The sequence below is a fragment of the Aplidium turbinatum genome, chromosome 5 (assembly GCF_918807975.1).
Source record: "Aplidium turbinatum chromosome 5, kaAplTurb1.1, whole genome shotgun sequence".
Classification (NCBI taxonomy): Eukaryota; Metazoa; Chordata; class Ascidiacea; order Aplousobranchia; family Polyclinidae; genus Aplidium; species Aplidium turbinatum.
The window spans coordinates 4,126,546-4,249,327 of record NC_137476.1 but is presented as its reverse complement, the minus strand read 5'-3'; the positions used below and the strand labels follow the sequence as shown (position 1 = coordinate 4,249,327).

General features: G+C 37.7%; 9 protein-coding genes across 11 annotated transcripts in view; 4 read left to right on the top strand and 5 right to left on the bottom strand.

The window, feature by feature from the left end:
- The window catches only part of LOC145770263 (SCO-spondin-like), a 17,394-nt gene extending 10,531 nt beyond the window's left edge, over positions 1–6,863 (top strand). Inside the window, exons 10-13 of the mRNA XM_082581861.1 lie at positions 2,256–2,555; positions 4,309–4,773; positions 5,756–5,859; positions 6,661–6,863. Coding sequence (XP_082437987.1) covers positions 2,256–2,555; positions 4,309–4,773; positions 5,756–5,859; positions 6,661–6,735 — 944 coding nt within the window. The 3' untranslated portion in view covers positions 6,736–6,863. The remainder of the gene's footprint in view (positions 1–2,255; positions 2,556–4,308; positions 4,774–5,755; positions 5,860–6,660) is intronic.
- A 2,614-nt stretch (positions 6,864–9,477) lies between these two features.
- On the bottom strand, positions 9,478–23,496 carry LOC145770331 (nicotinate phosphoribosyltransferase-like). 2 transcript variants are annotated; one of them, XM_082581933.1, is made up of 15 exons: positions 23,359–23,496; positions 22,751–22,921; positions 22,000–22,079; positions 20,039–20,166; positions 19,491–19,621; positions 18,939–19,054; positions 18,455–18,660; positions 17,881–18,021; positions 16,890–16,974; positions 15,799–15,819; positions 14,041–14,121; positions 12,152–12,304; positions 11,683–11,825; positions 11,018–11,090; positions 9,478–10,800 (listed from the first exon to the last, which is right to left on the bottom strand). In XM_082581933.1, the coding sequence occupies exons 1-15, from the start codon at positions 23,429–23,431 to the stop codon at positions 10,723–10,725; spliced, it is 1,680 nt and encodes a 559-aa protein (XP_082438059.1). In that variant the 5' UTR covers positions 23,432–23,496; the 3' UTR covers positions 9,478–10,722. The 2 variants fall into 2 exon arrangements, with proteins under 2 accessions (XP_082438059.1, XP_082438060.1); XM_082581934.1 differs by lacking the exon at positions 15,799–15,819.
- Positions 23,497–37,145: 13,649 nt separating this feature from the next.
- On the bottom strand, positions 37,146–46,508 carry LOC145770512 (uncharacterized). The gene is made up of 12 exons (XM_082582181.1): positions 46,394–46,508; positions 45,917–46,038; positions 45,332–45,466; positions 44,884–45,050; positions 44,126–44,237; positions 42,653–42,784; positions 42,092–42,231; positions 41,535–41,869; positions 41,111–41,223; positions 39,979–40,041; positions 39,054–39,172; positions 37,146–38,112 (listed from the first exon to the last, which is right to left on the bottom strand). Exons 1-12 carry the CDS (start codon positions 46,467–46,469, stop codon positions 38,001–38,003), a joined length of 1,626 nt encoding a protein of 541 aa, XP_082438307.1. The 5' UTR covers positions 46,470–46,508; the 3' UTR covers positions 37,146–38,000.
- An 8,392-nt stretch (positions 46,509–54,900) lies between these two features.
- On the top strand, positions 54,901–61,583 carry LOC145769970 (pyruvate kinase PKM-like). Its single transcript, XM_082581538.1, has 11 exons — positions 54,901–55,105; positions 55,364–55,555; positions 55,811–55,983; positions 56,321–56,478; positions 57,077–57,197; positions 57,338–57,454; positions 59,483–59,669; positions 59,930–60,006; positions 60,559–60,655; positions 60,851–60,999; positions 61,413–61,583. Exons 1-11 carry the CDS (start codon positions 54,955–54,957, stop codon positions 61,581–61,583), a joined length of 1,593 nt encoding a protein of 530 aa, XP_082437664.1. The 5' UTR covers positions 54,901–54,954.
- A 625-nt stretch (positions 61,584–62,208) lies between these two features.
- On the bottom strand, positions 62,209–67,427 carry LOC145769971 (uncharacterized). 2 transcript variants are annotated; one of them, XM_082581539.1, is made up of 2 exons: positions 67,136–67,427; positions 62,209–62,470 (listed from the first exon to the last, which is right to left on the bottom strand). In XM_082581539.1, the coding sequence occupies exons 1-2, from the start codon at positions 67,387–67,389 to the stop codon at positions 62,209–62,211; spliced, it is 516 nt and encodes a 171-aa protein (XP_082437665.1). In that variant the 5' UTR covers positions 67,390–67,427. The 2 variants fall into 2 exon arrangements, with proteins under 2 accessions (XP_082437665.1, XP_082437666.1); XM_082581540.1 differs by having other exon boundaries at positions 62,217–62,470; positions 67,158–67,427.
- A 5,351-nt stretch (positions 67,428–72,778) lies between these two features.
- On the top strand, positions 72,779–73,860 carry LOC145771332 (uncharacterized). Its single transcript, XM_082583081.1, has 2 exons — positions 72,779–72,877; positions 73,187–73,860. The coding sequence occupies exons 1-2, from the start codon at positions 72,782–72,784 to the stop codon at positions 73,484–73,486; spliced, it is 396 nt and encodes a 131-aa protein (XP_082439207.1). The 5' UTR covers positions 72,779–72,781; the 3' UTR covers positions 73,487–73,860.
- A 4,191-nt stretch (positions 73,861–78,051) lies between these two features.
- On the bottom strand, positions 78,052–90,072 carry LOC145770395 (UDP-N-acetylglucosamine transporter-like). The gene is made up of 7 exons (XM_082582029.1): positions 88,370–90,072; positions 87,876–88,030; positions 86,847–86,969; positions 85,707–85,878; positions 85,214–85,332; positions 83,924–84,057; positions 78,052–80,224 (listed from the first exon to the last, which is right to left on the bottom strand). Exons 1-7 carry the CDS (start codon positions 88,551–88,553, stop codon positions 80,116–80,118), a joined length of 996 nt encoding a protein of 331 aa, XP_082438155.1. The 5' UTR covers positions 88,554–90,072; the 3' UTR covers positions 78,052–80,115.
- Positions 90,073–90,086: 14 nt separating this feature from the next.
- LOC145770394 (transient receptor potential cation channel subfamily V member 5-like) lies at positions 90,087–92,656 on the bottom strand. Its single transcript, XM_082582028.1, has one exon. It carries the CDS (start codon positions 92,602–92,604, stop codon positions 90,106–90,108), a length of 2,499 nt encoding a protein of 832 aa, XP_082438154.1. The 5' UTR covers positions 92,605–92,656; the 3' UTR covers positions 90,087–90,105.
- Positions 92,657–106,716: 14,060 nt separating this feature from the next.
- LOC145770728 (UDP-N-acetylglucosamine transporter-like) lies at positions 106,717–110,565 on the top strand. Its single transcript, XM_082582427.1, has 7 exons — positions 106,717–106,900; positions 107,305–107,459; positions 108,445–108,567; positions 108,788–108,959; positions 109,423–109,541; positions 109,753–109,886; positions 110,478–110,565. Exons 1-7 carry the CDS (start codon positions 106,717–106,719, stop codon positions 110,563–110,565), a joined length of 975 nt encoding a protein of 324 aa, XP_082438553.1.
- The last annotated feature ends 12,217 nt before the right edge of the window (positions 110,566–122,782 follow it).

The following is a 122,782-nucleotide window of genomic DNA, read 5'->3' as shown; positions in this document are numbered from 1 at the left end:
ATCTTAAATCTCGCAACCCATTCATGGCCGGTGTCCTTTTAAAAGGACATCGTTTTGAATGCATCAGTATTGCATCATCTTATTTTGATTGAATCATTTTGGACTTGCTAGTAGTTGTTTAGGGTCTGTTTTGGAAGGTGTTGATAAACATTTGCGAACAACGTACTTTTTCTGAATTTTGTGAAAGTTTGAAAATTGTTGAAAAAAGAGAAGAGCCGGATGAAGTAAAGTGAGGAGGAACATGCATGTTTTATTGCCTACTGATAATAGATATGAATTATGTCTCTTCATCGTTTTACACTTTATAATATTGTGCTTCCTACTACACTCTAATTTGTGTAAGGTTTTGCTTCTTTTATTTGTTTATTTTGCTTTATATTTATTGTTGCCTTTTAAAAGGACACCGGCCACATGGCCACATTTTTTTGGTTGTTTGTAACACTGTCAAAGAATATTGAACATCGTGTAAAAGCAGCACATTGTGCCTATGAAAGACTTAACCATCGTGTTTTCAACAACAATGCTATATTTATCCGCACAAAAATTATGGTCCTCCGGGCAGTCGTTCTATCCACTCTTCTCTATGCTTGTGAAACCTGGACATTATACCGCCGTTACATCAAACGTCTTGAAAATTTTCAGCAGAGGAAACTGGGTCAAATGCTAGGCACTCGTTGGGAAGATTGTCTCACCAAAGATGCAATCCTTGATCGCGCTAGGTTGCAGTTCAGAAGCCACCATATTGCAACACTGCCTTCGCTGGACAGGACATGTTATGAGAAGAAACAACGAGGAGGGACAACTAGAGACAGGAAACCCCCCCCTCCAGAAGACCAAGAATGAGATACAAAGATCAGCTGAAAGTCTCCCTCAACCATGCAAACATTGATCTGGATTCATGGGAAAACCTTGCTAGTGACAGATTACTCTGGAGAAAAAGATCTAAGGAAGGCACGGAAATTTTCGAAAAAAAAAATGATACAAAAAGCCCAAAAAAAACGAACACTAGAAATGTTAAAACTACCACGTCCCTCCCTCTATACAATCCTTACCCCCCATACAATGTGACTTTTGCCCACGTCTTTTCCATCATATACTGGCCTCCAAAGCCATATATGACATCACCATCCAAAGCCAAATTTGATTTGATGACAAAACCAATTCTCGGTCACGAGCTGGAGCCGACGACTGTCAGTGGCGTATCGCTATGGTTTATGCCGCCCGCGGCGGACCATGATTTTGCACCCCTGAACGCGTGAAGTAGGAACCAGCAAATAGAATACGAGCCAAATCCATTTCAAAAAAGATTTTGACTATGCTTTTTTGTTTACGTTTAAAAATATTCTACTGCCACAAGCTTCCGACCGAGGGGGAGACTGCCAACTGGGGGGGGACACCCCCCCACTAGCTATGCCGATGGTTACCGTGAATATAATATGTTCATATAATAACTTTGAACGTCTTTCAAGAAAGATCTGACAAATTTCTATCGAAACAAACACCTTCTTATGGGTATCGCGAGATTTACATTTGACTATGTGGGCGGTGTCCTTTTAAAAGGCAAACAAAAAAATGCATCAAAAAAGCAAAAATGATCAAATTTTATTAAACTAATTCAAAAGTTATGACAATACAACTTTGTGGCTGAAATATTTCCTAAAAAGAGCAACGGGAACTTGTGGCGGCTTTTAATGGGTTAATACAAACGCACAAAAGAGCTTTGAAATACCTTCCTCTTGAAAAAAACTTTTTTAGGATTCTTTCTGGTTTGATAAACACGCCATTCCGATAACATTATTATAAAAATGTATTACAAGTTTTAATACAAAATTAATTTTCAATTATATGCTACTTTGCAAGCAGCAACTTAGTTACAGAGAAATGGAAAAGCACAAGAAGAATGCCAACTAATATATGCACAAATATCATAATGCACACAAAATCTCAAACAGCTTTGTCTCTATTTGCTACCATCATCAGTGCCGGCAGCGTAGCCCCTATGTGGGCCTTGTATCTGTCAACTGTGTACTGTGTAGTGATCTCTATTGCGCCAACAATATTATGAGAGTGTTGGCTGAAACGCTTGACTAATGTGGCCAAAATGGAGTAGCCTACAATCCAAAATAGGCTACACCTCAGCTTATAAATTACCAAGGTTTCAAAAACTACATTGTTATATTTAAAGTGTTTCGCTTAATACTTTATTACTGAGAAAACGGTTTCGTTTGTGAAATGTGTGGTTATTATTTTTGCAGTTCAATCCTGGACACGATGGAGCGAATGGAGTGCTTGCATTCCACCTTGCGGTGAAGGAAAGCAAACAAGATCTAGAAGATGCCTTTACTCGAATAACACTCAAGGAGACGATTGTGAGGGGAGTAAGCTAGACACAAGGCCTTGTCGTGGAAAAGGACAATATTCAGAATGGACAAAATGGGATACTTGCACCAGCCAGTGCACACAAGAACGTGTCCGTATCTGCGAATTAAACGGAGTACAATTCAACGTCATACCACAAGAGCGTCTATGCAGAGATGGGAGATGCTCTAGAATAGGTGAAAGAGTCTTTTAATAATATGTAAAAAAAAAACTATTGAAATTGTTCTTGAAACATTTTACAATCTTAGGTGTTTGATGTTTAGTCATATAGTGTGTAGCATAAGTATAGCCGTAGAAAATAGGGATTCAGGGGGAACAGTAGCACTCCACTACAAAAAAAACGTCGTGAATTTCAGGAAAAAATGTTCAGTTATTTGGGCAAACCATAAAATGTTGCGTTTTTATAAATATATTTGCAAAGACAAAATTTGGGGAATTTTAATTTGCACCCCTTAAATATTTTATTCTCTTACGGCTATAAGCAAAACATATATCTTTTGGGTGAAGCTTTGCGGTTAACATGGACTAATCTAAAATCGTCATAATGTATCTAAACTTCAAGTGGAGTAGTTGTGCGTTTAAATTCAACTATAGTCAAATCTTTATACCATAAATGCTATTAAAGTGCTCAATGCTAAGCAGAAAAGCCAAGCAGAGCAAATCACATCAAATTCTGTTATCCTACTATTTTCTACTATCCTCTAGGTCAGTGGTTCTTAACCTTATTGGGGCCGTGAACCCCCAATTTCTACGATGGCAGGCTTGTGGACCCCAAATATATACAAAATGTATTGATACATTTTTTATGCAAGAGATAAATAAAACGAACCTGGATTTTTAAAAGGTCGGTTACTTTCACAAGCACATAAACATCTTCAAACGAAAAGCTGTTTCTGCCGTAAAGTTCATTTTGTGTTTCATCTCAATTGTGGAGTCTAGGTCAATGCCTTTCAACCCGTGGGATGGTACGCACTTGTGCAGATGAAAAAATTGTAATGCGGATGACAATAGCAATAATTTTCGTTTGTAGTTGTCAATGGCGTAAAACAAATATTCTTCACGTTTCAAATGCCAATGAGGTCTTGCCACCTTGCTTAGAGCAGTAGCGAGGAAATCCAATCGAGTTGCATTTTAAGCCGGTGATTCTCAAAGTTTATTCAACGCCAAACTCTCAAACATTTATGTGGTTTCGCAACGCAACAACAATGGATTTGCCCATAGCCTACATTACCAACCTTTTTGTTGCGATATGTTATCAAGAGAAAGTGAGCAGTGTGTCAATAATTGTACAGTATTAAATCGGTAGCCTACTTTTGGTAAGAAACGCCATTGAATGTACCTGTTTTATCTTTTCTTTCATCTCGGATCAAAAACATGCACTGAGCTAAATTCACAAAATGTTTGAGGTTAATATATTGCTCTGGTTTGTTACTTCATGAAATTATGAGGGACGCTCTACAAATTTTGCACGACGCATCAGGGCAGTGGTTATTAATCTTTTTTTTCAGCGCCCCCTTTCAGAGATTTCCATATTCTGGTGCCAATCATAATGTAAGGGCTGTGTTAAAGCTTATAAGTGATGCAATGATGTTGTATCGAATTCTGCATTGTTGCGTTTTATGATTAGGAAACGACCACGTTTTAAAATCGAATGAGTTAAGCTTCAGACCAGACAAAGCGCATTATCACAACTATATAAACATCACATTAGATAAAGCTCACATTACGAACATTCCATAAAAGAAGGTTTCATATAGAGTAGACTTAAAGGCCAGTAGCCTAAGCCTAGGCCTATAGGCTACAGCTACGGCATCTACCAATACAATTTAGAATTGAGGGTTTTAACCATACGCTGCATTTTAAGTACGTCTGCTTACTTGGTAATGGAATGTTTTTCAGTGAATAGTTTTTTCTAAAAAATGTTTTCAGATTTGATATGGAGTGCTTGGGGCAGCTGGGGTTCCTGTTCGGCTTTGTGCGGCCGAGGGACCCAAACCAGGTCAAGAACATGCATGTCACGCCCAATCGACAGTGGTCAAAGACCCAATTGTCGTGGACCACGTACGGATCGCCGCCCGTGTACAGGGCAACGTATTTCAGCCTGGAGTAAATGGAGCTCTTGTTCGGTGCGCTGCAGACGCACGAGGTCCAGGTCTTGTCTTAGTACAAACATTATAGACAGACAAACGGAATTTTGTCGTGGAGGGTTGTGCCCTAAGGGATACAGCTGGGGTAAGTGGTTGCCTTATGGGCCTTGTTCCAAGTCATGTGGAGGAGGAAGGCAAGTTAGAAGTCGTCATTGCATTTTGAAGGAATTGAACAATTCCAGGGGAAACGCAAGATTTTGCAAAGGTGGACGAAATACCTCAAATCGTGCTTGCAATACTAGATCTTGTAAGTAAAAAAACACAAATTAAACTTCAACATGATGTAACTTATAACCTACAGAGTGTGTTGTTGGGTAAAATGGTTGCTTGCGTTTATTTTTTTACCCTAAACAAGTTTATTGTGCCATTTTACTGAATTTAAAATTAAGTCTTCAAAAGCAGAGAATTGCGAAAAAAGCATTCTCAATTCTCGACGGCTTTGCCTATAACTTATATGGATATATGTCGGCAGTCAACGCTCTTTTAGATTAGCTCTTGTTAATGCTGATGTTTTGTAAGGAACTGCAACTTTAATTTTACTATTTTCATCACCACAACAGCCAAATGAAAAGCTAGGGGTTAAGCACGGTAGCTACCTCTTTTCCTATTTAAAGAGTGTGTGACATCATCACAATGGTGTAATATTACTGCCCTGGTCAAGCTAATCAAAAAAATAAAGAACCCAAAATGTAGATGCTAAACTTATGTTCAGGAAAAGTTTCAAAACCTAAACTATCTTCATTGTTATTAAATAAAAATAATCTCTTGTGCCCCTAAGTTTTAAATTTAGAATAAAAAACTGGTTTTAGCCCAATTTTAGTTTTGTTGATTCGATTTCAGATTCGATTCGTTTTGTTGATTCTATTAAAATTTACAACCTCATCTTTGGATACGGTACTGATTGGTTGGTTTTGAATCTTCATCCTCAGAGTGACAAAGTCTTGATAAGTTATTCCTGGTAGTTTTACATACTTGTAGAGGCTCTTGAAGCAGGGCCGGTCACCGAGATTGACAAAGTGAAGTTTTCCACTTGTTGAAGTGTTGTTGCATGGGAATTATTCCACTCACTTGGTGCCGCTGAATAGAGAGCAGTCCTGAAAATGCGTTGCTCAAGCACACACCCCGGGAGTCGAACCAGCACCACGTGATCTTGAGCCCGACGCGTAACCACTGAGCTATCGGGGCGGACTACTCTCAACAAAGACAGTGAAAGGATCTTTTTCTTGCAGGCACTTCTTGGAGCCCTTGGTCTTCCTTTGGAAGATGTCAACTACCTCGTGGTAAATTCTGCGGCTTGGGAAGACAACGAAGGACTAGAATCTGTAAAAATCCCGTAAGTATCTCTTCAAGCAATGTGAGCAAAGAAGATTTATCGTTAAAGACCTAAAAAATAAGTGATATGCTCTATCGCGAGTAGACTAAACCTTTTTCAAATGAAAAAATGGTTGGTTTGAATCAGGGGGAGCCTATCTACAACTAGTTAAAGATATCCCTGCTTTGAATGTTTATCCTCTGACTGACAAAGCCTCTGACAGGTTATTCTTGGAAGTTTGGCAGACTTGTAGTGGCTTTGAACCACTGACGCATATCGGGTCAACGAGGCTGACAGAGTAAAGTTTTCAATTGTGTTCTTCTTATTTGTTTGGACCTTCTTCGCCACTCCAGGGGTTGAGGGGCTCTGTCTTTTACCACTCTTGGGCGGTGGAGGCAACGCGGTCTAAATGTTCTTGGAGGGAGAACAATCACCTTCACGCAGTTTCCCTGTAAGTAACATCATAAAATTGCGAAATGAAGACTGCCAAAACAGAACCTCGACCCGGAACGCGCAGCTACACCGAAGTGTTGTGTTCTGTGAATTAATCCATCAGATGACCCTGAATGAAAAACAGTCCTGAAATGCGTTGCTCAAGCACGCACCCCAATTGCAAAAAAGTTGACAAATAAAGGATATTTTTGATTTACATAGCAATAACAATTCTACTGAAGTGATGGCTTTTGACTGTATTCTTGTACTATCTATTGACTGCGTATCCTTGTACTATCTATCGACTGTATTCTTGTACTGTCTAGCCTATTGACTATCTATCTACTATCTATTGACTGTATCCTTGCACTATCTCGTTGTTTCACACAGACTCGCACTACCCGATGCAGAGGACGAGGAGACAACACACGATCTTGCAGGATACGATGCCCTGTTGTTTCGTGACCTCCATGAAAGATTCATTAAGCGTGAAGTTGACCAGCGAATCACGTGACCACTGTTAAAGTTTCAAACAAGCGAAAGAATGACTGGTCTGTGACGTGCTGACTATACTGTGGTTTAATTGAATAAATTGCAATACGTACAACACCAATAGACTTGGTAGGCAAACCCGCAGCGCAAAAAATAGTGATAACAGAAGTAGATACTCCACTGACCTTAACAAAAGCTAGAAATTTTAAATCACGGAGAGCGTGCTTTTGACTTATCCGCCAAGTTCTATGGTCATGTGAGTTGAACACCTAAGTGCCTGAATACGACAGAGACCACCTGCACCATCAGACACCCAATAACTAGCCTACGATGCAGGAGAGGCTACATTAAACTTTAACGACAACCTCAAGTTTCCTCCGCTTGTGCAACTGGCCGTGACAATAGGCTACTAGAAAAATTAGCATTTTTTTACATAATTCTACGTCTGCAAATGTGAATTCAGTATAAAAATGTTACTAGCTGGAGGAAACACAGCCTTTGATATCATTAGACTACCCACACAGCCTTCATCTGGTTCAAATCTGGACCAGATAAAGGCTGTCTGGGCACCTTCTCAGTGAATTGTAAATCGTCACTGCCAAATCAAGCTTATTGTCAGTGTAGACTACTGATGGTGCCGTTTGTTTGTTCATCGATTTGGGATTCTTCCCAAAACTAGCCCTGAGAACGTCTTCAGTCGCAATTAACTGCTGGGATTTTAGAACAAATCCTCCTCGTAATCCGAACGCAATTCGTGCAACGTGGCACGAAATCGCCATCTTTCCTTGGTTTGCTTGTTTTTAAAAAACAAATTCAAAAAGAAAAATCGGGTGGTGCGTCCACTTGAATGCAGTCACGTGAGTAGCCAGGGAATCGGGATTCTGCGATGGGTAGCCTAATGAGTTAGTGGCCACATCAGTGTCACCGCCTGCATTCATTTCTAAAAATTAAAACTATACTGGTAGGTTTACTAGCTCTACGCTTTATGAAACAAAATTGCTTCGTCTTGGCTTGTTCCGAAAAAGTAGTTTTATTTCGTTGACATATACTCGAAGTGAAAGCCCACAATCAAGAGTGTCATGGAATTTAAAGTGGCTTTGTTTCATATTTTCAAATGTTTACCATGTTTAAAATAAAACTATTTCGAAATTAAATAAAATTTTAATTTTAATTTGCTTGATTTTGATGGAAATGTTCGTTGACTTGAACTCTGGATTTCACAATTTTTGTTTCCCATTAGAAAAGTTTTATTTTGACCAAACAAAAGTCGCTTTCAACAATCCTGGCGAGTTCAAGACAATTACTATTTCGGTTGAAGACAAACTCTCTGTCAATGTTATCTAAAATATCACTTCACAGACAGAACCCAATGAAATGAAGAATGGCGCGTAATCAGAAAATATAACAATTGTGCTGAATCATCAAAAAAAAAAAAAACATGACTGGGACAACGTCCAGAAAAAAAACGCCTTATCTGAGACTAGATTATCTTCGACACCAAACAGATGACATTACCCAAGCCGTAGTCAAACAGTACGTGTCAAAATTAAGGACGGTTAACAATTCAATGCCGTGCTGGCAATGCTCATTGCTTAGAGTGGAAGATGCAACTAGATAGCATTCATTGCAACTGCAGTCCATACATTTGTTTTATAAACGCTGTTTAACTTTTGGTAAAGTTAGGTTATAGAAACAGAATAAAAACGTAGTAGAGCCACTGTGCTGACACCATTGAATATACCGGCAATTTCACTCCGCATTGAACGGTTGAAAACGATTTTCCAGCACATTTCTCGACGAATAACCTTACCATGTCACCAGGTTGGTTTGTGTATCCTCCAATTCATAGAAAGTACACCAAAATGTTTTAGATTTTCCGAAGCCACATATCAATAATGTGCTTGGCTGTGTTCAAACTGGGCTAGAGCACAAATGCTTTTTACAGACTCGTGAGAGATTTCAAAGCTTTCATGAAGACAGTATTTCAACAGCGCCAATATTGTTTTGTAGCACCGTGTGAGATCAGTGAGCTGGAACAACAAGTCGTTCTCAAAAGCGATCACTTTAAGTTAAAAACTAGTAAAACAAAATGCTTAAATAAATGGTGGTAAAGACAGGTCCAATACAAAGATGAGTTTAGAAGTTTAGAATAAAATACTAAGAACACATTACGAATAAAGAAGTTACGAACAAACTTGGTAAGGAAGTTAGATGGACAAGTGATTTGACGAATCTTCTGAGAAGATCTACGAGCGTATCACGTGACTGTTGAAGCCATGATGGAAGGAAGAAGACGTGAGGGAAGGAAGAAGACGTGAGGGAAGGAAGAAGACATGATGGAAGGAAGAAGACGTGAAGGAAACCGCAGAAGAGTTTAGGGAGATGATGACAAGCAATAGGTTGACTGGCCAAATATTGAAAAAGCCAAATAGCAAAGCAGAAGATTGGGATTTGTTGAAACAATTGGCAACTAACTTCAATACGGAGATGCCACATGATAACATTGATCCAATATTAAGCCGAGGAATAAGTTGAAGGTGCCCATTGCAGCAGAAGGAAAAAAATGAGTTCTTGCTACACTCGACTGCCGAGAAACGCATGTTTTTAGAAAAAGTGTTGATAGCTAGTGTGGAGGCTACACTGGTATGGTTAGCGAAACGCAATGCTCGCTGTTCTATAGTGAGTATAGTGAGTAGTAGTGCTGACGCCAGGAAGATCGCTTCTTCTCAATGTTTCATCATAATAAATGTTGCTGAAATTCTCAGCAGAAGGAAACAAGTCGTTTTAATCGATCGCTTGTCCACTAACCTCGCCTACCAGTTCATTGCATCACGGTGAAAATGAACAGAGTTTCCAATAAAATCTTTAGTCAAGAGTACACTATTGTGCAGAGAAAATAGTGACAAAAAAAAATGGGGAGGCAATTTCTCCGTTTGAGAGGTTGTGTTAAAAAACATTTCTTTCGCATATTGCTTTATTTGTTCGTTTTAAGTATTTTTCAAATTTTCTTTTTTGCACGTGATAGCTGAAGCTGCTATTACAATAGCGAAATCAATTCTTAATAAATTACACGAAGAGGTTAGATTGTTGTGCAAATACCAGCATTTGACGAATGCAAAATAGCAGTAACATCTTTCGAATATCTACAGTAGATTGGAAAACTCTATGAAATTAAGAAAACCCAACATGAAAAATCCCCTTGCTGCTACAGTTGCCCAGTGTGCAAAACAAGTGCTCCCCGAACGCAGAAATAAAGAGTGTAGTGTATCACAGTCGCACGTGAGTTTCTAGTGTATGCTATCAATGGGGCAATTAGGGAAAAGGGAGCTATTCAACAGGGTACTGGTAGATTTACGTATTGAGGGGGCGGTTTAAAAGACTCCGGGTTAAATGCAAACCTTATGCACAAATCAAAATACTAGCCTCGACCATAATCAACGTTAGAAGGTTAGAAAGGTTAGAATATTCAGGCAATACATGGCCAGCCTGTCGCGATCATCGCTGAACAAGGGAACATGCATTGAAAAGCTTTATGATAATATCAGGAAATCGATCGAAACAAAACCCGATGATGTGACAACTTGTTATAGGTAGAAGCCACGAAAGAGCAAGATAAAGTTAAACAAAAGGATGATGGCAAACTGGATGCCCACTTCGTGGTTCAATACATGGGGCGGAAGCCGGTGACTCGGTTATAAAACCTGTCTGACACAGAACCACATCTATCCAACGAACAATGTTAGATAGCTGAGATGAAACCAGACAGAACAGTGCATGCTGGTTTCATCCCCTCGGTGTGCAATCTCATGGAAACGATTAAGAACACACGATCAATGCTATTTGAGTTAAGATAACAGCATTATTTTTCATAACGAACACACAGCATCATGATTATTCGAAGACAGTTGAAGTTGTTGGGGAAGAGAATCACGATTGTGCGGTCATAACGGAGTCACGTGATTAGGACAGCTCGCCAATGGGAACATTCTCAAGCCACAAATTGTGAAGGAAATGATACATCGCATCCGTGACTGACACCTAGCGGACGCAAAAACAATAAATATAAATACATCGGAAACAACACTCTAGCCATCAAATCAGTCGTTTTTCACATTGATTGCAGACGTTGAATCAATGTAAAAAAACGACTGGTTTGCCGTCTGTGACTGCATAAAAAAGCACTGTTTGAATAAATAATAAATTTCTAGGAGCTACAGCAAATTATTTTCAGTTGTCAAGTGTTGGGATAGCTCACCTTGTATGGGGTAGGATTCAATTCGCGTTTCACATCAGGTCGTAGGGTACTTAGGGACCAGGCAGCTCTTTTCCTGGCAACACAAAGAGCAAACGTTATGAGGTTGGCTACATGAACACCGGTTCTATAGCGGATGAAGGCATGATATTGATAAGTTTAAAATTTTCTTTTACTCAGTTTTATATCGTAACTTAGAAGCAGGAAAAAAGCACAGATCTGATTATTCAAGCGACAATGACTGAAAAAAAAAACACATTAGTAACTTCCTCGTATACGGTCAAGGTGGAGATCACACACTAAAATTCCAAGAATAAATGTGGGTGCGGTACATGAATTCCATTATGTTTTGAAATACATCTAAATTCTAAAATGTTCCTAATTTAATCATAACACAGTAACCAGTAACCACTGCTTCCCAACCGGCGGGCTGCAAAGCATTTGAAAATGTTACAGTTTACGATCAGATCAAGAAATCGTTGCATTATTATTACGTGCCAACTACGTTACTATGATTATGCGTTGTCGCTTTTGACAAGAATTTCAGTACCCGCGCACATATGCGTGTTGCAAAGTGTAGGTAGGCCACTGGACAGACAATAAAGTGAGTCGCGATCTGAAAAAGGTTGCGAAGCACTGAGATAGACAAGCGCATAAAATGTACGCACTTCAATTCTTGTAGGGGAGGAAAGTCACACGAGGGCCCATCAGCCCCCCAATATTGCCTGTGGAGCAGCTCAACTCGGTGGGGGCACACATAAGCTCGCTTCGACTCGGTGAGGGGGTGACGGACAAGAATCTTTGTCCCAACCTAAAAATTAAGAAATTATAAAAGAAGCACGAAGCTATACACTAGAAACTGCATACCCATCCAAATTGACGTTGCTAAGCAACATTTTGTCTTTTAACATTCTCTTGATTGTTACACCACCGTCCCAGATCGTACTTAGTTTAGGTTTTTTAAAGTCCTTTATTCTGGCGTTTGCTTTTATTGTGGTTTTCGTTTTCGTTACGCAGAGAGAGACCTTGACAGCAGACCAGTCTTCCTTATGCTGTAAATCACATTCGCACACAGAACACCACTGATGCGACTAAACGATCCTTAACATCACAAGCAGCTATTGTTGCATATATCACCTTAGGAGGCTCCTCTGAGGCGAGTTGAATGAGGTCAAGGACGGCCACACCATCGGAGGAATAGAGCCGGTAAACATCTTTTCTTCCAGGGATGTTGATCTTGGAAGCTTCTTCACTGAGCTTCATTCGTGGTTCCTCGTTCAAGGCAACCAACTGATGAAGAAAGTTAAAATTAAAGTTATAATGAAAAAATTGATCAGCAAACTTTCCTAAGAGAAAGCGATAGTGGTTAAGCCACCTTGACAAAGACCATATGCAGATCCAACATCAGGTACGAATAACAAACAGGTAAAGTCTGTTACTTGATAATGCTCCTTCGAGTTGGATTCGAATCCGGAGCAGGACGAACGAAAAAGTTCAACAGTTTAACAGATTTATGTTGCACAAGAGGATTTACTACTTTAAAAAGATCTATGAATTTATTAATGAACATTGCGTAAAACCAGTATAAGAGCTTACTTAAGGCTTTTGTGGTTTCTTCAGGAAGTAGGAAGGTCGTGGGTTCGACACCCCAAATGCGTTAAAACATCTTTAAACAATAACTATGTGGGATACAAACATAGCCGTACGAGACCAAACCATTTGGGGGGGGGGGGGGGCAGAACGTAAATTTGCCCAAATCTGCATGCTTTTATAGAAATTGCCCAAATATAATGTATGCGGTGCATGATAACAGTGAAAAACTAACATAACAAGATCACCAGCTAGCTAGAATTTCTTACCCAAGTAATCAAGATAGAACAACTGAATTCATCTTTGAATATACCTTGCTTGTGCATTGCTCGATGCTTCTGCACTTTGGCATGGTAGGTAGGAGTAACATTTAGGAGTATTATATACTTCAGCAGTAGCATTTTAAATGTTGGTGAAATTAACATGACACAGTTGCATATACAAACTAAATATTTATTTTTTATTTTGGGGCGCAACTGCATCATTTTAATTTGGGTAGTTTTATAAAAGTAACCAAACAAAGCTAAGCAACACCACAACATTAACATTACATTTAACAGGTACACTGGTACAGTATAACATTTTTTCGTTAAATGTCGTGGTGTTGCTTGGCTATGTCCGTTTATGGTTGAAAAAGTACTGTTACCTCTCCACCCGAATTGTTTTATAAAAGTATTCACCAGATTTATATAAATTCATATTTTTTAGTTGCCGAAATCAAGATGATGCATTTATGGATATTAGGCCTATGAAAAAAATTAAAGACTTTGTAAATCTTGATGCCGAGGCAACTGCATCATGCCAATTTGGGCAGTTTTATAAATAGACTATGATCAGATGATTTCATATTTTTTTGTTGCCCAAATCTAAATGATACAGTTATGTAAATGGGAAAAATTAATAAATTTGTTCATTTTAGGGAAACTGCCTCACGCTAATTTGGGCAGTTGCATAAACAGACTAATCAGATAATGTCATGTTTTCAGCTGCCCACATCAACACGATGCATTTGTGAAAATTAATAAAATTAGCTATATATCAAATTTTGCGTTTTGATTTGGGCAGTTTCACAAAAGTATTAGAGACATATTTTGGTGGCTGCCCAAATTGGCATGATGCAGTTGGTTAAATGCATTTCGTACTTCAGTTTGATCACCATACAATACATCAATACGGGTGCGCCAAATGAAAATTTTGCGGCATATTTCTTGTGCAAATAAGAGGCTGTACCGTACTTAGTTTGATAGGTAAAAGATATTAATTTGTAGTTTTTCTTAATTCATGCAATTTTGAAGCTTTTCATATAGCAATTTTTGCCCTAATAATTGCAAGATTTTGCCTGAATTCGCGACGTTTTGAAACAACAAGGGGGCAGCTGCCCCCTCCTGCCCCCTGGCTCGTACGGCTATGGATACAAATGACAATGGTGTTGATACCTTGAACACACAGCCCAGTGCTGGTTGCTTCTGGCAGGTGACCAGATGTGTTCCAATCCCGAAGCTGTCGATCTGGTGTCTCTGTCGGTCATAAGAAAACAATCCTTGATGAAGATGAAACTAATTAGAACGGAAATAAAATTATAATGAAAAATTACGTCTAAAAATATGCTGAAAATGCAAATGTTAAAGAATTAATCACATAAGTTTGTAACTTTTACGCTTAGCCATGGACTTCTAAATAGTAGCATCTGGACTGGACACTCAGTGGGCAGCAGTAGGCCGAACAGTTGGTACAACAGTTGGCCAACAGTGGGCCAACAGCCAAGTAACTAACCATGTTGGCCCACTGTTGGCCAACTGTTGTACCAACTGTTTGGCCTACTGTTACCCACTGAGTTTCCAGTCCAGATGCTACTATTTAGAAGTCCATGGCTTAGCCATTCCATCACTCCAGCACATAACACACAACCCCTGCTAGCAGTTATCAACCAATGCTGCATCAAGCTTGCAGTTTTCTCAGTTGATACAAGTCAAAATAAAAACCTACATAGTAAAATATTAAACGAGTATAATCTGCTATGCCAAATCAGTAAGATCTTCGGAATCTCTTCAGATCGACGAACAGCAAACGCCATCTCCGATTGCTCAAAAAGCATTCAAAGCGTTCAATTATTATGCAACAGCAACCCATAATTACAACAGCAACCCATATTCGGTTTAATATGATTTCATACCAAGGGATCAATTGGTTGCAATTATTTCAAATAAATTTATGTTTTCTGTTGTTCTTTTCTGCATTGAAGAAATGATAGTTCAGAAAAGGTTTCAGATTCCGAAATAAACTAAAGAGCAAAAAACTGAACAGACAACAGTCATGATGCATTGTGATAAAGCTCTTCCACTGCGCGTGCAAAGGAAGTGGTGATTAGGTCATTGCATTGCACCAGCTGAGCGAACACAAGAATCCAGGCAGGAACACCCGTCATTTTTACATTGATTTAACGTCTGCAGACGTTGAAATAATGTAAAAATGACGGATTTTGTTGCTTGGGAAACTGACAGACACGCATGTCCACTGATTAACAAAAGCAACAATCAATCAAACCTCAGACACATTCATAATAATCACAAAAGGTACTTCATTAAAAATAGAGGCTCCACGACTGAAACACCACTAAAATTTCTTTAAAAAACAGTCGAAAGATGTAGGTTAGCAATTGAAATACCAAAGTCATATTATACAGTTAGTAATTTTTATCCTACCTAAAAACATAACCAAAACCACTGTCCAATTGTTTCGAATAAATGAGGAGCATTTCATGATTAATTCGCTTTTATCTTTCAATCAACGTTGGTGGTCGTTAAATTAAACCAATATAGCTAATTGTGCTGACAGAGTTTCAGCCCCATGGTTTGATGTATCAGCATAATAATGAATCATGAATTATTGATAAACACTAAGTCTCCCAACGCTATCAACCGCATCCACGTCAGCAATGTACCTCGTTAAAGCATGTTTGCTGGGAGGTTGGAGAAAATAATAAGAATGAAAAAATAGTGAGAGATGTAAGAAATCCAGGAAAGCTTTTCTGGCCAAAACATGAAGTTATTTAATAAATCACCCAATTCATGCCAAATTATTAATCAATGCACCAGCATGCCATGCAATCAGATTTAAAATAATTAGGTTGTGTCATTGTGACGTCACAGTGACGCAAAGATTTCTAATAGATGTAAAACATGCATTTGAAGCACCTCAAGTTTGCTTGAATAAGTCTGAAAGAAAATAGAAAAACACTTTGTCAAATAACCGGAAATTAAAAGTAAGCAGAAAAAATAAAAGCAATGAAATATCCATTGCACAAAACTCTAGCAATTCCTCTTCAGCTGCTTATTATTAGAATAAGGAAATTTGTTTCAATAAAACGGTATCGGTTGACGACTAAATCGAGTGATGAACATCCCGTTCCCAAAACTTCAAGTTCAAAATGTTGTATCGATGACTTGGGATGAAAGTTCATTCTAGCATTAAACGTTGACAGACAGCATGACAATCGGGCAGAACATTATTCGCAGAATCATGATACCGGCAGAATAGAAGTGAGGAATTTTTGCTACAGCACTGAGCCTTTGTCGGCAAAACAATCAACTACCCTGAAGACATCGACGCTAATAAGAAACGGTTGTCAGCCTTGCAGATGCGGTATTGTTCACAAGAGTGATAGACCTAATGTGTTTCTTCCAAAGTTTTTACTCAGTAACATTGTGCACCAAAAAGCAGTGTTCTTAGAAATAGCATAAATTTAAATAACAGCCTTCTGAATATCTTATCAAGGGTGAAGCAGATTGTTAAGACTTCTTAAATTGGCGTTACTGCATTCGCTTGAATGCGAAAATATTTGTGTTGTATCTACCGAAAATAAACGCGGTGTTAGTTGCAAGTGTAATGTATCATTAGGTTGAACCCTGACAACAAATCAGTTGTTTTTTACATTGACTCAACGATTGCAGACGTTGACTCAATGTAAAAAACGGCTAATTTGGCGTCTGGAAATTAACGCTACTACAACTCATGAAAAGGGGGCAGCGGACCATTTCTAATATCCATTTAAGTTTAAGTTTAAATGAAGAATTTTCACATCATATTCACAACATAACAACAACGTACCACCGGTGAGCAAGCACAATGCTGCATTGCATGATTCATGAAAACTCTGTGTGGCAATGTTCTAAATTATTTGTTACAAAACAAGCCAAAAACATGAGACAAGACAATGATACCAGGGTTAACATGAACCAATCAGACGACAAGAAAAAATCACGTGACAACAAAAGATCAGTCAAACCTGCTCTTTGAGTGACCGTAGCGTCTCCTCGTTGATGTCATTTGACGCAACAATCGTCATGTTCTTCACCCAAGGAAGGGAGAATCTACAACGTATAAGTACAAGACAAAGCCCCGTTATGACCTCACATCGCATGATGATGGAATTTCAAGATAGTTTCAATGTGATATTTTATATCAAATTACCCAACGTTATGTATTGTATATCCATCTCAAGCAAGTATATCAAGTGAGAAAGTAAGACGTAGCTGCCTGCCATATGGTGCATTCAAAGATTTTTTCCAGCGTGGCTACTTAAATGTTTCGTAATGTTCATCGCATGGTTTATCAGTACCCCAGCATGTTGTGTCCAAAACTTTTGGGTATTATAATTAGTTCTCTGCAGTTCAGTTGAGACTCCGACATCGCGAGATCACACCAACGTGCAGAACTGTAGATCGTACAGATCACAACCTAAACTAGCACTGTTTGTCCGAAGCGTTTGAACAAAGTTTAACAACTTCTTTGTAGTTAACAACATTCCACATTCTATGTCTATGCGCAATGCGCATCTTTATAACATATACATTATATCATACACTATACAGCACGAAGTTTAAATTTGACTGAAGACAAGAAAAAGTCAAGAAAAAGCATCATAAGTACATTTTGGACGATAGGTAACACTAATCACGTGTCAAAACTTGTGGTTTTTGTAAAAGCGTCTTAAAGAAAAAATGCATTGGGATAATGATAAAATCACGATAGAAGAAAAGATAGAACTAAACATATACTGTGGCCTAATTGGGAGCAGTAAAATCAACTTGCTCGCAAGCAATATAATGAACACAATTTGGCTTCCGATATAAGCACGTGGTTACTATAATAACGTCACAAAGACGTTAGATATCGGCATAATACCTCACAGCAAATCCGTCATTTTTACATTGATTCAACGTATGCAGACGTTGAATCAATGTAAAACGACGGATTTATAGTGTTGGATGATTTACCTGTCAGCAGCTAACGTGAATGCCTCTCTACACTTCATCGACAAGTAAGCCAAGTCTCCACTGTCCAGCCGAACACCGATCGCTTTGTAGCCGAACTCGTTAAGCGCCAACACAACGGCCAGATAGTTGGGCAGGCCGCTCCTGCGAAAAGAAAGGATGTGAGATAGACGGATGTAGCACATGCAGAAACAAGACAAAGTACACACAAAAATATATAACAATCAGGCAAAGACAATGCCCCTTGAATGTGCATATTATTTACATTTGATAAATCGCTAAAATATTTGGTGCTACTGTAACGTGAAGTCTTCCGCAATATGTAGCTTGTCCAATGCCCAGGTGAAGCTTACGTGACTTGTTCAATGTGTATCGCTAAAACAAATGTATGGTAACACACGATATGTTTAGTTTAGTTGCACTACATAAAGAGATAACGGAATGGTTGGCCTCACGCTATATTAATAACATGCAAACGCACTGAAGAACGCAGGTTAAGCAACAATGAAAAATGTGGCTCAGACCTCAAAGATGAACACACAATCGCATCATGTACTTCTCTGCAAACAAGACTCACTGAATGACGGAGTATGTGTCTAAAAGGCACAGACACGTAGTTGGGAATGCCACCGCGTAAGCTATGAAGGATGCCAGCTCCCCTTTGTTGGTCTGTTCTTCACTGATGTCAAGTATGGAGCAGACTTTTGGGAGCCAAGACAAGGTGGAGGATTTGAAATCAATCTTTGGATGTTGCGACTCCCTACTGGGATGTACTTTCAGAGTCTAGAGGAAAAAAAACAATTAAAAACATTCTTAAAAAACTTAATAAAAAACTGTGAAGTAAGCAACGATTATGCTGCTGCTAAAAGCGAAACTCAATCAATTGAATAAATATTATTTGTCACAAATTCCACATTTCTTCACTGGAAAGAAACCTTACACACGAAGCACTCGTACAATCAAAACGTATGTTCATTGTTCAGTATACCAACCGGAAATAATTGAAAAATACTGATCACTATAAAATGCATCTTGTGCGACACGCCACTAAATACCCTCACCACGTTTTCGAGTTCATCCAGCGACTTGAAGCTATTGACAAAGGCGTGCGCGTGCGTTCCTCGAACAGGAATGCCGAACTTCTTCCCAGCGAGTACATTGCTGGTCCCGTTGAAACCTGAAATGCCAAACTCCGTTCCGTTCTCGAGAAATAAAAGCAAACTTCACGCATGAGTGGTCAAGCGTGACACATAACGATATTATTCAAATGCTAGTAAAGCTGTTGCTGCGTGGTATAACCAAACGCTGAATTAACCCTATACATTCACAATTATGTTGAAACAAGCAGAGTTGACAATTTGTAAAAAATTTCAATTTACCTACAATTTCAACGACATAAGACGCTCTTCCAGTATAAACTAAGCTAAACTATCACAAGGTGCTCAAAGTGATAATCTGCGTTTATTTCAACGTTTCAGACACGACTGAGTTTTTCAGGGGTCTAGGTCAGGTAATGACTACCTGTGTGTCTAGCATGGCAAAACACAGGATCATGTTGCTATGAAACAAGTGAACATGCAGCAGACAAATAGCAGCCACAATGCAGTCCTCACCCCCAATGTAGCAATACTTGGAAGCTGACAACCCCCCATCAGGACCTTGTGCCCGGCGGAGTCCGAATTCAAGCAACTGCACTCTGTCGCCAGCGGTGATGCGGAACCGAGCTGCGTTGGTTGCCACTAAGCTGCAAAGATGCAACATAATAGACAACAAAAAGTCACAAAGTCATTTGCTTTTCCATGCCACAAAGTGTCTAGCCGAGACACAGCCGAGTGCTTTTGAGCGGTGTCAAACCGACATCCTATCAAATGTTGCGCAGATGTCCTCACCACTCGGCCATGCCTCAGACAAACTCTGCTTGACGGAGCAACATTATAAAAAGGATAGAATTGGATTATTATTTGAATAAGCCGAAGATCCTATTACAATGAGGAAATCCACTGGAATGTAATAAATACTGACTTGGAAGTATTGAGATAAATGCAACCTAGAAGTGGGCTACTTAACTAACACAATCTATTGATCAAGTAACACTTTTCATGATGGTCAAAACCATCCCAGATCAAGAAAAATTAAGAGTTAACGTCTAAAATCAACAAACCTTGCGTAGTTTACAAGATTTAGGAGAGTGGTTTCTAAAAGTTGGACCACTGGCAGCGGTCCTTCAACACGAATGAGGGGTACCTTGGGAAACACGATATAACCTTCCGGGATGGCGTATAACTTTACCTGCAAAATAACTTGTTAAAGGAACGAGGAAGATAAAATGTACCGGTAATTGTTGCAATTTTTCTAACACATTGTTGCAATTTTTCTAACACATTGTTGCAATTTTTCTAAATTGTTTCCATACTTTTGCAACTTCTTGTGCTCTTGTAAATAATCTTAAATTACTTAATATCGTCGCAATATTACTTGATTTAAAAACACCAAGTGCACCAAGTGATTTGAAAATACCACGTGCACTAATTCTAAAATTAAGAAGTGACGACTGATGTATGCTCTTTACCAAGTATAAAGTCCAATAGGCCTAACGGTTCTGCATAGATGTCATGAGAATAATGTAGTACTATAGTAGTAGTCCAGTTTTAATCCGGTGATGTCCCCGTTACCGAGGGTGGCCGGATTCACCTCCAAATGCCGCAATCGCCTTCACACCCTGCCTCCACATCGATCTGTCTAACGCGTCCTCTCTTGTTAAGCCCACCTTGCTGCTTTCTTCCTCAACTTGCCTTTTCCACGTTTTCTTGGGTCTTCCTTGTTTTCTACGACCCTCCACTCGCAACTCCAGCGCTCTTCTCAAAACATCTTCTTCATCCCTTCTCAAAACATGCCCATACCACCTCACTCCATTCGCTTTCGCCAACTTATCAACATTTTCATTCAACCCAAGCAAGTTCATAAGTTCTTCAGTATTCCTTTTGTCCATCAGCTTCACACCACACATTGCTCTCACCATCGCTCTCTCAGTTCTTTCTAAAATCGCCAATTCGTTTTCCCGTAAGCACCATGTCTCACTTCCGTACAGCATTGCAGATCTCACACAACTAGTATAAATTCTTCCCCTCATTTTCAACGGAAATCTACCACACAACAACTCTCGACACTCTCTGAATTTCACCCCACCAAACCTTCCCTTTGTAGTCACTGCCGCTTCACAACCACCACTTGCATTCAATCTATCTCCTAAATAGCAAAAGGCATTCACTGATTCGACTTCATCACTCAGGTTTTCGACAGGACCAATCATTCCTTCATCAATCTTCCTGCATCTTTCACATTCAAAACCATCTCCGGATCTGCATGTCACTCTCTTCATCTTTGCACATCTCCCATGCACCCACTTCCTGCATTTTGTACATTTAACAGAATTTGCCATCACTCTTTTTCCACATACACCACAACCACATGAGTCAATTTTGCTCATTGTGATTTCCCCTTCCGTTCCACTTATTACGACCTTTGTCTTTTTGATGTTCACACGCATACCTTTAGATTGAAGCGACTCCTTCCACATCTCAAATTTCTCTCTCAGGTCTTCCATTGTGTCACTCAACAAAACCAAATCATCCGCGTATAGTATCTCCATCAATGAATCTTCTCTTACACATTCGGTAATCACATCAATCACAATGGCAAAAATTAGAGGAGAGAGGACAGAACCCTGGTGTACAGTCACCCACCTTCACCGAAAACTCGTCTGAGAGGGCAGATCTAACTCGAACTCTTGTCCTTGCACCGTCATACAGACTCATTGTTGCTTGCACAAGTGCCTCTGGTACTTCTTTCTTTCTCATTAGTATAATGACGAAATATATAACTCTAACATTGATTTAAGGATCCGATACAAAGATTGTACAATGCAAACATGAGCCCTCAAGTTATGACAGGGTTAAGATGAGGCAACAAAAGGAAAACACCATAATTTTGAATATCAGAATCAATTCTGTGATTTAGAATCCATTGGAAACACAATAACTGTCAAATTAATGTCACGAATAGACAGCATATGTGCCATTGTTCCTAACGTATTGCAGGATTGGATTCACTTTGCTACCCTACCTCAGATGCATTGATCTTTGAAAGGTAAGTCCAAAAGTCTTCATCCACAAGAGAGAGCACTGTACGCAGATAAGCTATGTCTAAAAAAATTCATAGGACAAGTCAAGTCAAGGAAATGAAATTCATAGGACAAGTCACTGTCTGTAACTGAAGATATTCATCAATTTGGTTGGCTACAGTGTGACATCATTAATGTCATGTGTATCAAAGCACCGAATCCGCAATGCCACATCACTTTTGCCTGAAGGGCAAGACTAAAACATTTTTCAGTCCATTTCCTTATCAAAATTGTACCGAAACAAGGTCAGACTGCCAGCTAATTTTTGTTACGGATGTAATCCAACACATTAGTTTGGAGATGGTTGTTCACAATAAGTTATGAGTAAAAAACATATTATATTATATATAGTCATAAGGATCTATTCTATTTGAATATTATTGTATATAATATTATATTTATATATATTTGATCTATTCTATTCTATATACATGAATAAGACCTTCTGATGATCCGTTAGGTGAAACAATTTGTAAAGGCTTCAGATAGTAATAACTATATTTGATTTAATTCGCTCTGCTTTGCCTTTTTGCTTAGCATTGAGTACGTTTTGTAGTATTAATAGTTTTCATTGTTTTTATTATAATAATATCTATATATTTCTGTGCATGGCTATGCACTCGTATTGAGCAGAAATATCATATTCAGTCAATTTGAATGCTATGAATTCAAACATTTCTTAACTTCACTTACCAGAGGCAGAAAATTTGAAACCATCTAAAAATTTAATGCATTCTTCAAGTCCTGCAAACACAGTAAACTCTCCACGAAATGGATTCTTTCGAAAGAACAGATCAAACACTGCATGGTCACGTACCTTCCCATTCTTCCAGTAAGCATAAGCCATTGTGATTTGATATAAATCTAAAGAAAGATTTTGCAAAAGTGTGAAATGATACATTTTTTCCATTATATAAGCTATGTTTTTTTATTAAGAAAATATATATATAGATGTTTTTTATATGTCAAGATTGGGCTATCGGCGTATGAGATTGGTTGGGCTAAAACATACTTACAGTCACACTTCTCCACATTTTTTAATAATTGCTTTTGCTGTAGATGCGCTATTCATTCATTGCTAAGTTATATAGGTACTTACAAAAGTTAATGTAAAAAAAATACACACAACTACGAAGACTGTATCACTATCAGTATAGCCTATCAATATTGAATAGCACAGCAGTTAAAAAATCATCACAACACACAATTATTTGTTTGTACAGTTAAATAACAATTGATAACAATCTACTTGAAGTTGACTACAAAAGTTTACTTGATGATCCATTTAATAAAAAAACAACCTGTAAGAAGAGGCTGAACAACATTGTTATCTGGTAACAATCGCCCATTTCCATGGTGAGAATTCTTCTCCATTTTTAAAATCTAATAACTTAATAAACAACTTGAAAATGCAATGTCTACAACAATATTTGTAAAATTGTCAAAGTGATATGCCTGAATAAAAGGTAGAGAAATTACTATAATGTATCATAATATATATATCTAGTAACAACCAGCGGCATATGGTGACAATCTTTTCAAGTTTTGGGTGTTTACTTTTGTCAGCAAGCTTCATTCATTATTTATTTATTTGCATCAGGCACTAAAGAGACAGGTCCATATTCATAAACACAACACAAGTCACAGAACACACAAGGTTATATATAAGCAAAACCTATGCGTACATAGTCACGTTATAGTGAGACGCATAGTCAGAAGAAGCATAACACTCTGAGGTAAAAACTGCAACTAACCACTTGTTAGATGAGACCTGACAGCGGTTGACAAAATTAAATATATTATACGATTTCGGAATAGGGCATGAAACGGGTAATTTATGCAATGTTCGAAATGCATTATTGTAAGCCACACGCAATTTATTTATACTTGAGGATAAGTATCTGGCCCACAGTTGACTGGAGTACATAGGTTAACAAAACGTGCGAAATAGTACATTCATTACAGCGGAAGAGCAGTTAGAAAAGCGTGAACGTAGCATGTTTGCTGTATGTACAATATAAAGCTCTAACTTGGCACTTAATGTCATCGTCATCAGACAAAAACTTGTTTATAACAATGCCTAGATACTTGACAGTGTCAACAAATTTGATGTAAGTTCAGTTCAGTTCAGTTCATTTATTTATTTGTCACAAACACAAACATGAAAAGAATACAAAGTATACAATAATAATCGGTTGTGTGTCATATGACCAGGAGACTGCGAAAAGACCAAACGGTCATCTAGTCAGCAGCCACCTCAAGCTTGGTGATGTAGGCCTAAATAACATATATACAGTAAATACACAAACACACATACAAAAAAAGAAAATCAAGCATTTGGTGATACAGATACACATGTTTTCATTATGCAAAAGAGAAAAAAAAAAAAAAAAAAAAGCAAACAAACTAAGCAGGTTTACCGTGCTACTGAATGAATTAATTGTGAGTGGAGTTTAAGAGATATCAATCGACAATTTTAATCAGTAAAAAAGATAAAAAGCAACGTATACCAAAGAGATGAGCAAATAGAATAATGTAATTATATAGACAAAACAGTTATTATTCAACAGTGGCGTTTAAATCAAGAAGGTAGTGTTTAAAGTTTCTTTTAAAAGAAGTTGGAGAAAGACCTTTGAGATCACCTGGGACCTCATGCCACACTTTAGGACCCCTTATTAACATCTGCCTTTTACCTAATTCAGTACGCACCCTTGAAACAAAATAGTTACTGCTGGATGATTGGCGCGTATTGTGTGAGTGGCATTCAGATAGTCTGTGGAAGATATTACATTCCGTTTCTGGTAATAGATTTAAATGGACTCTGTGCATGTATTTTGCTATCTCTAGTTTATAAATTTCTTGTATATTTAACAGCTTTAGTTTTTGAAAGAGTTGCAATGTGTGAGCTGTATAGTTGCTGAATGTCATGGCTCTAACAACTCTTTTAAGCAGCTTAAATAAATGATCCAGCGCATTGTCACAAGCTCCACCCCAGCTGGATATGCAGTATTGAAGATGAGAATATATAAGACTGTAATACACAGTCTTCAGTGTGTTAGTATCCACATAATTTCTAAGTTGAAGAATGGCCCAGGAGCCTCTAGCAAGTTTTTTACAAACATTTTGAATGTGACATTTCCAGTTGAGAGAGTCATCAATTAATACACCAAGATATTTAATACACTTTTTTATTTGCAATGTAATTCCGTTTATCGTAACGTGCATCCTTACATCGAGCTTTTGTTTAGTTAATATCATGTACTCAGTTTTGTTGTAGTTAATGGAGAGCTTGTTCATTTTCATCCAGTTGTCAATTTTGATTAATTCTGTATTGACGTTTTGTTCTAGAGAAGAAAGATTTTTGTTGGACATAGTTAAATTGGTGTCATCAGCAAAAAGGCTCACCTGGAAAGAAGAAATGGAAGGAAGATCGTTTATGTAAATAATGAATAACAACGGTCCAAGAGTGGAACCCTGTGGAACACCACATGTTACACTGCGCAGACCTGATGCCATACCATTAATTATTGTGTATTGCTTTCTGTGTGTGAGATAACTTTCTAATAGTTTCAAAGGTAGTCCACGTATTCCATATCTTTGTAATTTCTTGATTAGGATATCATGATTTACTGTATCAAATGCTTTTGCAAGGTCAAGAAATATTGAACAAGTTATGTTTTTTTTATCTATATTTGAAATAAATTCATCGTATATGTGAGAGACAGCGAGTGAGGTAGAATGACCACTCCTGAAACCATGTTGACATGAAGTCAGAAGATCTGATTTGTCAAAATAACTGTAAATCCGTTCATAGAGGCATTTTTCAAATATTTTAGAAATTGGGGAGAGAAGTGATATAGGTCTATAACTTTTACAGGTTTCAAATGAACCAGACTTGTGAACTGGTACAATTTGAGCTACTTTAAGCTGGTCTGGATACGTGGTTTGTACAATACATTCATTAAATAAGGTAGTTAAGATTGGAGAAATGATTGGAGAGGACATTTTTAAAAACTTAATTGGTATTCCATGCATCCCAGTGCTTTTATTTGCATTCAAGTTTTTTAAATGTTTTGATACTTCTTCTGTGGTAATAGGTTTAAGAAAAAATGTTTTAGGGTGGTTAGGAATAACTGAGACAGGGTCATGATAACAATCTTGAGATGGAGCAGAAATTTTTGATGCCATTTTATTGCCTATGTTAGCAAAGTATTCATTAAACGAGATTGCAATAGCAGTAGAATCAGAGATGATTTCATCATCTTCCTTCTTGATACTTGTAGGTGTATGTAGTTTACAACTTTTTTTAAATTTTGTTATGTCATAGCTTAGATGTGTTATGATGAGTGCTATGAATTAATTTGCTATAATGCATTTTTTTAGCTTGTTTTTTAATATGTGTTAGTTTGTTTCTGTACACTTTGTATTCATTTAATGCTTCGATAGTGTTTACTTTTAACCTTGACTGAAATAGTTTGTTTTTGTGCTTAATAGACACCAAGATTGCTTTAGTAATCCAAGGTTTTCCTGTTAATTTTTTTTCTTTACGGGTACGTTTCCTTAGTGGTGCATGCTTTTGTAAGACTGTTTCAAATATACTAATGAATTTGCTCATAGAGGTATTTACAGAAGTGCAATTAATATCAGTCATTCAGCCCTCGAAATTAGCTTCCATCTACGACGGCAATAACATTGCCGTCGCCAAATCAACAAACCTTGGGTTGCGGCGGCAATTGCCGTATGCTTTAATCAAAAGCACTTTTATGCGCTTCTTCTTCATCGTGTGTCACACGGCGGTAGCCCAGAGCATCACACACGCTATTTTATACGCTGACAATGCTCTTGTGAACTGTAAAAAGTTTGCAACCTTATAAATACTGGCTTAATTGTTACGCAAAAGTTATTCTTTCATCGAATGCTTATTTTTGACCGTTGTCGTTGCGAATATAAAAAGTGGTACAAAATTGGATAAATGGTTCTTTGGCAGTAAAGAAAAGTAATGCTTCCGATTACATGGCATCGCGCGTTCATGAACGGGCAGTTTTGCGTCTTCAAGTATTCCAGTGACGACGCGACAACCTCATCATCCGATGATTCCGATTCTAACTAGTTCTTTATCTAACAGACTTTGTGTTGCTCGCAGTATCCTAATTGTGCCGAAATTATGTTAGTGTACTGTATACGTAAATCGAGGCAATCTTCTCGCAGGGAGCTATTGATTTGTTATCGGTACCTGATTGAGCAATTAACGTTATTTCATGATAATTTAACGTCGCTAGAAGTCGAATTAATGTAAAACAAACGTAAATATCTTATTGGGCAATGGGCATTGTTGTTACGCGATATAACTCGCCGGGAAAATTAAATCGATTTGTGCTGACTTGAACGTTGAATCAACCCAACATTAACTTACTTTCCCCCCAATGAGTTACAACGTGAATCACCGTAACAGCGTGCGTATCGCGTTGATCGCTTTATTGCTACTTTTGGTATTATTACATCACAACAAATCAAACAGTGCGGTCGTGATAGACTATTTGATTATTTTTTTCTCTTCTCGTTTTGCATGTTTTGGTACAATTTTTTCGTAATAAACGTTCACAGCAATTGCCGAGGCAATTTCAACTTTTGCCGTTTGACCTCGTCAATGTTTTTGCGAAGTAAAAATATGCTAATTTTGAAGACTGTGGGAGTGTTCACAGCAAGTAAAATAGTCCGAGGTGAGGTCTTGGTGCGATGTTTCTGCTGATTAAACTCACGCTGCGAGTAAATCAAACAGGAAGAAATTTTGAACAATTTTTGTCCGAATTAAATGCTCATTTTGCGACGGCATTTTTATTGCCGTAGCAGAATGGCCATTATGACGTTTGCGGCGGCATTTACCACGGCAATTGCCGTGTGCCGCCGCTAATTTCGAGGACTGGTCATTTTTTTCAGATTTTCATCAAGGTCACACAGAAACTGGTCAGGATTAAATTTTTTTATATCACGAATGAGACTAGTGTGTGCATTACATTTTGGTTTAGTCAAGTTTATTATTGTATTATTGTAAGAGTCTTCCCAATTTGACTTTGGGCCGAAGGTTTAGCTTTAATAGGTAAGTAGTATCAAACATCATGCCAACAGTTTTATCAGAATTAAATAAAATATCATGTGAACCTGCATATGAATAACACTCATTAACCAATGTTTGCAACCCATTCAAACCAGGTGCAAAGCAGCACAGGTCATCAGCAAACTTAACTTAAATGATTTAGACATGAACTGCCAACATAGCAACCTATTTCGAATTTGTTTAGATTACTGCTCAGTTTATCCATATACTCAATGAAGAGGTATGGACTGAGTACACCTCCTTGTCTCACTCCGTTAGATATCATACAGTAAATGAGTCAGAAAAAGCACAACCTCACCTCACAATCATTGATTGCTGGCTATACATAACTTCAAACATAGGCTTCAAGTTCAAAGAGGCTTCAAACATACTTGGATTGGACAATGGCTAATGATTAATTAAAGCCCATATGATTATGTTAAAGTCTGGTTAAATATCATGAACATGTCTTTTACATACTTAGCCAAAGATAATTGGCAATAGTGTTAACAAAATAATATCTACGAGTGAAATGATGATTTAAAAACAAAAAGCTTCGATATCATATAAAGTTTGTCTTGTTGTGCCATAGACACACATAGCCAAGTAATGTAACCTGATTTAACAAATTTGTGTTTATTTTAACATTCACAGAAAAAAAATACATTCAAACAAATTTCATATCAAACTTTTTCGACATCACATGATGTCCTCTTTCGGGATAATATACAGCAATTTGATCTCCATTAAAACAAAATACAATGGTTAAATATTAGATTTATCATTATCTTTACATGTATCTTGTTATAACAGGAAATCACCAGAAATAAAACACTTCGGAAAGACTGATTAGTGACTACTAAACGTTGATGTTAATTCGTGAATCTTGATTGATTTCAGAAATCTGACGAAACAGCAAAATACTAAAAAACGTCCTTCTTGTTCGCAGCAAAGCTGCCAAAAGTTTCAAACTTTTTTGAGTCTTTGGGGATTAAAAACTTGCCGAAAAGGGGCTTAGTCCTTGCATTTTAAAAATAGCTGAAATTTATTTAAAACATTTAAAAAGTTGAACAAAATCAAGTGAATAGATTGTTTACAGGCTAATCAAAATAATGACGTTTTTCACATTAAATTTCTTCTTCTCTAAGCTAATTTTAAAATATCAAACTTACAAATCAAAAATAGTTGAGGATTGTACAATTTAAATGATAGAACATCATAGCCAGCTTATTAAACCACAACACAAAACTTTCACTTTTTTAAAGGCTTTAATCCATTATTATTATAATCCTAACTGAATTTAGCCCAATTCATCAAAAAGTAACAAAAGTGGCAACTCTGATTTGATACAACTTTTAGCAAAGGATAGAACTTTTATTTCAGGGTACTCCCCGTTAACGTGACCTCACTTTTGATCTTAAAATGGTTGTTATTGCCTTCATTTGAATAATTTTAGAACGTATGATCAAACGGTACGGTAGCCAACAGTGGCGTGCACAGGAAGGGCTATTGAACTTGTAGTTCCTGCTTGACACTGCACACGTCTTTTCTTAAATGATTGGTTCTGGAATCCGGGTGGCTTTTACAGGCTCACTGTTTTCCCTGCCTTGTCTACAAATCCTTAGACTGGAATTCCACAGACTGCGTACTTGCTCTCATTTTGAATTTAATTCTGACCTTACCGAAAACCCGACAGTGATCCAATTTACATCCATGCCCAGGCCAACCACCCACCTAACATTAAGAGACAGATCCCGACTAAGCTTGTAAAACGATTGTCCGCCACATCATTTAGCCAGAATGAATTTGATAAGGCGGCTTAAGGCCCCATCTGTTTATAATGATGACCTTTTGAAAAGTGGTTTTACAGAGAAAGTTCATCGGCGATAATTATCGGCGATAAATTTTTATCGCTTATCGTTATCGCTCAATTATTTTTTCAGTTATCGTTTATCGTTATCGCCAAAGGCAATATTTGATTATCGCCGATAATTAATCGCCGATAAATTTTATTTCGGATCAACGCACAAGTGGAAAGACCATGAAAAGTAATATTTTTACTAGCCACCTAGTTAGTGAAAATAAAATTAAAACCAGTTCTTCTTCAGTGCCTGAAGTGTGTATGCACAGGTTGTTGTCAGGAGAGAGGGCACGCCCCCCTGCAGCGACGGCCCTGACAACACAATAATTTTTAGAGTTCCAATGCAATGAAATGCATGCAACAACTCTCTTGTTGTTTTGCTGCAATCGGCAATCGCGAGTGAATTTTACAATTAAAATGTAAGCGCACAGGCGATTCCTTTGAAGTAAAGCGACAGAAATTGGCAAGTGGTTTGTGAAAGTGTCGCAATACGAGGTCGCTTTTACATCGGAAACATGGTCTTTCGCGCCACCTCACGATCAACTATTTTATTCTTGTGTTTTCTTTTTTCGTTGGAAGTATTAGTTTTTAGTAATTGTCGTAAAAAAATAAAATCTCTCTCATCAAAACATGAAACTTACTGCTTTAAGTGCATTAAATCTTTAGATGAGTAGATTAACTAAAATTGCAAGAACTTGCCTTGAGACGTGCGGTTACGTCACAAACTCAGTTTAAAAGACAAAATTCACACACAATAACAACACAAGATCGGTTATAGACTGTAAGATCGATTTTTTTCTAGCTTGGCGATATAACTTTAATCCAAAAACAATAACCAAATGCGTAAGTGCCATTTAACTTAAAAAGGTAACCCATTTGTGCCGAAAGTGAAAGTACTTAAAAAAAATTTCGGAAAATTTAAATATTGCATAATTATGACCTAAAAAACACATCAATATTATTTTTTTCCTAATTGTGTTTGTACTTTTTGAGAAAAAAGCCGTCCTATAGGCTATATAAGACGCTAGGCAAATCCGTTATCAAATTTCACAAGCTTGATGGATTTTACAGTGTATGCACATTTTTACTACCAATAACGCTTAAGATTACTGATAAATTTTCAAGCATTTGGCGTTTTTTGGAATTTTTTTAATTATTGCTGACTTTGCTGTAAACAGCCCTGCAGAAAGCAAAATACAAAGTTTGGACTTATTTATGGTATTTTCATTTGATTTAATTATTTTGCCTACTGCACGTAAGCGGCAGTGTAACTCAATTGATAAAAGCATCCAACTATGGTATCTGAAGGTATAATTATAAGCACTGCGGTTACCTCAGTGGTTTGATTCTGGATCAAGAGGTTGAAGATTCGATACCTACTGCCGCTGTTGCGATTCTATTCATGCATAACTTACAAAAAGTTTTGTCCCTTTACAGTATATTATGTTCGATTTTTCGTCATGTTGATGAAAACAGTTCGTATTGCATGGGATGGGGCAGCGCTAATCAAGAAAAAAAAAATTATTGTTATCGGACATTATCGGCGATAATTTATCGTTTATCGTTATCGCTTTAGGCATTTTTCGTTTATCGATTATCCACTGGTCAACAAAAAAAAATAAATTTCTTCTTGCAAGTGATTTTTTGATCGATTCTGAATGAGTTTTAGCCACTGATTCCAAATCTGCAAACAGATTTTTTCTGCAAGCTCTAGTTTTTATGCAATACACCATAGTGGATAGTTTGTGGCTTGCAGCATTTGGTCTGAAATTTAAAACAAAATTCCAACTATTTAGTTCTAGTTACCACGGCAGTTAACCCCGATTTACAGAGATACGATGATTGGTTTTACAAATGCCAATAAAAAGTTGATTCTTTTTGTTATATTTGTGGCATAGGCCTATAGGCCTACTCATTTTCTCGTTAGAGACGAAATATAACGCCATTCGTGAAGCGGGCCTACAAAGCTTATTTTTAAGTTCCTCTGGAAGATCAAGAGAAGAAATGGGCTCCACATATTGTCTGCCATAATTGCGAAGAAATTCTTAGGGACTGGACAAAGAAAAAACGTAACGGACTTTCTTTTGGTGTCCCTATGTTGTGGTGTGAACCGAAGGACCACTGCACTGATTGTTACTTTTGTTTGATTAACACCAAGGGCATTGGCAGGAAAAACAGACAAAATATTTTTTATCCAAATATTCCTTCCGCTATTCGACCTGTCCTTCACTCTTAAACGTTTCCACCTCCAGTATTTAATGGTTTTGCATCCTCCGATGATGAGGAAACAGATTCTGAGATTTACCACGGTGGTATGGAATGCGAGTATACTAAGGAAGCAGATGCAGACTCAGAAGGCTCTAATTTTGAAACCATTTAGAAATTTAACCAGTCAGAACTAAATGATTTGGTACGAGACTTGGACTTATCCAAGCAAGCTGCTGAGCTTTTAACATCAAGGCTTAGTGAAAAACACGTATTGGACCGTTCCACAAAGGTTTCGTTTTTCAGGAAACGAGATGAAATGTTTATGTCTTTTTTTTTCAGAGGAAAAGCAGTTAATTTACTGCAATGATATTCCAGGCCTTCTCGTCCAACTAGGAGTTTCTTCATGTGATTCAAGTGAATGGCGCTTATTTATAGACAGTTCCAGGCGAATCCTGAAGTGTGTTCTTTTGCACAATGGTAATGCATATGGAGGAGTTCCAATTGGTCATTCAATTGTCTTAAAAGAATCATATGATGATAGTAAGGTAGTCATTGACTTTGCTGAAAATCAGCACAATTGGATATTATGTGTTGACATGAAAATGGTTGGTTTCTTACTTGGTCAGCAAAAAGGATACACAAAGTTTCCATGTTATCTTTGCATGTGGGACAGCAGAGCTAATGACCAGCATTGGACCCAAAAGGATTGACCCATACGTGAAACACTTGAAGCCGGCATGCCAAACATGTTAAACGATCCGATTGTAAGTAGAGACAAAATTGTTTTTCTCCTCTACACATCAAGTTAGGATAGATGAAACAGTTTGTGACAGCTTTAAGCCCTGATAGCGACTGCTTCCAATATATTGTTCACACATTTCCCTCCATTTCATACGAAAAGATTAAAGCTGGTGTCTTCAATGGACCACAAATTCGAAGCCTTGTGCGAGACCAACAGTTCACCGATAAGATGAAAACCAAAGAGAGAGCAGCATGGTTGACGGTTGTTCTTTGTGGATGTCACTAAAAACTGTCTTGGAAACAAAAAGGCTCACAATTACGAGGTTCTTGTGAGCAAAATGCTCTTTACTTTCCCCTACTTAGGATGCAGAATGAGCATTAAAGTTCATTACTTATTCAGTCATCTGGACTAATTTCCAGAAAACCTTGGAGCTGTCAGTGACGAACAAGGAGAGCGGTTCCACCAGGATCTTATGAAAGTAGAAGAACATTAGGCCTACCAAGCCCAATGGAATCGACACATGATGGCAGATCACTGCTGGAGCATTAAACGAGACTGCCCCCAAAAAGCTTACAAACGCAAGAGCCTCAAACGCCAATTTTTGCCCAGCATGTAGTGTGGATTTCGCTGTCTATTTTCAGCCAGTGAACTTTTCTCACAACATCAAACTTTTAAAGGAGCTTATTTATGCTTGTAATTGCAATAGGTCTGCATGCAGTGCTATGGTGCTACAGCTACAGTGCTACTGTAGTTGTAAAAATGATTCGTTTGTTATGTATATAGCCTATATAGTTTTTGAAATTTTGTTTAAGACGCATTTCGAATGATTTTGTAATGTTTTTTCAAATATTTTGGTGCATTTCTATCAGTAAGTATATCAGTATGCCGACACTTTCGGCATACCTCCAGAGATGGAGACTGAAGCTCAGCGAAACCAAAACAGTGACGACAGCCTTCCACTTAAACAACCGGGAAGCAAAGCGTGAGCTCAGGATCAGCACCAATGGAAAAACCCTGCCCTTTTGCCCAAACCCTAAATATCTAGGGGTAGTCCTGGACAGGTCGCTCACTTACCGTCAACATTTGGAGTCACTACGCAAAAAGATCTCAACACGCACAGCTTTGCTAAGGCGTCTGGCCGGCTCTGGCTGGGGAGCCGGAGTTGATACCCTGCGCATTGCCACCATCGCTCTAGTTCACGCTCCAGCAGAATACTGTGCACCTGTCTGGAGCCGCAGTGCCCACTGCCATCAAATCGACACTGCCATAAACGACGCCTTGTGTATCGTGACAGGATGCCTGCGACCTACACCATCGGAAAATCTCCCTGTCCTTGCAGGCATCCAACCAGCTGAGCTTCGTCGCAAAGAAGCCATCCTGTCTCTCTCTCGTCGCGCTACGAACCCCAACCACTTGCTCTACTCAAGTCTCTACGAGTCTGTGAACGAGAAACCTCGGCGACTGAAATCGAGACACCCATTTGTACGTGCCGCACAACTCCTGATGAAAAGTGCTGAAGACCAATCCATCAGTGCGGCTACCTGGGCGGACCACCAATGGAGCTCGGAGTGGAAGAAGAAATCCTCAGGACTCCAAAGCTTCATCTCCGATACCAGCCACCATCCAACCGGAATGCATTTGCCAAGGAAGGCCTGGGTGCGGCTCAACCGCCTGCGTACTGGCGTCGGACTATTTCGCTTCAGCATGCACAAATGGGGGATGGATCCATCCGCGATCTGTGAGTGTGGCATGGAGGAACAAACCGTAGACCACACTATCTGTAACTGCGCCATTTACCATGCGCCAAATGGTGTGCGTGGTCTGCGTGAATTGGATGACGAATCAATTCAATGGCTGCTCGACACCTGCCCAAACATCTAGACCGCGTCGCCGCCATTGCCCAAGGGTGGTAAAAGGCAGAGCCCCTCGACCCTTGAAGTGGCGAAGAACAAAGTTCAAACGAAGAAGAAGAAGTAAGTATAGATCTAAGCTATAGACAAAACAGTTAAGCAGTTATTTCAATCGTAAAATATGTTGTTTTTTTTCCTATTCATCAAAGTATAATTTTTTTGAAAAATATTCAGTTTTTACTCAAAAAAAGGAAAAAATCAAAATTTGCAAAAAATCTAGAGCTTCCAGACCAAACATAACGTCATATTCGGATTCAGCACCCCAAAATTACCCAAGACCAAGTGAATTTGAAAATGCAACAAACTTTTTGTTGACCAGTGTTATCGTTATCGCTTAACTGAAAAATGAGTTATCGCGCCCAATACTGCCCATCATAGATTGTATAAAATATTCAACCGTAATACGGTACTATTAATATTATTTATTTGTGTCAGACAAAGCTGTCCATATTCAAAACAACGAAATAATACACAAACTGCAAATGCACAAAGGTCACAGAGAGCCACTTTGGATGTCGTCAGTTTAAAAGCTCACTAAATAGGCTAGCCTACTGTTACAAATTTAGGCTACATACAATGAGCGTTGGAAGAATTGAAAGTAGACTACCGTAGCCTATTGAGAACGATAAATTAAGCTAAGCTATATAGTTGTAGGCCTACTCCGAATGTTGAAAGCATCATATCCATCCATAACAGATCAATATTGCAGGCTGACAATGTTTGTTTGTTTGTTTTTCATATCTTTATCCTGCATTGCGGGAAAGCGGACTTGAGCGCTATGCATCGGTGTACGCCTTTCGACGCACACCTGACCCACGCTGCAGCCGGCGGCAATCTGTTTCCGGTTGTCTACTCTACTTATGACTTAAATTTGGTACTACCCACCTACTCGAATTCGATCACTGGGTAGAGGCAATTATCGTAAAGTTTCTTGCCCAGAGAAACGACAGCAAGTGCGGGTGGCTGGAGTCGAACATGCAGGCTCTCGACTGCGAGCCCAACGCGCTAACCACTCGGCCACTGCTGCCATCTCAGCCTGATTGCAATTGCACAGCCAGATTCTCCTTGAATGGGAAATGCTTGCAGAAGGCCGTTATTTACAAAGCCACCATTGATAACTGCATTGATTGTAACCACTTTCTAAACAAACGTTCTGAACTGGTGGGTAGGCCTAAATGTCGTCATCGCATCAAATACACCAAACGTCATCGCAAACCATGCACCAATGGGGAATGGCTTCTTCCTCCTCCTGTGAATGTGGTGCCGAGGAACAGACCGCAGACCACATCATCAATGACTGTACCATCTTCAATCTACCTAACAGAGTGGAAGGTCTGCGAGTCATGGATGATGAAACTAAAGACTAGCTGCTCTCTAGCAGCCTTCCAGTGTAGTCCGGGAACATCGTGAATCTGGGGTGGTAAAAGGATCCTCGGCCCCAGAAGCTCAGACGACGACGATCGCATCAAATTTAAACTCAAATAGGCTATACTTCAAAATAAAATAAATTTTATTTGATTTCTACAGGTTATCTTATCTTTATTGAATTTTGCTTCTTTGTGACCACTGCTTGATTTTCAGTTTGAACGTCTCAATAGACTAATAGAGGCTTTTGTGATAACGGATGGAGGTAGCCCTATGTAATTCTGATGTTTTTTTTGCAGTTTAGATTAAGGTTATAATATTTAGGTAGGCCTAAGTTATATATTCTTTTCAGGTAGTCTACGCTATTACCGATCTATTGCTTTTGCATATTTTTCAGGACCTTCTGATGATCCTCTTTTTAGGGTAAAACATGCTGTAACTTAAAGGGTTTAGTGAGTAGCCTAATAACTGTTTTTGATTTAATTCGCTCTGCTTGACTTTTTGCTTGGCATTGAGCACTTTTTGTAGTATTAACAGGGATATCTAAAGAAGGGGGTACGAAGGCTTTTATTACGTCTGACAATAGAAGGGCTTTTGTTTATCGTAAATAATCTGTGTTTATCGTAAAATGACAATTGGCACCGATAGTAGTTTAATAGATCTTGTTATGATAACTTGCATTGCGCTATTAGCATCAGGCCTGGATATTCACAGCATGCTCATGGTTGCTTGTTAATTCAACTACCAATATGCTTGCTTTACATCTAGCCTACTGCAAAGGCTTTGTTAAAAAAACAACTTACATGCAACTTTTCAACTGTCTTTCCAAACAGGTATTCTTTAAAAAATATGCTCCACGTAACATTTGCTAACTGTCTTCTGTAGCTTACTGTATCAGCTGCACTACAAAACTTTCCACGATTTTAAAAAGAACCACATGTTTAAAGCACTACAAACTACCGCCCTGGTAGTGTCATGAGAATAAGGCAATCGCTGCGAGCCTTCATATCCCCTTCTCTAGATATCCTTGAGTATTAATAGTAGTTATTGTTTATGTCTGTTACATGTTTCAAGAAGTTTCAACGTGCAGTCGCATGTAGAAAAGTAGTTCCAGTAGTTTTCAAGATGAGCAGAGTGCTCCAACTGTAGAAATTCTCGTTATGGTCTTCTGTTTCAAGGTTGATTTCAATCAGTTTCGCAAAAAATAATCATGAAATCATCAAGGGGCATTAACCCAAAAACGCTGCAACCAAAAGATGCCCAGCTAACGGCACGTGATGAACTGAATCAAATCATGATTAGGAATATGAAATTAAACTACCACCACTACTGAACTGGTACCATGACCTTCAAGAAAAGAATCCTTGGTGCACTGAGAAAAACAATAAGTTACTGATTGTGGTTTAACGCTACACGCGTTGGGTTAAAATAAAAATCCTTTTCCTCTGAACTTCAATCCTTTTTTTCCAATACGAAAAACCTAATCAAACTTCCTTCGTCTTTTACAGCTCAGCAGCTTAAATTTACGCTTGTGCAATGCCAGATGTGACGTGTTGGGAGGCCAAAAGAAATCCTTCTATCCTGGGAGACCACAAAAGAAATCACGAAGTTGTTAAATCACAAAGTACTCTCCAAAATAGAAAATTAAACCCGTAACATAGCCTACAAATTAGCCTGCAGTAAGTTTCCACACATGACCCATAAGACGGCCATAGTCAGCAGCGTTATTTGATTTGTCTTATGTGGTAACAATCATGGTCTGTTCATTTGAAGCTTCTATGATCTTGTGTTTCCCTCAAGCAGCATTTCCTCAGAGAAATTAGACAATTTCTTCTACTACGCTGAGAAGATAAATGGGAAGAGAGATTTCGGTTCCTGAAAAGTAAAATAACTCATGAAATAACCAACTTTTCAAGTTATGTTTCTCGGCAGTCGAGTGTAGCAAGAATGGACAGTGATAAACACATGTTTCCCCCAAGAGACTGGGCTCCTTAGTATCGCACCAATACTACACTATGACTACTTTCAAGTTATGAAAGATCGCAGAAGTTTTATCAAACATTATATTCCAGTCTTATGAAGTTCTTCGTGTGCTGGGTGTGGATATCGAATCCACGCTAAATGCAACGATTTTGACGCAGGGCCGGTTACCGATATTGCCAGAGTGAAGTTTTCGGATTGTTGAAGTGTTGTTGCCGGGGAATGATTCCATTCACTAAGTGCCGCTGAATGGAGAGCAGTCCTGAAAATGCGTGGCTCAAGCGCACACCCCAAGAGTGGATCCAGCGCCGCGTAATCTTGAGCTGAACGCGTAACCACTGAGCTAACGGGGCGGGGTGTTTCCAGGCTTTTAACCCGTTCAGCAGCACAACCCACATTTTGAAATAAGGAGTTTTGAATAAATCTATAGAAATGTATTTTCTCGACAAACCAAATCGTATTGTGAGCATACCTAACCTATTCAATAATTCAACTGTGATAAAACGATCTTACAGATTGAATTAAACGATTAAAATGAGAAGTCTCTGTATTTAGAAGCAGCTTTCCGTCATCAAAATATCGGCAGAGGAAACATTAGCCTAATCTGGTAATGGCAGCTGCTAAATTAGTTGCTCAATTCGAAAAGCAAAATGGAAAGATTTTACTAAAAGATAGATTACAAACTTTCTACTCATTCACAATTTGAAACACCACTGACTACATCTCGTAGGATTCTCATCTCGTAGGATTCTCATCTCGTAGGATTTCATTACGTTGTTACAGCAGTTATCACTTTTCACGGCACCATTTAGCAAATCACAATCTATCCACTTTACCTTTTTATCAGACCCATAAGATTTTTCACCGAGCAATTTTCTCTATTTCTCTCCCTGATTCCAACAGCAGCTCCAAACTTGCAACATCTCAAGAGAGATTTGAGATTAAGGGGTTTCACCTAAAACAAGACGCAGACTCGTGGCTGAAAATCTATAACTTTATGTACGGTAACAGATTGAGTTTCGCTTTTACCAGGAGGATCGCAGCTTATTCCACAAGTGCAGATACTGTAGCCTATAACGATCTGTTTCAGCCTGATACAGTTGGTTCGCTGTTGTAACCACAGCAGGGGGTGTGGCGTCAGGTTAAAATATACGATTGCGACTCCTCGATTGATACCTGGCTGACTCCGGCTTAAGTGTTGCCAGATTTTTCTTAACTTTGTAATTTTTTTAAATTTCATTTCACTTAAGTTGTGATCGAAATTGAAACAGCGAGCATAAAAACTGACAAAAGCAAACACTTCTATTTTTTCTGGTCAAGTTTTAGAGTGCAATACAGAGAACAATTAAGAAACAATATTTTGAAAAGGTATAGCCAAAAAACATTTATTGTTTTGTGTGATGCCGGAGTCGGAGTCGCACTTTTTTTAGGAACTCCGACTTCGGACACACCAAAATTATTCCGACTCCGACGTTCTCCACACTCCTGGTTGTATCAGTGGGTTTTCACAACACAATATCCTAATCTTGTGCAATGAGCTCAATTTGATATTTTCTATCGTTGTGAACTATACCTACCTTGTTTGAAGTATGCTTTGTACTTGTAGTGCAGTTTGCAGCAAATTCGTGGGCAAGCTTACTGAGGAAGGCCACTGATGACTGTTTTAAATCATTTCAATGATTAAATAATATTTTCAAAACATGAGGATGGAAGTCAAGTACGGTATTAATTACCATCATAAACTTAAAGCAAAAAACTTACTAAAACATTTTGTTTCCGTTTCCTCTTGGAAACTTCCACAGAAACCGTCTGGTTGACTTTGATCTAGCAATGTAATCTGAGTTAGAATGCTATTTTCCATACAATGATATAGGTTACTGCTTTTAATAATTCACGAGGCAGACAGTTTCAGTGCAGCTAGCCTATAAATGTAGGCGCATCACAGTGCATTGTAAGACATTAGAAGGGCCAATTGGCAATCAGACAATTTTTTTACGTCTCGCTACTACCTTGCTTTCAACAAAAAATTATAAGCTGCTCTATAACCAATTTCACTCCTCTTATATAACCCATAAAAAATACACTATTTTGTACATCAGAAAAAAAACGTAACCCTTCTAGTGTTGCAAGTAAGCCGAAAACAGATTATTATCGTACCATTAGTATCGCATCCTTATGACCTAAAAATCCCTAATTATAAGTAAGTGAGAGCAGAAAGCAGGAATAACCCAATGCGTTCACTCCCAGTGTTTTCCGCAGTTTGATCGAAAAAAAAACAAGGCGATTCTGCTAAACTTCATGCTGAGTTCGATTTTTCATATATTTCCCTAGAACATGAAAATGTTTCTACTTTCAAACTTTTGACCCAAACGATGTTTACATTTCCCATCTAGCGACACGCATTTTGAAAGGGGGTCAATAAATTCATAGATATTTTGTTACAAAACAAAACTTGGTGTTACGCAGGAATATGGAAAATTTTAAAACGATGCCAGACACAAACAGTTTAACTGTACAAGCCCAAGTAAAACATTATTTTGCTTGAGAATCAAAGATGAAGATGGACTTGGGTTTGGATTTACATCCTACCGGATTTGACTTAAGCGACCGGCTTCTGTCTATTAGCTACAGTAGCCTACTATAAGCTTCTTACTTTTAGACTTGTAGTAATGTTAGTTTATTGTCAGATTTAACCGAATTTGGATTTCACAATTTGCTTTTAATCTGAATTAATTTTAACTTGAATTTGAATTTTTTGTTGAGAACTAGAAGTGGATTTGCATTTTAAATTCTAAAATCCGTACGTCTTTGATGAGAATGTTAAACGAACTTGTTCGGAAGAATTTTTATGAGTCATCAAAGGAATTCTGTCTCCTTGATTACCACAACGTACCATTTGCTCCCTATCACGAAGTTGGTGCCTTTGGATGGTTGTTCGGCTCTGAAGGAAGCTTCCAGACGCATTGATCGCGATTGTCGTTTCGTTCACTTCCCTGCCAGGTACAGCTGTAAAACCACAAAATAAACCATAAGTTGTGTTGTGCAGGTTTACGACCACAAAAATGCAACTGGTAAATATCTGGAAACTACACATTGTACAAGTCGTCATCTTTTTCTTGTTCATCTTTTGCATAGATATTACTTGATTTAAATCAAAAATCTCACTAACATCCCCCTAAACGCATAGCTTTACTTGTAGCACCTTTATGCCATGCTTTATTCTTGAGATGATTGACATAAGTCTGTTTATTAAAAGTACCGTAGCCATTGAAGAACGAATAAAAAGTTTATTCGACTCAAAAGTTTAAACATCTTACGATTCGTCGTTGCAGTATTATCAACCTTCATCTCCGTTGTGGGTCTATCGCTGGGTGCGGTTGTGACGTCATTATCGTATTCATTGCTTGCTTCCTTCTCGTCTTCTGTTGCGTTTTCATCTTCCTGTGCAATGACGTCATTAATGACTTCAATTTCCATATTTTCTTCACTATCAGCTACTCCATTCAACTCCATAGCATTTGCTCGCGTGACGTCATCATATTCTTCGAGGGTGTCATCGAATTGACCGGTGACGTCATTGGCGATAATCTTTCTCTTGGCGTTGTCGTCGTCAGTTAAACTCGTAGTCAGATCAGAAGTGACGTCATTAGAGCTGAAAAACAAGGAGTTTCAAGACAAATTCACTTCTTTGTTCAAAGTGATATCACAGAGACACAAAATCACAGAAGTTCGAGCAGTGTATTTTCAATCATTAAATTAGATCCTTTTTTACATTGATTCAAGGTCTACAGACGTTAAATCAATGTAAAAGGGACTATTTTTCTGGCTGGGTTGCTTCTTTGAGTTACCGAATAAAGACCAATGACTCACTTACCCGGAGTCTGAGATGCTATCTTCACTGTTTTCCTCATGAGATATTATCGTCATCCTGAAGCAATCGTACATGTCTTGCCCGAACAGGTCGCAACAAAAGTGACTGTTTTCTGAGCAATATGCTTCGTGCAAATCAGATTTCTAAAATCAACTCGTGTAAGATAGAGCAATGCAATGCTGACTCAGCAAATGCTGAATGGATTTGGATAGCAATAACGATGCCAATAAAAGGTAGGATGAAAATATCTTAACCTAAACGGAATTCTTCTTCTTCTATTGCCTTGCCAGAACCAGGCATCGACAACGGAATCACTGATTGGTTTGTCACAGATTCAAGAACTTAAACAAACATGTTCACCAATACACTACGGAGAACTCTCGTGCTTAAAAGATGTTGATTAAAGAATTATACGTGAAATTTTGTTGAATCAGTTCCTTAAACTTTTAGTTCTGATCGCATTAAGTCTTCAAACACCAATACCCAAACATAGGCTAATGAATGGAATACATAGACACAACGTGTCACCCAGACTGTCATCAATTTACCAAAGTAATAGCTAACCTTAGTCATAAAACAATTTAAACGATCTTCTTTATTCAGCCGACAGCAATCAGGATTTCTTTGAGAACTTTCAAGTAAATATTCAGGGGGTTCATAGGCTGTCATAGAAATTGTGCCTACAGGCCCAGAATGCTGAAACGGAAAAAAATCAATAATGATATTTTAAAACATATACGGTTAGCCTACGGTATGTACTTGAAGAGTTAATTTCTGGTACAGAACTTAAATATTCCGAAGAAAATACCTCACTATACACAGTCCACTCTTTAGGTTTGGCCTACTTTATTCTGACTACAAGCTCATGAAAAACGTCAAAAGAAAAGAACTGCAGCTTCAAGCTAGGAAAAACATTCTTCTCGCAATATTTATGATAGCCTATGTATGCGAAAAAAAGTTGACTATTTCGTATTATTATCAGAAAAGATTGACGGTGTGGGCAGTTTTAGTTGAAAAACTCAAAACTTCTGTTCAGAAATTGCTTTTCAGCAAACTTAGTTTGTTAATTTAGCACCAGCTGTGTATGGGGCCTGGTCTGATCAAAAACAATCAATCAATCATTTTATTTTTCGTCATTAACGCGTCCGGGACGAAAAAGATACTAACTACAAAAATCGATATAAACCTACCAGCACGTTAACGAACGGGAAAAGGTGGCAAAACCTTGAAAGGTTTAAAACGTGCCTGAATGAAAAATTATGTAGTAGGTTATATATCAGTAGTTAGCACGGCCACAAAACTCAAAAAACAAATAAACGTTCGTCATGCTGCTAAAATAAATCCTCCGACACAAGCATTGGTGTAAAATAAAGCTAGAACGTATTTAAAACAGTGAATTATTAGTTAAATAACGTTTAATGCTTCTCAGCTAGGGTGTATAGACTTCAAAGAAGTCCGTGATGCGTTTCAGTCAATGCTTTTTTGTTTAAATTTCAGCACCAAAATTTTAGTAGCCTACTGTATTTTATAATGCTGTTGGTATGCAGTTTTTGAGAATTATTTTATAAAGTTTTCAGTCACTATCGCTTTTAGACGTTTAAAATACTTGGAAAAGAGTCTGAAGCTAAACAATTCTACTGCGTTCAATAAAAAAACTTTTCGTGTAGGCCACTATGTTTGATGTAAAAGAGAGCTTCATTCGTCGCCCGAACGTGGTTGGAAACTATACATACGCTTGGGACTTTAAGTTTAAAACATTAACTGTTTGAAGGTTTGACTTGGCAATAATATTTAATCTCAGCTGAAAGGTGAATACTTCAGGAAACAATAATCAAGTAATAGAAGCAATGCAGGTGGTTTGAAGCCAGAGAAAATGACTTTCACGAGCAATTGCTTGAAAGACTCCAACCTTTCATCCACAATTTCCTGTTCAAATGCGTCATAAGTATTCTATTTTGCAAAATAATCTCGGTTAAAGCTAAAAGATTTAGTAGTATTGGCCCGAGATTAGGATGCAATCAACACGATCTCGCTCACCGGAGGTTGATCATGAGATTGAGCCGTGACGTCACAAATGGAACGATCACGAAGAAACGCGAGCAGCCACTCCTGGTAGTTCGCTGACGTCATTTCAGTCAAGGTTATCTCACTATAAAAGTTTAACGATTAATAGTTGAAATATAAACGAAGTTAGAAAAATGTAATTTATAAATATATAAAGTAGGATACGGTATTTAAACTACAGACGGTTATAGATGATACAAATTGTTCACTATTCTTAACCCTAGAAAAGGAGCTAAAGTTCAAATTTGAGACCATGATTTTTCTTTCAATGTGAAAGCCTGGGCTGAAAAGTTATATAGATTCAATTTCTTTCAAGAAAGCAAGCCTGATCAAGGCATTTAAAATTCATATCACAAACTATGAGATATAGAGAACACATATTTCGAATGAAAACTTTGAGATGAAAGTAAGACTATTAGCGTAGAAATTGGCCTTACTGGTCAGTAGTAATAGTCTATGAAATCATTTTCAGCAAATCGCGACGTGGCAGTTTTAGTAAACAAAAAGCATGTATCTCGAAAAATTACTTAGAAATAAAATTTAATTGAACCAAACTGAGCGTATTGCAAGTTGCAATTTTTGTCTTTTACATCATCAGCTTGCAGCAAATCTAGCAACGTCACTGGATCTATCTTCGTCAAATTCAACATCCAAGTCAAAAAAATTCGTCTCTTTTGCATTGTTTTAACCTGTGATCAAAGATGGATTTTGTTGCCTTGGATGCACCTCACCTGTCGTCTACTGGTGGTGTAATCGGTGCGTTTATGACGTCATTGTAGTAGCGCTCAAAGCACAAATATCTTTGTGATGACAACGAGAAGCAGCAAGGATGAGCACGTGTGCCTGTGAGGTCACGCTGCAACTCTTTCGAGCAGTACGTGTTAATGACGTCACGTCTCTGCAATGACATCAAAGTCGAACCACGTTTTAGAGTTTTTGTTCAATTGTTTTATAATAAACACTGGACAATCTCACAAAACAAATTAAAAACACAATGAAAAGGAAGCATGGTATTTCTAATACTCGACGTAAAATCATTCGTAACTTTTTGTCCTCTTCAGGTGGATGTTTGGTATTGCATTGGCAGAAGCAGCAGGAAGAGGAGAATCAGGGGTTTTATTGCAATTTCAACGTAATTTAAGAAAAACAAACTTAGTTTGAATTTTTCAAAGTACTTACATGACCTTCTATGCACGAGTGCAAGGATACTAAAGGGAAGTCTAAGAGACAACAAGATCGCTTTGCTGACTCATAATGGAGTCGCGCAGTTGCTCTTTCGCTCAGCCAGCTCTGTCTCTTTACTCGCCTGTACACCTGAAGAAGAGGAAATGATGCCTTTTATCATCAGCATAAGCCTACGTCGTAGGTTACACAATGAGGAGCATAGTCCAAGAGTAGTGATTAATTTTTCTAATCAGACAGCTCGAATTATAATGGTTGGTTTCACGTAAAGTGTCATTCTGACAAGATATAACTACAAAACTTAGAAGGCTGCTTTTAAGCGTTCAGATAATGATAAATATAATACTTTGGCTAGCATTGGCTAGGTCATTGTGAAATAAATTTGCTCAACCCACACTTTGCAAACGTTGTAAAATTTTCGATTGTAGCATAGTTTATCATTGTTAGGGTAGATGAATCTGTATGCAAGTTAATTTTAAACTTATCTACTGTATACAGTAAAAGTGCTTATGCCAGATCAAAAGTGAGCCAATTTAAATTCTTTTTTTTTTTGTGTAATTTCAACACGATATTACAATCTACCTTGAAGGCTTGATATTGACATAATTTTTCTCTGTTGTCATCTGTTGTCAAAGGCAGTGGGAAGTCTTGGATCCAAGGAAGATTATCTTTAAAGTGGCTACTGCTTTTAGAATCCAATTCGTCTGAAAGTTAGAATAAATTTCATTAAAGATATTGCATTACAATAATCATTGTTAAGGATGTAAGCCTGCAAGATAGTAAATGCTGGGTTCAAGAAAATTACTATCAGCAACAGGTACACTGGTAGAAACCCAAAACGTTTGCCATCTGTCTTAGTTTCATAACTGTGCAGCACTGCGGCTGCAGATCTTTGGAACACTCCAGTACAAATTGTTTGCAACTTTTATACCAACACTGAAGTTTATGTTAAAAATATGAAGTAATTTAAAGATATCTCAAACCTAAATATTTATGAAATTATCATTTGTTATAAAATAAAGCTTTCTTACGTTCGACATAATTCAAAGCAAAACAAACCTGAAGTTGGTGATCCAGTTGCAACGGCAAACATGAGTGCCACTGCAAGAGATATTTTGCAAAGTGTAACATTCATGTTCACGCTACTTAGCCTACCCACTACACACTATTGACACCTGAACAAATCATTGAAAGCTAAAAGTAATCATGAGCACGACAAAAGTAACAGAAAAGGTCTCCAGTTCGAATCCTTGCGTACACTGGTTACAAGTGAGGTCTTAGCTGTGTGCACTCAGTAGCCTGCGCTTTTTAGTCCACCGTACTGATGGTAAACCAAATTTCATTGGTGTGCTACTCGAATAGTGGGTAACAATGTTTAAATGAAAAGTAGAAGCGCGTAACTTAAGACATGCATGTTCGTTATAAATGAAGGAATTTGGTTTTAGTAACTTTGTTGGTTTCGTTTTGCAAGTTTTTCGTAGGCTATTTCATGTCGTTAATTATGAAATATAAATTTCCATTTATACTGAATTCCTTCAAAAAAAAAAGAACAAACGCTGTAGCCACAGCCTACTTGCCAAACCAACATACTCATCGCTAAAATCAATTTTTACCTGATTGGTCACTAGCTACACTGTTCGTTGTAACCTACACTTGTACTATACCGGCTTTTTCATATCCTACTCGATCAAATAGCTTCAATGCCAGAACCACAGCCTACCCTACGATGTAAACGTAAAACAGATCGAACCAACCAAGGAACTGAAATCAACTGTCTCTAGGAGCAGAGCAATTGGCAATTGTCCGCTAATTCTGTCTTGTCAACATAAAAAGCACAACTAACGTTCAATGCAACTTCTTGTTGATTCAGCGTTACTAGACGAGAATTCAACTAAAAACTTTTTCCATTGATTTAACGTTAGACGGTGAATCAATGAAAAAACGACTGCCCAAACAGCTACAGCCTTCATTTTGTATTGATCCAACATGCATTAGTACAAACGTTGAATTAATGTAAAAAACGATTGATTTTTTGTATGGGACCTCTTGTTTCTCACATTAACGTTCGATTGCGTTTGAAAGCATTTCACGCATTCTTGTGCTTAGTGAGTGCTTCACAGCTGAGACCAGTGTCTGTCATGTATAATTTTGCACTGACTTTGTTATTTCGTGAAAGACTGGCAAAAAGTCGTTTTTACAAAGATTTTGAATCTTAATCATATTTTGAAAAGAAATGGTTTGATTGCTTAAATAAATAAATAGTTAATAAATAATAGTAATAATAAATAAATAGTTAAAAATAATGTGACATCTCATAGATTAGCCTTGATCGCATCGTCTCAGGCGCGAATCTAAGATTTTTTTTCGGGGGGGGCCAGAAAATTTGAAAATCAATTAATAAGAAAGAAAAAGCTAAACAGATATGAACAATGATACTACGACATATACGATATGCTATAAAATAGACATTAAAACAACCATTTTCATCAATTGTGATGCCGAGGGACTAATATCAGCTGTTTAGAAGCATATCAAACCATTTGATGCGGAAACATACAATTTCTACAATTTTTCACAAAATTTCGGGGGGGGGGCCCGGGCCCCCTGGGCCCCCCCCATAAATCCGCGCCTGCATCGTCTAACCCACTTTTTTAATCATAGAAAATTGTAAAGCTTTTCAATAAAATGTCTTTTGAAGCAAATTTCCAGGTCTTGATTTTGTTTCAAATTAATTTCTTAGCAAACAACTTTGTTTGTAGTCGCCTTTCATAAATGAAGTTTTATTCATATGTTTATTCTGTAGCCTGCTATAGATTATTTCACTGAATTTAGTCAAGCTTAAGATATTTTTGTTTGAAATATTTCATTTCGCTTACGTGCAAACGTTTTATTTTAGAAACAAAATCCCTTTTTAACAACTCTTAGACCTGTTATTATGTATTTGTTATTACTTACTCTTGCGGCATAGCACATAGACCAAACTAAGTGATCCTATTTCAATTTTAAGTTATTTTGCGTTTCTGTTTGATGTTTCCAAACAGATCATTTTCTAACCTTCGGAGATTTTCCTTATGCACTTCAATCTCTGATAAATGCAGGCACAGTGCACTCTGCCAAACAATATTGAACATCTACTAATGACTGAACGTTTCCGTGGCTAAAACTAGAGACGCTGTTACAACATCATTGTCGGGAGGCAGAAGAAAATTAAAGGATTGACATTAATATTGACTCGATCTCTCCAGGGATTAATTAACCTTCCTCTCATTGCATTCACGTAACTTTTGTTTTGCTTTTATTTCCAACCTTTTCAACACTGCAGTACGATATTTTGCCCTGGTGGCTCATTAGCCTATGCTTAAAAAAAAAATACGATCAAGCAATGCTAGTAATCTCGAGGTGTGCGCTGAAGCAACACATTTAAAAACTGCTGATTGCTCAGGTAAATCTTGGTCATAGATTTAACAATGAAAAATATAGGCTAAGGGCCTATCACATAGTGGTAAGGAAAAAGCAAGTAGGCCTATGGCTTACGAAAACGGGAGAATAAAAAGAGAGACTAACATTTTAGAAAGTGATCTTTTATTCTCTCATTTTCGTAAACCATAACTCGTTTTTCCTTACCGCCCATGGTTTTCATTTTAAATCTATGACAATGTTCGATGTTTTATCGACTGCTCACCATTTAGTGGCACCTAGCGGATAGATATATTTTTGGTGATCGCCTGATCGGTCTGCATCAGTGGTTTAAAGCGGAACTAACAAAATTAAACTTCCAAAAAGCTTTCTCAGGCCATGGATGACGATTCCCGCCATCAATCAATCACATGCCAACAAAGCAGTGGTTTGCCTGTAAGCAAACAAAAGTTGCTTAAAGCAAAATTTAATTGCAAAATTTTTAACGTTGTTATAAATTTTGCAATTCTCTACATAAAGCTTTAATGTCCTCTGACACTTTGTACAAATCAAAAGTTTTTAAACACAGCAATGATATGCTCCACCTGTCATGCTAAATTGTCTTCTGGCTAAATTTACGCCGCAGCTGTTAGTGGTAAAAAGTGTAAGTAATTTATTTTTTGTGTATGTATATTTTTTCGGTTTGTTCATTCAAATATGGCATAGAGCATTCTTGTCGATTGCAAATAAATAAATGATAATAAATGATTGGGCAACATGAAATAAATGAATTGGACACATAGACATCTTATTATAACTAGACTGCGCTTCTCGTATTTCGATTGAAGAAATTGAAAAAAGGCGTCGGCCATTGTTAGTGTCTCAAACTCGCGTGAAAGCTGCGCTGTTAACGATAACATTTCTGAGCTGGTTGCGCTTCTGCAGAAAACTAACTTGTTAACTATAATTTAGAACTTTGGTGTAATAGAGGTTTTATTCATCCATGAAATGAATAAAAGCATGTGTTAAATTGCACAGAATTATACATACAGTCTATAATATAAAGCAAAAACACTGCGATGCGAGAGCACGTATAGGCTACGATACACTGAATTCATCATTTCCAGCAGTTCAGCAGAACTCTTATTCAATTTGGCGTTACAGCTGAGCTGATGATTAGCCTATTGTAAAAATAGCAACAAACAGTTTATTACATCAAACCTAAGCGAATGATACGCTAACTTATATTATAGCGGCTTTAATGTATAGCTCAACAAAATCAAAACAAATTAAATATTCACCAATACTGATGTGATGTCGAAAGGAAGTGGTTTATTGGTGTTTCGCTCTTCTTAGAGCACATCAGACAGACTCAGGTTTCGAACCCAGACCTCCTGGTGTCTACAGCCAGACAAGTCTGATATTTTAACTACTCGGCCCCCCAATGTTCCATGTCTCAATGGTGGCAGATTAGGATTATGTCTGCTTAAACCCCTCTACTCGACAGAGCTTATGCGATCTCATAGTAGCCTATATACCCAATTAAAATTCACAATATGTCACTCTACAAATAATTTTATTTATTCGGAGTTATGTTTATGCGTCTTGCATAGCCTACAAGTCGCAATGCACATAGGCCTAAGCGTCTGCCTTCATTAAGCAGATACAAAATACAAGGTAGGCTATAGGCTATTTGAAAACTGGAACTAAATTCAAAAATAGCCTATCATTGGCCAACAGTGCGCATAATCATAATAATAATAGTCGTGTTTTTATTTAAGCCCATTGCGGCAGTTAACTTTTCGTACGTCTTTCAAATGATTGCCTTGTTCAAATGCTTTGGAAATGCCTTAAAACGAGTGGGGACAGCGTTGTCTCGTAAAGTCACTCGCTCACCACAGCGATACATGAACTCTTCCTTGAAATGATCAGAACAAATAAATGTGTGTTTAGAAGGTGTCCAATTGGCACGCTTGACGTTCGCAATCCATAATTTTCTTCGTTCTTCATTGGTTGGAAATCTAAGCAACGTAAAATAGCATGATACGTTATAGGCTAATGTAGTAGCTAGGCTATATACTGAAAGCCCGATTTCACATTTGTTTTGTTTTTTTATAAAACGCCACAATTTTTGTCCAAAATATAACAAAAAAATCACAAAAATCTCCGCCTAGAAGGAAAAGAAATTAGTCAGTGTCAGTCCGAGGATAAAGATTCAAAACCAACCAACCAGTGTTATCGTTACAATACTAGTATTTTCTATTTTCTCATAGCTCGCTAAAAGTATCACAATATTTTCATACCTGTGAAATGAACGCGGAAATGTTTTCTTCGCAATTGATTCTTCATCCTCGCTGCATTCACTGCTACTCCTTTTATCATCTGAATTGTATTTTCTTCGTTTGCTACATCCATATGCACAGCACGCCATATCTAAAGTCCAGGGGTTTAAGGTTTTTATTAAAATTTTATTAACCCCAAAATGTGAAACACCAATTTTTGAACTAGCGTTTTTTTAGAATGAATAGATTTTTGAATTTGAAACGTAAGAATTATCGTAATTGTCATACTATACTATAGGCCTACTATATTATATGTAAAACTTGTTTGTGCGGAGGTATATAAAGCACTTTCAAAATAAAAAAAAAGCAAGCAATTACGTAATTTAAAATTAACAAATTCCAACAATATGTTTGCGATTGTAGAACAGCAAAGGTGAAATCATATAAACATTTCGTCATAGAGGTGAATTGCGGAGATATTTATTAGTTGTTATTTCACAGCAACTTGAAACTGAAGCTATTTCTAAAGTTATTGTTGACGAAATCACACGAATTTACGTCATAATGCAACGTTTTGCTACAACGGAGAAAATCGAAAGCCATCAATCTCTATTGAACAGAATCCTGGTAAAAGCTGCGGTTGTGTTGTTGCATAGAAAACTATTTGTTTTGTCATTTATTTGTTCACAACAACTGAGTTTTTTAAGAAACGCAAATACTATGGGAGAATTACATTTTATATAAAGTTAAGTTGTGTTCAGTCGTGTTCTCATTGCTTTAAGAATTGGCGCTCCAGTTGTTTCAGGAACGAGGAGGCGACTGATTCTTAACTAATTAATTCATCTACTTCTACTTGTTTTAAAGTATCAGGTTTGGTGGCCGTGCTTAACTACTGTATATTTATCGATTCATATACCGCAATATTAAATCCTTTCATGCACGTCTTAAACCATTATGGTTTTGCCACCTTTTCCTTTTGTTGGTTTTGTTCCTGTATTTCTTTTTCACAATATCATTTCTTTTGCATTCTGACACGGAAAAATAAATTGAATTGAATTCAAAACAATGAAAATTCATTACGGGTCCCTACAAAAGCATTGGCAAACGCGCGCAATAGGTAGCCTACAGTCCAGGGCTTCTCAAACTTTTTTGCTCTGCGACCCCATTTTGAAAAATATATTTCTATGCGACCCCATTTATTTATTTATTTATTTATTTACATCAGACTCAACATGGTCCATTTTACACTCAAACATAAAATGTAGAAACAAAGCAGATACTCAACTCCGAAGAGCTGAGTTGCATTGTACCACATACAAAGATTGATAGTAACAGTCTGTTGGCATTATTTCATAAATTCATTGATTGGAAAACAAGTTACATCGTGTTACAAACTGGTATAATTTTTACGAATGAGAGCTTGAAAAGTTGTGGAGAGCTGAGTTGCATTGTACCACATACAAAGATTGATAGTAACAGTCTGTTGGCATTATTTCATTAATTCATTGATTGGAAAACAAGTTACATCGTGTTACAAACTGGTATAATTTTTACGAATGAGAGCTTGAAAAGTTGTGGTATTGTTATCAACGAATGCAGAGGTGATGCTGCGTCGTCTCCGCAGATTAAACAACATTCTGCAACAATTATTGTATCCAACACGTAAGCGATTACTACTGGATGAAAGGTAGTTGCACCATAGTTGACAGGCATATAAAGGCATACAATAGGAACGAAACAACACATTTTTAACAGCAATCGAACATTTGGAAAACCTTGCTTTTAACATGTTTCCAGCACAATACAACGACCGTAATTGTCGTTTCGTGTCTTCATCATCGGATAGCAAGTCGTTAATTATTACTCCTAAATATTTCACTAGGTCTCAAAGCAGATACGTTTTTCATTTAAATATATGATCGGATTAAAGTCAAGTTTCAACATCTTGGATTTAAATAAAACACCAACAGTTTTGTTGCAATTAAAGTTTTGTTGCATTATGGGGACATCCACGTTAATGACATTAAAACGGATCATTTTGATCATTATATTTTCTTTCTGACTTATCAATTGTTTTCTTTGTGCTTGCAATTGTTACCGCATGAATCTACGAAACCTAACCACTGATCCATAGACAATTAATCTTGTAACTGGTTCCTTCAGAAACTAGTTGATAAGCTACTCTGAAATCATAATGCGAGCGTTAAGGTTACTTTTGGTCAGCACGTTACAGCAACGATAGCGTAACAATGCATCAATTGTTACGATTGATTATATTTTATCGTTTGACAGTTCGCACCGACGGTTGCGCTCAATTGACATCATGGCAAGACTACAACCCACCGGCACTAGAATTTCATTACGACCCCAAAATTTCATTACGCGACCCCATTTGGGGTCGCGACCCATAGTTTGAGAAGCCCTGGCCTACACTAATAATGGCTGACGTCTGAACCTGCTTTCTTCAAAAATCGTAAACGAGAGAAGTGACGATGCGCGGTCTAGTTATAATAAGATGTCGACAACATAAAATTAGGCAACAACAGCGCAAATAAATGATAATAATAATTTGGCAACATAAAATTTTTTTGTCAAATAAAGTATTACCAGATAAAAAAATTTTAGTTCAGTTTTATTTTCATTTACTGTATCCCTGTATCATCATTAATAATTTGGAGAAATTTTAAGATCGTTGAGAAAAAATTATACCAAAGAAAACATTAAAGTTGAGGAAATAGAGAGAAGCCTAGATTGGAAACCAGAAAATATATTTTCTTAGTTTAAACTGAAATGTTTTAACTTTGATGCATCTTTTTTTGGAATAAATAAATTAACACCGACGTTTGACGGAAAAATCGTTTTTTATTTTCCTAAAATAGCCCTTGAAATTAATGAAGAAGCAAGAAAGAACGATTTCTTATAAAAAAAAATGTTATTGAAATGAAATTGCTTTTTGAAAATTTTCGAAGTTGTTGAAGAAGAATTTATATTTTTGGTTCTGGCAACATTGTTTCAACCTTGTTTTGTTTATATTTAGCATTTCGGCTGCTGAAGGTCAGGATTGAATGGAGATTCTCGAGCAGGCAATTGCCGCTTGCAAATTGGAAGCTTATTCTTTTTCTGTTCAAACGGTTGCTATGGACACTTGGTTGTGGGCTCTTTTAATATGTGACTAGTATAATTGATGAAGAAACCACAATGTGTGGCTAGAGTGCAATCATAGATGACTTGATAAGTCATTGCTGGAACCTCATTCAGGTTTCAGGCTATTGCATTTGCAAAAAGATTTGAGTTTTCGAATCTAAACAATGCATGACTGGGGTTTAAGAAGTTATTAATGAGAAAAAAAATATTGAGGCTGTCAGGCTTCTAAAGGAACGGATAAAGCAATACAATAGAAATACTTCATGCAATGTTTATTGGAAGGTTACAATCAGATGTTGCCAGAGTTAAGATTAAAGTTAGGAAGGGTCAAGGTAAGGGTTAGAGTTAGGAATAAGAATATGGTTTTGATCTCTACCCAGGACTAAATTTTTTTTCCAAAATACAAGTTTCATGATATAGTGTAAATATAGCCACAGCCATAGGAAGTGGCTATTTTTCCACACTTAATACTATGGTTGCAATCAGGTGTTGCCAGAGTTAGGATTAAAGTTAGAAAGGGTTAGAGTTAGGAATAAGATTAGGGTTTTGATCTTTGCCCAAGACTAAAAAAATTTCCAAAATGAAGTTTTGGTTTTCAACAGCTTTAAACTTTTCTCAAATTAGGGCAGAATTCCTTATCTGGCAACATTAATGAGGCAATTATTACACTACCGGTATATAGTGTAAATATAGCCACAGCCACAATTTTTTGTATTTCATAAATGTTGATTTTTGTTTAGGTTGCCGGTGGCCCATACAAAGCTTTGTGTTGTTTTTTGATAACATTATTACATTAAGATGTCTCAGGTGTCACAGACTGCTGATGCTTTTTATCAGAGACAGCTTGGGAAGCACAAAGTGGAATCATCTTTGTTGCAACATTGCTGCAATTTTGACATCACAGTGGAACCATCTACATGCCGCAACACTGCCATCGTGTGCACAATTGGTAAATAGTTAAATTTTGTTACTATTTCTTCCTCAAACTAAATGGTTTTTATTGTTATTTTTAATGATTTCAAACTGTTATACATCTTGGTTATGGAATATAACATTTTAATATGTATTTCACAATCATTTTTAATAGCCAGTGTATCAGAACTAACAAAATACTGTACAAATCTGTAATAAATCCTTAGAAAAACACTAACAAATTTAATGACGAAGGATTCTAGGCAAGTTGATGATGATTTTTTTATTGTATAAGGACCTGCATCCAACAAAGTGGAAACATTGAAAAAAATGATAATATGTGGGATGAACATTGCACGGATGAACTTTTCACATGGTACCCACCAGTATCATGGAGAGACAATTGCCAATGTTCGGGCTGCCTCGGAAAGCTTTAAATCTAAACCAATTTTTTACCGGCCAGTTGGTATAGCTCTCGATACTAAAGGTACGACTATGACTTCTATTTATTTTTACGTATGTTCTTCTAGATTTAGTTGCTGCTAAATTGTAGTTAATTTATTAAAAGGTTTTATTTGATACTGCAAGCGTCATTTATTTTATATATAGGTTAGTTCGCTCATGATCTGTCGCATGTTTTTTTTTTCAATTTACATGTGAAAAGCTCAATTTTTTTTGTTTTGGCTTTGTTTAGGTTAGAATAGATTTCATTTCTTTTCCAAACGTGAGTTTATACTTTTAGGGCCTGAAATCCGAACTGGGTTGTTGAAAGGAGGAGGTACTGCTGATGTGGAATTGGTGAAAGGCAAAACTATAAAGTTGTCTCTTGATGAAGCAAACATCGAACGCGGTGATGCTACCATGATCTATGTTGATTATAAAAACCTGTGCAAAGTTGTTAAAACTGGTGACAAGGTAGGTTAGATAGTTGGAGAAAACCCAATTTTGTTTGTAAATGTTTGTTGTTGCCTTTAAGATATGTAGGTTTTATACGGTAATACAAATGATAGGCTACTTGATGTGTGCATTGTACGGTATATAAATCTGCACAAGGAGTAGTTAGGAAGGCTTACTTACCTTACTGTCAACAAGAACATGCAAAAATCTAACATCCGCTGTTGAAGTGCTAATATGATCCACCTTTTGCCAAAATTTAGTTAAATTAAGTTGTAAATAAATATTTTAATCATAGCTGCTTGTTTTCTAAAAATAAATCACTGTCCCTTCAACATTAAACTATCTTGCATTTCAGATTTTTGTAGATGATGGCCTCATTTCCTTGGTTGTCAAAGAGAAAGGAAAGGATTACTGCGTTTGTGAGATTGAGAACGGTGGGATGCTCGGATCAAAGAAGGGAATCAACCTCCCTGGCATAGAAGTGGATCTGCCTGCGGTCAGCGAGAAAGATAAGTTAGTCATTCAACCTCAACATCTTTGAAATATCAATTACCATATTTCAATTTTTTTCATCCTCCATAACAGTGAAAAAGACAAATGTCTCATTGCAGTCATTTCTGGTTCTTCACAGCCGATGGCTTAAGTGTTGACTTGTTGCAGTGGCTGCCACGGGTCTGCTACTATTCGGTGAGTCCGATTCGGTGAGTCCCTAACCTCTAACCCCTAACCCTAAAACGGCAATGATAATTAGGCTACGGTACCCGATAATTTAAAAAAAAAATTCAAAATATCACTGAATAAGGATCGGACTCACCAAATCGGACTCACCGAAAAGGGCCATTCCGGGCTGCCACACCAGCATTGTTTGATGGTTTGTACCCAAACAAATTTTGATGTCTTGCTTTTTTTTCATAATTGAGCAGATATGCATGGACTGTGATGATGGTACCACAGAAGTCTAGTTTTGTGCATATGTTATGATTAAATCTGGATCGGTACCTGAATGTCAGATGGCATCAGGAAATCCAATAACACATGTAATAGCAACTGCTGCTTGAGACTAAGAGCAACATTCACAACTTCAACAACAATATTTTACTTTTTTTAACAGGAGTGACTTGCGGTTCGGTGTCCAACAAGGCGTTGATATGGTCTTTGCTTCCTTCATTCGGAAAGCTGCCGATGTTGAAGCGGTTAGGGAAGTCCTAGGAGAAGATGGAAAGAATATAAAGGTTTTGTTGCTTGCCTCAGCCATTTTACAAAGATAACTGAATTGTAGTCACATAGAACTATGATCACATATAGTCTGCATGTAGTCTGCATACGGTATATGTATCGGTTTGTTGTAGTCTCGATTTCATTTTCTCTCCAGATCATCTCCAAGATCGAGAATCATGAGGGAGTTGTCAAGATCGATGAGATCATAAACGCGAGCGATGGCATCATGGTTGCCAGGGGCGACATGGGGATCGAGATTCCCGCCGAAAAAGTATGGTGACATACTGCATGATTATAAATTAGGGGAGTGGGGTTAATTTTAATTTCAACTTTAGCCCTGATTTTACAATACAACAGGACATTCTGAGATCTCTGAAAAAAAAATTCAAATTTCTGTCCAAAAACCCCCCTACCCTGAAAATTACTTTTCACGCAAAATTGCTTTGTATTGCATTGACGTCACTTTCTGTTTATGGCGTTTAAAGCTCAAATATTGTTTACTACTGTACCAAATATTGTTTACTACTGTACCAAATATTGTTTACTACTGTACCAAATATTGTTTACTACTGTACCAAATATTGTTTACTACTGTACTAAATATTGTTTACTACTGTACCAAATATTGTTTACTACTGTACCAAATATTGTTTATTACTGTACCAAATATTGTTTACTACTGTACCAACCACGTTTATAATGTTGCAAGACAGCCGCAAACAGTTTTTTGTTTTGGTTCGTCGAAACATAGGAAAGTGGTCATTTTGATTTATGTACATGACTAATGACTATGCGCAAAAGCGTAACAAAATACAGATATTCTGTATTGAAGATATAAAGAATGGACTAGCTAGCCTACCACATTAAATTCCAAGGGTATATTACAGATTATGCTCAGGGATATCTAAAGAAGGGGATACGAAGGCTTTTATTACGTCTGACAATAGAAGGGCTTTTGTTTATCGTAAATAATCTGTGTTAATCGTAAAATGACAATTGGCACCGATAGTAGTTTAATAAATCTTGTTATGATAACTTACATTGCGCTATTAGCATCAGGCCTGGATATTCACAGCATGCTCATGGTTGCTTGTTTAATTCAACTACCCATATACTTGCTTTACATCTAGCCTACTGCAAAGGCTTTGTTAAAAAAAGCAGCTTACTGGTAACTTTTCAACTGTCTTTGTAAACAAGTATTCTTTAAATATGCTCTACGTAACATTTGCTAACTGTCTTCCGTAGCTCATTGTACCAGCTGCACTACAAAACTTTCTACGATTTTAAATAGAACCACATGTTTAAAGCACTACAAACTACCGCCCTGGTAGTGTCATGAGAATAAGGCAATCGCTGCGAGCCTTCATATCCCCTTCTCTAGATATCCCTGATTATGCTACACAAGTATGCCTTCCTAAGTAGCCCACCCGTATCATTCTTACAAAAGTAGAACTTTAAACCTTCTTTGATATGATAGATCTGACTGACGTCACGTGGATCGTCACTGACGACCACACTCGTGTGGCGAAAGCTTCACAATACACTTGAATTTATGCGCTAGCCTACTCTCTACTTTGATCCGTTTTGATCGCACTACGCATCCATTTGAATCATTGGTAAATTCAAAAGAAGGTTGAAAAGTTCATTCACAAAGTTTTATTTTCGAATTTTGTGTGCTGGAGCAGGTCTAATGTACACTGTACAGTAGGGTCTGCTACTATTCGGTGAGTTCCTAACCTCTAACCCATAACCCTAAAACGGCAATGATAATTAGGCTACGGTACCCGATAATTTAAAAAAAATGATAAAATCGCCAAATAGGGATCGGACTCACCGAAACGGGCCATTCCGGTACAGTAAGTAAATTAGTGATGTTTGCTACTGTTGCAAGAACAGAATCGCCCAGTTGTCATTATGAAACAAGTCAAATGTGCATCTATGAATATAATAGGGTCAAGGAAGGTTGTCAATATCCATAGCTGGCTGAGCTTAACACTTTACATATAGAATCAAGCTGGCTGGGCTTCCACCGGTGTACATTGTACAAGTTAACCAAAAAGCGTGGTGCCAAAGCACCGGAAATTGAACGGAAATTTCTGGAGGTCTTATGATGTCCTGTTGCATTTTAAAACCAGGCTAAAATTGGATTTGAAATAAAAATTCGATTAACCCCTAGTTTGAAGTAATTTTCAAAGGTTTGTTCAAGCAAATGGTCTTTCTCTGATTGTCTCCTGCATACTCAACAATGTGTGATCAGGCTACAGCAACATGGTGGTGTGTCAGCCTCTGTTCGTTGCAGGTGTTTGTGGCACAGAAGATGATCATCGGGAAATGTAACCTCAAAGGCAAGCCAGTGATATGCGCCACTCAGATGTTGGAAAGTATGGTGTCCAAACCACGACCCACAAGGGCAGAGGCATCTGATGTGGCCAATGCTGTGTTGGATGGCTCCGACTGTGTCATGTTGAGTGGGGAGACGGCCAAAGGTACACTTGCGTTGAAGCAGCACTTGCTTATTTGGCTTAGTGATAACCCTGTTGCTTTGGAACCAAAAAGACGTTATATTTCAGTGTTTTAGACCTCAGTGTTCTACATTTTGCGATACGGCGTGGTTTCATCTTCTGTGGTTTTCATCTTCTGAGCTGATCTTAATAAAGAACTTTTCAATGCGGCGACAAATGTGTTTTCAAAACTACTTGTGCAAATTTGTAAACATGCCGCCAATCAACCATTTCCTTATTGCCAGGTCAATACCCGCTAGAGTGCGTGAAGATGCAACACCACATCGCAAGAGAAGCCGAAGCGGCTATCTTCCACAGGAAGGTTTGTCAGCATCTTGCTTTTGTGCAGCTGTTTCCGGGCGTAACTAACGAAGAGGGCACCATCAGACCAAGACATTTAACAAACAACTGGGACCATTCAGGCTTATAAACCTTTACAACACTAAAAATAGCTGGGAGGGACATTCTTTACTTATTGTTTGCATCAAAACGTCGCCAATGAACCCAGTTTGTCACAGACTTCCCGTTATCTAACTAACCCAGTTTGTCACAAACCTCGAGTTATCCAACTGACCGAATTTGTCACAAACTTCGAGTTACCCAACTAACCGAGTTTGTCATAATACCTCTTCTCTCCCCACTATTAGCAGTCAACACCAGTGATCTATACCCAATTACCCACTTCCTTTTTTTTTGATGACAAGTTGCGGGATAATCGATTTTGGATCATTATCTCCAGCTGAAAATTAAAGGTGAGAAGTTGTTGTAGGCTGTAATAGCCAACAATGATAGTCTTCATCAAAATGGAAAAGGAATTTTTGAAAGCTGCTATTTACGTTTCGATCGGTTTCATCTCAAGCATACTCATTGTTAGGTGTTTGAGGAACTTCGTCACGCGCGTAACTTCGCGACTGAGCCCACCGAAGCGATAGCGAGTGCGGTGGTGGAGGCCTCTTACAAGTGCCAAGCAGGTGAGGCTTTGTGACGTCATTAATGCTGTGATTGGTAACCCTTGCTTTGCAAGATGCAATTTTTTCTAAATCTAACAAATCTCTGTGCTAATTTTCTGGTGATCTGTGGTCACGCGGTGACTGACCCTTGTTTGTCTTGGTTCAGTTCAACTTTGACCCCTCAGAAACGATCATTATTAAACGTTTGTTTTGCAGCTGGGATTATAGTGTTGACCCGGTCAGGGAAGTCTGCCGCCATGATATCGAGCTATCGGCCTCGCGCCCCCATTATGGCCGTAACCAGAAGCGACCAGACAGCCCGCCAGATGCATCTTTGGCGAGGTTGTTTCCCTCTGCTCTTCCAGGTGGGTAACTCCAAGCGCAGACATCAATCGCTTTCGTCTCAAGATCAACACGCTGTGTACTCTTCTTCAAACTCATAAAATCTCACTTTGGATATTTTACCTCGTTGCGAGATACAACACGATGCGTGTACTAAACGGACTTATCTTGAAATATTACAATTAAAACATTTGTGTGAAAAATTCACTAGAAATATGCGTGAACTTCGTAAAATACAATATGCATTTAAAAGGTCTGCCTAGTAGTCTTGTGCACTTAACCTGGCCTGAGACGAGCTGAGATCACTGCGTCACTGTTAAAGTGTGCAGACTGCACATTGACTGCTTTGTTTTTATTTGCGTTCACATACGATAGATAACAAATATACAGTTCCTTCACTAAAAAGTTACTAAACCCGAAATTTCTTTGTCATCAGAAACCGGTGATTTCCCCATGGTCTGATGACGTTGACGCTCGCGTAAAATTGGCGATTGAAGTTGGGAAGGAACGCCGATTCTTAGCTTCTGGAGATTTCATCATTGTCGTCACTGGGTGGCAGCCGGGATCCGGCTTTACCAACACCATGCGGGTGGTGATAATTGAGTGAATCGGACCACCAGGTGGAGATAGACCTTTGCTTTCATTGCCATACGTTTAGGTTTGTTTGCGAGCGTTGTATATTCAAGTAGGTAGGCACTTTAACATCACCCACACGTCGAAGAGTGCCTGCTTTTCAATGTGAAATTGCTTTGTGTTTTAGTCACAATTTTCCTTATAAACTCCATCGATTGCAGTCATTAAGATCCTTCTTGCACTCAGTTCAGTTGCAGAAGAAAAAATAGTATTAGCAGAGGGTGGGAATCGAACCCACGAAATCGAAATTACTACTCCTCTGCCCTAACCATTAGGCAACGCTGATTGTAGCGAAGCATTCAGTTAAATTTTTTTGTATCAAAATTTTTCGATCAGAATATCACGTGTCGAGTCACATGACTGAAATCAGCTGAATCGCGAGTACGCTTTTCGACGAGTGGGTAATGTTAAAGTGCCTATCATTCAAGTAGCCGGTCAGTGTTTCCAATATTGCTTTTTAAAAGGTGTACTCTTCAATAACTTAATGGGTGCTTTTAACACTTTCACTGATGATTCGTTCCACTGTGTTTGAGTGACGTTTACACAATTCACTTGTTCGCATTTGCTTTTCTTTTGCACAAAATATATGAATGCGTTGCTCACGTCTCTAATAACAAGAACTTGAAAAGTACAAGATGAAGCTGAATGTCGATGTAGCGATGGAAAGCGTCTGGAACACAGAACTGACTTTTATTGGAACCCCCGAGTCGTCTTGAAGAACATTTTGATTTAAATAAAGGTTCTCGACAAAGTAGATCATTGTCCAAGTCATTGCAAGCACTCCACTGAGAGCCAGATTGGCAAATAGAATGTGGTTGACGCGACCATTCAGGCAGACAGTGGTTGTGCAAGCTGCGATTGCTGCAAAAAGTAAGTGAACAGTAAACAAATACAAAACAAAAATATACACAATTCTCAAGTTTTGATATGAAAACAACGGAACGATCATACGGCTTTCTAGTCAGTTGGCCCCCTACGAAATTTTTAATGATCCTGAGTCATAGGCGTAACCAGAGGGATGGGCCCTCAAAATTTTGTAGATTAAAATGTCTATAATTTTATTAGCAGACGGTCTTTATTACCGTTATTCCGTACAGTGTCAGGCTACATTGCAGACCACCTATCATGGTTTTACTAGTAGCCTAGTGTAACTTTTTCGGCTATGATTTTCGCCATTGAAAAAGCATTGTGTCTTAGTTGCATTCAGTTTTAACTAGGTCGAGATTTTCACTCTACGATTTCGAATGTCCAACGTTTAGCCAGCTTGACATATAATTCTTTCACCGAGTTTTCTATGAAGGCAACACCTGAACAGAACACCAATGAAGGCAACACCATCTTCGTGCCTCACCAGGTGCTGCCTCTAACTCAGTCGCAAGAAGACTGCTCGTTCGGCTGGACTCACGGAGGCTAGAGCTATGGAAAGACACTGTCAACACTATCGACTTCACACACTCCAGCTGGATGTCATTAAGTTAGGGGAAGACGGGCAAAGCGGGACACGCGATTTCTCACGTTTTGTATTCTTGGGCTCTCTCTAGCGGTAACCGGAAGCACTAGTTAGGCAACTATAAACTGTATTTGCTGTGAAAAAATGGCGATGGGGCAGAGCACAAAGCGTGTCGTGAAGTAAAATGTGTTTTGGCATGGTTTGTTATAAGAGATGGAAAAGTAGCTACCACATTCGTTAGCATAAGCGAATTTTTTGGTAGCTTTGTTTTTATCTTAGACATTGAGACAGTAGGCTATTTGTTGGTGACAAAAGCAACTTTTACTTAAAACTTTACAGGTTTCAGCAGAGATGTTATTTTCTAAAGGCTATACTTTGAGGCAAAGTGGGAAAGCTGTATTAGGGCAAAGTGGGACGGTGCATTAGGGCAATATGAGACTCTAGAAGTCTAGATTGTATCTGTGGTTCTTCTGTTGATTGAATTTTTGTTTATAACTCTTTTAGTCTTCAAGATTGTAAAATATTTATCAGCATTCATTTATATTGTAGCCTACACAATTTAATTCTGACAATGGTTCGTCGCCATAACAGAAAAACTGAAATAGGTAAAGGGACGGATAGGCTATCAATATTAAGAATGGAATAGAAGATGTGAAAAGCAAGAAGTTGTCCTTGAGAGAAGCGGCTAAACAGTACCAAATCATGCAAAAATAAAGCGGGACATTAAAAAAAAAAAATTATTTTTGATTTGTACTATAACAGTAGAAAGATTCCGCTTGATCTTCGAACCAAATAATATGCTGACCAACTAAGGCTTTCGATTAAAAAAGAAATTAACTAAATCCAACCATCACTGTTGCTGAAATTACGTTTTTTTACGAAAAGTGTCCCGCTTTGCCCCGTCTTCCCCTACTGTCAACATCCTTGCAGGCCGTTCAGCACGCTCTTCCGCCAATGTCTCGTTACTGCCAATAGCATCCCATCACAACTAATTTTAGTAAAAAACGGCTATAGAACAGGCGACCGCAATTAAGTTCTCATAACTTGTAAAGAGGAAAACGTCTGATCTCTGGAAAGTTCCAACACCAGACGAGTAAAGCATCTCTGGTGAATTCTCATCAGATAAGTTAAGTGCTGTTTTTAAGTCAAGTTTTTTTCGATCCAGTAGGTATAGGCTAAATAGTCTACAGTCTACAGGGAACATATTAGTCTACAGGGAACATATTAGCCATGATGAAAGTTCAGTTTTTTTTTTTTATTTATGACCATCACAATGAAAAAGCAATGTAAGTTAGGCTATACCAAACATGAGCAGGTGTCTAGAAAAAGGCAGAAGCGATAAAAACGCGGACGTTATAATGTGCTTGATACCGAAACAGGACAATCAGTTTAATATGGCACGGTTGCGACGCTTTATTAACCAAGAGGTCAACTGACAACTTCTAATCCAAAGAATTGGGCTTTTAGTCACTGTGATCTATTTTGCCACACCCTTAACTGCATGCAGAGATGGACGTGATCTTGATCTTCAAGATATCTTTTTTTTTTGGTGATCTTGATCTAAGATCACTTTTTTTTTGTGTATCTTGATCTTGAAAAACAATAAGATCAAGATCACTTTAAAATTAAAGTTTTTACTTCCTAGATAGAGGCATTTTTTAGGACTCGTACTGTACAAAGTAGTTAGTGGCAACTACTAACAAAAAGCCACTGTTAATATGATATGTGTCCAATAAAAGACGATTTAAAGTCTCCATCTAATCTGGTTAGTGTTGCCATTTCAAAATTGGAAAAAGTTTTCTGTGTTGGTCATAATAAAGAAGTCAACTTCCGTGTATGGTACTTTATGTTGACCTATAATAAAAATGATTTAACTTTGTTCACAATTTCCATGTGTGAATTTTAAAGAAATGTTTGCTATCTGTGATTCAATTTTAGATGTTTCAAAAGTCTACAATGGCGGTGTTAAAAAATCTGGACTCTAGCCGACTTTGGTCATGTAAAGTGGTTTATTGCAGCAAATCAACCAGACCAAGACTTGTTTAAGGTCTGAGTAGGCTATAGAGCGGTTTGTCTGACCGCAAACCTCTAAACTTTTTTGAAAGCAGACAACAGTATCAAAGTTGCCAGATGGGTAAATGGTGCAATAAACATTGACTTGAAAGTTAAAACTACTGTATTTAATTAGTAACACGTATAAAAACTCCCACATGAAACTGACAAAAATTTGGTAAAATATGATGCAGTTCAAACTTTATTTTTATTTATTTATTATAAATAAAAAGTATAAAACTAATTGCAAATTTTGCGACTTTTTCAGTACCGGTACTACTGTAATTAACCTCGGCCTTGGGTGTGACGTTGCGGTTCTACGCAAACTACGTCAGCAATTGATAGGCCTAATAGCAACAGTCACTAACTTATTACAATTCTTAGGCCAGTGATCGAGTAGTTAAACGTAAAAGTTAGCAATACTAACTATATACCTTTACCCAGGTTGCTTATAGTAGGCTAATTATTTTTTGCAACATCATTGATCAAAAACTTCATTTTTTTTTCAAGTACCGTATACACAAAAAGTGATCTTGATCTTCAAGATCACGATCTTGATCTTCAAGATCACCAATAGCCTACTGGTGATCTTGCCCATCTCTGGCTGCATGGTAAGCCTTCGTAGTCGTTTCAGTTGGCCTAGATAATTTTCAATAAAGATAGTGATTGAATCAGTAAAAATAGCCTACATTCGACAATTGGCTGGTTTTGAATCTTTATCCTCGGAGTGACACAGCCTTGATAGGTTATTCCTGGTAGTTTCACATACTTGTAGAGCAAGGGTTCCCAACCTTACAGAATTTTGTGTCGTGAATATTATTTTGAGGCAGAAATGAAAGATTATTATTATTAAGCTAAAAGCTGATAGCTGAAATTGTTATGTTGTATTGCAAAATGTGCAGTAGCTTACATGACCTTAAAAGGACACCATTGCCCTTCCTGCCCCCCCATCCACAGAAAAATTGAGGGCAGGGGGGCATCCGCCCCCTCCCCCCCGCGCCTTTAACGCTCTGTACAACTAATTTGATCGAGTCATATTTTATTCAGAAGAATAATATTGGCGTACTAAAATAACAACACAACTAAATTTAATGAGATTTTAGTTTTTGTTTACTGACCACCAATTGGTCGATGTGCGGTGTAAATTTGCTAACAGCGCAACGAAAGTCATTTCCGGACGCATCTAGTCGGGTTTCGATTTTTTGACTTGATGTTCATCATGACTGCAAATCTTTGCTCGCATTCCCAGGTGGAAGGGAATATCAGTAGCTGTGGGACAGCATGGGAAGCTAACGTTGAATATTAAGAGGCCATACTGAGCCAGAAGTTTATTGGAGAACATTTTATTCCTTGTAGGCCTAACTGTTGTTGAACATTTTATTCCGATCTATTTTTAGCTTACAACTAGCATTATTCAACGCTATTTGTAGCTTAAGCTATAAAACAGCAGATGATATCTATCAAGAGCAGTCATTTGAAATAATTAACGCCCAGTATCCCACAGTGTTGTACGACTTTTCAAAGCAACTGTGCTCCTTGTTGACAATTGACATGACCTGTATTTTGAAGATCATAATGATACGAAACAACAGGAATAATTACGTAACAATAATAATAGGCTTCGGGAAATTTTTTTGTAAACAAAACCAGATAAACAAAACAAAGTAGTGAATCCAAATTTTTGTGAAAAAAGCGGAAGCTACCCGCGTACCATCTGAAAACCCTTCGCGTACCACAGGTTGAGAACCCCTGTTATAGAGGCTCTTGACGCAGGGCCGGTTACTGAACAGAGTGAAGATGACAGAGTGAAGTTTCCGATTGTTGTTGCCGGGAAATTATTCCATACATTAGGTAGCCTACCGCTGAATGGAGAGCAGTCCTTTTGGAATGCGTTGCTCAAGCGCACAATTCTAGGTTAGTTTACTATCGACAGGTTATGTAGGCTAGACAATTAGCTTAGGCTACTTGCAGATAAACTACAACTTTTTTCTCAAGTGTATTTAACTTAGCCTAACGCTACGTACTGCACAGTGGGGCCTAACATACTTGGGATAATCATCACAATCAGAGATGAAAATGCTGTCCAAAACTTATTATCATTGTGCTTCACCATCTCACCACTGTCCACACATAAGCAATGGAACATTTCCACCAGCACCGCACATGCGATGAACAATTCTCGAAAAGTAAATTTCGGGTTTACTCGTTTCGACAAGGGTTCTCTGTAATACACTCCAGGCAAAGTATCGTCCTTTTCTGAAGAATTAGTTTTCCCCATATTTTAACTCAGTTTTTGCTTCACTATGCAGCAGTAAAATTTGTATAGAGGCAAACTTGTAGGAATTGCAGATCAAAAGCAACATTCAATTGTGTATTATTGTTACAAAATAAAAAGTATTGTTTCAAAATGGAGTTTTATTTGACAGATGCCACCCTATAAAAACGACCTCAATCACAGTCAGTGTTTCCACTTTTAGGGAAATTTCCCTAAATTAGGGAAATTTGCAGTAAATTTTTGGCTGTAGGGAAATTTTTAGGGAATTGCTTGTTTTAAGGAAATTTAAATTTTACAAAACGAAATCAATTTTTTTATAAATTAGAATTTGGCTGGTAATTTTTGAAAAAAAAGCTTTAAATTTAGGTTTTTTAATTTTATTTTGAAACACTGAAATTTTGCAGGAAATTTTCAGTCTAGGAGTCAGTAAAGTTGAAAATTTAAATTGCCTTGCAATGATTCGCTACGCCGCTACGGTATAGAATTTATCGAAGCTGGCTGCTGCTGCGAAGTGCCTTCAAAAGTTCAAATTGTGGCTGCTGCTGCGAAGTGCCTTTAAAAGTTCAAGTCAAGTCAAGTCAATTTATTTTGTTTTAACAGCGCCATATATTAACAAATAATCAGAGTAAAATGTAATTGTCAAAACAATGCATTGTACAACTGTTGGTTAGATTATGGCGCAATCAGGATGGTAGCGAAAGACCATAAGCAGTCATCTAGTCAGCCACCACCCCATCACAGTAAATCTAACTACACATTCATACACACTAGTGTGCAGAGGCAGGCACACTACTTCATTGAATAAAAAGAGTTCGCCACTGAGATTGAAAAACAACTACTGTTGGTTTGAATCTGCATTCTCAGACTGAGTAAGCCGAGGATGAAGATTCAAACCAACGAGCAACGACCAAGAATTGACCAACCACCAATAATTAGTGATTGTGTGCTATAATAGGCTACAGCACTTGCGAAAGTTTTCCTGAAATAACGAGGAAAAACGTGGATACCACCACCGAATTGCAACAATTTTTATGTGAAGCATACAAAAACAGGGCAATTTGATACTAATAACTGTAGAGAACAAATATTAATAAGTAACTTACGATATGATGATATAGGCCTACTGTAAAGGTAAGTTATCCTTTGTATTGAGCACTTAAGGTACGCATGTATATTCATGTAACAGTTGGTTTTTGAGATTTTTTTTAAAGCAATGGAACGGTAAATCTTTTACATCGTGTGAAATTTCACTCCACACTTGCACACACAAGAAATGGAGTGTTTTTTTGCCAAAGTTTGTTTCAAACCTGGGAAGAAAAAATCTGGTTTTAGCCTTATGTCTTGTATCATGTTGATGTATGTCGTCTAATTTAACAAAGTAGCCAGAGAAACATGCTGGCAAAAAATTATTTTCGTACTTGAACATGAACTGTGCATATGCCAGCTTTGCAAGGTCACTCACTTTTAATACCTGAAATTTGCTGTACATGTAGGTCGTCGAAGTTTTCCTGTCACCAAACAAACACGCTCTAATAAATTTGTTTTGAATCACTTCCACCTTGTGTACTAACGTTTTGTTGGCCCTACCCCAATTAATTATCGAATATTGAAGATTTGATTTAAATAATGAAAAGTAAATTAATCGTAATGTGGATAATGGGACATAGTATCTGATTTTGTAAGCAATGCCACATACTTTACTCAATTTTGTGCAAAGGTCAGAGATATGGGCGTTCCAGTTCAATCTGTGGTCCATCGTTACTCCAAGATATTTTACTTGATCAGTTTTGTTAATGCTTTGGCCGTTTAAGGTGAGAGAGAACGATTTTGCAACAGGAAGATTTCTACAAATGATCATAAAATTAGTTTTAGTGTAATTAATCGATAATTTATTGGTTCTCATCCATAAATCAATCTTTTTTATTTCTTCATTGGCTTGTTGTTCTAGGCAAGTCAAATTGTGGTGTGTCATGTTTAGGCTGGTGTCATCCGCAAAAAGAGTGGTCATGAAAGAGGACGTGTTTTCAAATTGTGTTTTAGGCAGCCCATCTTTAAAAACGTGTTTGTTTAAGTATCACTTGTATTTTGTTGTAAGGTGGAGTCTTCTCTGACATCAGAATTCATGTTTAAAAATGGCTTTGAAGACTCTCAAAATAAGAAGTTCAGGAAACTTGATATATTTTTAATTTCTTTTCAATTTTATTTTTCATTGCTGGTACAAACATGTAGTGAACGGAAAAGTAACAACAGGGAAACTAGAAAAATAACAAAACGTAATTCACCGATGCTTGATATTTGTCACATTAAGAACAGGGAAGCAGCTGACTCGATGACTTATATAGTCTTTCGCTGCTTCCTGTCTGTTGTGGTACCTAGATGGTTATGGTGCTATCTTATTCATATTGTGTATAATTGTCCCGTGCTATTCTCGCAACAGACAAATTAAAGTTTTCTCTCTCTGTATTATCAATGATTTGATATTAAATGGCTTCACACAGTATGAATTTTTGCAGTTTCTGCTTCTGATTGTCGTCATTAGCCTGAAAAAGTTTCCAGTTACCAGGATTCACCACGCGGAGGTAGACGACATGAATCCCTCTATTCGATGTCTCTCCTGCCTCTTCACTCCCACTTGGTTCTGAACTTCAGAGAAGGGAGTGGGTGACACTGAACCGAATAAGAACGGGAGTTGGCCGCTTCAATGCTTGCTTGACACGCTGGGGCATAAGGGACTCTGCTGCTTGTCAGTGCGGTGCGACGGAGCAAACAGCTAACCACATCATCTTTGGGTGTCCCATCTATTCCCCTCCCAATGGAATAACAGGCCTCCGCACAATTGACGATCTGACGAAAAGTTGGCTCCAAGTCCTTCCATTCGGCTGATCACAAACTTTCTGCTTCATACGAACGACGACGACGACACAGTATGAAGAGGCAAGAGAACTCAGAACAAAATTTTGGCTGGTTTGTTTGTGTACCGTATATATATTGTAATTTTGTAAATGCACAATTGTGGCAGTAGCAGATCCAGAAACAATTGGATAATTTTAGAAATTTTTGTTGATTGAGCGAGATTCTTTCGTTTCATTTTTTGCCATTTTTTTGTGTGCTTATCAAATTCTCATGTGTATCTATCATTCGTTGTTTTTTTTTTATCTGTCGCTAGTCGTTACATATAGAAACCTGGTTTTTTTATGCTTTTTCCAACACATATTTGTTCTTTTATTTTAAGGAAATTGTTAGGGAATTTGAAGGTTTGATTTATAGTCTGAGCGTAAAATGCGAAAATATAGGGCCGCCTGGAATAAATTGCGACCTTAACAAATTTAGTATCGTTGGAAAGCTTAATTCCTCTAGTTTAGGATTATCACTCTCCTCCAACCAGGGACCCTTGGCAAAAAAAGTTGTGGCCGTTTTTTAAGCAACACCTTGCGCCGCTAGTGGCGCAGCTAATCTAGCTATGTTTTCAGCAGAAACAGCAAGCCGTGTAAAATTCTGGCAGTCGAAGTTGCTCCGGTGACCACTGACCAGCTTATTAGCCATGTAGTGGTATCGATCTTGAACTCTGAGCGTTGCACAAAAAGAAAAAAAAATAGCCATGAGGTTTGTAAGTAACTAGGCAGTACTGAGTAGGTTTGGGACAGCAAAGATTCTTGATCTACCACTCTGCAGTACTAGCCTAAATATCACAGAACTGAGTACCGTACCAGGCAAGCCTACCGTAGTTTAATTTGTTTTGGGAACTGTTTGCAAGAACATCATTATCGGTACCGTAAGTTATGTCAGGTTATTCATTTAATTTGGTTTGCAACAGAAGTCAAAACGTTAGATAGGGTTCCGGGCAGCAGGCGATACACATTACACGGGTGCACTAGGCCTATAACAGTGTACAGTACGGTATGCTGGGCTATGATGAAAGTTAAAGGAAACAGGTCTAAATGTTTTTTACATGCAGCATGTCTTATCATCTCTAGCTTATGTTAAATTTTTGAATTTACTGTTGTTCTTTTAGTTGAGTTCTCTTTCATTTAACATTTTGGATTTTAAATGGCATTGCATGCAGGTGTGAAGTATTTGTACCAATGAATGCAGTATGGTAGTAGTAGTAGGCCACTGTTACCAGTGCACTGGTGCACAAACTGACAAAGGAAGGGTGTTTATTGAGACCTGGTAGCTTCTAGTGATATCCATGCAACAATACGTTTTCTGGTAATTGCACACACTATCAGTTAAATAAGGAGGCCAGCCTACCAGTAGGAGCTATGGTTCTTGTTACTTCTGAGACCACCTGTAAAGGCTATAACATATTCAGATATAGATTAAGTTTGAAAGAGCAAATGTTCTGTGTGGCCATTTTTTTCCCAGGTCTGATGTTAGTTTTCTCTCTTTACAGCTTTAAAGATTTTTATGAAATACCGGTAATGATTTCTAAGTTGTATAGCTTAGTTTATTAAACAGTTAAAATTGATAAACTAGTTTTCAGATGTTATGGAGATAATTGAATAATGGAAAATCAGAATCAAGCTTTTTGTAATGAAAGTTTATGCATCAAATGCCAATCTCATAATGTATCAAAGCTACAAGAAGTGAAACGAGGTGGACTGAAGACATTAATCAGCTATGCACAAAACATTGGTGACAGTCATCTTTATCAATATCTAAAAGAAAAAGAAGAGAGCGAAAGTAGTTGTAAGGTGCATGAGGTGTGTCAAAAATTACTTGCTGTTTGCTCATGCTTGGAGTGGATGTGATACAACTTCTGCAATATATCAACAAGGTACCAATATAATTAATCAGCTTTGGTAGCAGTACATTTTAATCTTGCTTTCAGTGTTTTATCTATAGTGTTTGTTACAGTGTTTTATATATTTCTGAACTGCTTAAACCATGCTTGTCTGAAAGTATATACATTTTTACCATTTTCTGATCAGCTTTTGAAAGATATGCAAGAATTCAGATGGCAGTCATTACCAAATCCACTCAATATTATTCTAATATTGTAATACTTTTATTTGGAATGCCAATATGCATGGAGTGTATGCACACATTATTTGGTGACAAAGATTAATTATGTCATCTGTCTTGTTGCTTAGGAAAGCTAAAGATGTTCAATTACCTGAAGAAGGAAGAATTTCAACAATCTGCTGATGTATTTGGGAGATTAGATTCTACATGTGAGCAAATAACTGATGCTGGAAGAGATTTGTTATTGAAAAGGTTAGTTACTGGGACTGTATTGGTGCACAGTTAATTAAATAAGAAGAAATGAAAATGTTGCTGAGTAGCCTACCAGTCTGAATGAGATTCACCGATAGTAATGCTATATTTTGTTGATCCATCAAGCTTTAGTGTAAAACCTGCCGATTCACTTGGCCAACTACGGTACGTCAAGTACATGCAGATGGTTGCAACAGCTTCCACTGTTCATCCTGAAAGATTGCCACCCACCGAAGCTGCAATTCGTTTTCATTCCTTCAGAGTACATTTGCAGGTGAAATAATAGTGCGTAGCCTAATGGTATTGTAACACAATACCCGTAATCATTTAGTATAAAAGCGTCTTTGCTCTATAGATTATACCACTTGAAGATATTTTTCAAAAATTGTTTACTGTCGGTAACTTCAAAATATTACAGCAAATTGCGCTATTAAACTGCGGTAAGGAAAAGATGCAAGTTATAGCAAAACAAGTTGCGTTATAATATGACTAGCATAAACATGTGGTGTAGGCTACTACAAATCAAAAATTTTATGGCAGCAAGACTTGATTTATCTAAGTTGATATAAAACTGTTGCTTCAGGTATGTCAGTGGAAGCATCTTGACACTGAAATCTTGGATCTCGCACAATGGGGATGGAAAGCTGACGCAGCAGGTGCAGTTATGCCAATAAAGGCCAATTTAGATCCGGCACCAGAATGGCTATTGAACGTTGTACGATGCAAATGCAAAAAAGGAACAAAAAATCAATGTGGTACAATGTCTTGCAGCTGCAGAAAACATGGCTTAAAGTGCGTACAGCATGTGGAGAGTGTCGTGGGGAAACTTGTTGCAATCTCAGTTGTGTACAAGAAGACTGCCCTGAGGATTGCGACGGTTTGATCATGTTTCAATAAATTATCTGTTCTGCCAACAAATTAAAATCAAAATTTTACAAGTGCTCCAGTGATATTAAAAACGTTCTATTCCGTTCATATTGTACTCCAATGTATGCATGTCATCTGTGGGAAAATTATCATCAACGTAACATTAATCGCCTGCGTGTTGCCTTCAATAATGCATTTAGAATTATACACAATTTGCCTAAACATTATAGCGTACGTGAACATCAAGTCTTGTGCAACATTATAACATTTCATGCATTACTTCGGAAATATGTTTTTTCTTTTGTTGGAAGATGCGAAGTATCCGAGTGGTTAGCGCGTTGGGCTCGCATTCGAGAGCCTGCATGTTCGACTCCAGCCACCCGCACTTGCTGTTGTTTCTCTGAGCAAGAAACTTTACGATAATTGCCTCTACCCAGTGATCGATTTCGAGTAATGGGTAGTACCAAATTTAAGTCATAAGTAGAGTAGACAACCGGAAACAAACATTGCCGTCGGCTGCAGCGTGGGTCAGGTGTATGTCGGAAGGCGTACACCGATGCATAGCGCTCAAGTCCGCTTTCCCGCAATGCAGGATAAAGATAAACAAACAAACAAACTCTATTGTTGCCTCCCTGATGAAGTCCGATTGCCATCGTATATCAAATTATCGTCTTCATTATAATGATTCTATGTATGCTATTAACTAGTTTTGATGGCTGCCATGTCATCTGATTGTTTTTATCGTTCTGAATACTTTCAGTTCTTCTAACTTGCAACACTACCGTACCATTGTCTGTAAACTTGTAACATTAGATAGCCTATTTAGTGAGATTTTGTGCATTTGCAGTTTGTGTATTATTTCTTTGTTTTGTATATTGACAGCTTTGTCTGATGCAAATAAATATTATTATTTGTGTAGCCTATTGCCCAAATTTGAGCTACCGGAAAGATTCCACTGGATAGTTGAGCTGTACTCCTCAGACATGGCATATCCACTAGCAGTGTGAGTCGAATTTTCACCGTCAGAACAATAGTTACACGCCTTGGGCACTGGCAGCAGTGACCGAGTGGTTAGCGCGTTGGGCTCGCAGTCGAGAGCCTGCATGTTCGACTTCAGCCACCCGCATTTGCTGTTGTTTCTCTGGGCAAGAAACTTTACCATAATTGCTTCTACCCAGTGGTCGATTTCGAGTAATGGGTACCGTAAACCGGGGCTACATTGAACGCTTTTTGACTTCAAAATGAAGTGCATCAGCGGTTTCTTAACCTATCCGCACTAAATTGCAATATGTTAGGGGGACCAACTAGGTCTCTAAATAGCACAAACAACATTCAGTTTTAATCTCTATCTTAACCGCTTTTTTTAGAAAATTGTCGGTGTTCAAAGTAACCCCGTGATCGGGGTTACTTTGAACAGACGTGAATTGTTTACGTTTGTTCAAATTTGGCTGTATATGAGGTTACTTTAAACACATTGAAAGTTTTTAAAAAGCCTTTTTGATATCGGTACCGTAGTATATTGACAATAAACAACATATTTCACTGAAGAGAACATATTTACACAAACTGGTACACGAATTGGCAATAGCAATTATTATGCTACAGGAAGACAAGGAATATGGCTCAAAACAGTTCATATTAACGTAGGTTTTGCAACTACTTTCCCCACATGTATTCGAAGTCAGGAAATCGAAGAATATTTCTGTTATTCAGAGGAATGGCTTTGGGCTGTACTTTGACAATATCATCCCACTCATAGAGCATCTCATCTTCGGTTTGGGGCCATCTCCATCCATTTCGATTGCACTTTGTCAATGTCGATACCACCGCTCCTTCGCTCTCAACACTTGTCACTTTACCGGGAAACTGTTGCTCTTCGTATTCAACAATTATGTACTCTCCAATTGCAATATATTTTTTGTTAGATTCTTCTGCTTTATTTTCTTCAATATCACCATCAGAAACCGTATCATCCTCTGAAGCACCATCTTCTATGCTTTCGTCCTCATACGACTCATCGCCTTCCGATTCATCTTCACCGTCCGTACCGGTAACTGCAGTTGCACTTTTAGATGTGCCTGCAAAAATATTTATCCAGAACAGCAGTGCAATGAAATCGAATGAAGTTAATGATGTGCTTTCATAGCAGAAATATATTAGACACCAATACCAGTACTGGTACATAAAATTAAGTTATTTAACCTTTGCAATAAAACTAACAAAACAGAGGATTCTAGAAATAAAAGAATGGTTACCGGTATGTGCTCTGGTGCTCACCTGCTTCTGCTATCTCATCACATGTGATGCTTTTCCCTGGAATGGCATTGATCTTCTTTCTTCTCTTCTTTGGTCTGTCCTCATCCACATCATTCTGAGCACTCCAAGAACTGCATCTGACACTCTGCGAGCTGTGTCGGTACCGGTACTGGCATCGCCATTTTCATTCAAATCATAGTCTGGAAGCCGTTCCAACACTTTTTGCGGATCGAAAGGATGAATACCGCATTTTCGAAATCCACTTTTGACGTTCAAAGTAACCCCAGAATACTGTTCAAAGTAACCCCATCTAGCATATGACTCAAGCTTTTCAAAACTACTACAAAAAAACTCGATGTGCATATTGATATAACTTGCTTATGACTTACCCTTCAATTGATAAAAAGGTCTTGGCCAAAAGCGTTAAAACCACTCAGACACACAGTGAAGTATTCTTACCTTGCCAAAACTGATTATTTCCCTCAAAATCGAGGTTGAAAGCAAACTAGTCTCAAAGCAGCAATCTTCTTTTTTTTCGAACAGAAAGGGTGTCCATAAATAGTTTACCATACACTATTTACAAATTGACTGCTAAACAGAAAAATAAAATAAGCGAAGATACGTTTTTAGGTAAACATACAATGAACAAACAAAATAAAAAAAAATGTTCAAAGTTACCCTGGCGTTCAAAGTAGCCCCGGTTTACGGTAGTACAAAATTTAAGTCATAAGTAGAGTAGACAACCGGAAACAGACCTTGCAGTCGGCTGCAGCGTGGGTCAGGTGTACGTCGGAAGGCGTACACCGATGCATAGCGCTCAAGTCCGCTTTCCCGCAATGCAGGATAAAGATAATAAAACAAAAACACTCCACGGCATAATTATTGAAGTAAAGTTTTAAAAATTTTCGCATTTTTTGTATAATGCCCATAATATACTCTAGCCACTTGTAGCGTTTAGTTTTGTCATTAAACCGGACCTGGGGTCAAAATGCCCCCTTGAATCATTATATGAAGCTCCGTTATGTCTAAAAACGATTTTTTAAAACAAATGTATTGGATCTGCAATTATCAATGGGCTGAGAGTAATAGGTAAGCAATTTTAATTTGATGACGTCAGAGTGACGTCATTTAAATATAAATAATATTTTATCATATGTGAGTTGTCTCTTTCTTATACACATAGGGAAAAAAGTTAAAAATGAGCCTAAAAACTTGTGCAAAAGGAAAAATACAGTTTCGCCACTAGCGGCGCAAGGTGTTGCTTCAAAAACGGCCATAACTTTTTTTGCCAAGGGTCTCTGATTGGAGGAGAGTGAAAATCTTAATCTAGAGGAGTTAAGCTTTCCAACGATACCTAGTTTGTTAAGGTCGCAATTTATTCCAGGTCAAAACGTTTTACGCTTAGACTATTAGGGAAATTTAAGCAAACTGTACACTAAATTTAGGGAAATTGAAAATTTGAAAGTGGAAGCCCTGATCACAGTAGCCTAGGGCTAGGCTACATCAGGGGTCCGCAAATAGGCCTACTTGTTGGCGCGACCCAAAAACAATCGTTCTAAATCTTTGCGCCCTAACGTTTCAGAAACATATAATTTGGTCTAAAATAGCCTACTTTGCAATTTAATATCAATACAGTAGCCCACATTGGGACCGGACAATTTTGGGTTTCTTGAGCAGGGAACGATTCTCTGCCACTCCTATAGGCTACATTTAGGAATTCCAAACCGATCAAATCGGGCTTAGCCTAATAAGCGGGTGGACCTATCAGCTAGTCCGCCACGATAAATGCTGGTTAGCGCGTGACTTTGTGAACGAAAAAGCTTTAAGATCAAGCGGAACTGGTTCGACTATCGGGGTGTGCGCTTGAGCAACGCACTCTAAGGACTGCTCTCCACTCAGCGGCACATATAATGGATGGAATAATTCCCCGACAACATCACTTCAACAATCGGAAACTTCACTCTGTCAATCTTGGCAACCGGCCATGCGTCAAAAGCCTATACAAGTCTACAAGCATGTAAAACTACCAAGAATAACCTATCAAGGCTTTGCCAGTCCGAGGATAAACATTCAAAACTAAACCAACCAACCAAACAAGTTATGTTTATAGTAGGCTAAGTTTAAACTGTTATGCGACCCACAGTGAATGGTCTCTCGACCCACTATTTGCGGACCCCTGGTATATTATCAGCAAGAATATTTTCAACATAACTAATTTAAAAAAATAAAAGTTGTAACTTTTTATGCCTCACAAAAAAAAATAGGCCTTTCACAGCACGAAGGCTACTTTTAATCTGATGAAGTTGACCAAGCAGCCTACAAAATGTACGTACAAAAAGCGACCAAAACAAGACAAAATTAGTTTTCCGGGTGGCAAGCCTCCTTAAACACAACTTTTACATTGTTGGTTTTCTCGAAGGAAAAAGGAATAGAAAACGAAATAGGGGCAGAACACCAACAATTTGAACTAATGATATTAAAGACTGATGAGGACTTGATTAAGAAACTGCAAAAGAAAAATCTCACAACAGAGAAACTTGCCGGTTCATTGTCTCCAACCCTCGACCAGAAGAAGAGGAAGGAACTAAATGATGATGATGAGCTTCCTTTTACAATTTTTGCTACGTTTAAAGTCTGGTGCCTCTCCCCCAAATTAGATATTATTTAGATCCTCTAATTCACACCATGTTAATGATGTTATATATAAGCAATGATACTTTACCAAGTTTAGCGCATGGCAACACACGTATACTTTTACAAATAATTGTCATATAAAGTCTGGCCATTGCTGTAGCATTGCGCCAAAAGCAAACATCAATAAATCACACAAAGATACAGATTGAAAAAGTTTTGAAACACTTGCAGTAGTTTTTATTAATCACTCATAGACAACTGTAGCATACAAGCTAAAAACAATAAAAATGACCTCCGATGAACAAAAAACTTGAACAATGCTTCTTAGCGATATAAAATTGGACCAATTAGCAGAAAAGCATCAGAACTTTATATCACCATCAATGACATCACAATTAACACATTTGAATGAGCAGCCGTATTCCCACAGGTAACTTATTCACACATCTCGCTTCAACAAGACGGTTCGTTTCGAGGTGTACTATAAGGTGTTCTATCTAGGCCTAGTATACGTTCACTGCACTGACGAGGCCTTAAAACCGACATGATGTCGTCTCTATCCCAATCAGCAAAATTCGTCATTTTTACACTGACCCAACGTTAACAGACGTTGAATCCATATAAAAATTACGGATTTTGCTGTTTGCAGTTTGAGTCTGGAAAACGCCAGTATATCAGAACTAGGCTCCAACGAAGTCTCTCGTCATCGAATGAACAAGCACCAGCAAATAAGGACGTGGCTATGTGAATTCAATTCAACAAGCGCACAAGATAAACGGGTTTAAGTTAAGGAACAATGGCGAAGGTTTTCGAAAAAGCGTAAATTTAAACACACGCGCAAGTTTTACGTCCAAGCATGTACAAATAATGTCTGAATGCTGACCTAGTATTCACAAAGCATGAACAGGCAGGAAAACTATTGCTACGTTATTATCTTTAATAATAACATCCTAAATTATTATTAACGGCAATACAGTATAAAAACAAATAACAAATTTGTTATAATTGTATTAGAAAGTAAACAAACAAAACGTGCGAGAAAATAGATGAAGAATTTGGCAATACAGTAGGGTAACACTTCTCAATAGCAAACTATTGATCTAGTATGGTAGTCCGGTTCATTATGGTATTAAAATAGATAGTTGCCACACGTCCATAGTATTACAACAAGGGTTGTATCTCTACCTAAAAACTATATACTGCGCTTTGGCGTTATGGATTGCAGGTTGTTCAAAAGGTTGACATTAATGATTGCGTATTGAATGATTAGTAAAAGAAAGCACACGAAGGGGTGTTAGGTTGGCTCATTTCTAAGTTCTTCTTTGATTGAGAATAGGCTGACTATGATTGCACATTGCTTCAAAATTCTACACATAATTACCTACTTACAGCGTGGCAAGGAATAAATTAACACAGTATATAAACAGCAAAACATCGATGTAAATAGTTGCGTACAAATAAGCTTTGGTGGTTTGCATATTGTTATTATAACGAGCCATCGAGCACAGCAAAAGTTCAAAACGCGACTTTTTAACAAAATTTTTCTGGAAAAACCAGATAAAGAATAAACACCGAACACCTTTCGCAATCTTGTCAGCAAAATCTGGTTGATCTCTCGTTGACTATAAAACACCACGTTATTTTCTCTATTGCATATGGAGGTATGAAGATCGCTACAACTCATTTATCTACTGACCACGTGTGCCAGTCAGTGCATGACATTCAAGTGGAGCGCAGCAGTCGGTGACGATGACGTCATAGCGCGGATAACACAAGCGTCAGTTTCTTTATAGGGGAGGAGAAGGGCTTCATTCCATACAAAAAGATAGCAGCTAATACAATGCAAGTTCCAACACCGAACATTCTGCAAGAAAACAAAAACTTGTTTTAAAGAAATCATTGGTTTTGGCCCCACGAGCCACAAGTGAAATCCCACTGGATGTTGAATCTAATAGCAAGAAATTAACCCAGGATGACTGGAGCAGACTCTCTGCGATACACACGAGCTTTCAGCTCATAGTTTGAACAAGGGTGGGGGAGCTCACACAAAATTATGAGGAGAAATTTTTATATCAGGTGCAAAGTTCACTGCGTGCATCAAAACTGCAACTGGTTTGTCATATGAGGTTATTGGATCATATGCTCTAATAAACGATATTTTGCTCTAAACTCATAGCGAAAAGCGTGAGAAACCCAAATCACTCTGAATTGAAAAATTGGGAATTGCGTTTTTTAGACGTCTTGGACCAGTGGTTTTTAACATTTTCGACACGCCTCTCTTTGGGAATATTTAAAAGCTTTGCGCCCCTCCTCTCCCCAATTTTGAACAAGTATAACAGCACAAGAAATTTTGTTTTTGTGTATTTAACTATTCATCGATCACGTACATGTTTGTGAGAAACCGTACTTGAAATTTCTTCTCAACAAATCCATTTTTAATGATGCGAGGTGTAACTCCAGAAATTGTGCAACGTAGCTTAGCCTAAATCTTCAACTGTCACCCTGTATTTGGTATTCACAGCAACTGGCAACTGCAGTATAAAATGTAGCACGATATGTGGACCTGAGCACTGTTCGTGTTGGATTATCACAGTGTAACAAAACAAAAAAGTTTGTCCTTGGGAAATAATTACTATTTTCTGATTGCTTTTGCCAAAAAAATACAAAAAATCTTTATTGTACCACAATAACTTCAGGTTTGTGTTGCTCAGATTAGTTTGAATTTTTTCTCATTTCTTATGAAAATAGGCATATACATAACGTCGAAAATTTACTGTCAGCTGCTTCCAGCAATAGCTACCTAATAATGGGTATAATTAAGTAACAATTGGATTCTGTTTGCACACAAAGCCTTGCAAGGTTTTGCTTTTGTGATGAAACAAAAACGGCTGATCATTTTTGCAGTCGCATACCTTACTTGAGCAATTCATTCACATTTACTGCTTTGCGAGATGCAACCCTACACGGTGTGTTTGTCTTGTCTTCATCTCCGAGTTACAGGTGAAAAGCGCCCTTACCACCGTAAAAAAAAAAAGATATAAACGATAGTGTCGGAAAATTGTCATTGACAAAGTTCAATGCTGAGCTACTCATTTCTACAATAGAGCAATGGGACTTATTGGATGACAGTGTTCAACTTATTTCACAAAGAAGTTTTTCAGTGTTCTACACATTTAAAGACAGTTTATGCTACTGTCATGATATAAAAAAACCTTTTCAGGCTAAATAGGCATTTCCTGCAATCCTTGAGTGGAAGCTCTTCACCGACAGCTCATCTAGAACTCCCACAGCTGTATTGTTGAGTAACGCAGACAAGAGTCCCTCCATTCTTCCGGCTTACTCAGTTTATATGAAGGAAGAATATTAAAACATCAAAATCGTGATGAGTGCATTGAAGTAAGACCTCTACAATTGAGAGGTTGATGGTGATTTCAAGATAGTGGCCTTCTTAATGGCGCTTCAGGGTGGTTTTATCAAGTTTCAATACTGTCTTTGTCTCTGGGATAGCAGAAACACAGCTTTTCACTACAAGCAGAGGAATTGGCCTCCAAGAATCAGCTATGAGATTGGACCTTATAATGTAAAACAACAACCTCTGGTAGATGCAACAAAAATACTGATGGATTCTCTCCACATAAAACTAGGTTTTAAACAACTCTACAGAAGTTGGAGCATTCAAGCAATTAAAGAGCTGTTTTAAAAACTGCAAGATGCAAAAACCAAAGCTGGAGTATTTACGTGATCTGAAGTGAAGCGACTGACAAACTCCATTTATTTTCCTGATCGAGATGCTGTCTGAAGTTTAACAAACAGCTTGGACCTGTTTCATGTCTGTAGTTAACAGATTTTTGAGCAATCACAAGACAGAGAACTAAAGGGTGCTTTTTGATCAACTCAGGGATGCGTATTAGAATATGGGATGCAGGATGTCACTGAAACTCCACGCATTATGTATGCTCACCTTGATCAATATTCAAAGATAAAAAGGGCGACTCCTCAGAGAAACAAGGTGAAAGATTTGATCAAGATACCAGGTTTTTGAGGAACGCTATATAAAGGCCAGTTGGCCTACAATGAAAGTATGATGGAGGACTACATATGAACCGTTTACGTGAAACAAAACTGATATATCATCGCCAATCTAAAAAAAAACATTTTATTGTAGTTATGTTGTAAGTTGTAAGTGCTTTCAGTGACGACGTATAAGTTTGCTCTGTAATAATTTTGACCAAAGGCCTGTGACCTGTAGCAGGGTATTCAGGCCTTTAGGTTTCTATCTTGTTTGCACTTTGCAGCCTAAATTAAAATCGCATTCTATACATGTTTTTGTCTTGTTTATGTATTTAAAGAATCTCTGAAACAACGTTCATCGTCATTATTTTACAATGACAACACAGACAACAATAAATAATCTTAGATATAACTTCTTGATATTGATTTAAAAAGATATAGTGGGAGCCATTGCATTAAAAAGGCACAATTAGCCAGAAAATCCAATAAATGAACCTCATTAAGTCAAAACTGAAATTTGAACTTGATGAATGCTCATTTTTATTGATTTACGCCATATTAAATCAGAAAATAATAGTTTTAACCCAAGGACAAATTTTGTGTTACATAATGTTATCTTGAATTGAGAGTGAGCAGGTGAGTTAATAAAAAGATGATCTCGAGTTCCAGTTTTTCGAAGTCTTATTTAGCAGTGGGGACTTCAAGACAAAAACTCTTTTTTGTGGCTTTTTAAACCCCTTTTTTATGGTTTTCCAGGTTTTAATTTATATCTGGAAACTACTTCATGATTTTTGCTTTCGACATTTAGATGAGTTGTTGTTTGAATTGCCCACTCAAACTAATCATCTGCGAGTGCAGCACCCAAGTTACTGAAGCTCATTGGATTTCCTTTTTCAACTCAACTCCAAAGCAAAGTTTCAATGAGCATGCTTCTTTGGACAACCGTTTTTGTGAAAAACAAGGCTTCACGATCAGGTTGCAAGTCTTTACACTCACACAGACGATTGAAAAGACGACTACAGAGCTCCAGCTTTACAAAAATTTAGCACTTTCATAACTAAGTTCAGGACATTCTTGATTGGTTATCTGGAGTCAAAGGTTTGGATGCTAAGGCTTCGCCATAAGTAATGCAGTGAATATTTTTAGTATTAGAACGATTTTATTCTTTTTCACGTATAACTAAGCCAGGTTGCAGAGTAAGCCTAACAAAAGCTCCATCTTCACATATCCCAACTAGTTGTTTCCAGTTCCAAAAAAATGTGAACTTTAAAAAATAGTGCAAGACATTGAAACCAATGTAAAAAGACTAAATAGCATTATAGAGCTCACGTCCCTCATGAGAAGCGGTTGAAGCCCCCCTGGGGGATGTGCCTCCTGGTTAAGAACCACTGGACTACACACTTTTTTCTGAGTACTCAAAGAAAAGTACGCAGTGTCCCACTGAGTCAGTATTTGCAGCCGTTTTGCTGATAGATACTTATAACAATAAATCGATTATAACTGCCGGTATAAAAAATGCGCAACTCTAACTAATTTTATGCTCAAAACTCACAGTGTTGGTTCCAAGTCTTGCAGGAAGAAATAAGAAATGAAAGTAGACAAGACAATCGATAATGCTATTGCAAAGTTTTTGATGATGTTGTCGGTTTGTTGGATGGCAAACGCTACAAGCAAGCCGCCGTACGCCTGAAACGCAAAGACATTCTATGGTAAAGTAACAAAGACAAAAACAATGCTTCACCAGGGAGAGGTGGACCTAGGGACAGTCAGTAAGCTACATCACGGGACGCGCAACTTCGTTGTTCTGCCAACATTAGAAGGGTCAATTGCCAATTTGACATTTTTTTACGCTTTGCTGCTGGCTTGTTTTCAACTAAAAACCTTAATCACTTTAAAACCAACTTCACTCTTCTTATATAACCCATAAAAAGTACGTTACTTTGTAAATAAAAAAATCGTAACCCTTCTGATGTTGCGGTTGCGGATAAATCAAAATCGTATCCCTATGATCTACAATCCCTTGGTGGACCATGCAAAGGCGACCCCCTAGTGAAGTTGTAACGAACCACTACCGCATTCAACAGTGACGGAAAATCGAATAAGTTCTTTCCAAAAGGCTCATGAATCTGTAAGTTGGCAATTGAAGTAGAAAACTCAATTTGCAGAGCGCCGTTTCATATGAACCACCACACATGAGTCGCTTCATGTTTAATCACCACACGTGAGTCGTTTCATGTGAACCACCACACATGACTCGCTTTATGTGAACCACCACACATGAACCGCTCCATGTGAACCAACATACAGGCACACATGAGTTGCTTCATGTGAACCACTACTACACATGAGTCGCTTCATGTAAACCACCACACATGAGTTGCTTCATGTGAACCACTACACATGAGTCGTTTCATGTAAACCACCACACATGAGTTGCTTCATGTGAACCACCGCACATAAGTCGCTTTAGTAAACCACTACACAATACACATGAGTCGCTTCATGTGAACCACCACACAATGGCACACATGAGTTGATTCATGTGAACAACAACACATGAGTCGCTTCGTGTGAACCATCACACATGGCGCGAGTGTGCAAAACACGATAAAATGAAAAGAAACAAAGAATAAAGAAAGCAAAAAGAAAACTTCTCGTTTGCTTAACTATTGAAAGATTGTCAAGCTCAAAGTGCCATGTCCCTCTTCTTCTGTTAAGGTACCGCCGGTCATTTGTAAATAATGTTTTATTAAAAAAATTTCTTTATCACTCCAATCATTAGCCTAACAAAATTGGTTCAACAAAGCTTGAGATTATTTTAACAAGAAACCTTGCAACCCACCTGCAATAGCAAGACAGCCAGCACTGCCCTGTTGTAACCGTGGAAGAACCCCCCTTGTGAGATGTTATCACCATCGTTCCAGAATAAAGCAAGAGCGGAGAAGCAAAATGCGAACAATGCTGCATCAAGGTAACAATTAGGTGACGCTTGTTTCCATGGTAACTGAGCAAAAATGCCACAGCTCACCATAATCACAGATAAAGAAGAAATTAACCTATACATGCGTTTGAGAAACAAGTATTATGTCCATGTATGTACCAACAACACAAAAACGTGCAAACTCAATCCAAAAAACACTTGATAAGGGGGAATGTTTTCATCTTTAGTCTTAGAATACAAGAAAATTATCTATTAGAGAAATTGTAACTTTAGGACTATTTGATCTTCACGATCTCCGCCGAAGCACGATTTTTGTTTCTAGAAAAGTTTTTTTTTTTGTATTAATTGACCAAGCGTTTGCTCGAAACCGACACACAATAGAGAGAAACATCACCCATTTGTAGATTTCTAACGCCGAAAGGCATCGTTGATTTCTTCAGTAGCAGTTCGAAATAGACCCCAGCAAAACCACTGCTAGCGGACGATAATATTACAACAAACAAACCGATCATCTGGTCGCTGGCGGAAGAGCTCTTTGATGAAAGGCTGGCTTCCCCGGTAGGCAGCTGAGAGAACAATGGTGACATGTTGCGTTGTTAGACCAATTACTTCCTTTCATTCATTCCAAACTGAACCAGTATTTTGTGTAAGATCGTGATTGCAGATACGACAATCTACTTAGTTTAAGCCCTGACGGTCGACGGTCTATCCTATACCCCCAGTTTGAAACTACTGCACCGAATGGCTGGTGGCTTTAAACTGGAAAATCATTGCTTAATATTGTGCATGCCTCACCAGCAAAATCATGATTTTAAATCAGGGGTTCCCAACCTTTTTTACACCGTGGCCTCTTTGAAAATTTTGAAAAATCAATAACCCCCTATTTTTTTCAACCTTTTGAAAAAATTAAGAAACGTTATTTAAATTAAAAAAATTGTTTATACAGTAACCAGCTCGTACACTCTTTTGTCATGTAGATATGTAAAGCCAAGCTTAAGATAACTTTCATCATGCTTCCTTCTTTTAGCAGGGGTAGCCATTGCGCAAATTTTAAAATATTAACATTAATAAATCTAAAAGTAAAACAAAGAAAGTAAACAAGTGTTGCCAGATGAAACTGATGGTAAAATTCAGTGATGTTTATTAGTCTCACAGCAGCCGCAACTGTTCATGAATTAATGAATTAAACCCCTGTTTTAATTCATTTGAATGTCACTTTATGATGAAACGATGCAAAAGTAAGACATGTTACAAGCAAAGGGCATAATATGCCAACAAACCCATGAAACCCCAAAATGCGATGTTGATAATAGATCCGCACCATGTACTCACAAATGTTTCAAATTCTTAAAATCATACGCAAAGAGACATTAAATGTTTCTTTTACGTTTAGTTTTCAAGCGAAGTCTACGTAGATTCCATTCAGAATGGACAGCAACAATGTAGCCTAACAACATTGAACATGAAATTAGATCGGATTAGATGAAAGACGTGTTCTTTATCAGTAAACAATAAGAAGTGAGCGTCACAATACCTGAACAAGCGCCACACCAATTGTTAACAAAAGCAGCGCGATCCACTGTTGCGACGACAGAGTTCGCTTCAACAACACTACGGAGAATATCGCTGTTGTCAAGATCTTCAGTTGGTATGTAACCTGGGGGGATAGGTGCATGATCAAGTTACCATGTTCTTTATGAATCGGCCATTTCAACTGACATTGAATCGAGGTACAAAAAACAAATGACCAGTATAAAAAGACACCATCGACTGTTTTGGCAAGAAAAGTGCAATGGGCCACCACTGGCTGAAAATGATGATGATTCAAAGCCAGTGTTAAATGCAATCAGGTATAAAATGCCGGCTTCACAGTAGTAACCTTGTCTCAATTGTCGAATGAGCGCCGGTTCGACACCGCTTAAGAGCTTCTCGCTGGGTCTTTAGCAAGGCACTTAAAGGCTTGCCTGAAGATAGACACGAAGATTGGATTCCTTGCCTTCCGGTCCATAGAATCTGTATCTACAACCATCGGAAGTAAGCCTGCATATGACATAAAAAGGGCACAAATGTTTCCTGCTGCTATTTTGTCGAGAGGCAACTTAAAACCATTTAGTTTGAAGGATAGGCCTATGTTACAATTTGCAATTCCTAACAAGCAATAACCGGATACAAAGTGGCAATTTGACACGAAGTTAGTTACACCAGGACTGGCAAAGTGGGAAAATATTTAAAATCAGTCATCAAACGTGTTGCGAAGCAAGGCATCTTTTGCAAATAATACTGGGAAAATATGTCACTCTTCCTGTAATGTATAGCTATCCGACTCACAGTAAAGTGCGTGCAGCTGTGCACTAATTATAATACAGTCCTTCCAGTCTACTGTACATAGCCTACCAATATTCCAAATACTTACCACCAGACCAAAATTGGACTAAATCGCAACTACGTTTGAGATTTAGAAAAACAAAACATTGGGCATTAACGTGTCTCTGCACAGCTAAATGTAACATCAAAGAAAGTATGAAAGCTAACCCAAGTAGATAGTCAATAAAGACACACTTACCTGGTATGTCCCTGCGTCCAAGTAACTTAGCGCCACAAACAAAAGGTTGTTTTGGACAGCGTAAACAGCTGCTGGTACCATCATTTTCATTGTGTCGGTTGGGTTGCCCAGTACACCATCAGATATTGTACTGATGAACTTCGTATAACTGAAGCCTAAAAGAATTCCATAAAACAGATTATGGATAAATAGCTGAAGTTAGAGTTATGAAATCATTTAACAATCCATCGTCTTTGTTTAACCCAATTGTTATATATATACTAATAATTAATCTACACACAGTCAGCAAGCCAACCTTTTTGACGTTGATTCAACGTATGCACACGTTGAATGTGCGTTATAATAGAGGACAAAATTGCTCACTGGGCTCTCGCTTACTGTGCATAGATTGTCAATAAAAGAAAATCAAAATTTGTGACGGTCTGTGTAGGTTGGCTAAAGGGAAATTGATAACAAGTAGCTAACTTTTCAACGTTTCAAGTACCGGTACTTACTTGACTGGAAAAGAATAATAATGATGCAGGAGAGGATCTTCAACGCTTCAGACAGAAGCACAACTGTGCTGGAGTAATAACGTTGTTGTGATGATCCTGCAGTGCGGGTATAACGTAACGCCAAAACATGGGATGAACTTTGAAACACCAAGACTATTAACACACACCATTTTTCCCTTTCCATTTCTCTAAAAATTGCAGATCACAAATCAATCTTCAATACAAATAAAAATCAAAGTTCAAAAACTAAAAGTGCAAAAGCTACAAAAGCTGTGCGAATATGCAAGATGGCACAGACAGTGACTAGGCTAACGAAACAAATTAGGTTAAGGACTAACTGCATGAAAGTAACTATTTAAAAATCGGTGATTTGAAGGGAACGAAGCAAAACTATATGCCATCACCTTAATAACCTGATCAAGTCAACGAAATAGTACATCATAATACCGCTAAGTAATAGGACAACTAACATAAAACGTGCTATATTTTGATCAACAATGTAAGCAAAAAATCAAAAAAAAAGTAAGTTATACTGAAATTCAATGTGAAAAGAAACTTTGGTAAAAACCTGGACTGGTCTAGATTACAAGCACTGTACCAATCGACCAACATAGTTTAGTGCAAACATGGGATATGAATAAAATCTTGCTTTGAATGCGTATCAAGATATTTACATTTAAGTGCAAAAAGTAATTGATTAAATAACAATTTTCAATACTCACAAAAGACCCATAAATAGTGCAACACGAAAAAAGAACGAAAACAATCTAGATTTCTCAACCTTTAAAAGTGATACCGTACCACAAGTTAATTTATTGCTTGTCCATGCTTCTTGATTGACAAACTAAACACATTAGTCATTCACAATAGTTGCAGATAACGCCAATACGAAAAACCACGCATGAAGATTGAAGAACTGCCATCCCTAACCCTGACGTTGCAAACATACAGGTGATTCTGTACAGGATTGAACCGAGCTGAGATTAATGTTTTATTGAAATCTGTGCAAGACATTCCTGTAAATTTTTCTTCAATAAATATGAAGAAATGCAATCATTCATTGGAATCAATGATTATTTCAAAAGAAATAAAAAGTAAAAAAGGTATAAGATAATACAGTGTACTGCTTGCAATATATTCACACAGTTTTATTCCTCATGAAGCCTGTCAAACGTTTACCTTGAAACAATCAGCATGTTGTGCAATAGAATGATGAACAGTGAATGAAATATAAACTTGAAAACATATACAAACTAACCTGATTGAAAAAAGGCATAGATAACATAGCTTAAAATTCATGAATTTTTAAAGTACATGTATACCGGTACATAAAATATAATATTTTTTTGTATCGTCATGTCAGGGATAACCACATTAACATGTTCCATAGTAGTAACGGTATGCTGTTAAAAATTCCAACAACTAAATTTACAACTGTGGTGCTTATTCAAGTAATACAACCATTACAATAAGTCATACAATCTTGCGTAAATATAACACAAAAGTGCTCAATAATTGTAAATGTTCCAAGAAAACAACGCTACCGCACCACAAATACCGCACCACAACGCTACCACAAATAAACGATGAAAAAAAGCTGATACAAGAAGACACCAAAACACATAATCCGAATGCATTCTTTAGTTTTTTCTCATTATTTTACGTAGTAGGCCTAGTGCTAAATACAAACCGAAAAGAAATTGGTGGCAGCCAGACTATATAGAACGTTAACAAAATTAAGCATCAATGTCATTTTCATCTTCTGAATAGTCCAACCTGTCAGAGCCACGAGATGGAGCTCGTTCATAAACATTATGTTCTTCATCCTCAGGTTCTTCTTGGCGCGAGGCATCATGAATAAAATCGCTTAAGCCAAGCAGGCTTTTGATTTGCAGTTGAGGAGCAGGACTTTGTGATGTACGTGCTGTTGCCGCATCTTTGCTTACAGTCTTCCACTTCATTTGCGTTACTTTTCTTCGTTCAGTTTCGGATAGTTTTTGGTGTTGTACAACCATCAAAGCTCGATTGTCTGCTGCAGCATCCAGTGGCATGGTTCTGTCGGTATCCATAGCATCACCTTCCCTTGTGGCACGGGTCGCCTTGATGTTCATGTCGTAAGATCTTTGGAATTGTATCTTTGATTCTAAAACATGAGATCTTTCCATTGTGACAACCATAGAAGCCCATTGGCGCCTCCAAACTTTCTCAGATTGATTGGTGATTTTTTCAAATGTTCGTGTTATCATGGCAATCAGCATGTTCAAAAGAAGAATGTTGACAAATATCATAAAAGCTATAAACATTATAATTGATATTGCTTCATACTTTCCTTGTAAAATAGTTTCATAATCAAATTCTCCAAGACTCATTTGGAACAAAGTCATAAATGTTCCAATTTCAGTCAAAAACGCATCAATTCCTTGGCCTTCGTATTGGTAAAAAAAGCCAACAGCAGATGTAAACAAAATGATGATGTAAATCACACTAAATCTTGCAAGGTCAGTTGTAAAAATCTTGATAATCATTGTAATAAAAGGACCAGTTAACGAGCTGTTTCGCAAAAAAAATAGCATGTATGACCACAACCCAGGGATTGCAAAAACAAGCAACCATTCTTCCACATTGTACAGTTCTAAAAACCGAATTGGAACACAGACAATGAGCAAAACAACTGCGATGAGATAGAGCACCCGGGAAGGTATGGAAGCTAAATTTTGCCTGAAACCAGACAATGACTCAAGTAGAATTTCCCTTACAGAAAACATGACAACAGTACAACAAATGCCTATCACAAGGAGTTCAAAAACATACCTTGCAATGTCATAGCCGCTAGTACCATAACGCAGATCAGACAGCACAGATGGTCGTAAATATACTGCAACAGACAGACACAAAAGGTGGAGAATAAAAGCAAGCAACAAACGGATAAATTTATCACGACCAAATTTCTTCCATTTTTCATCAAGAAGTTGGTGGACTACAGTGTCTGAAACAAGATCTAAATGCTGCTTTTTTCTTCCACGAATAATCATCATTAAAGCAGAGTTCCAATCTGTTTCACCGTTTGGCCCAATTGTATCAAGGGATTTTAATGGATAAGCTGAACATGACACAGTATTATATGACCAATAATGATGAGAGGAAATTTCCAGAATCTTTTTGAACATGCGAGTTTTTCCAAGTTTCGCTGCAAGTGCCAATGGAGTGAGTTTGTCATTATTGCATACGTTAGGGTCAGGTTGCTGCTTGGCATTCTTCAAAGCATAATAATACATATCTGGTTGATCATGAATTACGGTGAGATGAAGAACATTGTTACCATATCTATCAACTTTATTTGGGTCGCAACCAGCATTTATTAGCGCATCATATATCCAGTGATTTCCAACACTCGCAGCAAATGACAGGGGATATTCTCCATAATAAGCAAACCCCTCAAAATTTTGTTTGCGCAACCTAACATCGCCTCTTTTGATGTCAACCGGGATAAAAAACTTGCCCCGTGCGCGTGCATGTACATCAACTTCGTTTGTTTTAAGCAAAATCTCTACAGCTTCCAAGTTGTTCTGTATGATAGCAAAATGCAAACATGACTCTCCGTAATACTCATAACCTTCGTAGACATCTCTTGCCAATTGCGGATACTTTTTTAGTACAATTTCTGCTATTCTGATGTGTTTTGGAGTTCCATTCAAAAAAAGTAAATGAATTGGGGTTTCTCCAATGGCTCCTCGATGCTCTAATTTCCATTTGATTTCATGTTCAATAAAAGGAGATACAATAGTGTCTAAACTGATGACAGAACCTTTTTCCACATCTTGTTCGACAGTATTGCCATGAAATATAGTACTTGCATTCTTAAACCTTAACCTGTGAGTGTGAACTTCCTTGTAATCCATTAGCTTTTTGGCAACAGTGTTCTGTTTTTTGTGCCATTTTTGATAATCATGCTCAGTCACAAATTCTACATCAGCACATAAGCACTCAGATTCTATCTCTCTTTCAAAATACTCCAGAATATTTTGTTTTTTTTCTTCATCCGTGTTTCCTTTGTCATATTCTCTGATAAACCAGCCACCACCAGAAAAATTGACCATCTTGTAAACTTTGTTTGTTTTAACTTGTTCATCTTGTTGTTTCCACTGGGAATCCGAATCTATTGTTCCTTTTGGATTTCTGTAAAAATATTTGTTCCATTTTTTTGCAACTGAAGTAGGTCCAACTGTCTTTTTCATGTCTCATCAGTTGAATAGTTGGGAAGAGATATGTAACATGTAAGATCACCTTTCAGTTGCAGGAGTCAAAACATCACTTATGATGCACTGTGTCGTGTAGCACAGCACTAATAAAGTTAAATACAAGTGTCAACAATCAAAATTTAAACAAGGTTCTAAAGAGAAAGATACAAAAATATTAACTATATACGTATTCAAATGAACACTTTCAAAAGTTATAAAACTTATCCTGACACATTCAACAAAACTACCCCTTATGGTTCATAATAATTAAACATTGAATTTTTCCCTGGCTAAACATAGTACACCTAAGTAAACCAAGTCACCATAGTGTTTTAAATTTTAAAGTAGGCTATACCTTTACAGAAGAATCATCTCAACTCAAGAACTCAACAAGAATAGGAAAAGTAGTTGAGTTAGGTGAAACGTACAGTTAAGCCATTTTGTTAATTTTTTTTGTCTGAACAAGCCAAACTGTCTGTTTATAAGCAAACGCTAGACAATTAGACATCTATGCAAGATAGAGAAAGTTTGAGAAAAGCTTTAATGATGCACTGCAAGCACAATATATTATAAGGCTTTAACAATAACATGCATGGATCTTCTTGAAGTATAATATAGCAGTTTTTAACATGATAATGTTTTCTGTTAAAACTTAACATTTTGAATGAAAATACACTGTAAGTAAATACACAAAGACAATAATTTTTATGCTAATTAGATAGTTTTTATGACAAAGATTAACCTACTTAAACCAACAAACCAAAACCAACATATATACACCTAATACACACAACAAACAACAGAAAATCTTGGAAACTTTTCATGCAACAGGCAGTCAATGCTTGGAATCAAGTGCGAAAATAAAAGAAGATAGCTTATAAAATGTTTCAAAAGTAAATGTGTCAGACTGCCAACCGACTTTGTCGCAAAGCATGTAGGGCCTAACACTTATCTAGTGGCTAATTTGAAGATTTTTTATTTTTATCAAGAAATATATAGTATGTATATAGGCCTATAAATCATTGTTTCAAACATATGATACCGTATGTGAGTAGTTAAAATACGATACTGACTAAAAATGGTCAAAATTGAAATTTTATGTCTCTTACATTTAATTGCAAAAAAATTTGCATTGTGAAAACAAATTGCAGCTCAAAGTTTACATGTCACATCACAGAAATGATACATGTCACAGAAAAAATCATATTAGAATATATATTTTATTTTGCAAAACCAGATGTCAGGAACATTGCATCTAAAAAGCAATCAACCAAAGCATATTTAGTTTATCTCTTGCAACTTTAATAGAACTGCTTTTTGGATAAAGAAAAGAGACTGGGTCAATAACCAAAAGAAACATGTTGACGTATATACTGTACAAAGAAAAAGAAAAAATTTAACATAAACCAAAAATAACACAGACATGAGATACCATAACTTCCTTGCTTGCAATATTACTAAGGTATATATATATAATATATATTAGAAGTCATAACTAGGGAAGCAAAGTCAATATAAAGTCAATCTTTCTTAGTAAGTTATTGCAATGTGGTTTTAAATAAGAATTCCAAAACACGAACACAAGGGGCAAGTGTTAAACTCATAATTTGATAGGTCAATAAAAAGTCATATATCTGATTCATTCAGCCCTCTTACATTCCAAGTCTCTAAATACAAACAGTCACTGAGCAACAATGAAGTCTTGCCTGCTTATTCACAGGTGCTCCAACGATCTGAATCTTTTTCGTTGAGACTTTTCGGACATTTGTCCGAAAAGACTTGAAAAATTTCGAATGAAAATAATTCCTTTCAAGTAGTTGATACAAACCAAAAATTGCACTTCCAGACTAGCAACAACAAGTTTCGCTGAGAAACGTTGTCATGTTTTATCTGAGAAGAGATTTAACTGTACATATTATATATGTTGACTATATTGTTTTATCTGAGAAGAGAATTGACTGAGAAGAGAATTGACTTGTGTTTTGTGTAAGCTTACCACAGTAAGTTTTGTTTCCAAAATTTTTAATGTTACCTTCTATTTATACTGTTGTTGCCAATATCTAATACTGTAGTGTACTATTTATTATATTGTTGTGATTGTGTAGCCTACTGTTATTACTGTACCAACACTAGTGTTGATGCATACCAATATTGCTTTAGTACAATAACAAAAATTTTGGTAATGTTTTTGTGTGTCTTTTTACCTTATATAGCTGTTTACTTTTGCGTGTGTATCACTGTTGATACCTCTGTTAATCTTAATATTGTTATTATCTTTATTAGTTGTTTACTGTACGTGATTGAAAGATGAATAAGCACTCTGTTTTACAACATCTCATATATTATTATTATATATATTATATATTTTTTCGAACATTTTGACCGAATTGACTATATTTTTTTCGGACCTCTTGCTAAAAAATCGGTCAATGACCGATAAAAAAACAGATCTGAATTAAGGTGACTCACGTGTATCACTGCAGGGCACCATTAAAAACAGAAATGCAGGAAATTTCACGGAATTTCAAATTCTAAGACAACAAAAACCGTTCGGTACCATCCTTCTTCATATTTTCTAATTGATTTTTTTGCCTTAATAAATCATCTTGAATAGCCTGTTTGTTAGTTAACCAGGCTTTATTGCTATATGTTGTATAAGATAGCCTAGACACCAAGATCGGATTTTTGTGTTTTCTATATTGACATTAATTCTTTACTTCTGCAAACATTGTGCCAATTTATGCTGGAGAAATTTTTCCACTTCTGCCTATTGGTGGTGCTCATCACTGTACTTTGTTTGCCAAGACCTGGACTATTCGACTTGTTTACTCAGAATGACAATTCAAAGTGCGGCTAAAAAGGTAAGTCAAGCTGCCCAGAACTAACGCACTTACCAATATCATTTGGTTAATTACGCCAACCGTTGCTCTCAATTCATAGTAATAACAAATTACAAAAACCAATATATGCTAATTAACAAAAAAACAGCAACTTGAAAGCTAACAACTTGCTCAACAACAACAAGTATCATATTTAAAAGTTAAAGGCTAAAAAGTAGATAAGAAAGCGCTTTTGTTTTGGACCTAGCTAAAAATAACAGCATAACTACGTTATCTTAAATACGCTTCTTCATTTTTTTTGGTGCGTATGTTAAAGCGCGGGAACGTTTTAACGCTTTATTTTTTCTCTTGTAAGCTTATTATGGCAAAATCGTCATTTCCGTAGGGTGGCAATTGACTAGTAGACCGTATGGTCGTCTCGTTGTCTCCCTGTCGGTATGGGAACTTGTGTAACTTCTGTATTGTGTATATTATTTGCATATTTCAAACATGTTCCTGACAAACAAAACATTGATTGATTGAACAAGGTTGCAACCGATCAGCTACATTTGACTAATACAACTGACATAAATAACTTCTCTTTCTACAATCAACTACCATCATAATTTAACTCACCGCTCTTAGCCTGTTATTATTGTTTTCTAGACCTCTGCTTTGTATGGCATATATTTTTTTGCTGTTGTGATGGTCACTGGTCAGAAATAAAAACAAACTGAACAGTGCCTTTCAGTTTTGTTAGGTAGGTTGCTACTGGAGTTTGTAAGAAAGTTGCCAGATGTTTTTAAATTTTCACCCCAATTGCTGCTGAAAATTAACCCAATCGTGACAAGAAATGAAACAAGCCTAAAATATAATAAATTTGCGCAAAATATACGCAAATAATAGATTTTGGAACAAATTAGGACTTATTTCATGAAACTTGGTTTGCAATGAAACAAAAAAAAGCTGAGACTGCTAAAACTTTTCTGCAACTCCAAAGCAAAACTTCAGAACTGGCAACTTTGGTCGGAAATTTAAATTAGAGTTGCCAAATAATAATAAAAAATATGAGGGAACTGTAAGAAACACTGTTTTGCGAAATCCACTTCTGTGAGGAATACTGTACTTTTCTGCATCACGAAAACACTGCAACAAAACTGCATACCGCAACAAAATTTAATATTTGAACAAGTGAACTACTCTTTATGACAAATTTAACGCACTCTAAATTGAAGATCTTCAAAGGAATATAAAGTTCATAATCAAAACAATGAAAACTATTAATACTACAAAAAGTATTTGATATAAGTATTCTATTTGAATTTGAAAAAGTATTCTATTTGAATAAGACCTTCTGATGATCCGTTAGGTGAAACAATTTGTAAAGGCTTCAGATAGTACCGGTAATAACTATATTTGATTTAAAGTTCATAACCATGTGCATAAAATCCTACTACGGACCTTTGCTGGACTGTTGCATGGAGATGCGATGTTTCAATGAAGTGATACTATGAAATCAAATAAACTTAGCTTAGGTCTAGGGTCATTCCATTATATTTCAGGTCAAAATTAGAGGAAATGCCACCCATACTCTCCGATTTGGTTGATTTTGAAATATGTTAGAGATGGCAACCCATTGAGCTCAACAAAAAATTTTTTGTCGAAATTGGTCGAGGGGTTTTAAAGTTACACCATTTTCAATTTTAACCGCATGGTGGCAGTATTTCAGCTCCAAAAAGTAAAAATGCCCCAATATCTGTTATACTGAAGCTAGGAAGTTGATGAAAATATGTAGAATACCGTTTTGGGGGATGAGGAATCCAAATTTGCAAACAGAATATAAGAAAAACATGTAGTTTTGGAGTAATTTGATTGTAAATATATTTTGAGGTGTATATTTTGGGGAGAAATTTGCCCATGTAGCCGAAGAAAAAAAAAACATTTTTTTTGGGGGGGATGTTAAGTTGGACTTATATTTTGATAAACACACTCCAATTTTGTTGTTCCATATTGTTCCTTGCCTGGACTGGTGGTCAAAATTCTTTCTAAAATTTTGCAAATTTTAAATGCTTTTTTAACATTGTACAGTGGGGCATTCCATTTATAATCATCAGATTTTTTCAAATTTTGTAACCACTAGTCACAGATTTTGCTTATTTTGACATATTTTGTACATATTATACTAAAAAATGATGAAAGTAGCAAAAAAATTTTTTGAAGGATCTTCATTGGGGGCCGAGATAGAGCACTTTACATTTTCGGCCACTAGTAGGATTTTGGAAGCTGAGCACAGCTATTTTTTCATTTTGCGCCTTCATTTTTTGACAATAACTCTTTACCTTGAACGATTTTCGCACTGAAAACATGCATTTTACCAATTTAAGATCCAAGGAATTCATTTAAATCAGTGGCGAATTCAGAACGTAATTTATGGATAGGCCTCAGAAATATCTTGGTGGGCCTTCACCAATAATGCCACGGCGGCCCAGCACACAAAAACTTAGTGTTACCGAATATCTCTTACAAATGCTGTGAAATAGTGATGCCGCAGACAATTCAGTGCCACTTGGTTGTTCTAGTATTAAACATTAATATGTTTTTTTTCATAAATCTGATTTTGGGTGGGCCCACTGTCAATCTGGGTGGGCCTTTACCAATCAGGCCCACCCGGTAGAACCGCCCCTAATTTAAATTGCAATTAAAAATATGCTAAGATGAACATTTCAAATGGTAATTTAGGTTTAAAGTTTTTCTTAATTTATTTTTGATACGCTAAGTTTAGGGGAATATTTCGGAGCGCTGAGAAAAAGACCCCAAAAAAAAATTTTTTTTCAAACAAAGCAATTAAAGATTAATATTTTCACGAAATTTGATTGATGTAAGTTTTGCATAAACCAAATATTTCAACTTAGAAAATATCAACCCATACATATCAAAAAAATGAAAATAATTGAAACATAACTGATGCTTTGTCACAATACAATATTTGCAGGGTTCAGCCATATTATGGTCTATTTCTTTAAGAATTGTTTTATGTGTCAAACTACCAATGTTTTATTATTCAGCTGATATCACACAGCTAGTCTGATCAAGATTTTACTACCATTTCTTATCAAACCAGCACCTGCTTGCACCCTTATCATTTCTGAACTAACTTTTCATTGAAGTAGACAACTGCCTGGCTATCATCATCATAATCCATCGTCGGTTTGTTCCCCACTAGTGGGGGTGGCCGATTTTTTTTTCACATATTACAGTTCCTTTACCACACAAACTTCCCACATTCCAGCATCCGATTCTAACACCATAATCTTTTTTCAATGTTTTTTTGTTTTCTCGCTATCGTTTTCTGGCTATGATGTTTTTATTATTCAGCAGGAAAGGAGTTAAACAGTTTGGTTTGGAAAAAACGATATATGCTGGATGCCACCCACTTCTGCACTTTTGAAACTAACTCCACCTTCTACATCCAATGGTAGAAGTTACACTTCTAGCTCGCAAGAACTGAACAAACTTGAAAAATTTTTAACTAGACTGATGTGCAATTTGGTGTATTTTTTATTACTTGATGGTCACTCAATAATTTCTAAGCTGTTACCTATGGGAGTTAATTATACTTTTAACTTTTTTGATCATATGGATTGAAACAAATCACTGTCAGATGACAGACATTACAATTTGCTGTTTCAAAAATGCCAAAACTTCATGTCAAAGAAATTGGAATTTTGCCAAACTGAGTATCAGTTTTAAACTGCAGTCCCTCTCAAAAAACACATGGAACAACTAAATTAACTCATCATAAAGACATAACATGAACAGGTAAAAAAATTCAGAAAAAAAAAATTTGAATTTGGTCATGGCTACATGGCCAAAACACCCCCCAAAGTTATCCCCCCCAAAATTTTTGAAACGTTGTTTTCATCTATAAATGATATCTTTTCACCAATTTTGACTGGAAGTTCAGATTCCTTGCCCCCAAAAATGATATTCTACATATTTTGGTTGTTTTTTTAGCTATAGATTACAAGATATTAGTAAAATTTGAATTTTAGGGGGGCACGATGCCCCGGTCGAGTGGTGAATTTCAAACCCCCACAACTTCTAAACCACTTGGTCAATTTCAAAAAAAAATTTTTTGGTGTGCTTAGTTAATGATTGTAAACTTACTGCCAAAGTATGAAACATTTCCAAGAGTATTGGTTTTTTCATGACCTGAAATATAATGGAATGACCCCGATACTACTAAAAAAATAAAGAAACACTTTACAACACATTGATTTGATCCTTATCCCCAGACTGGAAACTGGAAAGCTTCTTTTGAGAGCTTGATCTTGACAAAACAACTTTGCATTGTTGTAGTTTTTTGCGATGTCGAAGGCAGGCCTCGAAATTCCGGCGGTCATGGCGGACATGACCTCCGGAATGACCTCGAATGTCTGCCGAAGCCGACTCATTGGTCGGTCATAAATGACCGCCGCAAAATTCTTGACAAAAATAGAGCTAATGCAGCAAAAATATATTTTAAATTTGAATTATTACAATTGTTTGTTTAACGCAAACAGTGCCGGTCTTAGGGTTTTTCGGGCCCTGTGCGGAATATGCTTTTGCGGGCCCCAATGACAATAATCCAATTCAGTGGCGTAGCAGGTACTTTGAAAGGAGAGAGGCGGCGGTGGCGGCGTGATCGCCAAAGACGACAACCAGCGACGGGGGGTCTGGGGGGCCTCCCCCAGAAAATTTTGAAAAATTACTTTGAGTTTGGGACATTCTGAGAGCATGTTCAACAAAAATTTAGGTATGAATATTACTGTGAAATGGTGCTGTCCGGTGGCATAGCAAAAGGATAAGATCATGCTTTCTTTGGCATTTTTCGGAAATAAAGCTATGTCTCTACAGTATCTCTACAGTATATATAACATACTAATTTTTTATTTTTCAAAATGAACATCTTGAAACTAAAAGACATACATAACATTGAAATAAAAAAACATATGTACAAAGTTCATATGAATGAGTATCCGTCTACGTATTGTGATTTATTTACAAATGCTTCATCTATTCATCAGCATAACACAAGATATCAAACAAGCAACAATTATTTTATAAACAGATCAAACACAGAATTTGGCAAGAAGTCCATGCAGGTATTGGGACCAATGCTCTGGTCAGAGGTTCCAAGTAGGCTAAAAAACTTATCATTTCATTGTTTCAAAAAAGAGATCAAAACGTTAATTTTACAAAGCTACAGTGCATCGTAAAGTGATATGTTATGGAAACCAACTTGTCTGTTGCTTCGGTAACTTTATTATTCTCTGCTTGCTTCATGGAATTTTGTGTTTTGGCTTACGTTATCATCAATATGTTTTTTTGTTTTTTTTTGTGCGTATGCTGTTGTTGAAGCGCGGGAACGTTTCAATTATTATTTTTCTCTTGTAAGCTTATTTTAAATGGCAAAATTGTAATATCTGTAGGGTGGCAATTGACTAGTAGACCGTATGGTCGTCTCGTTGTCTCCCTGTCGGTATGGGAACTTGTGTAACTTTTGTACTGTGTATATTGCATATTTCAAACATGTACCTATGTTCCTGTTACTGACAAATAAAACATTGATTGATTGATTGATTGTTGAGTCTGGATGCAACCCATTTCGTCCCCTGAAATCGTGTAACAAAATTAAATTTCGACTTATTTCGTCCCCTGAAAAGATCGAGAAATTTTGAAATGTTTGCGGCAACTCCGATCAGCGATTTCGGCTATGTCGTTTTTTTTCTCGATCTTTTCAGGGTACGAAATATTCAGGCGACGAAATAGGTTGAATTCATTGAGTCTCTATGTTTTCTTGTTGCGAATTCCTTTGCTGAATTCACTTGTTGAATTTTTCCTTTGAAAATGACAAAATTACTGCATTTTCTGAGTAAATTGCGGGCCCCCTAATTTGCGGGCCCTGTGCGATCGCACGGTTTGCACATCCCAAAGACCGGCACTGACGCGAACAAATACGGAACTGAAACAATAACAGTTCATGCAATTGCAGGGGCGCCGGAACGATTTTTGATTGGGGGGGGGCAAGATTACGAAAAAAGGGCACTTTTGTTTACTAAAAGGCCATTTTTTTTCAAGTTTTAAGATAAGATATAGCGACAATGCTAATCTATCAGCTCACTATATATTGAGTAGGCTAATGATATCCTACAAGTGTCCGGTATACAAAGAAGGGCATCATGCTATGTCATAATGATGTAACCTACTGTCAAGCCTTAAAGCAGCCTGCGGCCATGGCTGCTAAGTAGTGCTTGAATGACCGCCGGTGCTACCTCCTCAATCGGCCAAGTTTGGCCGCCGGTCTCTTCTAGCCAATTATTTAATTTCGCAATAGAATGATCGTGGATTAACTGTCGAAAATATGTAGTATCAAAGAGTGACGCAAAATTAGGTCAGCGCGTCATAATCGCCACTGTTGCATTGTGAGGGAACATTTGTTATTGATGGAATATATCCATCTGCGATGACCAGCGCTGTAAGTCTTATTTGTAATTTCCAACGTTTATTTTAACAAAGTCTTAATCCGAAGTGCTAATTTACATCGACTGGCAATATTGTCGTTTTTATGTCGATTCGATGTTGTCGGACATTAAAAAGGAGAAATAGGTTAGTTGACATCGGAGGGGAAAACATTTTTTGATCATATTTTGCAAAAAATTATACTTCTTTTAGTAATGTCCTTCACATCATTGAAATAGCTAAACAGCTAAACAGAATTCTAGGGGTGTGGCAAACTTCTTTAAAGTCAGCCACATTGGAGACACTCGTGCGAGTGTCGTTAGACGGTTAGATGGTCCCGCAGTACTGGATTACAATCCCGATAAAGCAGTTATTGCGTGGTGCAACGATTCTATTGTAGGACGTCGCCCAGGCTTCAACAACGCTAAGTGATCATTTTTGCATTGTTTCAAGTTTAATTCTATTTAGGCCTACTTGTGCTATCGTTATTTTTATTTTGTATTTTGGCCTCCAAGCACGCAGATTTGGCCGCCGAGAAGGAGCTCCCGGTAGGCCACGATGGCTGCCGAAATAAAAAACGAGGTTTAAGGCCTTTACTGAAGCGAATAGCAGAAATTGTTATATTGCAAAATGTGCAGTAGCTTACATGAATTTAAAAGGGCATGCCCCCCCTGCCCCTCCATCTGCAGAAAAATTGAGGGCAAGGGGGGCGGCCGCCCCCCCTGCCCCCCCGCTTCCGGCGCCCCTGTGCAATTGCTTTAAAGAGTGGCGTGGTTAACGAGCTGATGGCAAAAGTAGCCATTTTTACATCATTTCAACGCCTTGCAATGTTGCCTTGAAATAAAGTTGTCTGAACTTTTCGGCAGGATATGTATTCCAATTTAACAATGAGGATTATTGCGTTACATTGATCGTTTGTTAAAAAAAAAACGTCACAGAAAAGCAAGTCTCAGCTGGATTCCGTACGTGCTCAGGCGAATGTGGCGACCTTATTCACGCTGATACTGATAGAAATAGAATTTCTGCACAGAAGGGAGGGTGTAAGACTAACACTATTGTGTTAGTTAGTTAACACTAACACTATTGAGTCACTAATGCGCATTTGTCTGGACGGTCCTGAGCTGGAGATTTACGACCCCGCGCCGGTAGTAATCGCTTGGCACAACGATTCTATAACGCGAAAACCACGGAATAAGTGATCGTAGTTGCTTTTGTAATAAGAAGATTTGGATTGTTGTTTTCAATTGTGTTTATTGCGTCATTACACGACTGTCATTAACGCACTGATTTATTTGCAAGCAATCTGCTCCTGTATACTTCAGGGTCGGTTAATTAAGCCATCAACCATTGCAGAGTTATTCTGTTGTAGAAAATCTTCTACAAACACGACTACACATACAATACTGTAGTGTGATTTTGTGCAAAATCTACATACAAAAAATATGTCCGGTTGAGATATTAAATGTCCGCTGAAAGGGCCAGTCCGGTAGGACATGCTTGACCGCCGAAAAAAAGTACAAATTTCGAGGCCTGCGAAGGTATGTGGAATGTGTGTTAAAATCTAGTTCCTTGACCTTGTAGAAGTTAATAATGGCAAAGCAGAAGCCATGTAGTGCAATCAAGCAGTCACTGAATGGCAAAGGCATACCGACATGCAACATTGTCCAATACTCATCTGACACTACTAATGTAGGCTAATGTTTCTCGGCAGCCGATTTGTAGCAAGAATTGACAGCGATAGACACGTGTTTCGCCCATGAGGCTGGGCTCATCAGTATCGCACCGTATTCTGCCACAAATTTATTCGACCAATGTTTGGCAGCAACAACAGTGTAGTTGCCTTGTTAAAGAAAGACTAATGTTATTTCGCTTTCTTCCTCTCTCACCTCTATCTATGTAATGTACCAGTGTATTTGTCATGATAATTTGAGAAAAAAATAAACCAGTCAATCAATCATTTATTTTTCGTCATTGACGCGTCCAGGACGAAAAAGATAACTACAAAAATCGATATAAACCTACCAGCACGTTAACAAACGGGAAAAGGTGGCAAAACCTTGAAAGGTTTAAAACGTGCCTGAATAAAAAATTATTTAGTAGGCTATATATCAGTAGTTAGCACGACCACAAAACCCAAAAAACAAATAGCAAAAAATAAAACAAAAACAGAGAGAAGCACACATGTAGTAATGAATGACAGCTTAATGAAAAGTGTTGTGGATTGAATTTGCCAGTTCCAATACTGATGTGGATGAGCAGTCATAATAACAATAGGATGGAGAAAGAAAACCGGACATAAAAGAAACCCATCCTCAGGCAAAAGCCCGTTTCAATGTGGGTCAGGAGAGCGGGTGTTGAGCTCTTTTTATGGTTAGACTGCACATCACACATAGTAGCCTAAGACGATTGAGGTTTGATATCCAGTTTAAGTTATTGTTTTTTGTCCTGGTGGGTGATGGAATGGATGAGCTGGTAGATGATGATGTCCTGATGGTGTTGATGAAGCTCTCATCCCCTTTTGCGACGTGTCGTGTTGATTATGGAGTGTTGCGTTTGCTGTTAATATCTACAAACAAAAAAGTACAGCACAAGCAATCGATATTATTGTTAGGTAAGCCTAATTTTTTGTAAATAATTTAAGATTTCCATTAAAATCTTTACAAGAATGCAAGAAAGCCTTTCTACGTTGTCTTTCTATTGCGTGTCCGTTTTGCTTAAATGTTGTTTTAGTTTGTGAATAAAAAGTGACTTTACATCAGTCTTTCTAATTGAAGAAGGAAATTCGTTCCATGTTTTCGCACCTGTGAATTCTATTGAATGTTGAGTAAGCGTTTTTGAGAAGTATGGAATGTTTAGAGAATCATTATCATGATTTCTTGTAGACAGGCTGTGAACCTCTTTGACATATTTAAAAAGGTTGGTGAAGCAATCTGGTAGTAAATTGTTGTGAAATTTAAACACGAAAACACCAATTTCCAGTTTGAACAATTGCTCAATTGATATCGGGATCTTGCTACAACTATCATTGTTGGAACGGAAAATACGATGAAATTTGTCACAGATTTTTTGAAGTTTTTGTTTAAGTCCTTCGTCGCCATATTTCCAAATCATAATGCAATACCTCAGGTTACTTTCTATTAAAGAATGGTATAAGCAGATCAAATTTGACAAATTAAGACAGGGTCTAATCTTGGTAATTATGACAGTGAAGTGTAGCTGTCATATGATAGCCTACATTTGTGTACATCATATGCATGCTGAATTGAAAATAGTGTTGAAACGAAGAATGAAAGGAAATGTGGTGGACTACATTTCATTCGAAATCCAATATAACGCTAATTATGTTTAGTGATTTTTCATGCCATCTAGGTATTTTTTGACATAGCTTTAGTGGTTTTCTGATTTTCATTTGTGAGAGCCCTGATGGTATGGGCTGAACGATGACATGACTATACAGGAAAGTGTTGGCTTTAGAACACTAGGTCTCTTAACTAGTTAAAAAAATACAAAAAACATGGGTACTGCCAACAAAAAATTGTGTTGGCACAGCATTGATGGCAGCTGAAGTTAACTGGTCCCAAACAATTACTGATATATATCGGAATGGCCCGTTTCGGTGAGCCCAATCCCTATTCTGTGATTTTTTCAATTTTTTTTTTTAAATTATTGGGTACCATAACCTAGTTATCATTGTCGTTTTAGGGTTGGGGGTTAGAGGTTAGAAACTCACCGAATCGGACTCACCGAATAGTAGCAGATCCGATATGTATGTATAGCCTACATAGTGATTGTGGGAATCCTCGAACTAAGAAACCTACTTTAAGAGCTCAATCCTGGCATTTTTGCATACTTGTACAAGTTGTAGGGAATGTGAGACACCGATTTTTACAGAGTGAAGCTTCTGCTTGTGTTTTGATTGATTGAATCTTTATCCTCGGACTGGGAAAGCTTCTTGCAGAGCTTAATCCTGGCAGTTTCTCATACCTTGTAGAGTCTTTGAATCACTGACACAGGCCCAGTCACCGAGATTGACAGAGTGAAGTTTCCGATTGTTGAAGTCTTGTTGCTGGGGAATTATTCCATCCATTAGATGCTGCTGAATGGAGAGCAGTCCTTAATGTGCGTTGCTCAAGCGCACACCCCGTGAATCAAACCAGCGGCGCTTAAACTTGAAGTTGTTTCGTTCCAGTAGTCACACGCTAACCAACTGAGCTATCGGGGTGGAAGTATTGTCTGTAAATTATTCCATTTACCAGATGCATGTGAATGGAGAGCTGTCCTTAAAATGTGTTTCCGGTACTCAAGATCACATAAAGTGGTCGCGCTTGATCCTGTGTTTCTATATTCATGAAGTCATATCCCACAGTTCAAAAAGCATAAGAACAATCTTTATTTGGAAAACATCGAATAAAATAACACTGACTTATATTGGTAGTGTTTTTACAAGAAAAATAAATGTAAAAGTTAAAATGCAGCTTAGAAGTCGACTGAAAACAGTGGAAAAACACAATCATTGAATGAACTACGGTACTGGTACTTCAAATTTAAATCAATTTGGCACTTCTAAAATTTGATGAGACCTTGCTGCGGTGCGGAGATTATTGATCCGCGATGTGTTAATGCAGAAAATGACAAGTTACAAAGCTATTAAAGGCAACATTACTTTGTTGTTAAAGAGAACTAGCAAATGAAAAAAAAATTTGCTTGAGTGACTAAGGGATTTATAACTTAAAAACTATGTTTATCATATATGGTACTAACCATTGTCGCTGTGTTTTAATTTACAGAAATGGAAGCTTTAAAATGTGCAATATTAGTTCTCTTAGTGCTTCAAACTTCATCAATGGTTTTATTGTTACGATACACCCGCACTGCAGAATCATCTGAGCGGAACTATCTTCCCAGCACTGTGGTGTTTTTAGCTGAAGTTATAAAAATTTTATCATGTCTTCTGGTGATTTTTTGTCAATCAAGTGAGTTGATTTATACATTGACTTGAAAATATATATATATAATTAAATAAATTTCTGTGTTAAGCATAGTCTAAAACAAGGATTTTCAAGCTTTTTTGTGACTCCATTTCAGAAAACAAATGTTTTTGTGACTTTTCTGATGGGCAGCCAACAGTAGGCTATAAGGTACCTTTAATGGAAATATTTTTAAATTATTTTGCTAGCCTACTCGTTTAGTGTTGTGACCCTTAGTTTGAGAAATCTAATGTGTTGGACTATTTCAGACAAACTTAAAATACCTTAAACTTAAATTTTTAACCTATTTTTTGGTTACACAATGTGGCTACTAGAGTAGGCTACTGTAATATATATATAATAACTTTTTTTTATAAAACTGTATTTATAGCATTTTATTTTTTTGTCAGGTTTCCATTATAAAAGGCTCATCAGTACTATATCTGATGGTGTACTGGGCAACCCAACCGACACAATGAAGATGATGGTACCAGCAGCTGTTTACGCTGTGCAAAACAACCTTTTGTTTGTGGCGCTCAGTTACTTGGACGCAGGGACATACCAAGTAGGAGTCGACTGTAGAATATTGAGTTCATTGTTTAGTTGCCTTTCAATGTTTTTTAACTGGAGTCAGTTGTTTTTGCCTAATCATGCACTGATGGGATGTGGCATTTTTTTCTTGCCAATGTAATGCTGAGGAACAGACTTCATCATGAATATCTGTACCATCTGGCATGTCTTGGATATCATAATTATGTGAACGACTTGCTTAGGTCTCTGGCAGTCTGTTACTGTTAACTAAGGAACATCCCCAACGTTGTTGGTAAAAGGTAGATCCGCAGTCCACGCTCTAGAGTCTAAACCAGTGGTGGGGAACCTGCGGCCCGCAAGCTGAATGCGGCTCGCGTGACTGTTCCATGTGGCCCGCGTCAAAATTTATTTAACCAAAATATACCGTATTGAAACAACACTGCTCAACTTTTATCAACGCTACGGTACATAAATGCTGATGATTTTCCAATCATGCGGAAACATGCTTTAAAATATGTGTCTCTGTTTGGAAGCACCTACCGTTGCGAGCAGTTTTTTCCAAATTGAATCTAACAAAAAGTCGGCTTCGCTCCAGACTGACTGATAAAAACGTGGAGATGCAGTTAAGAGTTGCAACATCTTCCGTGTCAGCGGACATCACACGACTCACCAAAAATAAAAACTTTCAGCCATCCCACTAGCTGTGAAAGTGAAATAAATCATTGTCTACTTCACTGCATTTTTTATCTGTAAATAAAATTTCGAAATTTTTAGTGGCCCGCCTGTGTTATTTCTCATTTTGTGTGGTCCGCAATACTAAAAAGGTTCCCCACCCCTGGTCTAGATGGTTCATGCAAAAACTGGTTCTTGACTTTAATTTCAAACGAGTCACCTCATGGCAAAACAAGAACAGGCAACATTTTGCACCTGATTGCATAACACTGGTATTCAATCAAAGTTAGTTGAAATGTCTAATTCATAATAAAAACAGTCACTTTATCATGCACTCACCCCCACAGGTTACCTACCAACTAAAGATCTTGACAACAGCGATATTCTCCGTAGTGATGTTGAAGCGAACTCTGTCGTCGCAACAGTGGATCGCTCTACTTTTATTAACAATTGGTGTGGCGCTTGTTCAGGTATGGTTATTCTTGTCCAATAAAGGGCATGCTTCCAATCCAGTCAATTTTGAACCTGAACCCATTACCTTAGCACAGCGGTGTCTAGCTAATCTAAAACCATACATGTCTTTCTTGATGTGTAATGTGACTGAAGGGTATATATATTGCTTGTTTGCAAGTGAAGGTTAGCAAAGATTGTTGTAATAGTTAGATGCCTTACTAAGCCTTTTTCTTTTAGTTACCTACTGCTGAGGCCACAACTACATCTGACCATGTATCCCTGAACAATCGAGTAGTCGGTTTACTGATCTTAATAGTGGCATCTGCTAGCAGTGGTTTTGCTGGGGTCTATTTTGAGCTGCTGCTGAAGAAATCGACCATTCCATTTTGGGTCAGAAACCTACAAATGGGTGATGCCTTGTTTCATTTTTAAAATTAGGTTTGTGCGAATCTGTTTTATTACTTTAAGGTTATTTTGACTTTTTAGTCATTGCATGGCAAACTATCGTCAAAGATGACTAATACACAACTAACTCAATTTGTCTAAAATCTTTGAAGTCTTTTGTATTATCTTGTCACAGTTCATATAGACACCTAAAAATTCTCATTGTGAATGAAGTGATTCCTGAAAGGGTTAAAGGCTTTCTGCTTTCCCGTTACCACCAGGTGCACCGGAATGAGGGAGTGCCAAGGGCCTGGTCAATTTGAAACCTGTTTTTCTGCAAGAAGGGGCATTTTTACAGAGGTTACTTAAACCATTTGTAACCTGCATCGGTGTGTTCAAAGCCTGTGCCTCGGCACAGCATACATACGTACGTATGCAAACAACAACAGTATATTATCATCTTGATTGATGTAGCATTTTGTTTGCAGCATTCTTCGCTTTTTGCTTCTCCGCTCTTGCTTTATATTTGAACGACAGTGACAACATCTCAAAACGAGGGTTCTTCCACGGTTATAACAGGGCAGTTCTGGCTGTCTTGCTATTGCAGGTGGGTATCTCTTTGACTTCAGGCTTTCAGCAATAACTTTTTTCTGGAATCTTTAGTTTTACGTGTGTTTGTCTTTTGTGATAACTTTTTTGCATTTCCGTGCTTTATGTACCTCTGCTGTGTTTCATAGTAGATAAAAATTGCTATTATTTCAATAAACTACTATTTTCTTTCGTGGCTGTTTTCTTCGAGCTATCGTTCCACATTGCAGGCGGTCGGTGGTTTGTTGGTAGCCTCTGTAGTCCGCTACACCGACAACATTATCAAGGGTTTTGCGACCTCACTATCAATCATCTTGTCCAGTCTGATATCCTACTTCTTCTTGCAAGACTTGGAGCCGTCATGGTGAGAAATTAAATTTCTTTTCGTTTCTTTGTATATCGTTTGGGAGATTTTTTTGCCTTCAAGGCCATTAGTACAGGTGCAAATCTTTAATTTGTGTGGTTGGTGCGTCACACTACGTACAGGGGTTGCACCCATTATACGTCATAATATATTGAAATATTGCACACCAGAATACCTGATGCCACCATCTGGCCGTGTTTTTGACTACCTTGGTATTTTGTACCAAACGAATCAACGAAATGGCTCTTCATCGAGATGTTGAAAGATATTGCTTTAGTTTCAACGTTTGTTGAATCTGTGCGGCAGGAGTTGATGAAAACGTTTAAACGAATTAAAGTTAAAATTCTTCATGGGTGCTGTCTGGCCATCCTGTTTTCCGACAAAGCATAACATTTCGCCTTAAGTAGTAAAATAAACATCTTAAATAAATTCTAAAGAAACGAATGATCTGACTGGCAAAACGTGTGGTGATTGGTGAATGCATTTCGGCATGTTTAGGGTTTGGATTTTAGTCAACTTCATCCTCTACAACTGCTATCTTGCAGTTAATCCGCACATAAATCACCATGACGATTTTGCTTTTCCTTTCAGGACGTTTGCTACAGGAACTGGTATCGTCTTGGCAGCTACTTTCTTGTATGGAAGGAAGTCGTCACGAGCAAGCAGTCGGCGTAGTTAGTAGTTAGTGCATTATTTTGCTTTAGTGTTGTGTGCACACCACAACCAGGGCTGTGGAGTTGGAACAAATTGTTGTATTCTTATTCAAATAGAAATAACATTAAAACATCAAAGTTAACATGCATACAAACATACAGTTTCCATTGGTCCAAGTACGGGTTACCTCAGTTCGGAAACTGGTAATATAGTTTTACATAGGCAACTCACCTTAACTACTCTGTAGCAGTTGCTGACATGAGGCTACTGTTTTAATTAACCACTTGATGATTAAAGTCAGAACTCTACGATTACATGAGATCCATAGCTGAACAGTGTTGCCAGAGATAGTGGATGGTCCAAACTGCCAAACACTTTTCAAATTCTGCCAAATTGACTGCCAACTCACCAAAAAATTCTGCCAACTTACTAAAATTACACAAACCTACTATTTGTAATGGCAACCCAACCTGCGATTAAACAAAAATGTACAAAAAGGAGTTCTTGTTAATTGTTCAGTTCAGTTTGTTTTTGTTGTGTTGGCGAAAAAAATTACATTCATCGTAGATACAAATGGTAAAACAGTTCAAATAACAAGGATGACAGCGAAAGACCAAAAGGTCACCAAAGTCAGCTGCCACCCAAACATTAAATACCGTATAGCAAATAGTATCATAATATCTAAAAACTGAATGAAACTGTTCTCCAGGCATTTAATTCAACAACAAGGTGCTGTTTTTTGTTTGGATAGATTTATAAATGTAATGCTTTAACCTTCAAGTTCTGGAAGCACTGTAACGTCTTGCATTAGTTCAAGTTCACTGTCCTGGTTAGTGGTTATCATCTTGATACATTACATACTGGCACGGCACTGCTGTTAAATTTTTGCAGCGTCGTTGAAGTGACAACAATATCTTTGCAGCAACCACCATTATTCTCCAGCTAGCTTATTCGAATTTGAAGCTTTCAACAAGCTCAAGCTAATTCTATTCCGTGTCTTGGTCTTGAAATATGTGACCATTGAAAAAACTCTCTCTACAAAGGCATTGCTGGTGGGCACGCAGAGACGTCTTAATGCATAAACGGCAAGTTTTTCAAAAGTCTTCTGGCCAGTGCTGCTGGTATACGTTGAAACTTTAGCCCAGATCTTAACTGAATCAAGTGGAATCTGCCCATAGAAACCTGGCTGTTCTACCCAGTTCACATTAAGGATGCTCCGGTATTGGTTTTCAACCTCACTGCTAATAAGGTTAGAAAACGGTAGTTGCACTTAAACGGAGCTCTAGTTGCTTGAGATAAAACTGTGCATGGACTCAGAAGACGGAGGTTTCTGAAAATTGCTGTATTTTCTGGCAATCGTTACTCAAGCTGTCTCAAGAGTTCATGCAAAAACTCAACGCAACAGGTCCTCACAATGTTTATGTCATTATCGAACGTACTCTTGTACGATTCATGTACAGTTTGATGAATTTGCAAATGTTCTGAAACAAACTTATGCCCCATATCAATTTGCGATAGCGCAAGCCTACTGACATTTGGCCCACGCTGATAAAGTCTGTCTTTTACAGAATGAATAATATATCCACTTCTTCAACCACTTTTCCTGGATCCGTTTGACTGAAACAGCTAACAAGCTGAAACAGCTAACATTCATTCAAAAATTCCTCCACAAGGGGAGTAGCGAACACAAAATATAGGTAATTTAGCTCATTTTTCAGACTTTGTGCAATCATCTTTGCTCTGCCTTTAGTTCCTTGGCTCCCACTGTTGCTGTAGCTTTGAAAATCTGCAAGGAGCTCATACTAGTTTGACAAAATTTTACGCATAACTTGACCCCTGGAAAGCCATCTTCACCATCTTTTGAAATGGAAAGTTCGTTGTCGTTGGTGCTTCATTTTTCTCATCTGCATTCATAATTGTAACAATTCTTGCGACGTCATTACGACGCAGCGTACTATTCGAAAACCAACTTGGGATTTCGGATAATAACTATCCAATATCACAAGGTAGCTTCTCTGCTGCATGTTGCATCACAAGTGCCAATGAATGGCATATGCATTTTAGTAAAATACACTTCCCTTCTGTTGCTAGTTTCAGCTAAGCTGAAAGCGTTTACCACTGTCATGTCAAGATAGACGTTGATGTGCGCAGGGGCGCGAGAATACAAATGGTGTGAAAGAGGGGAATCCCCCAGCAGTTGCAATGCGGTGAAAGAAATATATATATATATATATATAATAATAATTTTTAATATAAATATAATAATAATTTTGTTTTATTTCGTTTGCCTGGCCATGTAGATCGTCTGGGATTATGAGGGTTATTCGATGAGCAATTGTCAGATCCTAGTTTTGTTGAAATGCCGTCTGTGATAGCATTGTTTTGATATGTTGCGATAGTGTCGTTTTTGTCCGAAACGGTAGTTGGTACAACATATCACGGACGTAATTGCTCGATGTGTCTGGTCCAGACAGGACCTCGTGGTTTGATCCTTACTTTCATACTGCATGAACCGAAAACTGTCACAACCGTAGCGGGAACCCATTTCGTTGTCCGGGTTTGTTTAGGCCCACAGTATAACGCGTGACAAGGTGTGCCAACACAATATTGGTCTTTTTCAACAGTGTCTGGTTTCGCATTGTTTTTATTCTGTATTTCTTTCATCTGTTTGCCTTGAGCTAAGTGAGCTGGAGAAGGCCAAAGTGTGTCAATCTTGGTTTGATACGTCGTCTCATCTGTAATTCACTTGGAGAGTAGTCCGTTTGGTAGAGGTGTTCTTCTATACTGCATCAAGAATTCTTATAGGGCATGCATTGGAGATAGATTCGACTTTTTCAACGCATTATTGAAGGTTTGTGCTAAGCGTTCCGCAGTACCGTTTGTTGCTGGATGATACGGCACTCCTGTCAGATGAACAATTCCTCTGGCTTTGCACCAGTTCTGAAACTTTTCGGAATTGAAGGAAGTAGCGTTATCCGTCACAATCGTATGTGGGTAACCGAAATGCGCAAAAGTTTTTTTTTTCTAACAACTCTGTAGTTGCTTGAGTTCCCACCGAACTTGTAGGGTGAATGATGGTGGTTTTCCCAACTGGATCCAAAATTTCTTTGACATACACTTATCACATGCACCAGTGTCAATTTCAAAAGTGAACAGTTTTTAATCAATCTTTACCTCTTGCTGGAGTGTTGGGAAAAAATTGATGTGAGTCACTGTTTGACGTTTGTTGCAAACTGTTTTAACAGATTCTTTTTTTCTCTTCTTGAAGCAAGCAGGTTCAATATGTCCTTTCTTATTATAACGGTGACATACAGCTTTATCAATGAACTTACAATCTTTCCTAGAATGACCATTTTTATCATAACGACCACGTTGTGGTTTATGGTAAACTTTTGCTGAGCTACTACTTCTGTGCTTGTTCAGGCTTCTGTTTGTCTGGCTTTCTTTTGTTAACATAGTAAGCTTTCTGTTCCATTTTGAGAGATGTCCCACAAACTGTTTTTACTCTGCTACTTTGGCTGCCGGAATGGCCTGTTTCGGTTAGTCCGATTCGGTGAGTCCGATTCCCTATTCGGTGATTTTTTGAATTTTTGTTTTTAAATTATCGGGTACGGTAGTTTAATTATCATTGCCGTTTTAGACTTAGAGGTTAGGGTTAGAAGTTAGGAACTCACCGAATCGAACTTACCGATTTTTGTTTTTGAATTATCGGGTACCGTAGTTTAATTATCATTGCCGTTTTAGACTTAGGGGTTAGGGTTAGGAGTTAGGAACTCACCGAATCGAACTTACCGAATCGGACTCACCGAATAGTAGCAGACCCTTGGCTGCACCTCAGTTTCCAAAGCAATTTGAATAGTTTTGGCAAAAGTCAATGGTTTATCTTGTTTTTTAAATAATGCTTTTAGAACTGCTTCATTGTTGACTGAACAGATAAACTTTGTATACATGGCATCGTCTTGCGGATTGGTGATAGATCCAAAATCACAAGTGATAGCATCTTGTCGGATTCTTGCTGCTAGCGAGTTGACACTTTCACCAGGCTTGCGCTTCATGTCACTCCAGAACTTATAGCGTTCTCTAACCACAAATCGTTTGAGGTCGTACTGGTCAGACATGAATTCTACAATTTTCTCTATCGGCAGTTTATTTATTTCTAATGGTGGTTCTTGTTGTGCAGAAAGAGTTTGCAACAATTACATTAACGCCTCATGGAACTCAATTGTGCACAACCACTGTTTGATTTACAAGAAAAACCTGCGCAACTTCTTCCGGAGACACATAATGCGCGCCAATAAATGTCTGAAATCGTGCATAATAGTCCATTCATAATTCACATGTTGGGTCAAATGCAGTAAAATTTGGAATGGTAGAATTTGTTACCGTACTGGTGTAGCTACAGCTTCAAAGGCTGAACTAGCACCATACTTTTGAACGGTTTGAAGAAGTACCCGCATTTGTTGTTGATGTTACTCATGCTCAAGCTTGTTTTGTTAACTTGTTGCAGTTGAGCTTGTTGTTGCTGAAGTTGCTCTTTAAGCAATCCAATGAGTTCTTTGTTGGACATCACCAATAAGATAATAAATCACTCAATACCCAGTGGTGGGCACTACTTTCTTTCAAAGTAACTGAGTTACAGTTACTTCGCTCAAAAAGTAACTAGTTACAATTACCGTTTTTTAAAAAGTAACTGGTTACAGTTACTATTTATAGTTACTTTTCAAAGAAAATGGATGTGCACTGACCTACAACTACTCTTCTTTGCATGAAGTACAAGTTGAAAAATACATGATAAAGGGCAACATGATACTTTGTTCGTAGCTGTTGCCTAACTACAAAACAGCGACCACTCTGCTAGCTGTCCACATACTATAATGCTTCTAAACATCCATAATGCAAGCCCAAAACGTCCGCCTACCGAATATAAAAAATTAAAAAAACGACATGCACAGGACACTCCGTATATAAGCAGTAGGGCGTGTCAATACTTTTATACCGGTATCTAAATTATGAGCGAGGAAGGCACAACATCAATTTCCTTTCAGAAACATCAGCATTTCAAAATGTTAATCGCTAAGTCCAGCTCGCTTTGGCTTCAAGATGTCCTTTCCAAGATAAAACAGTCTTTCAACAGCACCACTGGAGGGGAGGGGTATTGTATCGCAAGAACAAACGCCTCATGGCGTCATTTGGGGGAATGCATCAAACGTAACCGTCTTTGTTGGGTTACGTTCAGGAAATTCATTTAAAGTTTTTGCGGCACTCGCTTCCTTTTTTTTTCTGCTTTTAAATAACGAAACAAAAAAAGTCATCTGTTTCATGCCTGTCAACATCTGTGTCGCTGCTGCTTGCTGCATCGTCGATGCTGAAATTGCTGTGGTTCTGCGATATGTTAACCATTTTAAATTGTAGAACCGTCTTAATTTGTTCACCCTTGTAAAGCCAATAAAGTTTGAATTGTAGGTGGAACGCAGCAGCTAGCTGGCAGTCACTATCATCAAAAGCATGACCAAATCTGTTTTCCAAAGATGCCAACAATCGGGCAAGCAATGGCAGGCAAACAGCCACCTTGTTGCTGTCCCGAAGTTCTTGTAGTCTTTTCCGCGTCGTGCCCAAGGTTGGTAGCAGTATACCCATATATGCCTTCTCTTCTGATTGCAGAATGTCCAGAGATTGGCATATTGGTCGCGTTACCAGTGGGGTTTGTTTCAGTCTCAGATACTTTACACAGAAACTTATCCTTTTCGACTAATGAGTACTGTCCATCTAGCCTATCTCGTCTACCTGTGTTCAAAGCTATATAACCACAATCTACAAAAAAAAAATTACAAAAAAGGAGGTGACATGTCTAAACAGACAGGTTAGTGGGGGAACAAACAAAGGATTGTGGCGTCACAGACATCAATTCGTATAAAACACTGCAAAATCCCGTCTCGCAGTTTACACCGCCTTCTTTCTGTACTTAATCTCGCTTTTTGTCGCCGAACGCCTATAATCTCACCCAAACAAATAATTTGACCACTGCAAAAAAACTGCCATAAACTGAAAAACAAACGACCAACTTTTGTTTGGGAAATCAAGTAACTGTTGAAAAACGCTAAAATAGTAGCTAGTTACTGCTTATCGTTACTTTTTCAAAAAAGAAACGAAGTTACTCAAAAAATAGCTAGTTATTTAACTAGTTACCTTTTTAACTAGTTACTGCCCACCTTTGTCAATACCACAACACAAACTAACAAGAACAAACACTTCTACCTACTGGTGAAGTTATAGAGCGCAATACTGAAAACAAGAAACAATATTTTGAAAAAGATTGCAAACCAAAATTTTATTAAGTGAATAAAAAAATAACAGTTAACCTCTCAAGTACATGTAGCTCCACACAAAGTGAAATTTACATGCCTTTTGACTCTTTTTTATTTCTTTAAAAGTAATGTTTAAAAAGACATTATTGTCCAAAAAAAATGTCTAAAAAGACATTATTAAAAGTAACTACGGACAAAGGCCAGTGTTTCGATCTTCCGATCTCTTCAACGTAGTAGAGTGAAACTGTGAAAGTGGAAAGTTGTCTTGAAGTGTTGGTTGAGATGATGATTTAAGAGTAATTGTTGTAAGACAATGCGAATGGATTTAATTTTTAATTTAGGACTTCAGCGAAACGTAATATTACAGCCTATTAGAAGGTGTGATTTTTTTGAGAGAAGTTGTGCTAAGCAATGACTGGAATTTGTTAAAAATAAAAACTAGAAAAAAAGACAAGAATTTACAACTGAGCTAGAACATAACAATCATCTGAGATGGATCTAAAATACAAGAAATTAGATACTAGCGGCACATATAAGTATTAAAATTCAAAGAAAATGAAGGGGTGTACCAGCAAACATCTGTAGGATTAGCCCATGATACTAAAGAAGGATCCGCAGAGGATACAAACTGATATCAATGAATCAACAAGTGAATAAAAAATAACAGGTAACCTCTCAAGTACATGTAGCTCCACACAAAGTGAAATTTACATGCCTTTTGAGTTTTGACTCTTTTTTATTTTTTTAAAAGGAATGTCTAAAAAGACATTTTTGTCCAAAAAGAATGTCTAAAAAGACATTATTAAAATTTTATTGTTTATCGTTTTGTATCAAGTCGGAATTGACCTTTTTTTAACGACTCCGACCCCACAGCCCTGATCACAATGTAAGAATTTAAGTCGTTAATTATGTAATTATTATTGGTGCCTTTCAAGCTTCATCAGTTGCTACCGTGATAGTGGAAGTTATTGATGCTACGTGAATTTCTACGTCATCTTCCATCACCATCGCAACCACTTTAAAGGTGTAATGCTCGCATGCATGTCTGTGTTTCTGTGGTTAGAGTATATGCAAGTACATGCTGTTTGAAATTTTCTTCTGTACTGAGATATTATGCACAGCGCCAAACTGATGAGATATTTAAAAACTTGCGTGACATGCGGACAGCGCTGTTCCGACCCTAGATACGGTGCTGATCATCATCGTCTAAATATAATAAAAAAAATTATGCAGCTTAGGAGAACACCACTGTTGTTTCTCTGTGAATCCACTACTTCTTTGTTAGTTGCAACTTGTCGCCCTGGAAGGGTAAGAATGCGACTTCCTCAATTAGTCGTTATTTTATTTGTCTGATGACCTGTTTTACTTGGGACCTTGGCAAGGGAAACTGATAACTGCTAATATTAAAACACCTCGTAACCTCAACCAGTTCAACTACCTTTGCTGAAATCAATTGTTGCATATTCAATGTTTCGTTTCCCCATTTTGACGTTGACGTACGTCTATTAATCGTAAACAAATACTGTGGCGTTGTATTGCTAACTCATTTGCATGTGAACGTGTTAATTGCTGCTTTTTGTGTGTGCTTATGTCCACTTCACCTGCTGTCTTCATCAGAGGTTGGCAATCTAGCCAATTGATCAAACGCTACACAAAAGAATCATACAAAATAAGTTGCGTAATCACAGTTGTGCTCTAAAATAATAAAACAAATTATTTATCTCGTATCAATAAAGTCTAACTGAGTGAGTGCCACACTTCTTTCGACAGAAGTTGTGAGTTGCAGTCAGTGTGAAGTGTCTTGATAAAACAATCATTCATGTATCATAATTGGTAATTATCCGTCGTAGTTGTTCCAGTGCTTTCCAAGACAGGCAGTTTTGGCGCGTCCTAGTGCATCATCACTTTAAACGGCCCAAGTACCAAGCAGTAAAGAGATTCGGTGCCATGTTAGTTAAAGATGGTCGCTGGGAATCGAAAACTCAACCTTTCGATTTCAGATTGAAAACATGCCTGAAGCCCGTAAGATGAAGATTGATTGGGCAGGAAGTCAATCTTCGTGTCTACCTTCAGGTATGTTTTCAAGTTTTGTGACAAAGTTACATGCTTTTGAGTGGTGTCGAACCGGGATCTTTTCCAGCGTTATGCCAGAGCTTTCACCACTCGGTTATGCGGCCAAATGTCCAAGGCATGGCGAGCGATAGGCCTATACACAGGTCATGCCAACGTGCAAGCTTTAAGTTTGATTGGAGGCCGTTCTTAAGTGCTGGTGTGGTCCATTATACAGTATGGTTGTGAGGCGGACCTTAGCCGCAGAAACTAGGCGTAACATTGAAGCAGCTGAAATGTGGTTTTATGAAAGAATCCTCTGGGTTTCATGCGCTGATCGTATCACAAATGCAGAAGTTTTAAACCAAGCGGCCTTCATCTTGAACAAAATAACTCAAATTTCTCGGTTACGTCATCAGAAAAGAAGAGTTTGAAGATCTCTATCTAAGCCGAGGAGGGTGCACCATTTGCCCCAATTTTTTACAAGAAAGCCTAACTTTTTCATCTTGTTGAGGTTAGTTGAGAAAATAACTATTCCAAAGTTTTGTGTTGACCGGACAAGTAGGGCATTGTAGGCACTTTAACGTAAGGGAACGTTCAAATATTACGTAGCTTTTTTTCCGAATTTTTGACCCCCCCCCTCCCCCATGTAACGCTTTTTCAATCCCCCCTCCCCCATGTAACGCTTTTTCACTACGAATTCAGCACAAAAAACTACCATTCCGTACTCGAAAGCGTTACGTAACGTTTTGCTTGAACCCCCTCCCCCCCGATGTGACGCTAACGTAACGCTTTGCATAAACCCCCCCTCCCCCTCGAAGGCGTTACGTAATATTTGAACGTTCCCTAACCCACTCTTCGAAAAAAAATAACGCAATCATGCGTAACGTCCATCGCTCACTTTGTGTTTGCTGATGTTCACTTCACCTGCGCCCGTAAGCATAAGAATATATAAATAGCCTATATGAAATTCCCTAGGCTGGAAGTCCAAAACAGTGTGCACTGGTTGGTTTTTGAATCTTTATCCTCGGACTGACAAAGCCTTGATTGGTTATTCCTGGTAGTTTCGTATACTTGTAGAGGCTTTTGACGCAGGGCCAGTTACCGAGATTAGCAGAGTGAAGTTTCCGATTGTTGAAGTGTTGTTGCCGGGGAATTATTCCATTCACTAGGTGCCGATGAATGGAGAGAAGGAATAACCAAAAGGCTTTGTCGGTTCGAGAATAAAGATTCAAAAACCAACCAGTGCACACCGTTCCAGCCTAGGGTATTTGATATATCTAATTCAACGTGGTCTGAAAATGCGTTGCTCAAACGCATATCTCGAGAGTTGAACTTACGCCGCGTGATCTTAAGCCGGACGCGTAACCACTGAGCTAACGGGGCGGACTGTTTGTAGTTATAAAATTCCCTATATTTCTGCATCCTCTCATAATCAAAATTTTTTTTAATGAATTAATATGAAGAGAGGCATCTGCTGAAACTAAACTGTTAGGTAGGCACTTTAACGTATTCCACTTGTCGAAAAGGTACGCAATCATGCGTGACATGTTCATCTCGTCGCGAGAATCACGTGATTTTTTGATACAAGAAATTTAACTGAATGCTTCGCTACAACCAGCGTTGCCTAACGGTTAGGGCAGAGGAGTAGTAATTTTGATTTCGTGGGTTCGATTCCCACCCTCTGCTAATAGCCTACTATTTTTTCTTCTGCAACTGAACTGAGTGCAAGAAGGATCTTAATGACTGCAATCAATGGAGTTTATAAGGAAAAGCACTCTTCGACAAAGCAGGCACTCTTCGACAAGTGATATACGTTAAAGTGCCTACCAAACTGTTATAGTTGATTATTATGCACAGCGAGCTCTAGTGGCAAAAATTATCAAGAAGTGTTGTAGGTGGCCTTAAATAATGGCCGGCTGGGGAAATTAAACTTTATCCAAACGACACAAAATTTTGAAAGAGCCTTTTACTAAGCTAACTTCACAAGTAAAAAAAAAAGTTAGGATGAAATGACAGAAGTTTTGAAATTAGGCTATTGAGGCAAATGGTGCACCCTACCAAGGGTGTCCAACCTTTTCGGCCAAAGGGGACTCTTGAGTGTTTACTGCTAATTTGTAATGCACAACGATTTAAGATAGCTTACGATTTTATTTAATTCAATGTAGCCTGCATGTTAGAATGAGTGCATATAGCCTATGTGAAACTGGCTGCCCCGTTTGTCCATTGACAATTCAAAGCAGTTGCTGCGAGATTGGTTACTGTGATTATTACTTTATTAACAAAGCAATGGCAGCCGTGGCCGAGTGGTTAGGGCGTTGGGCTCGCAGTCGAGAGCCTGCATGTTCGACTCCAGCCACCTGCACTTACTGTTGTTTCTCTGGGCAAGAAACTTTACGATAACTGCCTCTACCCAGTGATCGATTTCGAGTAATGGGTAGTACCAAATTTAAGTCATAAGTAGAGTAGACAACCGGAAACAGACATTGCCGTCGGCTGCAGCGTGGGTCAGGTGTATGTCGGAAGGCGTACACCGATGCATAGCGCTCAAGTCCGCTTTCCCGCAATGCAGGATAATGCATCGAATCACCGTAGGCCACAACAATTTTCTTACAGTAATAGAGGTGTAATACTAAGTGCATGAAGTTAAAAAGCTTTATCGATCATAGGCTACTTGTTGACATAAATATCTTATATTTACTAAAAAACTTATCTTATTAGAAACTGGTTTAATCCTCGTTTCAAGTGCTTCCTGTATGATTGCTACGTTGTATGTAATGGGTTAGGTCACATGAGAACAATATTGTGTTGGATGGAGCACTGGAGCAGGTTATTTAATCAAAATGACAACCAATCTGTTGTTCCATCATGACGATGCAATTAAGGTTAGAAAGTCAGACTACAAAGAAGTTGAACTTTAGGTTTTCTTGAACACGAAAATGAAATCGATAGAAATTCAAATTTGCAAAAAAATAAAAAGCATGAACTTGAATGTGAAAGTTGGTTCGTATCCGTTGGGAGGTAGCCTAAAGGTGGCTCATATTTGACATAGGCCTTCTAAGAGTTCGGCACTAACGAAAATAGGGTGGCACCCTATGTAGAGGTGAGTGACGTTTTTTCAACAACTTTAGGCAGAAGTCGAACCAGGATCGATAGTTTTTCCAGTCACAGAAAAGCGAACACCTTATCTAGGCCCTACATGTCGGCTGCATAGCTGAGTGGTGACTGGTGAGAGCCATAAAAGGGGGTTAAATCGACACCGCTGAAGAACATGGAGCTGGGTCTTTGGCAGGACACTTAAAGGCGTGCCTGATGAAGATGAACACGAAGATTGGCTTCTTTGCCTTCCCGTCCACTTAATCTAAATCTTTAACCACCGGACATAAGCCTGAATTTCATTAATAAATAATAATCCACTGAGCAATTCCACCACAATGGTGGGTAGCCAGTAATAATAGGCTAGTAGCCTACATTGCAATGTAACATAATATCGCAAATGCAGTAATCTTAAAATTTGTCGACCACTAGGAGAAATAGATATTACCATCCAGTTAAGTTGTTCACACTTGCAACTTTGCAATCAATGATAAAGTATCAGTGCTCAGTCTTCGAAATTAGTCTCGGCAATTGCCGACGCAGATGCATGAATGGCGCATTAACGTCGGCAATAAAAATGCCGAGGCCACACGACGCTTGTAAGGTTAGGGTTAGACATTACTTCCAGTCGTTATGCCACAGCCATGAATTTGTTCCTTAGTCAACACCCTGATGGAGCTCTGCGAAAGAGGCGTGTGGATGGGTATCAAAGCACGAAAGCCGCAAAATGTGGACCACGGCCTACTAGAACACGGCCAAATATGTTGCTATTTGAGGAAATTTCTAAGAGTC

Bases quoted from the DNA above. Each gene is read 5' to 3' on its own strand.
- LOC145770331 (XM_082581933.1), bottom strand. From the start codon at position 23,431: ATGGAGAAGAATTCTCACCATGGAAATGGGCGATTGTTACCAGATAAC. The intron at 18,661-18,938 runs GTGAGGGTATTT...TTTTTCCTCTAG, and splicing joins TGGATGAACTCGAAAACGTG to ACTCTGAAAGTACATCCCAG. The intron at 11,826-12,151 runs GTGATATATGCA...CTTAATTTTTAG, and splicing joins CCTCAGAGGAGCCTCCTAAG to GTTGGGACAAAGATTCTTGT.
- LOC145770512 (XM_082582181.1), bottom strand. From the start codon at position 46,469: ATGAATGTTACACTTTGCAAAATATCTCTTGCAGTGGCACTCATGTTT. The intron at 46,039-46,393 runs GTTTGTTTTGCT...TCTAACTTTCAG, and splicing joins AACTGGATCACCAACTTCAG to ACGAATTGGATTCTAAAAGC. The intron at 42,785-44,125 runs GTGAGCGAGATC...TTTCCGTTTCAG, and splicing joins AATCTCATGATCAACCTCCG to CATTCTGGGCCTGTAGGCAC.
- LOC145769970 (XM_082581538.1), top strand. From the start codon at position 54,955: ATGTCTCAGGTGTCACAGACTGCTGATGCTTTTTATCAGAGACAGCTT. The intron at 55,984-56,320 runs GTAGGTTAGATA...CTTGCATTTCAG, and splicing joins TTGTTAAAACTGGTGACAAG to ATTTTTGTAGATGATGGCCT. The intron at 57,198-57,337 runs GTTTTGTTGCTT...TTTTCTCTCCAG, and splicing joins AAGATGGAAAGAATATAAAG to ATCATCTCCAAGATCGAGAA.
- LOC145769971 (XM_082581539.1), bottom strand. From the start codon at position 67,389: ATGGGGAAAACTAATTCTTCAGAAAAGGACGATACTTTGCCTGGAGTG. The intron at 62,471-67,135 runs GTACGTAGCGTT...TACTTTTTGCAG, and splicing joins ATGTTAGGCCCCACTGTGCA to CAATCGCAGCTTGCACAACC.
- LOC145771332 (XM_082583081.1), top strand. From the start codon at position 72,782: ATGCAGATGGTTGCAACAGCTTCCACTGTTCATCCTGAAAGATTGCCA. The intron at 72,878-73,186 runs GTGAAATAATAG...CTGTTGCTTCAG, and splicing joins CCTTCAGAGTACATTTGCAG to GTATGTCAGTGGAAGCATCT.
- LOC145770395 (XM_082582029.1), bottom strand. From the start codon at position 88,553: ATGGAAAGGGAAAAATGGTGTGTGTTAATAGTCTTGGTGTTTCAAAGT. The intron at 85,879-86,846 runs GTATTGTGACGC...TTGTTCTCTCAG, and splicing joins TTGGTGTGGCGCTTGTTCAG to CTGCCTACCGGGGAAGCCAG. The intron at 84,058-85,213 runs GTGGGTTGCAAG...TTTGCGTTTCAG, and splicing joins TGGCTGTCTTGCTATTGCAG to GCGTACGGCGGCTTGCTTGT.
- LOC145770394 (XM_082582028.1), bottom strand. From the start codon at position 92,604: ATGAAAAAGACAGTTGGACCTACTTCAGTTGCAAAAAAATGGAACAAA.
- LOC145770728 (XM_082582427.1), top strand. From the start codon at position 106,717: ATGGAAGCTTTAAAATGTGCAATATTAGTTCTCTTAGTGCTTCAAACT. The intron at 107,460-108,444 runs GTAGGAGTCGAC...TCACCCCCACAG, and splicing joins TGGACGCAGGGACATACCAA to GTTACCTACCAACTAAAGAT. The intron at 108,960-109,422 runs GTGATGCCTTGT...TTTTGTTTGCAG, and splicing joins GGTCAGAAACCTACAAATGG to CATTCTTCGCTTTTTGCTTC.